This window comes from Mchenga conophoros, linkage group LG22, assembly GCF_057382185.1.
Source record: "Mchenga conophoros isolate Kocher_MC1m ecotype Shallow Benthic linkage group LG22, M_conophoros_male_GT1.1, whole genome shotgun sequence".
NCBI classification, from domain to species: Eukaryota; Metazoa; Chordata; class Actinopteri; order Cichliformes; family Cichlidae; genus Mchenga; species Mchenga conophoros.
In genome coordinates, this window is record NC_140546.1 from 31,641,520 (window position 1) to 31,785,698 (window position 144,179).

The 144,179-nt window shown below is 42.4% G+C and overlaps 6 protein-coding genes, 1 long non-coding RNA gene and 1 pseudogene across 12 annotated transcripts in view; 5 read left to right on the forward strand and 3 right to left on the reverse strand.

The window, feature by feature from the left end:
* LOC146549737 (uncharacterized) overlaps positions 1-194 on the forward strand; it is a 1,689-nt gene extending 1,495 nt beyond the window's left edge. The window contains exon 2 of the mRNA XM_085262381.1: positions 157-194. Within this exon, the coding sequence (XP_085118507.1) occupies positions 157-194 (38 nt within the window). The remainder of the gene's footprint in view (positions 1-156) is intronic.
* A 2,799-nt stretch (positions 195-2,993) lies between these two features.
* Positions 2,994-3,270, forward strand: LOC146549738 (uncharacterized). Its single transcript, XR_014890400.1, has 2 exons — positions 2,994-3,071; positions 3,164-3,270. It is a non-coding gene; the product is annotated as an uncharacterized LOC146549738 (long non-coding RNA).
* Positions 3,271-9,073: 5,803 nt separating this feature from the next.
* On the forward strand, positions 9,074-64,397 carry hpca (hippocalcin). Its single transcript, XM_085262019.1, has 5 exons — positions 9,074-9,448; positions 47,814-47,982; positions 53,378-53,659; positions 57,935-58,040; positions 63,792-64,397. Exons 2-5 carry the CDS (start codon positions 47,887-47,889, stop codon positions 63,887-63,889), a joined length of 582 nt encoding a protein of 193 aa, XP_085118145.1. The 5' UTR covers positions 9,074-9,448; positions 47,814-47,886; the 3' UTR covers positions 63,890-64,397.
* Positions 64,398-67,092: 2,695 nt separating this feature from the next.
* LOC146549740 (keratinocyte-associated protein 3-like) lies at positions 67,093-80,777 on the reverse strand. 2 transcript variants are annotated; one of them, XM_085263130.1, is made up of 6 exons: positions 80,627-80,777; positions 77,862-78,058; positions 74,787-74,846; positions 71,552-71,743; positions 68,369-68,509; positions 67,093-68,285 (listed from the first exon to the last, which is right to left on the reverse strand). In XM_085263130.1, the coding sequence occupies exons 1-6, from the start codon at positions 80,637-80,639 to the stop codon at positions 67,890-67,892; spliced, it is 999 nt and encodes a 332-aa protein (XP_085119256.1). In that variant the 5' UTR covers positions 80,640-80,777; the 3' UTR covers positions 67,093-67,889. The 2 variants fall into 2 exon arrangements, with proteins under 2 accessions (XP_085119256.1, XP_085119258.1); XM_085263132.1 differs by lacking the exon at positions 71,552-71,743.
* Positions 80,778-81,711: 934 nt separating this feature from the next.
* LOC146549741 (gap junction beta-3 protein-like) lies at positions 81,712-83,286 on the reverse strand. Its single transcript, XM_085261769.1, has 2 exons — positions 83,199-83,286; positions 81,712-82,756 (listed from the first exon to the last, which is right to left on the reverse strand). The coding sequence occupies exon 2, from the start codon at positions 82,724-82,726 to the stop codon at positions 81,995-81,997; it is 732 nt and encodes a 243-aa protein (XP_085117895.1). The 5' UTR covers positions 82,727-82,756; positions 83,199-83,286; the 3' UTR covers positions 81,712-81,994.
* Positions 83,287-84,652: 1,366 nt separating this feature from the next.
* On the forward strand, positions 84,653-85,619 carry LOC146549742 (uncharacterized; annotated as a pseudogene).
* Positions 85,620-85,903: 284 nt separating this feature from the next.
* On the reverse strand, positions 85,904-87,010 carry LOC146549743 (gap junction beta-4 protein-like). The gene is made up of 2 exons (XM_085261753.1): positions 86,384-87,010; positions 85,904-86,294 (listed from the first exon to the last, which is right to left on the reverse strand). The coding sequence occupies exons 1-2, from the start codon at positions 86,917-86,919 to the stop codon at positions 86,018-86,020; spliced, it is 813 nt and encodes a 270-aa protein (XP_085117879.1). The 5' UTR covers positions 86,920-87,010; the 3' UTR covers positions 85,904-86,017.
* A 2,890-nt stretch (positions 87,011-89,900) lies between these two features.
* LOC146549744 (homeobox-containing protein 1) lies at positions 89,901-110,412 on the forward strand. 5 transcript variants are annotated; one of them, XM_085262052.1, is made up of 11 exons: positions 89,901-90,174; positions 91,094-91,205; positions 92,852-93,281; positions 93,554-93,639; positions 95,278-95,388; positions 96,609-96,827; positions 102,891-103,047; positions 106,078-106,160; positions 107,097-107,192; positions 107,328-107,446; positions 108,533-110,412. In XM_085262052.1, the coding sequence occupies exons 2-11, from the start codon at positions 91,124-91,126 to the stop codon at positions 108,677-108,679; spliced, it is 1,530 nt and encodes a 509-aa protein (XP_085118178.1). In that variant the 5' UTR covers positions 89,901-90,174; positions 91,094-91,123; the 3' UTR covers positions 108,680-110,412. The 5 variants fall into 5 exon arrangements, with proteins under 5 accessions (XP_085118178.1, XP_085118179.1, XP_085118181.1 ...); XM_085262053.1 differs by lacking the exon at positions 89,901-90,174 and having other exon boundaries at positions 90,186-91,205; positions 107,331-107,446; XM_085262051.1 differs by lacking the exon at positions 89,901-90,174 and having other exon boundaries at positions 90,190-91,205.
* The last annotated feature ends 33,767 nt before the right edge of the window (positions 110,413-144,179 follow it).

Consider the following 144,179-nt stretch of genomic DNA (forward strand, 5'->3'; position numbering starts at 1 on the left):
GGAAGTCAAATCACAGAGTCCGCTTTTGTCTATCTGGATGATGTGATAGTATATTCACCGGATTTTGACAGCCACCTAGAACATCTGCAGGCAGTGTTTGCAAGATTGAAGAGCTATGGGCTGAAGTTGCGACCTGATAAATGTGTTCTTTTCCAGCAACAGGTGAAGTTCCTGGGTCACCTGGTGAACAGTGAGGGTGTGGCTCCAGACCCTGATAAGATTGCCGCTGTACAGAAGTGGCCGGCCCCGCAGACTATTCATCAGGTGCGTTCCTTCTTGGGCTTTGCCGGTTATTATCGGCGGTTCATTGCAGGGTTTGCGGGTGTTGCTAGGCCTCTTAACTCGCTGCTAGTGGGAGTACCGAAGAATAAAAAACAGAATATCCCCATAAATTGGGATGAGGATTGTCAGCAGTCCTTTGATCTTCTGAAGCAGAAATTGCTCGAGGCTCCTATTTTAGCTTTTGCTGATTTCAGATTACCCTTCCGGCTTTATACGGATGCCAGTAAAGTGGGCCTTGGTGCAGTACTGTCTCAAGTACAAGATGGGAAGGAATGTGTGATAGCCTATGCTAGCAGAAGCTTAGCACCCGCCGAAAGGGATGATGCAAACTATAGCTCCTTTAAACTGGAGCTGCTCGCTTTGAAGTGGGCGGTGACTGAGAAATTTAAAGATTATCTATGGGGGTCTCTGTTCACAGTTTATACTGATAATAATCCATTGGTCCATTTATCGACTGCAAAAGTGGGCGCAGTGGAACAACGGTGGGTAGCCCAGCTCGCAAATTATCAATTTGATATTAAGTATCGGCCTGGCCAGGAAAATGTGAATGCTGATGTTCTGTCTAGAATGCCATTGCAGGTGCAACCCCAGGATCTGGTGCCTCCACAGAGGGTGGACGAAAAAGCATGGGTTCAGGCTGTGAACATCGATTGGGATCCAGGATGCTGGCAAGGCTTACAAGAGCAGGACCCCACGCTGCATAGAGTGAGATACTACATGGCCCGAGGAAAGATGCCATCTGGGGAGGAAAGACGCCAGGAGCCTACTGCAGTCTTAAACTACATGAAACAATGGTCACGGCTGGAGTTGTTGGAGGGTGTTCTGGTCCGCAGGGGGGTGGATTCCAACACCTGTGAGGCGTACTACCAAATCCTTGTTCCTTTGGAGGAACAGCAACCAACATGGAAGGCTTTCCATGAAAGGAATGGTCATTTGGGGGTGGCAAAGACACTTTCGATGCTGCGCCGTAGTTTTTATTGGCTTCAAATGGAGAAGAGAGTGCGGGACTGGACAACATCCTGTGAACGGTGTGTACGTCATAAAGGTCGTGGTGACGGTCAGGCCCCACTTAGTCCTGTTCTTACACACGCACCTCTCCAAACCGTGGCAGTTGATTTCCTGACATTAGGTAGACCGGCAGACTCATACCAGTACATTTTGGTCGCCACTGATTTGTTTACAAAGTATGCTTGGGCAATACCTACCAGGGACCAGACCGCTGCAACTACAGCGAAGATGTTGTTGAAACATATTATTCAGCCAATTGGATGCCCAGAACAACTGCACTCGGATCAAGGTGCTAATTTCGAGTCCGCCCTCATAAAGGAGCTCTGTCAGTATTATAATTGTCGGAAAAGTCGAACTACTGCCTATCATCCTCAGGGAAATGGGGCCTGTGAACGTTTCAATCAGACATTAATAAATATGCTGTCCACCCTAGAGGAAGAGAGGCGGACTCGGTGGGTACAATGTTTGCCCGAACTGCTCCAGGCTTATAATAACTCTGTCCATGCGTCTACAGGTTACACCCCCCATTACCTGATGTTTGGATGGAATGCTCGTCTGCCAGGCGAGCTGTTGATGGGGACGAAGAGACCCATGGAGTCAACCACGACGCAGGAGTGGGTGAGGAGACATCATGAGCGCTTGAGGCTGGCATACCAGATGGTGGAAAAGAGCAGCCAGAAGGCTGCAGGCCGGATGAAGGACAGGTATGATGTTGGGGCTAGGGCAGCACCATTGCTCCCGGGGGAAAGGGTTCTAGTCCATACGACAAGAAGGGACGGACAGGGTAAACTGGCAGCACACTGGGAGGAAGAGATCCAAATTGTAGTTGGCCAGCCAAACCCTATGAACCCAGTCTACAGAGTTCGGCCAGAAGGTAAAGATGGGCCTGTTAGAGTGGTCCATCGTAATCGTAATATGTACTTTCTTGCCTTCCGTCAATGATAAAACAGGAGGTGGCGCCTTAGAACCAGGAACGGCAGCTGCGCATGATATAGCGACAGCCTCAGACCAGTGGTTACTTCTATGGAGTATGGCACAGCAGATGCCAGGGCCAGGTCACTATCCGTCCTCCAACAAGTCCGCCCCTGCAACTCAGGAGGGTTTAAGGAGATCTGCCCGTGAAAATCTCGGGAAGCCCCCACCTCAATATACTTAGTAGAGTGCCCGAGGACGGGCTAGGAAAAAGTTGGGGTGGGTGTTACGGAGTATAGCATGGTGGGAAAGGACGGAGAGAAACCCCCCCCCTAAGTTTTGTTGGTTTTGTTTTTGAGTTTGTTTTGGATTAATTGCATGTTTTTGTGTTTATTTACGGTTGTTGCACCTGTGTGGGAGGGGAGATTTTACTCTAGCCCAGCTGCCAGTGAGGCGGAGTTGAATACAGGGAGCGGCTGATTGGAGTTCCTCTTTATAAAGGGGAGAGGAAGCAGGAAGTGTTGTTGTTGTTTTTAGTAGGACCTCGGTGAAGCAGGAGAGCCCCGGAGATCCAGGACAAAGTGTGCGCATTTTTAATAGAAAGGATTTTTTTTAGCCTGGCCTGGTTTTTGCTTTTAACGAAACGGAGGACGTGGAAAGGAGGACGTATTCCTATGGAGCTGTGAGAGGACGTGCTGGAAAAGAGAGGACGTGCTGGAAAAAAAGGGACGTGTTGGAAAAGAGGAAAACGAGCACTAGACTGGAGACCTCCTGCGCCCCGATAAGAAGAGCTGGACCAGCTCGGGGAAGTTTAACTGCCGGGAGGTAATGTGGAGACCCAGCCTCGAACAAAGTTAAAGCCTGAAAAGGTGGGTGGCAAACCTGTTTTAGGGAGCTGCAGGATTGATACGTGTTGGTTGCGTGTTCGTGCAGTGACCCTCTCTCCCCTGTTTGTAACTAGGCGAAGAACTCGGACCGCGGTGGTCTTTGGGCTTTGGATCCCTGGCCGGGGTTGTCTTCAGCCGGTAGTTTGCCTAGAGGAAGAACAAATAAATTTTGTGTAACCCATTGCAGTGTGTGCGTGGTGGTTTGTTGCTGGTCCCTACTAGAATTCCTATTCTTTTTGCACGGAGGCTCTCTTAACAGACCTCCCGTAACACCTTCACCCTCCACATCCTCTCGAGCTCTTCTCTGAGCCCGACGCATTTGTCGGCTGCATTCGGAGCAGTCTACGAATTTGGACAGCCTTCGGCGCGTCGCTATGACATAATCGGTCTACAAATGCGGCCTCAGGAGGATGCAGCCCATAAATTTGGACACGACCATTGACAACTGTTCTGGGCCGCACTATGGCTGTGTCCCAATTCAGGGTCTGCACGCTTGAAGTACGCGCACTACGCGTACTATGTACGGTGCGTACTATAAGTACGAGAAATGCGGAAGTGAGAGGCTTGTGAAATGGGATGGTATACGCTTCGTCGCGCTGTTCAGGTTGCCTAGCAACCATGATAATAATCGCGAGACATGTTACATACAGCTTTGTTTGACAGAAATGAAGGAGAAAAATGTTTTGTTGGTCACTCATTTTTGTCATGACATCACTGTGATTAGTTGAGTATCTGAGACTGAGACCACGGGACTGTAAAACATGATTGTTGGGCTTCATTTCTGTGCTGAACAGTCATTTAAGATTAGTTAATAAATAACAATTAGTTAATGTTGTTCATGAGACTAAAGTCATCTCACTGTGGTAATATAAATATAATATAGCCAATATTATAGTATTGTCAGATTATTATGATATATATATATATATATGTATATATATATATATATGTGTATATATATATATAGCTGGATAGCGTAGTGGTTAGACTACACGCCTTTGGAACAGAGGATCGCAAGTTCGATTCCTGCCTGGGGCGTCTGTATCCAGTAAGGGTCCTAAGGCTAGACCCCCTATGCTAAGCAAGCCTACCGCAGACATGAGCGAGACAGATAAATATGAAGGCATGCCGGCTCGGACGTCGCCCGGATCAACAAGGTCCGCGTCAGGTGTTGAGGAACCAGGGCACCCTGACGAAAAGTGGGCTACTGGAACAAGAAGGCATCGGTGGGCAAGGGACGAAAACAGGGCGTTGTTGGAATGCTACTACGCAAGTAACCCCGGCGGAAGGGGCTACATGAATAGGATGAGGGACCTATGGATTCTTCGATACCCAACATCCACAATGACGGCGAAACAACTAGTAGCTCAGTGTTCCAACATTCGAAAGAAGGGACTGCTCTCACAGCTAGAGATTGACGAGGTACAACACAAATGCTACGGCAAGGAGGAGTCAGGACGCCAGGTCAGGGGGGAGAAGGATGCAACCCATAACGGCAATGCTCAGTGGCTAGAGGATCTGAGGGCAGACCACAGCGACCTCCCTGAACAGGGTCCAGTAACCATCACAGTGGCAGATATCCAAGAAAGGGTCTCCAGTATGAAGAGTTGGACAGCACCAGGGCCCGACATGGTTCACGCCTACTGGCTGAAGAAGCTGACTGCACTCCACGAGCGTCTGGCAGCACAAATGAACCAGCTACTAGTTAACGAAAGACACCCGGAATGGCTAACCGAAGGCCGGACGGTCCTGATCCCCAAGGACCCCAAGAAGGGACCGGTCCCCTCCAACTACCGACCAATAACCTGCCTCAGTACTACATGGAAGCTCCTGTCAGGCATCATATCGGCTAAGATGAACAGGCACATGGGTCAATACATGAGCGGGACACAGAAAGGAATTGGCAAGAATACCAGAGGTGCAAAACACCAGCTACTGGTAGACAGAACAATCAGCCGAGACTGCAAGACCAGACTGACCAACCTGTGCACTGCCTGGATTGATTACAAGAAGGCCTATGACTCAATGCCCCACAGCTGGATACTGGAATGCCTAGAATTGTACAAGATCAATGGGACCCTAAGAGCCTTCATCAGGAACTCAATGGGGATGTGGCGTACAACACTAGAGGCCAACTCCAAGCCCATAGCACAAGTTACCATCAAGTGCGGGATCTACCAAGGAGATGCTCTGTCCCCACTGCTGTTCTGCATAGGCCTGAACCCCCTCAGTGAGATCATTAACAAGACTGGCTACGGATACCGACTACGGAACGGAGCAGTTGTCAGCCACCTCCTGTACATGGATGACATCAAGCTGTATGCCAAGAGTGAACGAGACATCGATTCACTGCTATACAGCAATGACATTGGAATGTCGTTCGGACTGGAGAAGTGTAGTCGGATGATAACAAAGAGAGGGAAGGTAGTCAGAACTGAGGGGATTGAACTACCAGAAGGCAACATTGCAGACATAGAGGACAGTTACAAGTACTTGGGGATCCCGCAGGCGAATGGGAACCATGAAGAGGCCGCTAGAAAGGCTGCAACCACCAAGTACCTGCAGAGGGTCAGGCAAGTCCTGAGGAGTCAGCTGAATGGTAAGAACAAGATCCGGGCCATCAACACGTACGCCCTGCCCGTGATCAGGTACCCTGCTGGGGTAATAAGCTGGCCAAAGGAGGAGATAGAAGCCACTGACATAAAGACAAGAAAGCTCCTGACCATGCATGGAGGGTTTCACCCCAAGTCCAGCACCCTGAGGCTGTACGCTAAGCGGAAGGAAGGGGGCCGGGGACTGGTGAGTGTCAGCACCACAGTCCAGGATGAGACAACGAACATCCAAGAATACATTGGGAAGATGGCCCCAACTGACCGAGTGCTCAGTGAATACCTCAGGCAGCAGAAACCCAAGAAAGAGGAGGGAGACGAGGAACCATCATGGAAGGACAGGCCCCTGCACGGTATGTACCACCGGCAGATAGAGGAGGTGGCTGATATCCAGAAATCCTACCAGTGGCTGGACAAAGCTGGACTGAAAGACAGCACAGAGGCACTAATCATGGCAGCACAAGAACAAGCTCTGAGCACAAGATCCATAGAGGCTGGGGTCTATCACACCAGGCAAGACCCCAGGTGCAGGCTGTGTAAAGATGCCCCAGAGACAATCCAGCACATAACAGCAGGGTGCAAGATGCTAGCAGGCAAGGCATACATGGAACGCCATAACCAAGTGGCCGGCATAGTGTACAGGAACATCTGTGCGGAGTATAACCTGGAAGTCCCGAGGTCAAAATGGGAGATGCCCCCAAGGGTGGTGGAGAATGACCGAGCTAAGATCCTGTGGGACTTCCAGATACAGACGGACAAAATGGTGGTGGCTAACCAACCGGACATAGTGGTGGTAGACAAACAGAAGAAGACGGCCGTAGTGATCGATGTAGCGGTTCCGAATGACAGCAATATCAGGAAGAAGGAACACGAGAAGCTGGAGAAATACCAAGGGCTCAGAGAAGAGCTCGAGAGGATGTGGAGGGTGAAGGTAACGGTGGTCCCCGTGGTAATCGGAGCACTAGGTGCGGTGACTCCCAAGATAGGCGAGTGGCTCCAGCAGATCCCGGGAACAACATCGGAGATCTCTGTCCAGAAGAGCGCAGTCCTGGGAACAGCTAAGATACTGCGCAGGACCCTCAAGCTCCCAGGCCTCTGGTAGAGGACCCGAGCTTGAAGGATAAACCGCCCGCAGGGGCGTGCTGGGTGTTTTTTGTTTTTTTTATATATGTATATGTATGTGTGTGTGTGTGTGTGTGTACACATATACACACATATACATATATCACTGACTTTCAGCTTGTTGTGTTTGTGGATATGTGGCTGACTTTAATTATTAAACATTCACACATAAATAAGTGACGTCATATTCAGTACTTTTGACAGTTCACTCTTCGGCCGCTCCATCTTATTAGGGAAATTGCTGTATACTGATGCTGTATACACACACTGTTGGGCCTCTCTTCCGTCCTCAAGAGTTTGTAGCAGCAGCCTTCTATTGGGAGCAGTTGCTACTTCTACACACACAGAAGTTCCAGTTGTGGTATACCTTTTAACTTCTATTTGTAGCTTTTAAATGAAGTGTGTCATGTTGTAAATATTGATCAGCAGGAACTAGCACTTGGGCAAAATCAGTTTACCGGTATTAAAACTATGGTAAGTATTTTTTTTTATATCCACTTGGACACTTGTTAATGATACTGTATTTTTGAAAACTAAAATAAAATCCACAATTTTTGTGTCATTCAATTCTGTTCAATCTCACACCGTCTTTTGCATCACAGACTGAAATTAAAGCCATTTTTTAAACTCAGAGTGCAAGTGGAGTATATGTCCCAGAGCTAATTCTATTATTTGAAATAATAAAAATGTTTATCATAGTAAAAACTAGGTTTTGTTAACTTTATCAATTTACGGTCAAATCTTGTGTTTTCATTACAGCTGCCATATTATTATGAGATAGTCACCTCTTCTTGTATGATCTGAAATTTACTGTATTAGTGTTGTTCCTACATCATCATAATAGTTAGCTAATGCCTTTAAAAACTAACACCAGCAAACCAACATGAATTACTTAAACCCACATAGCAAACAGGACTGACCCAGATCCGGCATCAGCTGCCACTTCTGACTGACTGGTGTCATGGCAGGGTGTCTGTCAACCAGATGTGGGCCAGGTCTGGCAATGATGACACTATTTATGTTCCTTTTCCTGTTTTATTTAGAAGACCCAAATGGCATGTTGCAATACTATACTGCTATGGTAGCCAATGTTTTAAATGCAGGTTTGAAAGGTTTGTGAGTGTACACTTTATCCAAAACCTAGTGAGGGTTTACTCATGTTTACCACTGGGTGGCTGTAACTCGGGAGGTAGAGCAGGTCACCTACTGATCGGAAGGTTAGTGGGTAGTAGTAAGCACTCAGTTTAGAGAAAGTGTGTGATTGGGTGAATGTGGTGTGTTGTATAGAGCACTTTGAGTAATCCGGGAGCGTAGAAAAGCGCTATATAAGAATCAGTCCACTCACTGTCTGAACAGAGTTTCCTCATGTCACTTTTGCGCTATTATGTTCCAGCACATGTTGTTATTACATGGCTTGATTAAGGTACACATTAGGCTAACATCTGGGGCCAGAGCTAAAACTTATCTGAGCCAGCACAGGACCAGCAGTTTGTCTGCAACTGGCCTTTTGCTGGCCCATGTGTTGGCCACCTCTGGTAAACCAGATCTGGGCCACCAAAGGGCCGTCATTCTTTGTGGTATGTGGGCCATGTGTATGCACGTTGTGTGGGCCAGATCCAGGCCATACCAATTTTGCTATGTGGGAATTGAATAACAGCAAAGCTAACTTGAGGCCATATTCATTATACTGTATAAATTAATAAAGGACAATTGAAACGCTTATCCCCCCACCCCACAGAACAGTGGTATTTATAAAGAAATACATTTTTGTATTTTTCACCCCACATTGCAAAGCCATAACACCACAACATCGTGATTGGTCAGTTGCAATGATGATTTTGGACCAACATTATTCTGAAAATGCAGAAACAACACTTACACAATCACTCCTCTCCATATGCATTTTTTTCCCCTGAGAGATGAGGCCACCCCAATGTACAAACAGCTGAACGCTCCTGACCCCTGTGCAGTCCTCATCGCAAGTCACTTGGAATAAAAATGTTGTGCATGAAATATTATTAAGCACACAGCGTGGTGCGGCATCAGCCGGTGATGAGATCCACACATCCAGCTATTTTACTGCCAAAGACAAAGAGAGCGAGAGACGGGAGAGAGAGGGGAGAGGGGGAGAGAGAGAGAGAGAGAGAGAGAGAGGGGAGGGTTGTGCGCAGCGTTGGTGCCAATGGGCGCAGGGCTATCTAATTAAACCCCTACCACGTAATCCCAGCTACACCATCCCCCCGTTTAAATCCACTCCGCCGGCGCATACCACTTAAACACATTGCCCTCCCCTGCCGTCCTGTCCAGCCCAGGCTCCTGGAGGAGAGAAAGCTGCCACCACAGCAGCAGCACCATCACTGATGCCTGTCGCCTGTACGGTATCATGGTTTGAAGGGTTCGGCTGCTGTAGCCAGGGGCCACTAAGTCAGTCACTCAGCCTGCGCGTGTGTGGATGTGTGTGAGCGTGCACTGACAAGCGGCAGTAAGAGCACGCGACCGGTCCAGCGACGCTGTTCAGCCAGGAGCTCCGGAGAAAGTCGCACAAGAGCGAGCCGAGACGAGCATCTCTCTCTGTCCTGCAGCAGGGATACCCTCCTCACCGGCACCGACACTGCCTCGCCTATTCGGGTAAGAGGAGCGGGTCGACGTTATTGCTTCAGTTTAGCTTGCTTTTATGCCTAATGTATTCTAGGGCTAATATTCAGTTTCTGGAAAGCGGCGCAGACGCTTTTGTTTACTCGCGGAAACTGTTCGTCTTCCGGCTGCGCGGTGCTGATAAACCGCGTGAACAGACCAGTCGAGCTGAAGATATTCCCGCCTGTAGTATGTGTGTGTTTTTGACTGTTTGTGTCGTTCTCCGGACATTTCTTTAAAATAAAAGGAGGAGAAAAAAACAAGGCTGTTTTTGTACAGCCAATAGGATGAAAGCAGTGTAGGTCTGCCATTTTTATGAATGATCTTCACGCGGGGCAAAAGGATGGAGGCGCGTGGCACTTCTCTGGAACTTCCCTCCCTGCTCTCAGGTCTCAGGTTTGGGCTGCACTGAAGCCTCCGGAAGAAGAGGCAACATCTTTGCCTGCTGGCTTATTTCTAGCCTGATAGTTAACCACTGAGTGCAAAGCATTTCCGTTCAGAGGAGCCTACGTTAATCACGCTCTTTAATTGCATGATGCATTTTTGCCTAATGTGGAGTTTATAGAAATTTTAAACTAACATCTTTGTTTCTTTTGTACCAGCTGTGTATGCCTGCTTATCAAATAAGATAGTACCAACAAAGACTAGCCCAACATTTCAGGTTGTGATGTCTTTTTTTCTCTGTGAGTGAGGTTAGTTCACTGTTCACGGTTGTTAACACTTTTCCTGGGCATCCACTGTGATTATTACATATCAATACTGGACTGAGAACTGGGTGGGGTGTGCACAAGAGGGAACCAAGAAACAATGAGTGGGAAACACAAACTTTATCAAATATAAATATAAACTACTAGAAAATTGACAAGTTGGCAAGTTGTCATTGTGAAGAGACCTGCCTGCATAAATATGTATTATGAAGCATGTACAGTGGGGCAAAAAAGTATTTAGTCAGCCACCGATTGTGCAAGTTCCCCCACCTAAAATGATGACAGAGGTCAGTAATTTGCACCAGAGGTACACTTCAACTGTGAGAGACAGAATGTGAAAAAAAAATCCATGAATCCACATGGTAGGATTTGTAAATAATTTATTCGTAAATCAGGGTGGAAAATAAGTATTTAGTCAATAACAAAAATACAACTCAATACTTTGTAACATAACCTTTGTTGGCAATAACAGAGGTCAAACGTTTACTATAGGTCTTTACCAGGTTTGCACACACAGTAGCTGGTATTTTGGCCCATTCCTCCATGCAGATCTTCTCGAGAGCAGTGATGTTTTGGGGCTGTCGCCGAGCAACACGGACTTTCAACTCCCGCCACAGATTTTCTATGGGGTTGAGGTCTGGAGACTGGCTAGGCCACTCCAGGACTTTCAAATGCTTCTTACGGAGCCACTCCTTTGTTGCCCGGGCGGTGTGTTTTGATCATTGTCATGTTGGAAGACCCAGCCTCGTTTCATCTTCAAAGTTCTCACTGATGGAAGGAGGTTTTGGCTCAAAATCTCACGATACATGGCCCCATTCATTCTGTCCTTAACACGGATCAGTCGTCCTGTCCCCTTGGCAGAAAAACAGCCCCATAGCATGATGTTTCCACCCCCATGCTTCACAGTAGGTATGGTGTTCTTGGGATGCAACTCAGTATTCTGCGTCCTCCAAACACGACGAGTTGAGTTTATACCAAAAAGTTCTACTTTGGTTTCATCTGACCACATGACATTCTCCCAATCCTCTGCTGTATCATCCATGTGCTCTCTGGCAAACTTCAGACGGGCCTGGACATGCACTGGCTTCAGCAGCGGAACACGTCTGGCACTGCGGGATTTGATTCCCTGCCATTGTAGTGTGTTACTGATGGTGACCTTTGTTACTTTGGTCCCAGCTCTCTGCAGGTCATTCACCAGGTCCCCCCGTGTGGTTCTGGGATCTTTGCTCACCGTTCTCATGATCATTTTGACCCCACGGGATGAGATCTTGCGTGGAGCCCCAGATCGAGGGAGATTATCAGTGGTCTTGTATGTCTTCCATTTTCTGATGATTGCTCCCACAGTTGATTTTTTCACACCAAGCTGCTTGCCTATTGTAGATTCACTCTTCCCAGTCTGGTGCAGGTCTACAATACTTTTCCTGGTGTCCTTCGAAAGCTCTTTGGTCTTGGCCATGGCGGAGTTTGGAGTCTGACTGTTTGAGGCTGTGGACAGGTGTCTTTTATACAGATGATGAGTTCAAACAGGTGCCATTCATACAGGTAACGAGTGGGGGACAGAAAAGCTTCTTACAGAAGACGTTACAGGTCTGTGAGAGCCAGAGATTTTCCATGTTTGAGGTGACCAAATACTTATTTTCCACCCTAATTTACGAATAAATTCTTTACAAATCCTACCATGTGAATTCATGGATTTTTTTTTTCACATTCTGTCTCTCACAGTTGAAGTGTATCTCTGGTGCAAATTACTGACCTCTGTCATCATTTTAAGTGGGGGAACTTGCGCAATCGGTGGCTGACTAAATACTTTTTTGCCCCACTGTATGCCCTGTAACGATATGCCAGGGACATTAAAGCACAACATCCAACTCAGGGGCTAACAAAAAGCAGTAAATATGTTGGTAGAATTAAAGAAGAAAGTCATTTTGATTTAAGCACACTTTTGCAATGTGAAGGAGTGAATCAAACCAGTGTGAGGCACATGTTGAGGGAATATTGTAATGGTTTGCATCTCGAATTAGCAATAAAGAACACATCATTGTTAGAGATGGGCATGTCAAGTAAAATATATATTCAATATTCACTGGGAACTGTTCTTCCACTCACGCTCTAAGCCAGTGGTCCCCAACGTTTTTTGTTCCATGCACTGGTTTATGTCCAACAATATTTTCACAGACCGGCCTTTAAGGTGTCTGTATAAATACAACAAAATAAAACCAGTACCAGAACCAAAAAAAGAAGATTTATTCATAACACACGGGAAGAGACCCAGGGAAACTGAGTTAATGATAAAAATGATTTTAAAAAAATAACGCTAAAAACTGATAAAAATCCTGAAAACCATGACTTTCACACGTGAGCCTCAACTCTCAACAACTTACGGACCAGTACTGGTCTGTGGCCCGGGGGTTGGGGACCGCTGCTCTAAACAACTCAGGAATGACTGTTCTGGCTGATGTGTAATGTGCTAGCTTAATGGTGCAACATAACGATAAACTGGACTTCCTCTAAGTTCTGAACGCGTTCCGAAAAATATGTTTTGCTGGCTGTCGTTGTCTCTGATTGTGTTTGTTATTACCTGTTTGTACAGCAGCACCAACTATGACTGTGACAGACACTTTGCCAGTGGAATAGCTGGTAGTTAGTGGGTCATTTTTATAATTTTTGTTGTTTTGTTTAGCTTTAATGGTAAATGGTCTGTATTTGTATAGCTTTACTAAGGACCCCAAAGCGCTTTACACATTCAGTCATCCACCCATTCACACACTGGTGATGGCAAGTTACATTGTAGCCACAGCTGCCCTGGGGCGCACTGACAGAGGCGAGGCTGCCGGACACTGACGCCACCGGGCCCTCTGACCACCACCAATAGGTAACGGGTGAAGTGTCTTGCCCAAGGACACAACGACCAAGACTGTCCAAGCCGGGGCTCAAACCGGCAACCTTCCGATTACAAGACGAACTCCCAACTCTTGAGCCACGATCGCCCTAAACTGCATATTACATTACCACACTTGTTTGGCATTAGTAGTACACTGCATTCAACCACCCAGCAGTAAAATCAAGGAAGATATGTTGACAAGACAAAGGACAGTCATCTTAATGACTGTTTGAGTATTAGAAAATCGTGACTAACCCCAAATGTTACATTAGTTAACATTAAATAATATTATTTACAGTGATGCATTAAAGGAAGACAGTGGAACCTTTTTTTTCCAACATAATTTGGACTTATGGTACTTTTAACATAACATATCATTTTTGAAAGGGCAACCCCCCCCCCCAAGGATGGGGCTGTGACACCCCAGACTCCCTGCTTTAGGTGCACCCCTGTTTAGGACCTCTGCTCTGCTTTTTCCTGGAGATAGCACACCAGCTTCGCTGATAGCACGACACATTGTCTCTGTCTTTTCTTTCCTAAATGCCACACAGCTATTGCTCGCCTTCTGTATAATCCTTTCAGATTTACCATCAGGCTTGGCACAGGGCGCAGACAAGCGAAATCTGTGCAGGCAGTCAGGAATACTCAAAGGAGCCGCATGATTGGCAGCTCATGGTGGGGGAGTGGGGGTGAAAGCCTTTGTGGTCATTCTCTAGCTGTCATTTAGGGCAGCTAATGACGAAGAGAATGATGAGAGAGACCATTTTAACATGGCCATTTTCAGCCCGACCCCAGGTTAATGGGAATGTGGAGGCACGGCCCCAACAAATTGATCCGTGTTTGGGGCTTGTGTTGTAAGGGAACCTGCTGAATTCTGTCTGAAGTGAGCAGAATTGTGCTGCTCATGTTTTTGGTGGGTAGAGGCAGCATTTAGCCTGCATCTGCTTGTCTAGTTGTTACATAAGAAGATAAATGTGCGCTGGAGCACTACTCTCTCAGTCACTTGGACTCATAAGCACCCCCGCCTGCACACACACTTCTAACTCGTGCTTGTATATACACATGAAAAGAGGTTTTAACCCTGAAGCACCTTGCAAAAGATCGATGTCGCAGTCAACGTGTATATCAATGAGGCAAGTGAGTTGCAGAGTTGAGGAAATGGCCTCATTAGTATCTCTTACTGTCTTTGGTGGTTTTTTCACGCATTGCTTCTGTGTGAATAATGCATCCCTTTCTATGTTCTACACTGCAGGCTCTCACATTATGGGAAACAATGTAGCCTTGCTCATTTATGTGACCCTGCTCTCACATAATGCCGCCAGAAATTCTTGACAAGATAGATGCAGCCTCAAAGTCACTTTCAATTAAGGTTACATGTGAAGGCAGGTCAGCAGGGACATTCAGACTCAGCATCTTGGAGATCTTTCTTGAAGAGACACAAGGAAATCCTGTGAATCTGTGGCGGCGACAGCTCAGGAGGTAGAGCAGGTCATCTGCATGGTTCGATACATCCAAAGTATACTCGGGTAGGATACTGAACTTTATGTTGCATTTCCGATGCAATCCTTGGAGTGTGAATGTGTGTAAAAACAAAGTGCTTGTATTAATAAGGGTGATTGAGGCGTGCTGTTTAAAATGCTTTGAGTGCTCAAGTAGGAAAGTGCTATGTAAGAACCAGTCCATTTATCATGTGACTGAGGCCGGGGAAACGTACATGTCCAAAACAGCTCCAGGCTTAAAGTTGGGTTAACTACCCCGCCCCTGCAAAAGTGTGCTGTTTGTACATCTTCCAGTAACCTGATAGATTCGAAAGGTCAGAGGATTTTTATTTATTTTTCTCTGAGGAGAACTCCAAGGCCTTTCCGGGAAAAAAAACCCAATACAAAACAAAACAGTCATTATGCGAAAAGAGAAGAGAGACTTCAAATGAGTGTAAAATGGATCTGTGGTCTGTAGCATAACACAGTAATGGGTGGAAATGGAAATCGTTCAGTTTATCTTTTACAAGAGTGATATTACATTTAATTAGCAAAATGTGAGCAGTCACTTTCCCATGAACCATAATAACTGGATTTTAATGATGCTGTTAGGTACTAATGTACACAAGACTTTCTTCATTTAAATGATTCATGGCCCTTTGAATTTCTCTTATAAGCAACTTAAATAACCTTTATAGTCAAACTGTGATTTTTCTAAATAAAATTTGAACAGGATTTTGTTGATTCGGTGACACATTGACTCAATTCATTCTGCGAAAGCAACATGATCACCTACTGTACCTAAACCACATAACTAACAAAAACAAGACATTATTAATGCCCCAATAAGTTGGATCATCTTCGTAACGTTGGTACGCGATTGCTGTCATTTTTGTTTCGTAACAATTTTGTATCAATAATACTATAAACCTTTATTGCTTCGATAGAGCCATGCCTCATGTAAGTTAATGACTCAACGTGTTGGCAGGGTTTCTCCATGATTTGCATGTTTCAAATTTTGGTAAATGGACTTGTAATAGAAAGTGATTTACTACTTACTCATTGTGAACACTTTAAGTATTTTCTATTACAAGCATCATTTACCCAGTTACAAACATTGATGACAGTTTCTTTTCTATGCCTAAATGCCTTGTCTAACATTCGGGCACACACTCTCATGGATGTACTGGGGGAAACTTGGGGTTCAGTATCTTGTCTGAGGATACGTCAACATGCAGAATGAAGCAGCACGGAGTCGAGCTACCGACCTCCCGATTTGCTCTACCTTCTGTACCACAGTAGAAAATGTGGTATTCGTGGGACCACACTGCTTAAAGTGTTAAAAAGACAAAAATCTTAATTTATTTAGATGGAACCTCAAAACTGTAGCAACTGACTGTGCTGATAGTAATAATGCTAACTAACAGAAATAGTTTGATAGTAATTTCTTCATGCATGCTCAATCATCCAGGTAAGTAAATCCTCAAAAGTTGATTCTGTTCATCAGATGAACAGAATCAACTTTTTTATAGCGTAAACTATAAATAGTAAATGTGTATACATTTCGCTTCAGAGATATCAACTGAAGTTGAAATGATTCCAAGCTGTACTCTCATGTAATACCACTTTGAATCACAAGGTGGCACAGCAAATCATTTTACACTCACCACCCAGTTGGTGAGTGGTTGGTGGAGGGTGGTCGCTGTTGCCAACTGATTGCAAAGAAGAGGCTGCACCAAAATCCTCTGTGTGGTTGCTTTGGTCGCTAGCAGATTGCTGTTGCCACCAATGGTTGGTGCCCAGACTAATAACAAGGAGATTTTTGGTGCTGCACCGTATTCCTTTTTGCGACCAGTTTCACACTAGTGTTTGCCAGCAGCCCCTCTTTATGCCTGTGTACAATGGGCTTTAACAATTGATTTTACAGCAGCTTCCACAAACTTTCCAACTGGTTTTGGAATATGCATTTTTCCCTTGCAACTTGTGGTTGCCATATCATCACTGACTGGTCTGTGAGCCTGTCTGACCGGGGTTTTAACATGGCCTGATTTCCAACATGAGGCATAATATTGTTAAGCTTATGTTAGCTCAGATGGACATAGATCCTGTTTCTGTCACACTTACTTGTTTCTGAAGTTGAAAGAGCACAGATGACACAGCTTCCTAAAAACAAGCTTAGAAATATTAGATTAGTTAGAAGTCATCCATCAAGATAGAAATAGATGTAAATGTTTGAAGCCGACTTAAAAGAAAAAACCAACAGTTATTTAAGTTCAGCATAATCTGGAAGAATCGAAGCTAGTTCATAAAAAGAACCGTTAAAATCATGCCGCAAAGGCAGAGTTTGGTGTGACAGGTACGACGAGCTGCAAAAAAGATTAGATCCTACATTTCCCACAGGGCAAGAGACTAATGTCCACTTTCACCAAGCCCAACTCTCCTTCAAATAACACAAGAAAAATTCAATGAATCCTGTTCTAAAGGTGCTCTGGTGACATCAGTGTGACATTCCAGGGTTACAAACCTACAGAAGGTATTCAACTATAACTGCTTTTTTAGACTCAGTAGCATTTTTTGATTACACTTCACACATGTGTAAAACGAGTGGAGTGCTCCTTAAAAAGACACAAAACTACGTCAAACTTCACACATAGCTTGAGGGTCGTGAATGCTTACATGATCATTATGGGATGAGTGGGAATCAGCAACTCAGACAGAGATGTTTTCATGGTCATCTCTGTGTGTGGATGTGTTTTCACGTGATCTGTTCGGGAGTGGGATGTAACCCACAAGGGTTAACGCAATGTCCATGCATCCCATGTGCGCCGCCGGCCACATAATCTGCTCTGATCCTAGTTGGGAGGGGCGTCTTCTGACTGTCAGACATCCAGTCTGATAATGACTGCGATAAGGCCGAGAGAGCAGCTGCTCTGCTGGAGGTGGATGGTTTAAAGCAAAATGCTAAAATCCAAAGATTTTACCTATCAGTCCGAGGTGAACCTCCATTTACTCTGTGGGCTTATTAGAGCATCGGTCCTGGGTAAATTAGCACAGTAGTGCTTTGCATTTTATGAGCATCTTTTGAATCAAGCGAATGAGACATGAAGCTTAATCAAGACTATTGTTCAGGCTCCTTATTGTAAGATCTAGCTACTCTGTCTCAAATCTCTGTCTGAAATCAAAAGGAAACAATCTGAGTTCTGGATTTGACAGAAGTGTTTTGTGACGCTTCTTTTTGTCCTCTAATAAAAGGACCGAAAATAAGTGAAGAAGGAAAGAGCAGGGAGTTAAAACAATAAAGTAGCTAGTGAAAAACAATAAAACAGATCACAGGAAAGCAAGAAGACTCTGAGTGGAGGTTTTATTTATGAAATGACTGTAATTCTGCTTGTTTGCCTCTTGATCTCTCCTTGCCTCTCCTCTTGCCATTAGGAGGCTGAAAGGGCAGCCAATTACTCCCTGAGCTCGGTGTGCAGTTTGGCTAATGAAGCCAGGGGAGGAAAAAAATGTGTGAGAGCAGGTTCTTTAGCATAAAAGGGCCACAAGCTCTCAACTGATAAGGCGTGGTGGGGAACACACAAACATGCACACGCGCTTCAGATCATATCTCAGTGCAGCTTTATCTTCCATGTCTCTCCCAGACCACAAAAATATTTCACTTTAGTGTCTTTAGAGCGATTTCTCTCTTCATCTCTTCCGTTCAATCAAATCTCTTCCTGTCCATCCACAAAAGTACCTCTCTGTCTGTCTCTTTGTCGATTCCAAAAGGCTCCCTAAGAAGCGAAAAGTAGTTTAATTAGTCCCTTCACTCCAAGAAGCTGTACAGTAGGAGAGAAAACAAAAATATCTTCTGTTCTCAGGGCGCTCCCCTGACTCTTCGCTCCTCCGGGCCTTCTCTCTCAATTTAGATGCCTCCCTTCCACCTGAACATAATGCAAGGAATTTTATGGAAGAATAACCACCAGCTGTGTCTCCACCTCAGTCTCATAAACATAAACAAAGTGGTGGTTGTTGTCGCGTCTGTGTTTTCTTATTTATTTATTATTATATATGTCACTCTAATTGTATTGAACATGGAGATAAAATGTTCCCGGTGACAAATTCAGCCCGTGCCTTGGAACAGTCAGTTAAGCGTCGCTCTCCACCAGTAGCCTTCTTGCAGGGCTCCCGCGACAGTAACAGAGAGCCAATCAGAAATAAGAAAATCGATCTGGGATCGGCCGGTTTGTATGCATTTACAAGCAGCCGTAACAACTGCAGACTCATTTCTCCGGCTGCTGGTGCAATCACACAGCAACCTCCTTCTGTCGAACTGTGAGCAAAAGAGCAGCATTATTCTGTGGAGTCTGCTCGGTTACTGTAAATGCGCTTCCTGTCTTTCAGGCCGTGGCATGGTGCTCTTATAATGTGAACAGCTTTTTTCCCCCCTGTTCCCTCATTTGACACAGTCACTTGTATGTTTCTGGAGACTCTTTTTCTTTTGTCTCCTTTGCAGCTGGGAATATGACTTTTTGCATACTGACTGATCACACTAATGAGCACGTATTGATGCTGCTGCTGCTTCAGAGCTGTTGGTTTGAATTACCACTAATCAATGGCATCGTATGAGGAAGGGATCATACAGGTCTGTGGACTCCCTGCGAGTAACTACCTACTGCAACGCTCCCCTGAGTACTACATACCTTAAGGGGCTTTCCTTTTCTGTTTGCCTTCCTACCACCAATAGGAGGGCTAGTGTGACATATTAGTTGGCATAGCAACAGCTAGAATGGTGTCGATGGTAGTAGCCTGCAAAAGGAACTGTCAGAAGGTGGTGGTAGTGCTCCTGAAAAGTGTTTACCAGCCCCCATTAAACAAACAAGAAGGAAAACATGTTACTAAGTTCCAGGTGTGGCAGGTGTGGCAGGTGTGGCGTGGTGACGTTAGAAGCTACTGAACGAGCAGGAGAAGCTTGGAAAACCAAAGACTAATTAGAAAGAACTTAAAATGAAACGTGAGAGAGTGTAACTGCGTAAAGTTAGCCTGTTAGCAGTTAGCAGGGTGGTGGGAGATCTAGTCGAGTAATTGCCAGGATATAATTTTGTATTTTTTCCCAACTTTCCCATCTGTACTGATTAATCTTTTGGCTCACTGTGGTGAGGGATAGCATCTAGTAAAACACAGGAATTCAGATCCACCTCAGCTGTTTTTACTTACTTTATTATCTAATTTCAGATTCAGCACATTGTTTCACTTTATGTGAATACCCAGTCAGAGGAAATGCTAATGAAGCTTTAACAAATTGAAAAAAAATATTTCTCAGGTAGCTAAGGTCCAAATCCCACTATAATGCCACTGTTATATATTTTTTTTCTTATCTGGCAGTTCTCTGTGTCACAGTATTAAAGGCATTCTTACATCCAGACAAATCAGTCTACAGTTACATCACTCAAACGGTCCTCCACAGAGCTGGAGAGTATCTGTCTTGAAATAAAAGGCAAGAAAAAAATCCACAGATGGGGTTCCAAGATCTTTGATAGTTTATTATTCCTTCAGTGTCAATACACAAAAAGGAATACTTTCATTAAAGGTCATAAGATCTCTGAAAAGATTCCTCTGATCCTAAAATACCTATTGATTTGGGCCAGGGCTGAACTGGTGCCATGCAAAATGGTTTACATTACAAACATTATTCTTTTCAGTCATTGATTTCCTTTTCTAATTTGTAGCTATTCTCATGGAGTCAAACATCATTCTGTGACTTCATGATGATAATTGCTGAATCTTTGCAGCACAGTGGCAAAATGCTTTTTCTGACTAAAAGATTATAGCATTATCTTATAGCATAACACTTATACTGTGAAATTTACCCCATAATCATTCTGTAAATAATAAACCACTCCCTAAACTCGCTAGTTTCTGAATGAATGCCGCATAAAAATAATGCTAACTGTAATATCTTCCTTTGTTTCTTCCACCATGAGAAACATGATCGGCTAATTCTCCTTCAAATTACCCTTGACTCTGGGGTTGGCTTAGAGCTGGAGTTGGTCCCTGAGTGCTGCACACAGCTGCCCACTGCTCTTAATACTTGGTTTGGTTAAATGCACATATAGAAAGATTTCCCCATAATAGGATAACCTTACTTAATTTAATATGAATGCTACCTAAACATACTCAATCCTAAACTTAGTTGTGGATTTAATGCCGTTGCTTTCAGCTGTGGTGCTTCTGCTGCATCACTTAACTGATGTCACATGTTACATCAGTGTTTTATGTCCCTGCCTCTGAATTCATATTCAAAGCTGCTAACTTCACATCTCTGTAAAATTGATCCATGTATTTTAATTTTAACTACTTGACTTATTCGAAATTACATTTGATTTATTTTACTGACGTTAAGGCTCTGGGACTACCTTTAGTCTTAATAATGCTACAGATCCAACCGCTGGTGTAAAACTGCCAAATCAAAGATGGAGAGCTAGCTGCTGTGGTGTCACCACAGCAAAAGACCACCCAAAAGCATTTTTATGCTACCATGTTACCTATGAATACGAGATAAGTTAATCTGTTCACCCTAAGTGCCTCAATAGCTCAACTTTGGAACATGAAACAGTTTCACGATGCAATGGTTTATACATTAAACTAAACTACTCATGATGCAGTTAAGAAGAAAACTATGCGCCCTTGCAAACTGCTCCTCAGATGGTTTGGTGATGTATTTATTTTTTTGCCTTGACATACTAAAGAATAAACCAAAATAACCTACTTAATTAAAGGGCAAGGGGGTAGTCCCACTTAAATAGACTAGCTGTAGCTTTAGGATCTGAAAAGCAAAGGTAGTGTTGAAGAGCATTAAACCTGTAGACTTTCTAATAGCCAATAGAAGGTTTTTTTCTGGTTTGAAAAGGAAGTCTGATTCTATAGACACCTATGGGAAAATGGCATGTCTGCTGTCTTGCCCTGAGACCTCAGTAAAATGTTTCCCAACACATTTACTGTCTCTGTCTTTAGTTACATTTTATTGAATACAACACAATGTTTGTTTTATGAATTTTGGTCCCCATTAGAGGATAAGTAGGGTGGGCCCATAGTTATTCTCATATGAGCATGCAGTGTCACGTCCACTCTTCAGTTTCCACTATCGTCAAGATGTTGATAGTGGAAATTTTCTGCCCAGGGCTTCACAACAGAGCTTCACTGACCACCAGTTGCCATCTTTTATATACAGTCTGTGCCTAAAACACTTACACTCCAAGTTGAGGTTTTCTGTTATGGACTGAATTTGTTTTTCAGAAGCAAGTTAGATCTTTGCTGTAGCTCAGAACAAAACTGTACCTTGTTCTTGTAAGTCAGATATTGGGTTGAAATAAGCTGTTTTCTTGTGAAGCCTTTTGAATTTTTTTTCAAATGCATTTTTCCCAAAGGATCCCGCCTTGAATTTAAATGCTGAGTACATTAAACATGCACTGTTTACAGTAAACAAGAAAAACAAGAAGCAGAGCTCATTTCATTTTTTTTTTTGCCTCAATTTATACCCTGGTGCAGTAAGGAATCTCTCTTCCAGTGGTTGCATTATAAAAACGAGTAACCCGAGCAGCGGCTAAGCAGCACGAATTCTTTGCTCGGTGTCGATGGACTGATGTGTGAGCTTCACAGCCTGCAGGAGACAAAGGAGTAGGTAGAGTGTCAGAACAAGAGAGTCTACAAGCAAGAGACATGAAGTTGCCTGAATGCGTGAGCGTGCCCTGCACTTCAATACACTGCAAGTCACAGCACTGCATTGTGGGATATCTTCATCATGCAGCTATCGGCGAGACGCGATCGTTTCTGAAGGGGAAATTCTTGCTGAGCTGGCTCTCTCCCTTCACGGCAAAGGCTGAGGGTGGGCTGGACTTTTATTTAATGCTTCCTCTGTTTTCATGGCTGGTTCAGTGAATCTGAAAGTGAGACATCTATAATGTGGGAAGGTGTGGAGTGTGTTTTTTAGCTGTCCCTGTGTCTCCTGTCCCAGGCTTAATCCATCTCTCTGCATATGCAGCACTGCATTTAAGAAAGGATCTACATACATTCCTCACTCTTGAATTGTTTAATGTGGCTTTACTTGTCTTTTTATCTTAAGCAGACCAGGGCAAGCAAACCGGCTGCACATTCAGGGACGCGTCATCAGCTACATTCAATCAAACATCGCTGTGACAAGAGAGAAGTCACAGTGAAATAGGCAAGGCTGAGCAGGAGGTAGATTATGGTTGTGAGAACACAAAGTGGGGGTTAAATCCTCTTTATGTAAGTATGTTTGAGGGCAATGTTCTTTGCTTCATTTTAATATGGTGACTTAAGGGCAGGATCTCTCCCTCTTCTGCAACAGGGATACTCATCGGAGCTGGAATCAGTGTAATCACCAAGTGTAACACAGGGAATTTGAATTTGAGGATCTTCTTAGGACAACTCTGCGTTATGTACAGATAATAGGATTATTCTGAATAGCAGCCAAAGACATGCAATGACGAGTAAATATTACATGTTCTTTCTTTAATGACAAGAAAGTTTTAAGAAGTAATATTGTCAAAGCATTGGAACAACATTAGTCTAAATTATTTGGACAGTGCAAAATGGAAGTGATATGAATAAAAATGAATGTCTTTACTCGACATACTGTCACATAATGTGTGAAATGAAGCAATATGGCACCTACAGTTCTCCTACACATGCTCTGCAAACAGAAACACTGCCAGGTTATATATATTTTAAGTTCCATTCAGTACATTCTGCTTTGTGAGTCACGCATTTCCAAAGGATGTGTGATCTCCATATGATGGCTGATGCGAGGTGGAATTCATCCAAGAAGTATTGGGGGGGGGGGGGGGGGGGGGGTTGCTGGTGATTTTCTTGGACAATTAGCAAATGTCACAGAGAACATGCAACGTCGCCACGAGAGATGTGGTAGAGGAAGAATGAAGGGAACCAGATATGGGGGAAATGAAGTGGAAAGCTAAACAGAGAGCGAGAGAGAGGGGACAAAAAAGCGAAAGGGTCGCAACCTTGTCGTCAGTGTTTGTGCCAGCTAGCAGCTGGAAAAGACTGATGCTCCTGCCTCTCCCATCTGCCTTTCACACCCCGCCCCGCCAACCATCAGCTCCACATGACCAAAGCTTCTCGTTTCTCTTCTCATGTAACTGTGACTTTTTCTGTTTTCTATCACCCGCCTTAAGATCAATCTTAATTTCACTGATGAATAACTTTTGTCTAAGTTTCCCACACGACTTTTTTTCTAACGATAACGAGGCGATAACTAGGGATGGGTATCGAAAACCGGTTCTTGTTGAGAACTGGTTCCCACTGTTTCAATTCCTTGGAATCGTTTGCCACTTTTAAAAACGTCTTTTACCCAGTAGGAAACACGGCGCCTGAGCGGCACAAACGCTCAAAAGTTTGGTTACACTTTATGAGAAAGGATGACAACAGGGCAACGTGCAATACTTGCAAAGTAGAGATTTCATCAAAGGGAGGAAACACTACGAATATGCAAAAGCATTTGCTCAAAAAACACGCGATTGCTTTCAACAAATGTTGTGTTTTTGATCTGCTCCGGACTAGCGAAGCTCAACCCAGCAGCAGCGGTAGCGTTTCCACGTCCTCTCCCGTTAATACTGCAGGTAACTAATCAATTAGCATTGCATATTATGTTAGCGCGATTTACCTTATTACAAAACCTGCTATTACTGTGCGTTGCATTTAGATAACCATGATGAGAGAGACAGAGTCTGGCTGGCTCAGATGCTGGCAGTTCTCGCTGCAGTCTACCGGTAGCGTCTCCTTTCAGGCCAGGATAGACGAATGTCACCCAGCAGTGTCTAAGTTTGTGGTCAAAGGCTTGCACCCATTTGCCACAGCAGATGCCCCCGATTTCACTTTGGTAAGTGAATGTGTTTAATTGTAGGCAGGGACATTACTGGATATTCTTGTGTAATTGCTACAGAATAATTTATGTTAAACTTTGTTATTGCTACAGGAGAATATTTATTTTATTATTTTACATATACATTTTTTTTCCTGGGGACCCTGTGACACCCCATTGAAGAGCCGTAGGCTGTGAATCTCTTAAGATCTCACTGTTGGGTTTGTAAGGCCATGTTACTCCTAAATTTCTATCTTGTTCAAAGAGAAGATATAAAACACAGTTCTAAGCTAATCGACTTTAGTGTTCTCCTTTTTAAAAAAAAAAAGAATCGATAAGAGAATCGATAAGAGAATCGATAAGAGAATCGATAAGGAATCGAATCGTTAAACAGAATCGAAAATGGAATCGGAATCGTTAAAATCTTATCAATACCCATCCCTAGCGATAACTAAATAAATACTAATGCAGTGAAAAATCCATGATGACATGCATTGACACTTTCTTCATAAATGAGACGAAAAATTACGCAGATTGAAAAGCTGTTTGCATAAAAACATACTTGGTTTTTCCAAAAAAGGCTCAGGCTGGGGTCAAGTACATTAGAGGGTTACCTAGGCAACTTGAATGTCCACTTGCCACTGAATTGAGAAGAGTCACTCTTTCTTTCGGACACAGCTTTATACCTAACAGGGTTAACAACTTTAAGGTGTCGCTGTCCATGTAGCGTTAATAGTGTGGTTTTATTTTGTTTTCAATTCAATTCAATTCAATTTTATTTATATAGCGCCAAATCACAACAAAAGTCGCCTCAAGGCGCTTCATAGATACAGAGAAAAACCCAACAATCATATGACCCCCTATGAGCAAGCACTTTGGCGACAGTGGGAAGGAAAAACTCCCTTTTAACAGGAAGAAACCTCCGGCAGAACCAGGCTCAGGGAGGGGCGGCCATCTGCTGCGACCGGTTGGGGTGAGAGAAGGAAGACAGGATAAAGACATGCTGTGGAAGAGAGACAGAGGTTAATAACAGATATGATTCAATGCAGAGAGGTCTATTAATACATAGTGAGTGAGAAAGGTGACTGGAAAGGAAAAACTCAATGCATCATGGGAATCCCCCGGCAGCCTACATCTATTGCAGCATAACAAAGGGAGGATTCAGGGTCACCTGGTCCAGCCCTAACTATATGCTTTAGAAAAAAGGAAAGTTTTAAGCCTAATCTTAAAAGTAGAGATAGTGTCTGTCTCCCGAATCCAAACTGGAAGCTGGTTCCACAGAAGAGGGGCCTGAAAACTGAAGGCTCTCCCTCCCGTTCTACTTTTAAATACTCTAGGAACAACAAGTAGGCCTGCAGAGCGAGAGCGGAGCGCTCTAATAGGGTGATATGGTACTACAAGGTCATTAAGATAAGATGGGGCCTGATTATTTAAGACCTTGTATGTGAGGAGCAGGATTTTGAATTCAATTCTGGATTTAACAGGAAGCCAATGAAGGGAAGCCAAAACAGGAGAAATATGCTCTCTCTTTCTAGTCCCTGTCAGGACTCTTGCTGCAGCATTTTGGATTAGCTGAAGGCTTTTCAGTGAGTTTTTTGGACATCCTGATAATAATGAATTACAGTAGTCCAGCCTGGAAGTAATAAATGCATGAACTAGTTTTTCAGCGTCACTCTGAAACAGGATATTTCTAATTTTAGAGATGTTGCGCAAATGGAAGAAAGCAGTCTTACATATTTGTTTAATATGTGCGTTGAAGGACATGTCCTGGTCAAAAATGACTCCAAGGTTCCTCACCGCGTTACTGGAGGCCAAGGTAATGCCATCCAGAGTAAGAATCTGATTAGATACCATATTTCTAAGATTTTCAGGGCCGAGTACAATAACCTCAGTTTTATCTGAATTAAGAAGCAGAAAGTTAGCGGCCATCCAGGTCTTTATGTCTTTAAGACATTCCTGCAGTTTAACTAATTGGTGTGTGTTATCTGGCTTCATGGACAGATAGAGCTGGGTGTCATCTGCATAGCAGTGAAAATGTATGCTATGTCTTCTAATGATACTGCCTAAGGGAAGCATGTATAATGTAAACAGAATTGGTCCTAGCACTGAACCCTGTGGAACTCCATAATTAACCTCAGTGTGTGAAGAGGACTCTCCATTTACATGCACGAATTGGAGTCTATTAGATAGATATGATACAAACCACTGCAGCGCAGTACTTGTAATACCTACAGCATGTTCTAATCGCTCTAATAGGATATTATGATCAACAGTATCGAACGCTGCACTGAGGTCTAGCAGGACAAGCACAGAGATGAGTCCACTGTCAGAGGCCATAAGAAGATCATTTGTAACCTTCACTAAAGCTGTTTCTGTGCTGTGCTGAGCTCTGAAACCTGACTGAAACTCTTCAAATAAACCATTCCTCTGCAGATGATCTGTTAGCTGTTTGACAACTACTCTTTCAAGGATTTTTGATATGAAAGGAAGGTTGGAGATTGGCCTATAATTAGCTAAGACTGCTGGGTCTAGAGATGGCTTTTTGAGTAAAGGTTTAACTACAGCCAGCTTGAAGGCCTGTGGTACATAGCCGATTATTAGAGATAGGTTGATCATATTTAAGATCGAAGAATTAATTAATGGCAGGACTTCTTTGAGCAGTTTTGTAGGAATGGGGTCTAAAAGACACGTTGATGGTTTGGAGGAAGTAATTATTGAAGTTAACTCAGAAAGATCAATTGGAGAAAAAGAGTCTAACTTAATATCAATGGTACTAAGAGTAGCTGTAGATAATATTACATCTGTGGGATGATTATTGGTAATTTTTTCTCTAATGATAAAAATTTTATTTGTGAAGAAGTTCATGAAGTCATTACTAGTTAACGTTAAAGGGATGGTTGGCTCAAAAGAGCTCTGACTTTTTGTCAGCCTGGCTACAGTGCTGAAGAGAAACCTGGGGTTGTTCTTATTTTCTTCAATCAGTGATGAATAGTAAGATGTTTTCTTTGTTGTTCTTTGTTTCCTCACTGTAACCATAGGCAAGCAGAATATTTATTTTTTATTCTTATTAGGTTGTTCTCCCAAGTCAGGAAACAAAGAAGATAATAATTATAAAACTATACACACATATAAAAAAAAAAAAATTCCCCACTCGCCCCTGTGGGCGGTCAATCCTTCAAGCTCGGGTCCTCTACCAGAGGCCTGGGAGCTTGAGGGTCCTGTGCAGTATCTTAGCTGTTCCCAGGACTGCGCTCTTCTGGACAGAGATCTCCGATGTTGTTCCCGGGATCTGCTGGAGCCACTCGCCTAGCTTGGGAGTCACTGCGCCTAGTGCTCCGATTACCACTGGGACCACCGTCACCTTCACCCTCCACATCTTCTCGAGCTCTTCTCTGAGCCCTTGGTATTTCTCCAGCTTCTCGTGTTCCTTCTTCCTGATATTGCTGTCATTCGGAACCGCTACATCGATCACTATGGCCGTCTTCTTCTGTTTGTCTACCACCACTATGGTTGGTTAGCCACCACCATTTTGTCCGTCTGTATCTGGAAGTCCCACAGGATCTTAGCTCGGTCATTCTCCATCACCCTTGGGGGCGTCTCCCATTTTGACCTTGGGACTTCCATGTTATACTCAGCACAGATGTTCCTGTACACTATGCCGGCCACTTGGTTATGGCGTTCCATGTATGCCTTGCCTGCAAGCATCTTGCACCCTGCTGTTATGTGCTGGATTGTCTCTGGAGCATCTTTACACAGCCTGCACCTGGGGTCTTGCCTGGTGTGATAGACAATCCTCAATGGATCTTGTGCTTAGAGCTTGTTCCTGTGCTGCCATGATTAGTGCTTCCGTGCTGTCTTTCAGTCCAGCTTTGTTCAGCCACTGGTAGGATTTCTGGATATCAGCCACCTTCTCTATCTGCCTGTGGTACATACCGTGCAGGAGCCTGTCCTTCCATGATGGTTCCTCGCCTTCCTCCACTTTCTTGGGTTTCCACTGTCAGTTGGGGCCATCTTCGTGATGTATTCATGGATGTTCGTTGTCTCATCCTGGACTGTGGTGCTGACACTCACCAGTCCCCGGCCCCCTTCCTTCCGCTTAGCGTACAGCCTCAGGGTGCTGGACTTGGGGTGAAACCCTCCATGCATGGTAAGGAGCTTTCTTGTCTTTATGTCAGTGGCTTGTATCTCCTCCTCTGGCCAGCCTATTACCCCAGCAGGGTACCTGATCACGGGCAGGGCGTAGGTGTTGATAGCCCAGATCTTGTTCTTACCGTTCAGCTGACTCCTCAGGACTTGCCTGACCCTCTGCAGGTACTTGGTGGTTGCAGCTTTTCTAGCGGCCTCTTCATGGTTCCCATTCGCCTGCGGGATCCCCAGGTACTTGTAACTGTCCTCTATGTCTGCAATGTTGCCTTCTGGTAGTTCAATCCCCTCAGTTCTGACTACCTTCCCTCTCTTTGTTACCATCCGACTACACTTCTCCAGCCCGAATGACATCCCGATGTCATTGCTGTATATCCTGGTAGTGTGGCTCAGTGAATCGATGTCTCGTCTGGGTGGGTGTTAACAGGTTGACAAAGATGTGAATTTTTCCGACTAACTGCGCAGTAATGATGGAAGCCTGCCAACACTGAGACCTGAACGTTCTCGCACAGTCACAGCTCAAACCATAAATATCCCATGATATCAATAAAATAGAAGAAGTCATTTTTCTTGTGGCAGTTATCTTGAAGAACCAGACTTTTGTTTTCATAAGATAAAGAAATAAACTGATTCATATTCTTGAGAAAAAAACAGCTTTGTTACCTTGAAATTAGGAATCAGAATACAATTTCCCGTTGACTGACATAAAAAAAAATGGATAATATAACTGCGATATCAACAAAAAATGTAAAAAAGCAAATGGTATCATTATCTTCCAAATTAATCTATAACTTTATTGTTGTGTGTCTCTTTGGTAAGTGAAACAAACAAGGATGCAGACACAGTATCGACATTTGGTTTGTCACTGTCAGTTCATGATCCAAGGACATGAACGATCGTGTTATCATGTAAAAGATAAAAAGGTGCTTTCAGTTCACCTAAGACTGATGTGTATTATGACCAAGTAAAATATTAAAAAGGAAAACTGAATTCTCTCAGGCTAAAATGTGGGAACTGCCACAGTGAAGTCCACGGGCCTGTCTTTCCCCCCCCCCTCTACTCGTTTCTCATCACAGAGCAATCCTTGACCTGAATAAGCGAATAATTGCCTTCAGCAACAAAAGAAGGAAGCTGATGCTTAGAGAATAATTACCAGCTTCATCTTGGGAAGTGTGTGTGACACTGCAGTGTGTCTTTGTCTCGTAGGACTCCTGCACGCTGCTCCGAGTGCGTCCTTGGGGCTAGTGCAGGTTGCTGCTGTGGGACATGAACTAAAATACACGTTAGTGCCTCGACAGCTCTTCACCCTGGAGGTGTCGCTCCATAAGGGATGTCCCCTTTTTTCGAGCCCCTGGAGAGCTCCAAAAACAGCGCAGTCCACCCTTTCATTCTCTCATCAGTGTCTACAAGACATTTCACTTCCCAGGCAATGTGTTACCGCTTGCAGGTTGAAAGGAGAGAGGTTTCAGTATCTTGTTTAACTTACCATTGCATTATCATCTACATTGTAGCTAAAGCTAACCAGAAGCCTTTCAGAAGATCAGAGAGCTGCTAAAGTCTTAAATTTTTGTCACGTAGAATTATGTTATTCTTGTTTTCCCTGATTGCCAAGACTCGGGCAAGCTAAGGGTTAGCTTTAGGGTTATGGCTGGGGTTGTTGCAATGACTTAGATGGTAGAGGGTTGACTTTACTACTTTGGTAGCTTTTTAATAGTCAGGTAGCTAAAACCAGGACACTGCACGGCACATCTGAACCCACTTTTAGTTAGTTTAATAATGAGGAGAAAGGCCACAGGGCTGGGTTCTAGGTTCTGTTGCCAATTTGCATTGGCAGGAACGGGACAGAAAGATCTAGAGCAGTGATACCATGGGAGCACAAACAGCAGCAAGCTAGCCCAAGGCATTTACTAAAGATCAAGGGCTGTTAGAAAATGACAAACTGACACTAGAAATGGTTTAGAGTGGACAGAAGATGCTGGAAGGAGGACAGAGGATAAGAAAAAGGAGAGGGTAAAAGAGAGGATAGGGAAGACGGGTGTGGTATGTCAGCAGATCAATTCCAGCTAAGGATAGAACTATATCAGGATCCTCCTTCACCTCAGCGACAGGAATAGCTGCACTTGTAACTCCTGGGGGAAATTTGTGGATACTATAGATTTGTTTAGGGGACAGTCTCACAGACACAATTTCAGTTATATCCTTGATGGTGATCTTGGAATGCTATAAATGAGCTGGACAGTTTGCTCCGTTGTCCAGTCGTCCTGTGTTTGCTGCATTGCCAATGACTGATAGTGTTGCTGACCGGGCAGCAGGATGTTAATGTGAGAGCATAGTAATATCCATCCTCTATGGTGCACAGTGTGGGCCCCAAAACAAAACAAAACAAGGAAGGAAGATTAACATAAGAGGATGGATATGAGCCAGGCACTAAAATAGTATTAACTGATAACATTTAGTAGCTCTTTACTTTTTGACCTTAAACCTGTAGGTCTACTATAGGTTGATGATGATAGACTGATCGATGAAGCCACTCACACACACATATTTATTTCAAAGTATGCAGAAGTGTAGGCACGACCTTGTGTGCAGGTGCCTGTGCATGCCCAGACATGCCTGTGCTGCAAATAATGGGTATATGTGGAGATGCGACATGAAATTATAGTGAACTTCATATTAATCTCCCAACATCATCGTCCATCGGCACATCCTGGGGTTCAGTTTATTAAAAATGATCAGTAACAAACATCTGCATCAGATTCAGATAAGGATTGGTGACATTGGGTTTTTTTTTTTCTAAATAAGCCGGTTTGTACCAGTGAGAGAAAAAAACAAGAACTTTCTCACTTGAAATTAAAGCTGTTAGAACTTGAACTGAACAGAACAAACACTAAAGATATAATCAGGAACACAACTTGTAGACTGTTGCAAACAAGGATTCAGATATTAATGGTTATTAATCTTAGATGACAGATCGAAGTGATCCATAATTTCCACCTCTACTTCATGTACACTAATATTTTACTACATGTGGTATCATTGGTGAGAACTGCTCCAATAATCTGCCTATAATCCTTAGTCCATCCACAGGAGGATTACCATGCCCTGATAGCTGTGTGGCTGCTATACCAGCACGTTACCATGGGACTAAATGGCTCAGATTATGATGAGTTAAAGGACATCAGGTTAAATGAGTGGTGCAGCTCAGTCTGATGGGTAATTATTTTGAGTTATTACTCATGCATAGATTAGATTCTATCTCTGCTAGGGCTTTGGTATATATGCATCTGCACATGAAAGGAGACAGACAAGATGTGCATCTGCAAATACCTTAATAACCAAGTACTTTGAGACAAAGTAACAGATGAATATTATTGACAATCCCTCGGCAAGTTTCTCATCCTGTCGATTGGCTCCACAGGCATGGACTGTAGCCAGTAATAGTAGTATTTATGCTTTTTGCTGTTTAAACTCAGCACAGTAGGACATGAACCAGTTCTCCTTCTTGATTTAAAACATTGTGTTTAATTCATGCTGTAGATGGTGTAGCCCAGCACCCTAGAATGTAGCCTCACGTATATCTGACAACAACACGACATAGCATCGCAGACCCTAATGATTGTGATAGGTCTGTTTGGTAGTAAACATGGTATTGATTAGTTCAAGCTTACTTGTTTCTAGCGTGCTCTTGCTAATGCTAATGCAGTTGTAGCCAATTTTCTTATTCTTTCTTATTCTTATTTCTAACAATAATCTAAAAATCACCCCAACTGGTCGTGGCAGATAGCTGCCTGTCCCTGGGCCTGGTTCTGCTGGAGGTTTCTTCCTGTTAAAAGGCGCTTACTCATAGGGGGTCATACGATTGTTGGGTTTTTCTCTGTATGTGTTAATGTAGGGTCTACCTTACAATATAGTGCCACTGTTGCTATGATTTGGCAGTGTATAAATAAAATGTAATTGAATTGAATTAAATATTCTGTGTGAGGGCTTGAGAGTTTCTGAAGTTGTCTTTCTTTTCTTCATTTCAGTGAAAATTTGTTTGAGATTTATTAGCCCCAAGTCCAATATGGATAGCTCTGTTTTACTTTTCATGGTATTACAATGGAGACACACCGGGGGACAAGTTAAAACCTGTCTGATCACAGGACAAGAGAATCACTGGAGGGACAGCTGAATGATATTTGAAACTGATCTACCTGCCCTGCCAGCAGGAAAACACAAGAAAGGAAGGGCGAGTGCTAGCTGGTTAGCAGCAACTGAACTTCCAAAAAGCCAGGGACTGTCCTCTAGAAAATCAATTGTGGTTGGTTAATATACCAGGGCAAATAAAGTCTGTGTGTTGGAAATGTTGATCAGACATGATATTTACCTCAGAACGTTAGTTTAAAAAAAGCTGTGAAAGGTTTCCTAACTGTCAGAAAGCCCGTGATAGTGGCTGGTAGTTTTCTGTCTGGGTTTTCATATTGGTTTTTTCTTGGTGGAAGCTGTAGAGCATGTCTGGCAATGGAAAACCTTCCTGACAATGAGTTAGAAGTATTTAGTTAGAATATTGCCTAATATTGTGTTACAGACTTGCCATGCTCAGCTGCTGAGGTCAAGTTGTCTCCAGGAGGAAGATGAGCAAACTTGCGGCTGTATCACCAACCCTCACCCCTTCTCCCCCATGGGAGCTCGATTCCTGGTGATATAATAGGCTGTCTTAGTAGAGGGCCATGGTTCAGCCTGTCAGCAGCCTGTCTCCTGTCTTGGGTTTGCACAATGAGCAGCAGACCCTATGGATTTTCATATATTATTATGCTCAGGCCCTGTGCTAGAATTACACACTCGCTAAAGGTCAGAGCGGTGCATAGAGCAGATACGAAAACAGACGGCGAGAGGAGGGAGGGAGGGAGGAAGGAAGAGGAAAAAGTCACATTAATTATCCATCAGTGTTCCACTTGTTTTGTGTAGTCTTTTTTTATTGCTCCTCTTTTGCTCTTTCTTTTCCTCCTCTTAATCTGCTACCTTTACAGAGTGAAACCTAACCTTGCAAACATTCTTCAGTCATGATGTCTCTCGGTCTCACATATGGTCTAATCATCGAAAGGAAAAAGCTCGGCTCCCTTTGATGCACCAACTGTGCCGACACCCTGCTCGCAGTCTCCTCAAACCTGGCCCTTCCCACACAAGCACATGGTGCGCTTCAGTTGGGAAGCTAGCTAGAACACCCTCCCGTGCTGTGAATGTGCAGACAGATGCAGAGCTGACCTGAGCCGTATGCTGGCTAGCACACAAGTCTTCCTCAAAGCAACAGCTCAGAGTGTTCGTGCACTCAGCCAAATGCTTCGTTTTCTGTCTGAACATGTTTACGGTGCACTGATGGGTTTTCGCCATTAGCTGCAATGAAATCAAAAAATAAGGCTGTAATAGCTGCCCGCACCTTCCCGTTTGTGAACACTCTCCCTACTCTGTTTCCATGCATGAAACGGTTAGTGTAAACAGCACGAAGTGCATTACCAAAGGTACTGTTCAGATTCTGTTTCAACCTAAAAATTCATAACAAAAAGTGTGTAGCTACAGCACACAATTGCTTTTGCCTCGGACGCAGCGGTTGTGTGCGTTTGCAGTCGCTCAAGGCAGAATCTCTCTGCAATTCTGCCCCATGCATGTGTGAGGGGAGCAGAATGAAGTAGTTAACAAATGCATGCTGGCTACATGGTGAATTTTGCCTTAGTGACTGTGAAGATGAGCTTCCCAGTGTCAATATTTTATAAGGAACTGCCGTGAGTAGGCTTTCCACCAGTCCGGCTTCTTGAAAAATATTACATAAATATTATATAAATGAATATCTTCTTTCTTTCTTGTCACGTGGGACTGGCTGGCTCATATATCTTTCCTATGAGCAAAAAGTAAAGAATATCCGTACATTCCTGAGTGCTGATATATTTGGGCATGTGCATCTTTTTTTTCTTTTTTTTTGTATCATACACGAACCCTCTGAGGTCTAAATTATCATTTATGGTGACCCTGCACTAACCCTGTGCTACCAGAATATGTAATTTTGTTGTTTTTAAAAACTGTTTCTCTTGGGTCTTGGCAGTCAGGAGAAAGTAGTGAAAATTCTTACTGGCACTCATAAAAATCTGATTTTGATGTTTTTCAAATCAAAGTACTTTTACTTACCCCTAAAACAAAGGATTAGGTTTGGGATTGGAGTTTGGGGATAGGGTTGATGGTGTTGCTGATGATGACTTCAAGCACAAAGAGGTAAAGGTATTTAAGTCATGAAGGTAAACCTTTTTCCCACAAGTCAGTCAAAAACTGGAGCAGTTGGTGGTATGGACAGTAATTTCATTTTGAACCATTCCTGTTCCCATTAAACAAAGTGTTCACGGCTGGATACAGATCGTTTATGGAGTTTCCTGTAACTCCTTACAAACCACTATCACTGCTTTCCAGAGTTTGATTTGTCTCAGTTGGAATGATTATTTTGTGTCTGCTAGCATAGAGTTAAGTTTTAGGGTCATCATCAGATTCCCTAACAGAGAGCCAATCTGTATTCTGCCGATCTGTTGGCGACCCAAGGAAATAGATAAGTTGTGGGGGAGGGGGACTGCTGAATGCTTTCAGTCATGAAATTGAGATTTGTACTCCTGGATGCAGAACATTATTTCCTGTCTTTGTGACCTAGATGGAAATAGCATTGCCCTCTGATGGATGTGTTATAAATGAGGTCAGCCTCCTCTCAGATGGAGGTCTGAGTTTTTGAAAAGAGGTCTACAATTGGGCCGATGACGAAGGAATGCTGGAGGTATCGCAGCATTAATACCACTTGCCTTAATGGTGTGTAGACTGGTCTTTAGACGTCGAAACCACTTTTAGCTGTTTTAGCACTGGGATGTTGGCAATAGATTCTTACATTTCGGTGCACTGGGGTTGGATGATTAATTAGACTTCAATTTATTAAGATGTTGACCTTTAAGAGAAGAGAATCCAGTTAAAATGATTATTTTTCCATATATTCACACTACAAGGTTTTCCCCAATAGGAACCATTTGAATTAAAGCAGTGCTCATTCATCCTTCTCAAAACCCCAAACTTACTTGCCGTTTAGTTCAGATGGAGCCGAGACAATGGAAAAAGGACCTTTGGTCATCAAGACTATATCTGAAAAATGTCAAAGTCATAACAAGATTTCCAGAAGGGAACCTTTGACAAGACCATTAACTGTTCCCGGCAGCTGCCTGTGTCTACAGATCCAGCAGCTTGTGGTGGAGGCTGTGCCATAATTTCTTTATTTATAATAATAATAATAATGGATTGCATTTATATAGCGCTTTTCGAGAACCTCAAAGCGCTTTACAATTCCACTATTCATTCACTCTCACATTTACACACTGGTGGAGGCAAGCTACAGTTGTAGCCACAGCTGCCCTGGGGCAGACTGACAGAAGCGAGGCTGCCATATCGCGCCATCGGCCCCTCTGGCCAACACCAGTTTTTTCATCTAAATTAGATTTTTAACTGGCAAAAATTCCCTGTAAAAAGATGCAATTTTCAAAAAGTCAGTAATGCACAATTCTTGAACGAGTTATTGTGTTACATTAAGAGTTTTGGCATAACAGAGTAGACCCTGTTTCCATGCACTGGACCAATCCCAGTTCACTCTGAAGATCTTGAAGATCCATTTGGGATGCAAGGAGTTTGGAGTCTTGGTCTCTTCACAGTGCTCCTTACTCGTGAATAGTTTTTGTTTTGTGGGTGAATCCGATGGAGAGTGGGACTGTACCAAACAGAAGACTGCTTATAACTGGGGATCTTCTTACTCAACTAAACAAGTAAAAAATATTAGACTGACCGCTGGTCTAAAACTAAGAAACACTAAATATCAAGTTAAATTTGAGAATTGCTTAATGGACCATATCAAAAACCAGTAACAAAAACATTTGAAACCATTAATCACATTCATTCTTTTTCTGTCTTCTTGGTCATAAAAGCAAAGCAACTATAAAAAAATCATAATTCACGATCAGTCACTGAGTAGAGGTTTTCAGTTTGACCTTTCGAATTCACAGTGGGGATTTACTGCTTTTGTGAGTTTCCATGACAGTAAATGGAATATCATTCGACTGTAATTTATAGCATCCTTGAAATCTTTAGCTTCACTATTAATTGCAGCATTAACCTCTTGACATATAAGTGTCTGTGGTTAGGGCTAGGATGATTGTGAGTCTCATGCTAAGCCAGCACATTTTTAGAAAAACGTTATTTTTTAAGTAAAGGATCATTTTTGTATGTCTTCCTTGCAGCTCTTTCATAAGCTTTCACAAGCCCATCTCAAATGGGCAAATTTTCCATAAAAAGAGAGCCCTTCCACCAACCGGAGTGAGACACTGCGATCTTGGTGCAAACAGAATAAATAGATATCCATTGATTATGTTCATAAACAGAATACATATTGAACAAATAGGAAAGATTAAACAAACAGTTTGCAGTTCTCTGAATCGATTGCAATAATATGTGAAGAATGATTAGCAGCTATTTCAATCATGTGAAAAGCTCCATCAAAAAAGGCGTCCCTGATTTACCCCTAAACTCTCCTCTTCATCTGTCTGTTTTTCTCTCCGTCTCTCAGAGAGGTGAATGCCACATAAGCCTTTTAAGCCTTAGCCCGCTGCACTTATGTGACCTTAGCTGTTACTTCATCATGCCCCAATCTCTTCTTATCGTTTTATACATTAGTCATTTTGAATGAAGGAGGAACGGTTTTAGATCATACTGTATTGCATTGTGTGTGTGTGTTCAGATAGCCGTGACTACTCAGTAATGTGTGTGTTCCCTGTTTGATGGCAGGTTATTATCAGCATTTAGTCCTGCTCTGAAAACTCTCTCTGCAGCAGCAAAGAGCTCCACACTGAGGACCAGTCCTCATTCTTATTTTTAACCACTCCATTAATGTTTTTTCTTTCAATAACTTTCAGTTTCTTCAACAATCCTTCTTCCTGTCCTCTGCCTCTGCTTCTTTATGTCTATTTTTCCCCACTGCTTCTTAAGATGGAAGCACAAGAATTTGGAGACTTGACGAACTGATTTGTATTGATCAGCTGCCTCTGCCAGGCAGCCAGTGACAAGGCACAATATGGAGCAGGTTAAGGAAAGGAAGGATGGGCTTGATGGGAGAATTATTCTTAAAGGGCAATGATCATATTTATTATTTACACAAGAAAAGCTCTTTCTTGGTTCATTTTTGTGAAATACTAATGAATTGTTACTAAATCAACATTCCCCCTATGTTTTAATGAATATTTTAGCATTTTCCAGCTTCTGTCTGATTTAGTCCCATAACATCACGTGTTTGGGGGGGTTTGTCTTATGAGTCTTTATAAGTTTATAAGTTTTATAAGTTTTATGAACCCCAATTCAAAAAGCAGACAAAGTAAATAACTAGAAAACTTTTAGCACAGACTTTTGTTGCTAAAGATCTGAACAATCCCTCATTAGTTTTAGCAAACAAGCTAGCTAATGCTAGCAATGAAGTGCTAATGTTACCTTTTGCTTCAAAGGCATTTGCAACCATTTATAAAAGGTGTTTAATGTCATCACCGTTTGTAAAATGTAATTAAAATGTTCACAATCAGAGGACAGTGCTTTACCGCTTTTGCTACATAGCAACCATTAGCATTAAGACCTTTGATCTTAGCCTTTCAAAAGAAATGGTCCCAGTTCAATCATACTCGGGATTCCTTTAATCTTACATTACTTCATCTATCATACCACCACTTTGCATTCTGTTGATAGCATTAGGTACTTTTGAAAAAGTTTAAACTTTTTTTTTAAATTAATAGTTAGTAGCTTTAAAGTTGCCAAAAATCTCATCCCAGTGTATCGGTATTTCATTATGCCCAAAACTCTGCTGAATGCTTTAGTTCACCATAAGTGTGCTGTTGAATATATTCAAAGTTTTTTAAACGAGGTCTAAAATTGATTTTCCTCATTGGTGCCTTCAGGGATGCTGCAAAAAAAGATTTGTATTCATGAATTATTTTGCCCTTTAAAGGATAAACCATGAAGAATTCTGGTGGTGACTGGATGTCATAACGGAGATAGGATTTCAGAAGCAATAAAGGAAGAGTGAAATTCAGAAATAAGTTTCGGGAATAAGATTTGCAAGTTGCAGTCAATGACACAATGACCCAGCAGTTCTGATAACTCGTCGATCAGAAATCTTTTTGTTCCTACGTGTTCACAAATAATTTTATTTCCAAATAATCTATTCTTCCAACACTTACAGTTCACTCTTCACCAGCTTCACTCTTTGCAGGCTTGAGAATCTTAACCTCTTAGGATCCTGCTTCCACATATGTGGACATCACATTTTGGGTTATTTAGACCAAAATACTCAATTTTACTTCACAAGGGCCTGATATCCACTTACGAGAACATTATACTGCCACTGTTCTATCGAAATTTTAAATGAATATCCTCATATGTGGCTCTCATTTTTCTTAGAAACAAAAATTAGGTAAAAAGAAAATCTGGTAATTCTTTGTTTTTACATTCATCAGGTCCCAATCAGCCCAAATATCAAAGAGAAATTAAAAATGCATGCTGTGGAAGAGTTTGGGTCTCAGGAGGTTAAGGTGTGTTTTCATTGTTTTTGGTTAGGGTTTTTTGCTGAGGCAGTCCGTGAGGGTGGAAGTTGTTATATAAAAGATATAAAGGAGTGCCTTCAATCTGCATTCTTTCTAATGTACAGTAGGGGACGACTCCTCTGGTTCCAAAAAGAGGTGCATTTGTATAGAATTATATGAGAAAACAGCCCTGCGCTGGATCTGTGAGCTCAGTAAATGCTGTAATATCAATATAATACATTTATAGGGTTGGCTGCTAGTTTTAAATCTCGTTGAATACAACATGATGTTCATTTTGCAAAATAAAGTATGAGCCCATTACATACAATTGATTTATACTTCTGTGTAAAATATTTCTGAAACCTTATGCTGGAGCCTACGCTGTAAGCTAACATGAACCTCCCTGGAAATGCATCCATATGATGAATTGACATAAATGCTGGCAAAGGTGCTGACCACTTGCAAAGGCTTTATTGTAGACTCTACACAGATTCATGGCAGTAAAAATAAAAATATAAAAGTATCATTTAAGCTTTAGAAACTGCAAGGGTACGTAACTGGTGAACAGGAGTGGACCAAACGATGACAATAAAAAGAGAGCAGTTAAGATGCAAATATCTTTCAATCTTTTACTATGTTACCATTTTCTAATTTGTCACCTACACAGTGCACAAATAAAGTTATCATCAAAAGTGAGAAAAGGTGTCAAAAAATAAGACTCAAATTCTTTTGTGAGAACAATCGCTGTGAGACCACGCCAGGCTATCGCTTATCCCTGCAGTGACAGGGAGAAGCACCAGGAGGGCTGCTCCAATAGAAGAAAAGGAAATTGTTGGGCAGAAATTACAGAAAATTGTGAGGGAGATAAAAGCATGAAGAGCAGGACGGGAAGGAAAAGAAAGCGGCCCAGCATCTCAGGTGGCCTCTCAGATTGCTGCTCTTTGGCTCTTTGAGAAGAAGCAACGGGAGACGGCAGACTGAAAACACTCGAGTGGAGAATAATAAAATAAAATCAATGGTGCCTGTCAGTTTTTTTGATCTGTCGCTCTTTTCACATGGCACCAGCTTAGTGTGCTTTATTCAAGTACCGTACCACCCCTGTTGTCTGTCTTCTCTCCAGTCCTCTTGCTTTTTTTCCCTCCCTCTCTCTATCCCTTTTCCTCCCTAATGACTGAGCTACTGGCAGGCGATATGAAGGCGGCATTTTCTCATCGTAAAAGCATATTAACTCATTCACTGCCAGCCATTGGCAGTGAATGAGTTAAACCCATTGACTCATTCACTGCAATTGACGGCTATAGACGTCAATGGCAGTGAATGAGTTAAACAGTCAAGAAAGAGACCAACTCTCTGAAATGTTAAATTGAACTTTGGACTTATCTCTAGCTTGCCTTTTTTTTTTTTTTTTTAAACATTCATCCTTTCTCTTTTCCCATTTCCACCTCTCCATCTCAAACTTTTCTGCCTCACTACTCTCTCTTTCAATTTATTGCTGCTAAAATTGGGCAGATGTTCTGTAAAAGCCTTTTATTAAAAACCTGATATTGGCCAGCCAATGCCATCCTCCTCTTTTATAATGGCAGTGCCTCCCTGACCACAGTTAGTCAATATAGTTTTAATACTTTTTATTTCACATGGGCGCCCAGAGAAATAATTTCAGCCTGGTGTGGGAGGATTTTACTGAATGGTCTGTAAAACCTGCAATGAAACCTGCTTCAATCCTCCTTAAGGAGCAGCTTACACAACTAGAAGAACTAAATTACTTGTAGAATCAACTGATGTGCTCTAAGGTACTTCTGATGGGTTTTCTGGGTAATATAATTGTATCTATCTATCTATATAAAATGTATCTAGCACATACAGTGGGGCAAAAAAGTATTTAGTCAGCCACCGATTGTGCAAGTTCCCCCACTTAAAATGATGACAGAGGTCAGTAATTTGCACCAGAGGTACACTTCAACTGTGAGAGACAGAATGTGAAAAAAAAATCCATGAATCCACATGGTAGGATTTGTAAAGAATTTATTCGTAAATCAGGGTGGAAAATAAGTATTTGGTCACCTCAAACAAGGAAAATCTCTGGCTCTCACAGACCTGTAACGTCTTCTGTAAGAAGCTTTTCTGTCCCCCACTCGTTACCTGTATGAATGGCACCTGTTTGAACTCATCATCTGTATAAAAGACACCTGTCCACAGCCTCAAACAGTCAGACTCCAAACTCCGCCATGGCCAAGACCAAAGAGCTTTCGAAGGACACCAGGAAAAGTATTGTAGACCTGCACCAGACTGGGAAGAGTGAATCTACAATAGGCAAGCAGCTTGGTGTGAAAAAATCAACTGTGGGAGCAATCATCAGAAAATGGAAGACATACAAGACCACTGATAATCTCCCTCGATCTGGGGCTCCATGCAAGATCTCATCCCGTGGGGTCAAAATGATCATGAGAACGGTGAGCAAAGATCCCAGAACCACACGGGGGGACCTGGTGAATGACCTGCAGAGAGCTGGGACCAAAGTAACAAAGGTCACCATCAGTAACACACTACAACGGCAGGGAATCAAATCCCGCAGTGCCAGACGTGTTCTGCTGCTGAAGCCAGTGCATGTCCAGGCCCGTCTGAAGTTTGCCAGAGAGCACATGGATGATACAGCAGAGGATTGGGAGAATGTCATGTGGTCAGATGAAACCAAAGTAGAACTTTTTGGTATAAACTCAACTCGTCGTGTTTGGAGGAAGAAGAATACTGAGTTACATCCTAAGAACACCATACCTACTGTGAAGCATGGGGGTGGAAACATCATGCTATGGGGCTGTTTTTCTGCCAAGGGGACAGGACGACTGATCCGTGTTAAGGACAGAATGAATGGGGCCATGTATCGTGAGATTTTGAGCCAAAACCTCCTTCCATCAGTGAGAACTTTGAAGATGAAACGAGGCTGGGTCGTCCAACATGACAATGATCCAAAACACACCGCCCGGGCAACAAAGGAGTGGCTCCGTAAGAAGCATTTGAAAGTCCTGGAGTGGCCTAGCCAGTCTCCAGACCTCAACCCCATAGAAAATCTGTGGCGGGAGTTGAAAGTCCATGTTGCTCGGCGACAGCCCCAAAACATCACTGCTCTCGAGAAGATCTGCATGGAGGAATGGGCCAAAATACCAGCTACTGTGTGTGCAAACCTGGTAAAGACCTATAGTAAACGTTTGACCTCTGTTATTGCCAACAAAGGTTATGTTACAAAGTATTGAGTTGTATTTTTGTTATTGACCAAATACTTATTTTCCACCCTGATTTACGAATAAATTCTTTACAAATCCTACCATGTGGATTCATGGATTTATTTTTCACATTCTGTCTCTCACAGTTGAAGTGTACCTCTGGTGCAAATTACTGACCTCTGTCATCATTTTAAGTGAGGGAACTTGCACAATCGGTGGCTGACTAAATACTTTTTTGCCCCTCTGTAATAGCAGGGTGCAAGATGCTAACAGGCAGGGCATTCATGGAACGCTATAACCAAGTGGCCGGCATATTATGACAGCAACATCAGGAAGAAGGAACAAGAGAAGCTGGAGAAGTACCAAGGACTCAGAGAAGAGCTCGAGAAGATGTGGAGGGTGAAGGTAACAAGCTAGCCGAGTGGCTCCAGCAAATCCCAGGAAGAACATCTGGTATCTCTGTCCAGAAGAGCACAGTCCTGGGAACAGCTAAGATACTGCGCAGGACCCTCAAGCTCCCAGGGCTCTGGTGGCAGACCTGAGCTTGAAGGATAGACCGCCTGCAGGGCCCAGAGGAGACATTTTTTCTACACGTGTTACATAAATGCCTGAAATCGTGAATGCTACGAAAAATAACTTATCATATTAGTTTTCCAATTACATAAAAGCAAACAACAATAAAATGGTAAATAGAGCTTTAGCATCAACAGCTAACTTAATATTAATTTAACATAAGCATAAATAACACTGAGAAACCCAGTTATGTGATTCATTAATACTGCAATGTATGTCGCTAACATTAGCAAGGCAGCTAACTTGTTGACACAACTTTGTTCGATGGGATTTGCATGGTTTGGTTAGTCTGTATCCCCCACCTCCAGCTCTTGAGCCAAGCGAGCTAGCTAGCTTTGAACTGTACGTTTTGCTGAATGCGGCGAGATCACTTCAACACCTCGATCAGACTCCCTCTAAAACAGCAAAGCAACAGCAAACTAAGTACCAAGCTTTTAAAGAAATGGGCCATTAGGTGATGTGAAGTTATCAAGACATTAGACTGTTACCTAAACAGGAGGGGCTACTATGAACCATACATCAGCTACAAAGGGACGTATAATGAGTGAATCGCTTTGTGTTTACTCAAAAATACCACATTTCTTTTTAATTAGTGAGAGTGTCAGACTGCAGTGCTCTGAAATTGCTCTGAAATGGTGTTTTTGGATTTTCAGGAAGGTACTTGGAAAAAACACAGTTGCAGATACTGTAATAAGTTTTGGTAGCACCTCTAAATCCACAGATCTGACTTTCTGTCACCTCTTTTCCCTTTCTCTCTGTGATCCTGTCTTTGTTCTTAAGCCATTTGTCTGTGTAGCTTTGTCTCTCTTCTTCGCCTGCCTTTCTCTCTTTTCTCCATGCGACGATCATCAGGGTAGAAGTCAGTGACCCGCTTAGCAGCTCTGAAACAGATGTTCACAGGGTTTGTGTATGTGTGCGTATGGACTTATGACGGGGCCTGACAACAGCAACTAACAAGCAGTGGGCACTTAAACTGGGGAGATGGATTAATGTTTTTTTCATGTTTCAGGATGGAAGGATAAGCAATAAAGGGACAGTAGGGATTGGGTTTGGGAGTTAGATTGGGATTAAAATAACTGTGGCTGTGGCTTCTTTGACCGACTGACATGCACACAGAGTTGTTGTGGATCACAGCTTGGTTAAAGAACAATTCTAAGGGGAAAGAAGAGAGTTGTGAGTTCACAGAAAAGGTCAGTGTGCTAGAATAGGTTTTGTTGTGCAGTTGTAGCATAGAGCACTGTCAGTCAGGCTGTCACTTTGTATTATTGAGTCTTTAGGACAGGATCTGACTGACTCGTGGCAGTAGCAATTTTTGTCAGAGCTTTAGGGATGGTCTTGATGAAATAATATAAAATATGATTGTAAAGATCACCATTGTGTTTAATACACAATGCTAACAATCTTATTTGTTGTGAAGACTCAGATCTAAAAGCTGAGCAGATTGCAAAAAAGCGCCATGACATTCCAGATTTTTTCATATGCGAACTTGTAACATATAATATGTTGTATAAGATATACACACATGGAAAGGATTGCATTTCTGCATTGTGAAAAAAAAGGAAGTAAACATCAAGTGATTATGAGCTGGTCCTGATATTTCAAAACAAGAAAAGGAAGAAATGGAGGTTCAGTTCTCAGCAGAAGGCAGCAACGGGGAGGTCTGAAGAGTTGAGGCTGTATGACGGCTGCTTTTGTACACATTTCAGGATGTGAGTGGGGCACTTTCAGCTCTTCACTTTCAGTAGAGGTGGGACCACATCAAAATTATGCAGGTGGTGTGAGCGGCTGAATTGAGAATAGTCGAGGCCCCAACATTTCTTTAACACACAAAATATTTTCTGTGTCCGGTGTGTAAAGGCCTTGAGCGTGACTACGAAGAACACATGCCTAAAGTAAAGTCCTTATAAGGTAACTGTTTGTTTGTTTTTTGTTTTTTTAAGTCAGTTACTTCAAAAGCTGGATGAGCTTGCTCATAGGATGCAGCTGTGGTTCCCATTCTGAGCCTTTCCACCAACAATAATTGCAGTGGACCTCCATGAGAAGAGGAAAATCCCATGATCTGAGGATCTGTGGCTACATGTGGCGAAAGGTTCTCAAAAATCCTGATGTGAACATTTTAGCAGGTCTTCACAAACTCACTCACTTTCTGTTTGTTTTGTTTAGATATCAGCCCAAATCATCTGCAGCGTTTCACAGAGACATCATGTGGAAGCAACCCTCGTGGCTAATTGAAGCAGAGGTTGACTGTTTCTGTTTGTCATCGGGAAACCTTTGTTGCTGTTATTTAATCACCTTTGTCTCAACAATTAAATTTCACATTTGGGCAGCGTGGGAAGGAATTATTAATCGTTACAGGAACTAGAAAGTGTGTGCATCAGTGAGTGCGCGATGGGTGTGTGTTCTCCAAATGCTCATCCAAGGCACAACGGTGCACTCGGTCTGTTCAGCTAAAACGTAAATTACTGGTTTACAGCAACTACCTACTCATTTCACATATAGCCTTCAGCAGTGCAGGCACCACCACCCAGTTACTCCTTGAGGAGAAATAGATTTATGTCTGTCTTTGTGGTTGGATTGCACATGATGTTTAAGACAAACTGAACTCTGCTCAGAGTAAAAAAATCAAAGGTTTGTGTGTTGAAAATTTGATCACTCAAACTATTTAAAAACATCCTGGACTTAAAATTTGAAACAAGCTTTTCTGGGAAAAAACAAAAAGAAAGCACTGGTCCTCAGGTGTTTCTAAAATAACCTTCAAAACCTGACGCCCTTCAGAATCAAAGCAGCTCCAAGGTGTGAACTTGACAGGAAACACTGGCGTTGCACCAAGTAAACTGCATTTTTCTGACAGCTGGCAAAGGGTCGAAAATTGCAGTGCATTCTGGGTAGTTGCCACCATGTTGGTGTTCGCTCAAAACCTAAACAAAGATGGACATCAACAGGTAGTTACTCAATATTCAATGCTGTACTGTAATGTGTTTTGTCTTTTTTCCAATTCGATAAAACACAACATTTCCTTATTATTACATACTAATATTTTGTAACCATGTAACAATTACTGTAGATGTGTAACTGAAGTGCAACGACAGCACGAAGTCGGGACTGCAGAAGTTTTAAAACACGAAAGTATAAAGCTTTTGTTTGATTCAAGCCATACCACCATGTAGCTACAGCCTACATATAACTGCCACATTTGTAATGTAGCAAAATCCCTACGATGTCTTCAAGCCGTACATCGTCGGCTTCATGACCAGAGCAAAAGTCTTCCTCCACTCTGTAAAACACGGCTGTGCCACAGCAGTTCACCATTCTGATGACCCAAAAGCATCTTCAGTCTCTGTATTTGCTTTTTTTCAACTTGGATTTGCACGAACAATGGTCCCATAATGCACTTTGTTGGTGACGACACGATCCCAACCTCCGTCACATCCCAGTCCTCCCTCTGCAACTTTCACCAGACCCCAAACAGGAAGGACTCATAACTGATGGTTGCAGTTCCAGCGTCAGCAGGCTGGGGACTGACTATAAGAATTACTGTCAGTGCTCAAGCGTTTACAGTAAAGCCTAATTTTATTAGCCGAGTAAAGAGATGGTTGAGTGCGTGGGTTTCGCTTCTGCGATGGTGCAGCTCTCGCCAGTCAGTGATAAACACTACGCCGTCCACCTCAAATGCCCCACCAGCTTACTTTGACTTTGTAGAGGTCACGTAAACACAAACAGGCCCGCGCTTGTTCCCGCTTCTTTGGGCACGTACACGAAAAGCTGACGGCGTAATTACCGAGCTCAACCGAGGAGAAAGTGTAGGTCAGGAAGCGTCTCGTCAGAGGTGTTCAAGCCCCACTGATACTGTAATTTTAATTTGCATTGCCACACACACAGAAGTCACAGAACACTTTGATGGCTGAGCACAAGCTAATTAGTGGTCCAAAGTAAGGAAACAAAGTTAACAAGCACAAGTTTGTTGGACCTTTTTTTTTTTACTGAAAGATGTTACAGTGCAGAACTATATAAATGTTTGTATAGAAAGCTCTACCACAAGAAATACCACAAAGACATCATTTTAAATGAGGCAACCACTGCATTTCAACCCTAATTGGTGGCAATTTAAGGTATATTTAGTTTTTTTTCCTACTGTTAAAATCTCTTACTCTATGTATTTAATCTTTAACCACTATTGCAATGTCCAAATTGCCTCCAAAGTACCTTCATTACATTATTAATAGGTAAATGAATCGGATTTTATACAAGTGATGTACTCCTTTTCTTAGTAATGGTTTTATTGTTTAGTTGAATCATTGAAATCGCATTTTGTGCAGCAGGTTGATCTGACATGAAGATTAGGAGATCTGAAGGCACACACCACACGGCTGATTTGACACACAGACACGCAGCTGGCTAAATAATCCCACAAAAATGTGATCAGTGGGCTAGCGCTTGACGTCACCGGGGCACGCTCAGGATTATTTAACGTTTTGCGACTGTGATGCGGCAGTTTAAAGACTTGCGTAACATCTCGTGTCAAACGGACTGGGAAACAATACCGTCACAAGGCTTGCTTTGATTCCATTAAAAGACTTTGTGTGAGTTGCAAAGCTGTGCTGTCTGTTTGGAAGTGTCTATGTTACTGTTCCATGGTTTGCCCGATCATTTTATTTGTTCAAGCAGAAAGCAGCTGCTGGTTTTAATTGTAGCCAACAGTCGACTGTGCGAACCCTCTCTTCTAATCCCTCATATGTTTTGTTTTTGTTTTTTTCGTCTGTTGCCGAGCAGCTTTGGTGACGTTGCGCTGTTTGCACTTCTCAATTGTCACTCGAGTTCACCCTCCTCTCTTCTTAATTGTTGCTGACCTCCCGTTTCCTTATCTCTGATTGACAGGTGTGAAAAGCAGCCTGGCTAGTGCTGTAGTCGCTGTTGTTGTCAAGGAAACCCAAAGTCCCATCTCGTTGCCATGGGGAAACAGAACAGCAAACTGCGGCCAGAGGTGTTGCAGGATCTCCGTGAGAATACCGAGTTCTCCGACCACGAGTTGCAGGAGTGGTACAAGGTGCACAATTCACACCCTGAACACTGTGCAAAAGTCTCGAGCCCGCCTTCAACTCTTTATACTCTCCTTCCAAGGAGCAAGACTTTATTGTAAATTTTTAAAGTGGTCTTGAGCAATAGTTCTCCAGGCTTTCTGAAGGTGTTCAAAGTTTTTCTTTAGACATTGACTCATTTTCACAGGAATGCTTTCTCTTGTTTGTTGAGCCACATAACCCTGACGTATGATTCATTCTAGGATAAAATGGCACCTAATGCCACCTAAAGGCACCAAACCTGTGTTGTGTCTACACATAACAGACCGCAGATCAGTAGATGAACAGTATCTGAAAGTCACATCCCTAAGAAACAGAACAAAATCCAGCAAAGACCTGACACAGGACCTGAGATGCCTGAGAGATTACAGCTGGCTCTTCAGCTGTATTTTGTGTATCAATGTGTACAGAGGAGGTCAGGATAGAGGTACAGATAGTCTGTGGCTGCATCCATCTGTAAAACATGATGGAGGCTTTGTCGTGGTTTGGGGCTGCATTTCAGACAGTTGTGTCAGGGATCTTTTGGATGATGATGGAAAAGATGGAAAAGTACTATCTGATTTTGATCCACCATTCAGTACCATCTAGAAGGTGTCTGATTGGCCACAGCTTCATTTTAGAGCATACAATGATCATAAACAAACTGCCAATACAGTAAAAATCCTTCCTGGTAGAAGAACTAACACAATGGAACACTTTCAGTCATGGATTGGCCTCCCCAGAGCCAAAAATCCAATGTTTTGAAGCAATGTGGGATCATCCTAACAGACAATAGAACAAAAGCCAACATCTAAAGAAGAGCTTTGACTGTCTTTCAAAGGGTTTGACGAACTATTCCCAAAGATACTTGATAAAATGATAAGGAAGCTGACCTAAGAGAGTTCAAGCTGCGTGGGAGAGTAAGGCTAGTCATACCAAATATTGACTTTCAAGCTCATTAAAACTATACAAACTTTAAATTTAAAGCTTTAAATACTGTATTTCTAATTGTGTTCCCACATGCTGCAATAAATTGCTGCATGAGAAGGAATGCAGAAAATAAAAAGAAATGGTGAATGGCTCAAAACCTTTGCACAGTACTGTACTATATTATAGCTGTAGTCTTACACTACTGTACTTCTAAGAGAAATACTGTATTTTTTTGTTTTGCAGATTTATATTGAATTGTATATAATGACAGATCTGGTATTTATATGGCATCTACATAAAATGGACCAGTAATACTAATATAACTATAAGAGGTATCGTTTGGCATAGATGTTTATAAAGCCGTACGATGAAGCCAACAGCAAAGAACCAAAAACTGCAGTTTCTCAAACGGCCATCTGAGGCTTGAGGCTCAACTTTAGTACAGAAATAAACTGCCCAGGTTCTCTGCATATGGCAACTGTGCAGGCGGGGTTTTTTTTTTTTCAGTTCTTCCATTTAACATTATACAGGAATAAATGTTAGCTATTAATGAGGGTGGGGCAACTTTGAGTTACAGAATAGTGCTCACCTCAGGCAATTTATCTCTCTTAAATTCTCTTATTTGTGGTGTCGGTGCCTTTTGGAGCATATTCACTGAAGTTATCCAGCAAATAATATGGATTTCAGTTTGGTTATTATACAGACAGATTGTCCAACAAATCCATGATCCTGTGTTGTTTGTTGACTTACAATCTTTTATTCGATCGTGGGATATCTTGATGCATGCTCGATCATCCATGTAAGCAAATCCCAAAAGGCTGATTCTGTTCATCTGGACGTAGCGTTTTCACTCATCTGCAGGTTTCCTCAGCCTTCAGTGGGCTGGTTTCAGTTATTGTGCAAATGTACTTGGGGAAACCTGCAGTCAGCTAAGACTGAAGAAGTCACTTGGATGAGCGACGAAACGTTTCTCCGATTGAAAATGCTACGTGCAGATGAACAGAATCAACCTTCGTGGGATATGTTACTTGGCTTAAATACAGATACCAGGTATCTGTACGATCTACTCATACAATGCCAACTAAGCTTGCTAGTGTTAGCTGATAACACAACCATTTTTGTCAGATTCTTTGGCTATTTGGGAGCAACACAACTAGCTAGCAACTAGCTCAGGGGTGGGCAATCTCAGTCCACGAGGGCCGGTGTCCCTGCAGGTTTTAGATGTGTCCTCAAACCAATACAGCTGATTTAAATCTAAATTTGCTCCTCAACATGTCCTGAAGTTCTCCAGAGGCCTGGTAACGAACTAATCATGTGATTCAGGTGTGTTGACCCAAGGTGAGATCTAAAACCTGCAGGGACACCGGCCCTCGTGGATGGAGATTGCCCACCCCTTATAGCTGAACGCATTAGCAAACTAATAAAAGCAATAACCCGGAGCATAAAGATGAATAATCTGGTCGATTTAAGTAGATTCGTCACCTTGCATGTGACACAGCACAATCGGATCAATTGGTGTTAGAAAAATATTCAATGTTGCACCTTTAACTACCGTCTGAACAGCATGGCTTGAGTTATCATCTTCTGATATCAAAGTTGCATGTTTTAAAATAAGTCTCTTTACCTATTGTTTCTCCAAAATCAGAATCTTCCTGATCTTCAAACATTTCAAAAGTGCTTTGGATCCTTTCATTGTTGGTAAAAATAAGTCCTAAACTAGGCAAATATGTCACACAGCAGAGTTATGATTTATATCACGATTGTTAGGACATCCTTGCGTCTTCTGTACAGACATGTTTCTATCTGTGATCTGTAACACTGACAGCAGTCTTATCTCCGTCCACCACAGAGCACTGTCTAAACCCAGTCCTTTATTCAGTGGGGAGCTTAGCATTATGAAATGCCACAGTGACCTGACCTCACAAGTTATCTCATCTTATGCACATGGATATATGTGTAGTGGCTGCAGAGCTTTACACGTGGGTTAAACCTATGGAACAGCTGTGCGTGCTGTCCTGAATAAGAGTTGTACAAGTTAAAGCCCACCCCTCACTGACCTGTCACAGTGGTCACAGCTCTCAGCAGATCAACTGCTTCTGAGTGTGGGAGATGCTGGATGCTTCACTAAACACAGTGAAATTTTGAACACTGTCAATTAAAAAATATTTATTAGGAGCACAACCCTGCTGATTTTTCCCCTCCAGTTGTGAGTAGAAATCCCAGCCATCAGAAATGGTTTTGTTACCTCATTGCCTCTATTTTAAAGGTCTTTGTAAAAGAGCTTTATTTCTTTTGAACAAAGACCAGGGATAGAAGTGACTTTTACCTCCCTTTTTTTCCTCAGGCACAATTCCGCTTTATCAAATGTGAGGGCTTGAATAGAAGATAGCGTTGGCTTTTCTGATCCAAGACTAAGCTCCTTTTCAAAATCATTCTTATCAGAATAAGAAGTTAAATGATTGAAAATGTTACTACTCAAAGTTTTGATTGAGAAATTTGATCTCTGACTGTTCTGATGTTTTGAAAAAATTATGTTAGTTTCCTGGCTTCTTGCATATACAGTTGTGGTCAAAAGTTTACATACACTTGTAAAGAATATAATATAATGGCTCTACCGAGTGTCCCGTTATTTCTAAAACTCTGATTTTTCTCTGATAGAGTGATTGGAACAGATACTTCTTTGTCACAAAAAACATTCATGAAGTTTGGTTCTTTTATGACTTTATTATGGGTTAACAGAAAAAAGTGATCACATCTGCTGGGTCAAAAATATACATACAGCAGTGCTAATATTTGGTTACATGTCCCTTAGCCATTTTCACTTCAATTAGGCGCTTTTGGTAGCCATCCACAAGCTTCTGGTTGAATCTTTGACCACTCCTCTTCACAGAATTGGTGCAGTTCAGTTAAATTTGATAGCTTTCTGACATGGACTTGAAAACATGTGGACAATGCTGTTCAGCATTGTCCACATGTTTTCAATGGGGTTTAAGTCAGGACTTTGGGAAGGCCATTCTAAAACCCTTATTCTAGCCTGACTTAGCCATTCCTTTACCACTTTTGATGTGTGTTTGGGATCATTGTCCTGTTGGAACACCCAACTGTGCCCAAGACCCAACCTTCGTGCTGATGATTTTAGGTTATGTTGAAGAATGTGAAGGTAATCCTCCTTCTTCATTATCCCATTTACTCTCTGTAAATCACCAGTTCCATTGGCAGCAAAACAGCCCCACAGCATAATACTCCCACCACCATGCTTGGCTGTAGGCATGGTGTTCTTGGGGTCAAAGGCCTCACCTTTTCTCCTCCAAACATATCGCTGGGCATTGTGGCCAAAAAGCTCAATTTTTGTTTTGTCTGACCACAGAACTTTCCACCAGAAGGTCTTATCTTTGTCCATGTGATCAGCAGCAAACTTCAGTCGAACCTTAAGGTGCTGCTTTTGGAGCTAGGGCTTCCTTCTTGCACGGCAGCCTCTCAGTCCATGGAGATGCAAAACACGTATGACTGTGGACAATAACACCTGTGTTCCAGCAGCTTCTAATTCTTGGCAGATCTGCTTTTTGGTGATTCTTGGTTGACTCTTCATCCTCCTGACCAATTTTCTCTCAGCAGCAGGTGATAGCTTGCGTTTTCTTCCTGATCTTGGCAGTGACGAAACAGTGCCATGCACTTTATACTTACAAACAATTGTTTGCACTGTTGCTCTTGGGACATGCAGCTGCTTTGAAATGGCCCCAAGTGACTTTCCTGACTTGTTCAAGTTAATAATTCGCTTTTTCAGATCCATGCTAAGCTCCTTTGACTTTCCCATTGTAGCGTTTGTGGGCGTTTGTATCCAATGAGCCCTATTTAACTGGCCTAAGAGAAGTCAGCAGCTGTAGTCACTCATAATCACTCACAAGTTAAGAGGCCATGCTATGAAGCTCAGTTCACTGACAACTTTGTAAGTCACCAAAATTGCTAATTCATGTTGCTGTATGTATATTTTTGACCCAGTAAATGTGATCACTTTTTTCTGTTAACCCATAATAAAGTCATTAAAGAACCAAACTTCATGAATGTTTTTTGTGACAAAGAAGTATCTGTTCCAATCACTCTATCAGAGAAAAATCAGAGTTTTAGAAATAACGGGACACTCGGTAGAGCCATTATATTATATTCTTTACAAGTGTATGTAAACTTTTGACCACAACTGTATGAGCAACACAATGCTGAACTGCATACTGCATTTATTACAACAGCAAGGCTTTATAATAGAAGAGTCCAGGTACTAGACTGGCCTATCTGCAGTCCAAAATAGACACTGATCACCTAGAATTCAATGCATTTTATGCAGCATCCCAACTTTATTGGAATTGGAGTTGTTTTATATTATTCTATAGACATAAAGAAAAAGTTAAAGGTCTTATTTTGAACCCTGTCTCACCTAATATCTGCTTTTTTTAACCTCAGGGTTTCTTGAAGGACTGCCCCAGTGGAACCTTGAATGTGGAGGAATTCAAGAAGATCTACGCCAATTTCTTCCCGTACGGCGATGCCTCCAAGTTTGCCGAGCATGTCTTCCGAACTTTTGACACCAACGCCGACGGGACAATAGACTTCCGGGAGTTCATCATTGCCTTGAGTGTGACGTCACGAGGAAAGCTGGAGCAGAAGCTTAAATGGGCCTTCAGTATGTACGACCTGGATGGAAATGGGTATATCAGCCGCGAGGAAATGCTGGAGATTGTAGAGGTAAGCAAGGGAAGCTGGTTAGTTTTGGTGGAAGTAAACACTTCTTCTGGCCTCAGGTGCTGGTGGAGGGGTTGTCACATGTAGACCATGCGATTTCTCTCAAAACCTTCCGTTATAGCTCATTATGACACTTTTATTAGGGCCACAAGGTTACTGCCATTTAAAAGCAAACTGTTGTTGCAGTGCTATCTACTGCATTTAGCTAGGTCACACATCACATTTACCTCTTGACTGTATACGCTTACCTAATTGCATAGTGAGTTGATGTTGGTGGCATCTCCCCCACCACATAACCAACAACAAGCTAATTAACTCCCTTTAAATGGAAACTCAGGCTAGATAAAAAGTTAGCCATGGCAGTTTTGAAGTTGTAACACTGGAATCATTAGTAGCATCCTAGTTTGCGAACATGAATTAGAGTGCCTTAGCAGCTCACAGACACTTAGTATCATCACTAAATAATATAAATACTTGTGCAAAAATACTTTGTCATCTCCCTAGCAGGCCTTTATATTAGTGCTGTCAGCATTAATCTCGTTAAAATGACGTTAACGCCATAACCGCGGCAAATCTCCGTTAGCAAGTTACCGCGGATCACCCCGTGCGTGGGGCTGCAAGGTGTCAACGTGTTAACGAGCTAACCGAGTACATTATTTCATGAATGAAATCACTAATGTAGACTCTACAGTATGCTTGCCATATGTGTAGAAGATCCCTTCTTATCTGTAGCAGTTGTAGCTCAGGATATAGAGCGGGTCGTCCACCAGTTAGGTGATACTCAACCCCCAAATTGCCTGTGATGGACCTGTGGGCATGCTATGCGAATGTAGCTTGTAGTAAAAAGCACTCAGTAAGAGTAGTAAAGCACTTTGATTTATGGTCCATTTCAAATTCTAAATCCCCAAACCTGATTTCATTTTCATAAACACACATCATGCGACTGAAACAGGAATGTTCTTGAATAACTAATTTGATCTCACCAGGAGTCTCAGTATGTTTTCTTGCTTTTTCCTGCTTGTTCTTTCCATTGGTCCTTCAAATTTTCATCTAGCACATGGTGCAAACTACATTACAGTTTGTATTGATCAGCCAATCACAGAGATTTATACAATACTAAGAAAAGACAGAGCACCTTTAATAAATACTCCCATTAGTTATGTTAAGTAAGTTAATGCATTCATTTAAGTATGTGGATGAATGCATTAACTTACTCTAATAGGCACCCTGAGTGCAGCATTGGCACAGGCAACAGTTTGCAGGAAGGCTGTTAAGTAGTGCTGCATCTAATCCTTTCACTGTTGAAGAGAACAAGCAGAAGGACTCATATGTCAAGATATTGGACTGAGGATCTCGCTGTGTATTCTGTGTGTGTGTATGCACTTCTGGATTCTCATGGATTAGCAAGTTAAATTTAACTTGAGTTTATCCCTGAGTGTGCAGAATGCTAGGATTATCTACAGGCTCACTGAGGTTACACACCGTTAGGGAAAGGAGGGGACCATTATGTGCTGAGAGTGAGCAGGAGAGTGGAAGGGTCATGACTGAGGTCAGATTTGTTTTACACCACATTATCAGATTAATAAAAGCTCTACACTTTTGCTGATCAATGGACGTGTCCATCATTATAACCACAATTTCAATTTCTTGCATATTGTGAGTTGTATGTGGGTGTGGACACACAGGAAGGAGAAAAGGACTCGTGCAGATTGGTTAGACGGAGAGATCGAGGTGGAAACGACGTGCAGCAGGTCAGGGTGATTAAAGATAGATATTTGCTAACAAGCAAAAGTTTGCTGAGAAAATGGAAGGAGCAGTTTGAGGAGCTGATGAATGAGAGAATGGGGAAAGATGGTGAACTGGGAAGTGCAGAGGATTAGTAAGGAGGAAATGAGGGACAGAGGGCGGTGGACTTACTAACCAAATTGTTCAACACAATCCACAAGAGTGAGAGGATAACTGAGGAATGGAGAAGCCTGCTGCTACGGATTTTCAAGAGGTGTCATGTGCAGAGCTGTAGTAGTGATGAGCCAGCCCAAGAAAATATGGGAAAGAGCTGCTGATGCTAGGTTGAGAAGAGAGGTGACGATCGGTGAGCAGCAGTGTGGCTTCATACTGACAAAGAGCTCTACAGATCTGATGTTTGCTTTGAGAGTGTTGATGGAGAAGTGTAGAGAAGGATCTCCACTGTGTCTTTGTGCATCTAGAGAAAGCAGATTATAGGGTGCTAAGGAGTGTCAGGAGGGAGAGATGTATGTGAGGGTGGTGCAGTGCATGTATGAGAACAGCAAAGACATTGGTGAGGTGTGCGGTAGGAGTGGCAGGGAGTTAACCCTAACACTAACCAACATGGAGGTGGGATTACATCAGGAATGAGCCTCTTCCTCTCCAGAGGGTTGGTGTGACAGAGGAAGATGTTAGTGATAGGCTGAGATATTCAGATGATCTGCTGTGGGGAATCTTAAAAGCAACAAGCTGTGCCCTTCAGTGAATCCTTTACAGACTATGGCCTTGCTATGGTGGAGTCGCTTTTTCTACTCTGGCACAATTAAAATTGGGTGACTTATTAACAAGTATCATAACTGCTCTTCCAACATATCTTTTCTGTGAAATTCATATTTTAGAGTCCACGTCTTTACTCATAACCTGAATTTGAGTAAACACCTGCAGTTCAATCCAAATGTGATTTTTATCAATTCTATTTTTTTGTGTAAACCTTAATATTCACATCCATGAAATGTGCTAAAGATATATAATCCAAAGTTGTAATACCATTTTGTACCACAAGATGGTGCAAAGACTCACTATAATATTTAATGTAACCAGCCAAATCGATTGAAAACTGAGCGCGGGAGGAAGTAAGAGGAATATCAAAACATCTCAACCATCTACAGTCATTCATCTCAACACAGTCAGTTGTAAAATGCTGCCCCCTGGTGTTTAAAGTTTTTTGTTTTCCTCAACAAATGCAGGGATAACGTCCACATCCCAAACCGTGAACTTGTGTATCACAAAACCCTGTTTTCTCACTAATTTTCTTATGTTCATTTTATTTTATTTTTTAACTTTCTAGCTACCTTAGTAAGTCAGCTTAGGACAATATTAATCAAATATTGAGCTAACGCTGGTTTGAATGCTGTTTGTCTGTCTTAATGATGGATGGATGCTACAATATGCCCTTAAAATGGTATAAAGTAAGAGTACAGCTGGGCTCCATTTCAACTTGAGCTGATATCTCTGCAGCAAAATCCACAGACATCTTGGACATAACGTCATCGCTGTTGTGTCTTCAGATTCTGTTGTGGACCCGAGTCATTAGTGAGCCTTCCTGGGAAGCACATCTGAGGATACCTCTCATTACAGGGAGCCACCTGGCACACCTGTTGGCATTAGCTTGACATTCATTGTTGGTGAAAAGATAAAAGGAGCCAACCATGAAACTGAAGGGTTGTTGCACACTAATGATGGCATAGCTGAATCATCTGTGCTCAGACTTAGGGCAGTTAAAATACCTGATTATTTCTGTGTGCCTGACGCCTTTGTCACTATTTTTCTCCTTGGAGTTTTTTTCCCACAGTTTTTTGAAGGACGGTGTGGGCATGAGACTTTACAGTCAGAGGAGATAACATTTTAGAGCCAGTGTATCTTTCTAAAAAGCACAGAGGGCTCATTTCCTGCGAGCTCCCTGCCTCTGTGACGATGCTCCTGCGACACCGATCTACAGTTGCTTTTACACCCTATACTCCCAGCGGAGGAGATTTAATAGGCACGTAAGCTGATTTTAGATCTGCGCCTGAGGCCAGCTGATACTCGGAGCTTCTCTTGCAGAGGTTAATTTAATGCTATCAGGGGACGCGGCGTGCTCATATCGGTCAACAGATAAAGATGTATGAAATCAATAGTGTAAGCCCTGCTTGTAAGCCCTCCGTCCCTTTACCCCGCTGCCACATGTGACCCATGTCACCGTGGCGCGATGGAGCGATTCTATAGGCACACAAACGCTGCGTGGGTATTTCTGGAAAAGCTGCCCAGGGAGCAGCTCTTAGCATCAGGAGCAACAAATGTCAGTGAATCATGTGGACTTTCAGAAAGGCTGTTTATCAGCATCTTGAAAGCTGCAGTGACTTTATTTTTTTTAGTTCAGTTATGTTTTACTTCTTTCCTGCTGAGTCTCCTTAATGGGTCCCTGCTGGCTTGAATTCACTTATCTTTCTTGTTCTCCTGTCACCGCCCACCCAACCAATCTCTCTCTCCTTCTTTTTCTCTCTCATCTCTCAGGCCATCTACAAGATGGTGTCATCTGTGATGAAGATGCCAGAGGATGAATCCACGCCGGAGAAGAGGACGGATAAGATCTTCAGACAAATGGACCTCAATAATGATGGTGAGAGGAGGAAATGGCAAAAAGGAGGGTGCTGGGGAGAGACAGAAAAAGAAATGAGGGTAGCGCTGGGTGAATGTGACAAGATCATCTTTGAAATGTGCTAATTTTGTTGGGGACAAAAGACTTTGTACAGAATTCAAACAGCATATATGTGTCCAACATTTACAAAAAAAAAAAGTGGCTTTCATTCACACGTGAAAAACAAACCATTTTGTGTGTGCGCGCATGTGTTTAATGAAAGCAATTAGTCTTTATGTGTCATCTTCTTGTTAGAATAGCAATAAACAGTGCAGATGAGGCCAGAACTATTAGCCATCGTCTGAAATTGTATTTGACTAAAGTATTTCCCAAGTGCTGTCAAACAGAGCAAGGGTTTTTAAACACAGCTCTTTGAAGGTTTGATTTTGGATTCTTACATTATTTTTATTTTTTTACACAAAAGCAAAATTATTTACCCCCCACCCCTCCCCCCTGCCGTTAATTATCAGCCCCCTGATGGTAATAGATACTTGTTGGTATCTTTTTTTGCTGGATAACAGTCTGCAGTCATTTGCTGTAGTCTCAAAAACACTTCTGAGCTCTCCACACTCCACATATTTTCAATGCAGTGCAGGTTGATGCAGCTTGGGGCTTTGTGACTTTAGGAGGTAGTGCTTCACCAGGAGCGACATATATTTTGGGTACTTGTCATGATGAAGGACAAAGTGCTGATCCAGACCTGGTTTTACTGCTGACTGCTTGAAGCTTTCTTTCAAAATCTTTACGTCCTCCTTTCTTCATGATTCCTTCCACCTTCATGCATTTCTCAGTTCAAGATGTGCTGAAGCATCCTCACAGCGTAAGACCCCCACCACCGTGTTTCACTGTGCTGAGGGTTTTCTTTGGGCTGTGCATCCCTCCCTTCTTTCTCCAAACATAAGAAACACCCTGTGGCCAAAAAGCTCTAGTTTCATCTAATCTGACCAAAGGATGTGCTTCCAGTACGCATAGTCTTTCTCCAGGTTGTCCTCATATGGAAAGAAATATGTCTCAAAAGAGTTGCAAATATGGACGATATGATATAAAGCATAAACTAAGATTCACGAATGTGTCCAATGATTTATCTTTTGCTCAGCTCACAAATCCAATAATTTTCTCTTTCAAAAACCTTTCTGTGCACAAAAATGTGTAAAACTACACGTACCATCTCTCGCTCACTCACAAAACGTGTGGCGAATTACCAGATGCGCACAGATCACGCCGCATGAGACTGATTTAACGCACAAATCCACAAATGTATGCTGCTTTCAAGTCCCAGTGTAAAACTGGGACATCTTGCCTTCCACTGTATAGTTGAGGGTTTGTTTTCTTTTTGTTTTGCTACCATTACCACCATGATTATTCATTACACTAACATTACTGTTAGCCTGCCTTTATTAGTGAATGGTGACATTAACATTAAAGTGTTATTCCACATTATTTGCCTTAAATATATATTCAAACTATACAGAGATTAGTTAGCATACACTCAGTCCAGAGGATGATCCACAATGATGTACAATCGTGGTGTTCCATATCTGCAGCTGAGCACTGGCTGACTTTTCCCAGAGGAAGAACGTCCAGCATGTAACACCAGATTATTTAAACCACATATTAACCTTTATAGGCTGCTGTATCGTATCTGTAATTGTAAGTCATGTTTTCTAGTTTGTTTTTGTTAGAAAAAGAAACATCAGGTATACAGTGGAAGCCCAGATGTTCCAGTTTTACACTGGGACTTGAAAGCAGACATATTTCTATCTATATCCTTAGCATACTTTAATGTGGTTTGAAGGTGTGTCTTCTGCAGAAGAGCAGTTTTTCTTGGTCTGTAACCTCTGCAGGGTTCTAGTGGTTGTCTTCTTTGAGACTACAATTCCCAAAGTGGTTATGAGAGTCATCGTGTCTTGGCAGATGTTCTGGGCTCTTCAGAAACATCTCTCACAAGTTTTCTTTCCAGAGTCTGAAATCTTTCCTCGCTGAAGTTTTTATACTTTGTGTAAATTGGAAGATAACCATGGTAACTGTAATTTTGTCTGATATTGTGTGCAAAAAGAAATAACTTCACAGACTATCACTGCCTATTGTTGTGCATCCTTTATGGCCTTGGCTTCTTCCAGCATGCACCAAATCCCAAAGCAAAAGTTATGTGAAAATGGTTTCATTGGCATGGGGATGTGGCTTTACTGTTGGCTGATTGACAAATATATTGGTTATCATTGGTTGACAGATCTTTGTTGAGATATTTTACTAAAAGCTAAACTTTTGGGTAGGTTTATCCTACCCAAAAAGCATTTCTAAGGCATTAACTGCAACTCTATGTATAACGTAAGCACAATGAACTGTGGGTAAATCTGCGAAGTCAACAACAAATTCAGACATACCAAAAGTGTTTGCCAAAGAGCCCACGTGTACGTAAAAACTTGGGGTTGGAACAGACATAAGCCCAGACTGATTTAGCAGGAATGCAACTCAAACTCTGTAAGTCTGAGAGTGTGGACATTGGGATTGGGCTTCAAACTCCATGACGCAGAGAAGTAAGGGTTTAAAGGCTGTAATGATGTAGCTGCACAGGAAGAGGCCAGCAGTAATAAAAATTAGAAAAATGTTGCAGTAACTGTCGAAATAAACACTGGATTGATTCAAATATGATTTAACCATAATTCTGACATAAAACACGAAAGATCGTTACATGATTCTGAATAAAAATCTTCCACTTGGTTCTAGTGTTGGTTCTATTTATCTAAAAACAGAAGAAAAATGAAGGCAAGAAATAAAATACAAAGAAAAGGAAGATGAATGGGATGTAAGGATCTGTACTTATGCCTTACCTACCTCCATTAAAAGCTAACTACATAATTGATGAAATACATATACAAATACAAGACAGACTACTCTCACATGCTTGGGGGCAATTAGCTTAGCCTCGCATAAGAGCAAAAGAAGGAGCAAGTGTTTATCAGGTGGTTTCTGCTGGTGTAAAGATACACACCAAACACACATGTATCATTATACATATATATTCTATTATACATTATAGCATTAGTAAATGTTCAGACAAACTGTTTTCTGGTTGAAATTTTATGCTAACATAAGCTGCTACAGAAATGGAATTGTCAAAGTTCCTGAACAGAAACACCACAGCATGTATGTAGTGTTCAAGCTAGCATAAAACAATTACATGATCATAGCTAATGCCACTAATGGAGAGCTAACTACATATTTGAAGCTACACTAGTGTTTTGGTGCCACCATGTTTTTTTTGTTGTTGTGGTTTTGTTTCCTGCCAGAAGCAAAGAGCGCTAATTTATCAGCTATTGCTAGCAAGCTTGGCTAACTGCCACTACCCGATCCGTACCAGAAACAAGATCGGTACCACGCATGTGCAAAAGGTGTCTACTTCTGGCCGAAGCTTTTTACGATAGTTACGGGTCAGAGTATCTGTTAAGATGTTAAGAATAATAAGTATAGCTTAAAATGTTTGCAATAATGAAATATTTCAATATAATGTAGACAAAAACTAAAAATAAAACGACAGTTACGGATCAGGACTCCCCGATCCTTACTGAGCATGTGCAAAGTTGGACTGTACAAATTGGTCTACCCGATCCATACCGCCCATGTGCAATGTTTTCTTCTTCTTCTGTTTTGTTTAATGGCAGTTTACTCCCCAGTGTATGAGGATACTGCCACCTGCTGACCGAGTGAATGAGCCCTATTGTAAAATGAACTAGCATCATTACAAACGCGTGTTAAATTTGATTTAGTGATAGTCGTGTGTTTATGCTTGTCTGTGTAGAGAGGATTGTTGGAATAGTAATGATGATGTCAGCTATCACTGTCAATTGTCATTAAACACTTAATCTGACTGATGAATCTTCACGTGACATATTACTAAGTCAGTATTATTAGGTCTGTAATTAGGCGCCATTCTTCATACTTTACGGCGCTGTTGTTCAATTGTGGGACGATCTCTGTTGAGGAGAAAAGCATTAATTTGTTTGTATACGAATTATCCATTGTTTAAATGTCCCGGGCAGTCGAAAAGGAGGCAGAGCTGTTGAGAAATGCTATGAGCTAACTGGGCGCTAACCGTGTCACTCAAATACATTAACTGTTGCAATCTTGGCAAAGAGAGGAAGTGACGTAAGATTTGCGCATGCGTGGTACCGATCAGGTTTCAGGTACGGATCGGGTAGTGACACTAACAAGTAGCACTGATAAACTGTAAGGATACAATGTGCAGACACATTGGCTAATTGTAGTCTGATAATCCAATAAAATGCTTCAAAAGGTGCATTTTAAACAGCCCAAACACACACACTGTATATTCTGTAAACATACATTTTAATTCTGTAAAGTTGGCCATTTCACACGGAAATACCATTTTTCCCACTTGTATATTTGAGGAGGGCGTTGAATACATTAGTAGGTTAGTTTGGAATGTGCACTATCAACTAGTCACAAGCTGTAGTATTGTGTAGAACAAGCAAATATTTGTGGACATGACTTTGTTGAGGCTGACACACCTCTTTATCAGAACATTAGTTATAGTAACAGTGTAGGTACAGAAGCTGATACTTCTTAATCATACTTCCCTTGCTCACTCTTTTTCAGCATATTACCAGTGTTGGTCAAGTTACTTGAAAAAAGTAATCAGTTACTAATTACTGATTACTTCCCCAAAAAAGTAATCCCGTTACTTTACTGATTACTTATTTTCAAAAGTAATTAATTACTTAGTTACTTAGTTACTTTTTAAAAACACGATTTACAACCTGAATAGGTGATAAAGCGATAGATCTTTCAGCCCAATTCTACTTTTTCTACATAATCCATCATACAAAATGTAATCAAATGGAAAAGTCTCTTTTTAAAACTTGTTTTATCAGTTTTAATCTTTTAACTTTATGCATCAAGCAAATATTAAATTATATGCAACATTCTCTGACTGGAAGAAATTTGTTTAATATTTAAACCTATTTTCTGCACATTCCAGCATATAAAATAAAATATTTTTTTGTGTTTACACTCAGTCTTTCAAATAGATGCAAGTAAAACACAGCAGGAAATAAATAAAGTCAAAGACTAGCGGTCCTGTTGCTCTATTTTCACCTGTAAAGCAGGAGTAGGGTAGGCGGAGGTTTACCCTGGTGCAGGTGTGCCGCAGCGGTCAGTGGAAGAATCTGCGAGTTTCTCTGCGAATTTCCCATTACGTCGTAGCGCACTCGGTGGTTGCTTGGAGGTTTAGGGGGTTTTTTTCGCTGTAAAAAGAAGTTTTCTTCCCACGCACAACGGATTCTAATATTTTTGTCACTTTTTATGGAATCAAACTTAAAGTAAGGTCAGTACTTCCACGCTTAAAAAGCTGCACGCTCATACTCTCTCCCGCACTCGATATATGATCCATTGTTGATCTGCACACAGCTGTTGTCACGAACGTCGCACTTGCTTACGTCACTGTCATGAGACATTCTCGCAAAAAAACCACGGTTTTAGTAACGCAGCGTTCCTACGGGAAAGTAAAGGTAATCTAATTATCGTTTTTGCAATAGTAATCCCTTACTTTACTCGTTACTTGAAAAAAGTAATTGGATTACAGTAACGCGTTACAAGTAACGCATTACTGCCCATCTCTGCATATTACACACATTCATCTTCAAAATATCTCCACAAATTAATAACAGCATTTCTTTTGTTTTTGTTCTTCTTCTCTCCCTGTCTCTCCTGCAGGCAAGCTATCCCTGGAGGAGTTTATCAAAGGTGCCAAAAGTGACCCCTCCATCGTTAGGCTACTCCAGTGTGACCCCAGCTCGGCCTCCCAGTTCTAAAACTGTCCCTACTGCAACCTTCTTTTTTTTTATCCACAACTTTGCTCTGTTGCTCTATTGAAACAGTCAATCAAATCAATGCATGATGGTTCTCGTCTCTGATATCTTTCTGTTGTTGTTGTTACTGTGTGCAAGGATGATAGAGGAGGATAAGGAAAGTCGTCACTGTCATTTTACATTTATGTTTGGGAGAATGAAGGGACTAGGTATGACTGACAGAGACGCCTGCTAATGTTCCATAATATCTGTCTCTCTCTCTCTGGAGCGTTGGATTTCCAAGGAGCTTGTGACGGCGTGTGGATGTTTGTTTGTTTTTTTCTTTTTTCCGCAGGGAGAGGAATCAGTTCCTACTCCTACACATATGCACATGTAGATGTACATCATGTATATACTGTACGCCTGTATATCATAAGATAAAGTGCATCTGTCTTCATATAGGGGCGCACACTCTTTGCCATTGAAAGGCAGTATTATGTAGCGTAGCTTCCTGGTGGTCCATCTGAATGGGCAGTTTAAGGGGGTGGGATGGGGGCGGGGCTTGTACATCAGATTTCTTTTATTTTATTTTTTTTTTAATTTAAAATGCTTTTTATTTTCCTTTTGTACATACTGTTTTCTTCCTTCATGGTTTATTTATTCAGTTTTTATTCTCATTATTGCGCTTTTACTTTGATAATATCGAGATGATCAAATTCCAGTTTACAGTGACGGAGAGAGAGAGAGAGAGACAAAACTAGTCAAGATTGACCTCTTTGTGGACTCGAGCGGAGGAATTCCTGTAAAATAACGGGATCCCATTTGTTGCATTTGATCAATGACACCAGTAGCACATATCAGTCGAGCCGCCATTTGTTTATATAAAGTATGGCTGTGCATTTGGGTCTGAATGCGTGTGCGTGCATGTGGACACACACACTGTATGCTTGAGGCTAACTTTTACAGTATTATCTTGTTGTGTTGTTTCTTAATTTGTAAGTATTTTAAAGTTCTTTAACGATGAGCAGTAAACTTAAGATAGCTGTAACCGTTCGCTATACTACTGCATGATCCTTCGAACCCGGCGACGACAGAATCCACAGACACAGTTTACGCACAGCGGTAACTTTTTGTAGCTCTTCAGCCTCCTCAGCATGGACCCCAGGCAGAAATGATTCGATATTTGTCTTGCTCTGGGACAGCACGGGCCTCCTACCCCCGCGCTCTCTTTTCCTCTGACAGACCGAGAACTCACTAAGGGCTTGTTCATCACTCTCTAGCTTAATGATTTTTTTATTATTATTATTTTTTAACCTCCTGGATTAGTCTGCTTGCAGAGCAGTTAGATGAAGGGACGTGTTTCACAAGATTGCAGTGAGTCCGGAAATGTGTTCTAATTTGGATCTGTTTGATCTTATTTATAGAGCAGAAAGAATGTTGAATATATTTTAAAAAATTTAAAATTATAAACTTGTCTCCTGTATCAGTGACAAATAAGTATTGTGCGTTGTTGAGGTTTTAAAAAGACCAGATGCAGTTGTGAAGAAGACCTGAACCTGAAATAAACATAGTCACTGGTTGCAGCACGGCCAGCACCATTCTCCTTTATCACGCCTTAAATGCCCCGATAGTCAGATCACTATTGCCCTCTTGTGTTTTCAAGGTAAAACACACACACTCAAATTGAAGCAATGGGACAAAGCTAACAGAAAATGTGTGGATATGGCGCATAAGGAAGTTGGACTCAAGGATATCAGTTTGTCATGATGGATTTTGTCATCATGGGTGTCGTGATGAGCAAAACACAAAATCACGTTAACGGTATTTCAATAGTTATAGAAAATAATGCTCTCGGTCAAATTTTTTGTCTTCTTTAATGAACACAGCAGGGAGGAGGTAGGAATGTAGTCATGAATTCATAAATACTCAAACAACATTGATATTTTATTTTTAAATATCAGGATTATTGTTAATTCAAAGTTAGCATGGCACCTCTGGCCTGTAATATTAGTTTCAATGGTGTGTTCTGCAGACAGAACGCCAACACGTTGTCTCCTTTCAATTTTATCTTGACATCATTAGCCAGAATTTAGCTAACTTACTGAATACTACTGTAGCAGTGGGGGCTGAGAGTCGTCCTGGTGCTGCTGCATCTATGTGACATTTAACTAGTACCAAACACTCGCACAGGAGCTTCCTAACCAGCCGCACCTCTGCTTTGGGGATCCTTTAGTATCACTGCCTTCTGCTGGTAGGATAAAGAACAACAGTTGCTACTCTCTGATCTATTACAGTGTAATCCTTTTCTATTCTCACTGCCTCTGATAAACTGGTACTTTGTGTTGGATAAATACGAACCTCCTTTCTTCCTTCCTACTTTTCTGTTGCATGAAAACCTCATCTGAGGATGTCATGTTTATTCTGTTGAACCTGAAATCGAAATATATGTGTTTCTAAGCTGCACGTGTGCACTGCGTCCTCATTTGTGGTCATTTTGGATACGTGTGGAAAACGTTAAAACAGGGGTCGACATACAGTCTGCTTTTGTCTTAACTGGATCAAACCAATGAAACTCTGTGAAACTGCTTAGAGTTGTAAACCACTGACATTGTTATCATATTAAAACATTTAATTATCTTAATATAGGAATAAGACGCTCAATTTTAACATTATGTCTCATTTTGTCTACATGATATAGAAATGTAGAATGCAGTTTTAAAGAAAAACATCTGCTAGCATTAATCTTTGGGCTTAAATTACAAGGGGAAAAAAATCAGCAGAAAAAAGTAGGTCATTGCCCAGACGGTCCTCGAATTATGGAGCAGAAAGATTTTTGTTAATTCACATAAAATAGCCTTTTTTTGCAGACCCATTGTACAAAAAAAAAAAGAAAATCCAACATTTATTCCTTTCTCTCCTTTTTTTCTAAGCAGCCCAGTCGACCGAATTGGGAGTCTGTGGTGGCCCAATTCTGGTCCCCAAGCCTTATGTTTGAGCAGATCATGTCTGATCTGACAGCTGAACTGTAATATAATTAAAACATGACATATATATTCCATATATTCCAGGCACTTCTTGACGTGCACCTGCAGATGGTTTGTACCAACCTGGCTAAAAGTCATGCATAACCAGTCCTACCTGTCAGGTCACTCACGAGCTGCTGGGGTTACCATGTGCTAAAAATGTTTTGGTGCCAAAGTTCAGAAACAAAACACATAACAATGGTGTGGTTTCTTGAATAAAAACTTTATTTACTTAAGAAATAAAAAAACAACAACATGTGCAGTGCTAATTTGACTTGAGCTAAAAGAAGAAAACAAAATGCATCTCATACCCTGTTAGGCAAACCTGAGACTCTATCCTCAACAAAAAAAGAGGAAAAGCATTGTAACACCAGGAGAGCAGCTCATTTACATCCCAACCAAGTCAGAATAAAGAATATTTTCATCTTGTTCTTCCAATTCTGTTGGCATTGTGCAAAAGAACCCACCAAAAAACCCCACAATGAAAACATTTTGTGGTCACATTTTGGCGTGTGTGAAATACTGAGCTTTGAATTGTGGTAGAGATTTCAGTGTTGGAGAGCGCTAACTTCCAGATTAGCCCTGCCTCATGGCTTTATAATGGGAAAGTGTGAATCGAGTTTTAAACAGGTCCGAACAGCTGACATCACAGCGACATCGGATCATTCATCCAACCCTTGACAACAAACTGACCAGCTATTTCTCATAATCCCATTCAGACCCGGCACTGTGTCCTCTCTTTGCAGCATCTCTCCTCCTGATGTGCATATTTTGTTCAACACGATGACAAGAATGAGAACTGACAAATTCCCATAACTGGGAAATAATCTGGGCCTCAGAATATTCATAGATCACTTCCTCTTAAAGAAACATCTTCATCTGAGGCCAGAGCTTTAAAGTACTGACAGGTTATGAGCATGAAGTTTGACTCCAAGTACTGTAGCTGGAACCTCATAAGACTTTTTCTGGCTCTTCGAGTAGATCTGCTGCGTTAAATAACGCTATATCCAGAAGCTGGACCTTTCGAGCGCACCCCTTTGCAAGAGCCGGTGTTGCTCCGTCGCCATTTGCTGGCTTCCAGCTCTTGTTACTTGCCTTTCTCTGTCTGATCTCACTCTGTGTGGCTGGCGAAGAGGTTGCCTCTCCGAGGGAGGAAGACTGTGGTCCTGACGAGGAAGATACTGTGGAGGGGTGGGAGTTCGGTGCTGGCGTTGTGGAGTTGCTGTGCTCCTTCTTGGTGGTTGGCTGTAGGTTCTTGGTGGTTGGCTGTAGGTTCTTGGTGGTTGGCTGTAGGTTCTTGGAGGCTCTGTATGCCCAGGGGCAGGTTCATTGTAGCTACTTGGACGTCTAGAATAGTGAGGAGAAGCACCTTTCTCGATTGGCACCACAGCGTTAATCTACAGAGACACCAAAAAATGGCTTTAGTTATAGTGCACAGACTGCCAGTAGAGTTCAATAGATGCCCGAGTCAAAATCTCACCGATCTGCCTCTGGGTCTCTTCCTGGTAGGACAGCAAGGCAGACCCAGAAAGGAAATGCAGACAGCAAGGCAGCGGGCACAAAACACCAGCTGGATGAGACAAGTCACGATTAAAGGCACCCAAAGGATCAGAGTCGTACTCTGGGGAGGGAGAAGGTGAAGATGAGCTGGGGGGAAACACCAGCTGGACCATTCAGAGAACAATATCTGTAAAGGTGCTCTGCAGTCTCACATAAAATGGGGAAACTGTATAGATAATAATGTGATACAGAAGTGAACGTGTTCTCAGATTGCACAGCAGGGCTGCAAACCAAAAAACTTCTGGTTTGCAGCCCTGCTGTGGGAATTTCAGTTTGCACAGGAGAGGCTGGATAAAATATGCAGAGCAGAGTATCAGCATGAAATGCTACAGAGGGAATTCAAAGAAATAGAGATGCCTTTTGTTGTTGGGCACACTGACTCGCAGACTACAAAGAGAATAAAAAAGTGCACCGCTCGAAATTTGGAGCTCTCTTTGTAAATCATGATGAAATATGCAGGAAGCACAGAACATAAGGCTTGCATAACTATCATTACTGCTTCTAAGCATGCATGTGTGCCAGAAAAGTCCAAAATACACTCTCAGGTGATGTAATGTACCCTCCGGCAGCCATATTGGAGGCCGCTAGCTAATACACAGCACTGAGTGAACAGCATGGTCTGCAGTCTCAATAGACTAAGACAAAACTTGATGCTCTGGGGTCCAGCTTAAATTTGGTCCATCACAAACTTTATGTGGCTGTAAAATGAGGAAGAAACACACCAAAGATGATAATCCAACCCTCATTCCAGAAAGAAAGCAGAAGAACTTGGGTTTAAATCTTACAACTTGTCTAAATTTCAGATAAGTATTGCTCAAGTTTTGTTTCACAGCTCTCTGTTGACTTATTGAACCCATTTTCTCTATTTTTAATAAGCTTTGATGGTAGCTACTTACTATATTAACAAAAGTATTGAGCCACACCTCTTAAGATTTGAATTCAGGTGTTTTTAGTCGCATTGCCACCGGGGAATAAAACCAAGCACCCAGTCATGCAGTCTGTCTTTCCAAGTCTTTGAGGGTCGTTCTAAAGAGGTCAGAGAATGGTACTGTAATAGGATGGCACTGCTGCAGCTGGAGAGTTTGTCTTCCCTCCTAGATATTTCAGGATCACCTGTAAGTGGTATGATTGCACAGCAACGCAGCCGCAAAGTGTCAGCAGACAAAGATGGAGAGCGAGGGTCGCTAAATACTAAATACAGACTCCGTAACCACAATCTTCCTCTGGCATTAACATCAGCACAAAAACTGTGTGCCAGGAGCTTCAATAGGAATCCTATTATTACACTTTACATTATGTACTCAGGTTTGCAATAATTCCCCCACTTTTCCTTTTAGCTTCATTTCCTTCTACCACTCCCGTTCACGTCCTGTCAGACTGTGGCAGGTTCACACTGATTTCTTTATTCAGAGGAATTCTAAATAAAACACGAAGAAATCCACATAATTAACAAGACAAGTTTCTTCTCTTTGCTTAAATTCTAATAAATGTACTTGTTATTAATTATTTTTAGGTCTATGAGCAATTGTAATCTCAATATTGAACAAAATAATTCTGTATATACAGTGGTCCCTCGTTTATCGCAGGAGTTACTTTCTAAAAATAACCGGTGATAGGTGAAATCGGCAAAGTAGCCAACCTTATATTATTTTTTACATTTATTATAGATGTTTTAAGGCTGTAAAATCCCTCACTGCACACTTTATACACTTTTCTCAGACAGGCATGAACATTTTCACACTTTTCTCTCAAAGTTCAAACCTTCGTAGAAAAATAAGTTCAGTATTATAGAATGAAACCAAAGGCACCCATGGTTTCCTTTGACGGTGCAAAACATTTCATCGACATTGTTGTGTTTGTCGGGGAGAAAACTTACATACTGTACAGCACTTCAGACTCACGCTGCTAGCGATGGAAGATTTATGTAAAGTTGACAAGCTGAATGAAAAGTGAACCGTTATAGCGAGGGACCACTGTAATGGAATAACAAGCAGCACTAGTGCATTTTTGGCTTCTTCAGCTATACTATAATGTGAAAACACCTGTGTTATTTAAAGCAGCTTGAATGTCAGGGTTTTAAGGTAGTACGTCTGAGGTAGTCGTTGCTTTAACTGTCTTTTGTGATCTTCAGGATGATTTGCCCTGTTCTCATCCCAATCATCCGGTGTAGGGCACTAAATAAAGTAAATAAAAGCACGATCCACAGGCGGTTACAATCATGGTTAAATGACTTACACAGATGTATTGATTCAAACGGAAACATATCTGTTCACCCAGAGAAACAATGTAGAAACGAGGCATAACATGCTACCCTGTGATTACCGCTCTCTATCATGATGAGTGACGATCTGCACTGCAGACACGACTGCACGATGGCAGTCTCCTTTTCAATATTTAGACAAGTGAAGCCCTCCCACTCACTGAGCCACACAATTGACTGAAAGAATACAAACACGGTGGCGGTGGGGACTGTCTGCCCAGGGCCGTGTCTGTGCTACTTACAAATGATAACCTACACCGCGTGCAGCAGCTGTGCCATTAACCCCCCGTGCCAAGAATAAATCCACTCTAAGATGAAGGTGACTGATGCAACAAATTGTCAACTACATTGGGTGTTAAAACGCCAAAGTGTTGCTGATGTGTGGATGTTTCCGTGAGGCTTAGTGCGTCTGACAGCGTAACGGTGTCTGGACGCAGCCCGGAGCTAGCTGACGGGGTCAGGTCAGCGTTTGTGCCACCAGTCCGTCAGCCGCACAAGCGCGACAGCCTGAGTGACAGAGAAGACAGACACCCAGCCTCCCACTCCTTCTCCCACACCCTTATGTACACACACACACACACACACACACACACACACACACACACACACACACACACACACACACACACACACACACACACACACACACACACACACACACACACACACACACACACACACACACACACACACAGTACAAAAGGGAATGCTGCCACCATGATGCACAGCCTCTGTTGTGATTATGTCACAACAGTCAGCTGTTCAAAGAGCCATCTGCTGCAGAAAAGGTCACAGGTCACGCCTTGATCTCAGCATCTGTGGCGCGCACACTAATGCACTCACGTAGATGCGTGTGGGGTCAAAGGGACACTCGTTGGTGACGCTGGAGTAGCCGGTGGCGTCAGGGAAGCGGCAGAAAGTCATGAAGCTCCGCCCACCGTGAACAATGGCCCTCACCACGGATACAAAAAGGCCAATGGCTGAAGCCGCTGCCGTGAAAGACGCAACCAGACTCACTGTGAAGAGAGACCACGTCTAGGGGAAAGGAAGAGAGAAGCACAACTTAGATGATCAGGAAAGAAAAATTCTCCCAGCTGGGAAACTGGGGCATCTCTGGCTGGAAATAGACTTTAAAAAAAAAGAAAAGAAAAAGACAGCAAAAGAGAAACAAACATTAGTAGAGCTGAGATTATTCACAGCAGCCGCTCTGACATGTCAGAGCAACAAAAGCACAGGTGTATTAATGATTCTGGTTCCACTCCTGCTACTGTGCGTGCTGATTCACTGCCATAGACTCCTCATCCTACCCACCCACAACAAGAAGTTTGCAATACAAACAGGGTTAGTTAGGATAGTAAAGCAAGCAAAAGCAGGAGCAGGATTTTGACTGATGCTCATAAGGAAATATGCAAAGAACAGCAAGACTAACTCGACAAAAACAAACAAAACAGTTTGATATTTAACAACCTCACTTCAACAAGGGGGTGCAGTGTGGAGTTTGCATGTTCTCCCTGTGTCTGTGGGCTCTCCAGTTATACTGGCTTCCTCCCACAGTCCAAACACACAAATGGGGTTAGGTAAATTGACCATAGGTATGAATGTGAGTATGAATGGTTGTCTGTCTCTCTTTGTTAGCTCTGTGGTGGACTGGCGTCCTCTGCCTCTATGATATGATCCAGCTGCCTCCGTGACCCTTAATTGGATAAGCAGAGGAAAATGGATGGATGGCTGGACTTTAACCATGCTTTTGATTAAGTAGACTTTAAATTGTTGTGTCCCTCCATTTATCGCAATTTGTCATTATGCAGCCTATCAGATTTCATATACCAAGATAAGTGTTCTTGTCAAAAGAACTCCTGTGTCTGAATATTGTGTTTCTGTCTTCAAAGAGTTGAGCTCCCTCAACACACAAAAAAACAACAACCCTAAATTACAAAAAAAAAAAAAACTAAACCAAAACCCCAAAAGAAATCGGTTTTTCTCTGCTTGGACATGTTCTCTCGCCTTGCTTGTCCTGACTGCACTGCCATAACCTAGCATAGCGTCGCATAGCGTAGCGTAGCATAACATAATAGGCTCTCAAAACACATTATGATTTGAATGTTGATGGCTGCACAGTAAAAGCTACAGATAGCAGCCTTAGGCTCACACAGGATTAGAGAGCGTTAAAAGACTGCCTGGCAACCATTGGTTGTTATTAAAAAAAAAATGTTACCCAATCTGTTGCAAGTACTTGCTAGAGGCTGCTGGCAGTTGCTGTGAAATCGACTGCTAAAGCCCCAATCATACAGGATTAAAAACCTGCAATGCCTTCTGCTAGCCCCTAGTTGCTAGGGAAAAATTTATATTCCCTAAATTGTTTGCAAGTGGTTGCTGGAGGTTGTTAGCTGCTGCTAGGTGAAACTAGTTGTAAGAACTTATACAGCTGTGCTGACAACCTCCTTGCAATTGCTTTTGTTGCTAAAAACATTGCTGTGGTTGCCTGTTTGTATGTTGCTCCTTTTGCCAAGTGTTGGTTTCAGAGGTTGGGGGTTGCTGCAGCACTCTTTCTGTGACCCATCACAACAAACAACCTCCAACAACCACTCACCAACCAGTCGGCAATTAAGATAGGCCTGTGTGATTAGGGGCTTAGCAATCCATCCATTTTCTACCAATTGTTCAGGGCCGGTTGGCGAGGACAGCTGGATGCCAACAGAATCACATCATCTACAAAAAGCAGAGATGAGATTCTGAGGCCACTAAAGTGAAAGCCTACTGCCACCTGGCTACACCTAAAACCTATGTCCATAATATCTGAAAAGAATGAAAAGAATCTGTGACAAAGGGCAGGCGTAGCAAAGTCCGACACCCACTGGGAACGAGTCTGGGTTATTGTCAGTAGTTTCGATCAAGCTCCTGCTGTAGATCTACAGCAAACACCCCATAGCCTGTAGCACCCCCAACAGGACACTCGGAGGGATGCGGCTGAATGCCTTCTCCAAGTCCACAAAACACAAGTAGACTGTGGGTTATAGATTTGAAATGAAAATTTTGATTTGATCACAATAAAAAGCTTGGGTTAAAAACAATTTTAAATGGGAACTAAAGTCCAATTTAACCATGAACACAAACATTGCAGTTTATTTCCTGATGTTTTACAAATGGTGTTTCCTAAGTACAGTCATCGCCTGTTCTAAGGAACTACTTATGATTTGTTTTAAAAAAGAAAAAATAATAGTAATCCATTCAGGATGTAGCACGCCTCTTGGACAATGCAACAGGAATAAGCTCCAGCCTCCATGCATGATAAGAAGATAAGAAAATAGACTGATTATGCAAGCCTTAGCCATACTTGTATTACAAATGAATGATGCACGATAATGAATGATACGCTGGGTGGAGAAACCTATCCCGAATTTACAGAAGGTGAGATGCAGCTAATCAGCGTGCCCAGATATTTAAAGTCAATTTGCGAAGATGACTGAGCTGTTAAATCAAAACCCGATAAGGCCAGTAAAAAGAAAAAAAAAAAACAAAAAAAAAAAACACCTACAGCAGCCACATGTAAGAAAGGCCCGTGTTCACTCATCACTTGAAGTGGATGACTGAGTTACATAACAAGATGTAATGGACTCAAACTGCCGCCTCACAGCCTGCTTCACAGAGGCACTCGCTAACAAAGGAAACCGGAGTGGTTTATCAAGCTACAGCTCACTCATGAGCAAGCTGCCTCGTCAGTCCCGTCTGAGCAGCCCGACAGCTAACTGAATAAACATAGAGGAGATGCAGGGAGTGAGAGGGGGGGGGGGGAAACAGAAACACACACACAAATCCAGCTCTGCAGGGCTGAATTCAGACACCTGAGGCAATGTGCAGGCTTTTTTTTAAGTCACGACAGAGAGAAAAAGGTGAGGAAGCTGTAAAATATCAAAGCAGAAGCAGGCGAGCAGAGTGCTGGAGCGCTGTGAAGGTACCGCTCTGGCACAGTAATGTTAGATCAATAAGAAAAGCAAAGGAGAAAAGGTGGATAACACAAGGAGAAAGGAACCTACTCTCCAGATATTGAGATTAAAAAGCATACTGCAGAGATACTAACCAGGGATTTACTCTTCTTGTTTTTAGAGAGGACGATAGCCAGAATACCAGCAACAACTCCCTGCGGAAAGAACACAGATGACATTAAAAAAAACAAAAAAAAAACAAACCCAAAAACAAAACAGGGAACGCACTGCAAGCAATTCAAACACATCTTTAAGTGCCTCTGTATTTTTGAAAGATATTTTTAGGAGACCTGAGGAGCAGCATTTTCACAGAGTGGCTCAAACTAAGTGAAAACCACTCAGATTCCTACACAAGCCACATTTTTCAGAGAGAGATTAAACATTATTCTAGAGTTCTTTATACATTAAAAATGGTTTTAATGAACTTTAACACTGACCTATTTTCACATACAAACAAATGTGCTGCATGTCATTCTCAGAATTGCTTCCTCATAGCAGCAAGGAGAATCATTTATGGCACAAACCCAAAGAACGGCCAGAAGTGAACCCTGTCTTAAAATGTGGTCACATCTTACAGCAGAGTCATTGTGACTTTGTTTCATTCTTATATGTAACGAGCACATCACATCAATCCCCTATGAACGACATCAGCAACTTTTAACTAGAGTTGGGGTAGTCCAATTAACCAAAGGCCGGAGCTGCAGATTAGAAACGAAAAGTCAACTTAAGCCTGTGATATTTGTCCAGAGATGGCAAAAGTGAGCACATTCATCACTAAAGCAGACATACAGATGCTTGTGATAACAAGTACTTTGGTAAATGTTAATGTACTGATTCAATTTATTAACTCAAGTAAGAGAGAAAAGGCAGAAAGTAAAAAGTAACTCTTTGGATATTTCTACCAGCTTTTTGAACCTCCCACAAACATGAATACAAACCTTATCATTTTAAAATTTGAATTCCGATAACCATCTGTTATTTGGAAGCAAAGTGACATTCAGCATGTGAGGGCAGCGTAAAAGCCCGTCTTATCTGTCTTACATCTTTCTCCATCTCTGATTGAGCGTATCTGGCCATATCCCTGTGTTGGTGTTAATCATGCATTATGATAATAATGTTGTTCCAGGATCGACATTGCAATTGATTGATCACGTTGTGTCATAACTTTGGAATTCGGAGAAAAAGAAAAAGAAAAAAGCCTTTGTTTATAAGAAACTCTCGTCTGGAAAAAATGTAAGCATGTCAAGTGTTTCCTTTATTAAGTTATATTACATAATGTGTATATTATCAATATTATCAGCTTTGCTGTTACTCCAAATTTACGCTACTCATGCTGGTTATCTAGCAATAGTTTTTAAAAGCATTAGCTAACTTCCTGGCTAATGCTAACTGACTCCTCAGACAACATCATTGGTCAGCTGGAATCTTGATCCTGGACCGATGACGATGCAGGATCAACGGGATTATCAGATGGTAGCTCTGAGTGAACTTATCGAGCACTCTTCTTTTCCTGGGAAATACAGCAGCTGGATCTTTAGCCAACAGACGTAACGCGTGACCAACTGCATACAAATAGATAGTGTATTTGTTGATATCTCTTGAGCTTTTAGAAACTTATTTGAAATTACCTGCTACCAAAACAAACCCCTGAACAAACAAAAAGTTACTTAATTTACGCTAGCGCCTCTTCTGTAGCGCTAGCTAGATGTTTAAGTACTTCAACCACAACTTTTGGACGATCTGCACCAAAAAAGCCATCCCAGATTGTTCCGGCCCACTTAACCCCTGAGTATAGTACAACAAATGATATAATGTGTATAGATTATATATTTGGGTTTTTTTTGCCTCTTAGATTTCTTTGTAATAAGCACCAGTGATGGAGACACCAGCAGGACTGATTGTCCTTTTTCTTGTTCTCCCCATTTAGCCTCCAATCACTTTAATGTTTGAACATTAGCAATGTCAGGAAATAATAGCCCCCTCAAAAGCGTTAAACCTGGAGTAAAGAACTTGTTTGGAAAATGTAATGAGTAGAAAGTGCAGATATCTTGGTTAAAATGTAGGGAGTACAAGTAAAAAGCTGAAAAGGTAAAGTAAAGACATCTGAAAAATCTTCTTAAGTACAGTAAAGTATATTTTTACTTCACAGCTGTGAATTTGTCTACAGATTTATAACTTATGAATCCTGAAAAACAGTTAATTCTATTGTTTTTTGTGCTGTCATCACCACGAGGGAAGGCAACATTGGTAATACTTTAATAAAACGTACGCACGTAAAAGAATTCTTACCCTGCACAAAGAAAACAAACAAGCACGCACACACACACACAAAATCACCATCGGCTTTACAAAACCCGCACACCGGCCTGTCGCGTCTCACCACCATCTTTATCTGCACACTGCTCCACGTGACCTTAACTCGTCCACACTGTTTTGGATGTGTGACACTCAGGGTGACAGAGTATGATCAAGCAAATAAAGCTTTAGTCACAAATGACTATTCCCCGACTGAATGGGAGTGGCAGCTGAAAAGTTTACACTGGCTGCAGCACTGAGAGTGAACTTTTAGTCTGAGGGCAAACTTCTTTCCAGTCTGTTGCACATTTTCAAGCTTTAGCATCACTAAGCTAACAGAAAGCATGAAAAACTAGAATATGTTTATGTTTGTATATTGCATGTTGTAGCATATGGTATTTTGGAAAACCCTAACTATAAATAATAACGAAAAGGCAATATTTTATCATTATTATTATTGTTGTTGTCGTTATTGTTAGTGATAATAGTAGAAGTAGTATTCATGCCAAAGATTTATTTTTAAATAGTTAAAACCTGTTCTAAAATCACAGGAGTGAAGCAAAGATGACATTTTTTTAACCAATCCTCCAGAGAGGAGGATTGTGGGTGTTTTGGCTCTTTTTGAATGTGGTCTTGCAGGTCAGTTCTCTTTGTTACCTTCAGGGCATCGTTATACCTTACCTGCTAGTAAAGGTTTTTGATGCTTTAGCTCACGTGTTTGTTTGGATGTTACTGTGTTTTATGCACAACAAGCTTCTCCGAGCTAAATTAGCCACAGTGGGATTTATACAGTTATTAATAAAGATTAGATTTCCTAAAATTCCCTCCACAGAGATGTCCTCTAGCTCTATCCTTGTTAGTGCCAAAATGCTCACCAGCATGCCAGATGTGATGGCCACCACGTTGGCGATGGCGTACTGCATGGTACGGTCCTGGTTTTTGATGCTGATGTACCTGAGCACCACGCCATGCACCAGAGCTCCCAACAGAAAGTTCACGTGACCGACTAGAATCACGCTCAGACCCATCTTCATCAGGGCCTTGGGATCCTGCAGGCTGTCGCAGCACAGTCCTGATGGGAGAGGGAGAAAAGAAGCAGGTCGATCCACAGCAGCAGAGCAGAGAGAGGTGACTTTACGTCATCCACGCCGTATTGATCAGAAACACAGGGGCCAGGTCAAAACCACGGCGGAGATGTCAGCCGTGTTAATAATTAGCTGCTGAGCGCAGGCTGTCCCAAACAAGTGTGTAAGAGGTGACCAAAGATTTCCAAGACAAAAAAATCTACACTTGGCCTGTTATGCTTCCCCCCCCCCCCCCATCTTTTCAACCAGTCAATGCTCACAATAAACCCACATTAGCTTCATGTAATGCACAATAATCCCTCTTATCCAAAAGCGGAAACTACAGATACAGTTCCTGACAAGCTTATCTACTCTTGGCTCTGTGTGATGTCATCAATGTCATCATCTAAGACACACGCCCTGTTTGTGTCACTTTTAGGCTTGCACATCAACTTTAATCTCATCTTGTGAAAAGCCTGTTGTTGAAACCTTCTGTTTACTAGAAACAGCCAATCAGAAGAAAGCAAGCTTTAAGGGAAGGGGAAAGGCGCTAACACAGACGCTGGATAAAATCAAGGGATGCTCCAAGGCCCAGTTTAATAGAAAGAAGGATTATTCTGAACTGCCAAAGCTGCTCAAGTAGAAAGTAAAATTATGAAGTAGAAAATTTGCATGAACAGGGCTCCCTTTCTTATGAAATCTGGATCACATCTCAATTTATATAATAAATATTGATGGGGTTTGTGTAGTCACGTGACACCGGTCCTCGCATACATTTCATACGGCGATCCATCCAAGTGAGATCCATATTTATTCCTTTATTCCAGCCACAACAGTTTCACAACTAAATATCTGGTCAATGTTTACTCGCCTCTTGCCACGTGAAACATCCACGCACATATGGGGCGCCGTTTGTAAAGTGAAACGTGCTGAAATTAACGGCAACATTTTTCCACATTTAGCTCAAAACCTTACAAAAACATATTTTTTCGAGTAATGTTTTACAACATTTAGTAAAATATTTGTAACTTTTCATCAAATGTTAAATATTAAATCTAAATGTTAAATATTAAATCTAAATGTTAAATGTTAAATCTAAATGTTAAATCTAAATGTTAAATGTTAAATCTAAATATTATATTTAAATCTAAATGTTAAATCTAAATCTAAATGTTAAATCTAAATGCTAAATGTTAAACCTAAATATTTAGGCTAATATGCAAATTTATTGTACGGATCAACGGAAATACCAAAATAAAAGCTTCCCGAAAACCTCCGGTGCAAAATTGTGTCTGTTCTCCTCCTCACTTCTCCCCGCCATGTGCTGCTTCACTTCTTGCCTACGAGCATGTCCAGCGATTTTGCTGGACATGTGCTGCAGCGATTGTGAAGTGAAGACTGCAGCTACTAAGAGTGCACTACTGCTGAACCTTTGGATGGCCGACAAAACGGATCTTCCGATGTTTTCAGCTAAATCGCCGGACGTGCTTTCTCATGGTCGGGTTATGGCTGAATTCCAGTGGAATGACGGTCCCGCCATAATAGACGTTTCAGCCATGTGTTCCAGCCCTAAACCTAACCTTATCCCTAACTATAACCTTATTCCTAACCTTTACTAGCAGTTAAATGACGTAAAATAGTGTTTTCCAAATCGATTTTTAGAAAATGAACGAACATGTGTAGATTGAGTCCAAACGGTTCTCATGTGCTCTCCTTTTTCCGATGCCGTAATTTAGGAACGTGTTGGGTACCCGAAAGCATGAAATGTTGACAATTTGTCACCTAGCGAAAATTATTACGCTTTGGGAGTGAGAACGAACGTGTCTGACCACTACCGGCACACTTTTGCACCGGAGGTTTTCGGAAAGCTTTTATTTTGGTATTTCCGCTGATCCGTGCAATAAATTTGCATGTTAGCCTAAACATTTAGATTTAACATTTAACATTTAGCATTTAGATTTAACATTTAGATTTAAATATAATATTTAGATTTAACATTTAACATTTAGATTTAAATATAATATTTAGATTTAACATTTAACATTTAGATTTAACATTTAGATTTAGATTTAACATTTAGATTTAGATTTAAATATAATATTTAGATTTAACATTTAACATTTAGATTTAAATATAATATTTAGATTTAACATTTAACATTTAGATTGAATATTTAACATTTTGATTTAACATTTAAAATTCTGTTTTAAATATGAAAAGTTACAAATATTTTACCAAATGTTGTAAAAAATGACTTGTTTTGAGCTAAATGTGGAAAAATGTTGCCGTTAATTTCAGCATGTTTCACTTTACAAACGGCGCCCCATACGCACAGGCATGACAGTTGTGACAATGTAACACGGTGCTGGGTTTGTTTGAATCTGCCAGTAAAGGGTGATAACGTTTAGAGAAAATGCCCAAAGTAAGCAGTCACTCTGTTATTGCGGTATTAAAAGTGACCTGATAAACTAGTTCCACACCACCACCACCACACCCAAACAAACACTGAAGTCTGGAACACTGACAGCACTTTACAGGCGATTAAATCCCCAAACCCCCACACTCCTGTTTGTTACCTGTGTCGCCCATCTCTGTCAGGTCACCATTCGGTAGGTTTTTTTGTTTGTTTGTTTTAAATTATTTTAATTCAAAAGACAGGCTGTCCTGGGGTGGGACGGTGTCAGCGTGCTCTCGCTTCTTCTTCAAAGTGATCTCCACAATCCCGTCGGACAGAAAGTCACAGTCTCTGACACTCCTGCACGACGCTTTTCAAAATAAAACAATGATCCCTGAAAGTGGAGCATACTTGATGAGTTTTCAAAACTGTCGATAAGCTTTTTTGTTATTATGAAAAGACACGATGAATTTAGTACTTTAAACTGATTCTTTCTTGTGTGGAAAAATAAATTGGGATTAAAAATTTTCTCCCCTGAATAAATTGTTTTAAATACATGCTTTTATTTCGAAAGTAAATTCAATAATTCTATATATAATATTCTCTAACCTTGATGCAGACAGGGCACTGCCTATAGATTTCTTTTTAAATGTAAAAATATTTGAATGATTGTGATGTAACTTTTGACAGTTTGACAGTTGCCATTAAAAAAAAAGTCCAAACTTCAATATATGTGGCTGGTTTGAATAAATAAGTAAGCTGCACAAGAGTAAAAGAATGTGTAGCAACTACAGCAAAATAATCTTTTAAAGAAGCCCAAATAGTAAACAGTCACAAAACAAAGGAACTCTGGGGATATCACTGATGGGTTCTGTCCCTTCATATGCCAATAAGGCTTGACTGCCACCAAGTGGATCAGTGACACTATTGAAGAAATATGAAGCTGAATGACCATTTTACAGATTTTTACAAATATATACAAGTTGTAATGTTTATTTTTGTCACTTTGAGCGACTAAGTCAAACAAATTAATAGTCACTTTTGCTCAGTGTTGTACTGTCTGTAGTCACAAATCTGTGAATGTTCAGCCCATAATGTGAAAATCAGTTCTTGATATTTCATCAAACATTTATTTGTAAGATCACAACAGGGAATTAAAACATTTACATTAAATTACATTTTGGAAACTTTATAAATGTAAATACAATAAACCTGAATGCGTTCACCTTTTTTCATGGGTGCTTTTCAACAACACGCAGAGGCCTAAATTATCATCGTGTCCATTAGGGCCGTGGAGAGATCCCTTCTGAAGGTTAACAAAACACACACACACTTAAGTTCAGTTGAAGCTGATATGAGGTGTCAGATGTCAAGTGGATAATCTTACATTTGAATGATATTAGGAAGGGATCTTCAAATGTGCAGAACACCATATCAAAGATTTGAAAGCCAAAGGTGAAACTACTTAACATTTAATGCATAAAAATAGGTGATTAATACGGGGCATGAGAAGATTTCTTGATTTTTAGTTCCCCAAAAGGGTCTTCAGCTATTCAGCGTGAGAGGACTTGCAGGCGTCGCAGTCCACTTCAGGGCGGACCTTTCTCGATGCAATTCTGATGCTGCCGTGTTGTTTTCGATTCACCACTCTGGTCGCAATCATGTAGAATATCTCACAAATGTTGAGCACCACACACAGGACGGATGCCCCCACCATGAAGTAGGAAAAAACGGTTTTCTCAGTGGGTCGAGACACGTAGCAGTCGACCAGATTTGGACAGGGGCTGACATCGCATTGAACCTTCCTGGGCAGCTTAAAGCTATCGTAGATGTAGTGGAGCAAGTAGAGAAAAGTGATCTCGAAACCAGTTTTGATGAAGAGGCTCATCAGGTACGTCCACCACAGGCCGCCATGCTTTTGTCCCGGGTTGTCGTAGAGCCGAGTGTTCTCGCCGTGCTTGGCTCGGTACTTGCGTTCCCGTTCTTCCCGGTAAGCCACGTGGAGCACCACCATGAATGAAGGGCAAGTGATGAAAACAAGTTGGAGGGCCCAAAGGCGAATGTGGGAGATGGGGAAGAAGTGATTATAACAGATGTTGGTGCAACCAGGCTGACGGGTGTTGCAGTCGAAGTGCCCCTGCTCGTCGCTCCAGACTCGCTCAGCAGCCACCACGAAGATCAGCACCCGGAAAACAAAGACCACTGATAACCAGATCCTTCCGAAGGCAGTGGAGTACTTGTTGACTCCGCTGAGAAAACCCTGAAGAACTTTCCAATCCATGAGTTCAGGCTTCAATACGTTTCTTTTAAGCTGTGAATATTTGGGGAGGCAGGAAAAAAAAGAAAACATAAAGGCAAAGTTATGCAATCATCCAGAGAATATCTGTTCCCAACAGTGGGTCTTTCAAATAGGTGTTCCCATTTCTGATCAAACTTTTGCTCGGAAGCTCTGAAACCTAAAGCTCTCCCACTTCTCACAGCATGTTTTCACTTATGTTCAAAATTTGACACTTTTAAAGAAATATGCCATTAATAATTAATGAAATGCTCACTGGTTTATAACATAAAATCCCTCGACAGCACAAAAGATACTTGATTCTCTACCTCGGCTACCTTTAGAAGAGTTTAAGCTGAAGCTTGCCTCAACTGTGTTCCACGTTTAGTTCTTCCATTAAACTTAAGGATTTCTTTTTCTAAATAAAGTTTTAAAATGAAAAATAACTTATGTGAGACTGTATCTAAAAGAAACTTACCTTATGACTTCTGTTCTTGCACGCAGTCTTTCATGCGTCCAGTCTGGGAAATAAACTTCCTAAAAAAATAAGTTAAACAGGTAGCATTGGTTCAACCTCTGGACGGATTGGTCATAATCTAGAGGTGTGTCCACTTCTGGCATCTACCCAGCTAATCGGAGTGCTGGACAATATACTACCTTAAAGTTATGAATGCAGCAAAAAAATTACAAAATACACATACGTAGTGATACGCTATCATTTAGCCTTAATAAGGCACATTTTAAATTGTATTTGTCCACTGTGATTTGAGTTTCTTATGTTTCTTATCAGTCTCATGAGGCAGTTGAGATGTGAAGATATGTCCTTGGGTAGGTGCTTAGTCAACCAGGCTACCACCTAACATTTGTTTGAGCAACAACTCTAAAATGCACCTGAGATATGGAGAGTTGATATCGCTAAACAGTATATGCATTTGTTTGTTGATTTTCTAAGGTTAGGAAGTGCAGCAGTCACCACCTTATAAGTACACTCAGTACAAATCTGTTCTTTGATATGACGCTCGTAGAAGGAATGCCAAATGTAGTTTTTACTGAGGTGGTGCGAAACTAGTGTAGGAGTAGTGTTTGTTTTTAATGCTACTCCCTTCACTTACCACATGAAGTTGTCATGTGGATACATCACATTGTGGTTTTGCTGACTACTTTAAAAGATCTTATGGAATGGTAGTAGCAGTCTGGCTCTATTAGTTCATTTTACAGCATTGCAATTTGTCTCAAGCACTTAACCAGAACACCAGTGATCTGTCTCAGCTTTGGGTTGGGTTTAGCCACTTGCTAAGTTTACAGAAACTAGAACAGCATTTCAAATAAACTTTTATATATTTTGGCGTGACGATTTTTCTGTTGAATGTTCCAAACAGGTAAAACATTCTGTAGAAAGTGATGGAATTTAAATGAAAGTCTAACCATGGTGGATAACTAAAAAATGATAAATTGTTGAGAAGTTATAATGTCCAGCCTAATTCTTTCTGAGTGTAGTTAAAGAAAAAATCAGTTTACTTTAATTCATTCAGCACAGGTTCAGAAATTTTGTGTTATGTAGATTGGAGAATCATAACGGTTGGTTACATTGTAACCCAGGTTCTCTGAGGGGAAAGACTAGATCTACACTGAACAAAAATTTAAACGCACACTTTTGTTTTTGCTCCCATTTTTCATGAGCTGAACTCAAAGATCTGAAACATTTTCTACATACACAAAGGACCCATTACTATCAAATATTGTTCACAAATCTGTCTAAATCTGTGTTAGTGAGCACGTCTCCTTTGCCGAGATTATCCATCCCACCTCGCCGGTGTGGTATGTCAAGGTGCCGATTAGACAGCATGAATATTGCACAGGTGTGCCTTAGCCTGCCCACAATAAAAAGGCCACTCTGAAATATGCAATTGATCACACAGCACGAGGCCACAGATGTGGCAAAACCAGTCTGTATCTGGTGTGGCCACCATTTGCCTCATGCAGTGCAACACATCTCCATCGCATAGAGTTGATCAGGTTGTTGATTGTGGGCTGTGGAAGGTTGGTCTATTCCTCTTCAATAGCAAAGTTGCTGAATATTGGCTGGAATTGGAACACGCTGTCATATCCGTCGATCCAGAGCATCCCAAACATGCTCAATGGGTGACATGTAGGGCGAGTATGCTGGCCATGCAAGAACTGGGATGTTTTCAGCTTCCACGAATTGTGTACAGATCCTTGCAATATGGGGCCGTGCATTATCATGCTTTAACATGAGGTGATGGTCATGGATGAATGGCACAACAATGGGCCTCAGGATCTCAACACGGTATCTCTGTGCATTCAAAATGCCAGCAATAAAATACACTTGTGTTCGTTTTCCATAACATACGCTTTCCCATACCACAACCCCACCCACCATTGGTCATTTGATCCTGAGACGGTTTCTGACAGTTTGTGCAGAAATTCTTTGGTTATGCAAACCGATTTTTGCTGCAGCTGTCTGGGTGGCTGGTCTCAGACGATCCTGGAGCTGAACATGCTCAATGTGGAGGTCCTGGGCTGGAATGGTTACACGTGGTCTGCGATTGTGAGGCCGGTTGGATGTACAGCCAAATTCTCTGAAACACCTTTGAAGAAGGCTTATGGCAGAGAAATGAACATTCATTTCACGGGCAACAGCTCTGGTAGACGTCCTGCAGTCAGCATGCTAATTGCACGCTCCCTCAAAAGTTGCGATATCTGTGGCATTGTGCTGTGTGATCAATTGCATATTTCAGAGTGCCCTTCTATTGTGGGCAGGCTAAGGCACACCTGTGCAATATTCATGCTGTCTAATCGGCACCTTGACATGCCACACCTGCAAGGTGGGATGGATAATCTTGGCAAAGGAGACGTGCTCACTAACACAGATTTGTGAACAACATTTGATAGTAATGGGTCCTTTGTGTATGTAGAAAATGTTTCAGATCTTTGAGTTCAGCTCATGAAAAATGGGAGCAAAAACAAAAGTGCTGCGTTTATATTTTTGCTCAGTGTACATTGCTGAACATGTGGAATATGTAGAGTGGAGAGATAGTCTTGACATATGGTCATATACATCCAAAAAAAAAATCATTTTGATAGTATCAGATTAAACGTTTATTGAAATAGCAGTACATACATGCTCAACACATCAATGTTGGGGAACAAAAACATAAAATAGTTAAAATGTAAAATTGGTTTCAAAATAACCAACATCATCTGTTTGTAAGCATTTGCTGATGATTCTGATTCTGATATTTAAAAATTCATTATGTCTCTCAGGACATAATGAGCTCAGGCTATGGTGTAGGGCGGGGCTGAACCCTTCTGGCCCGGTTCTCCATTGGTCACACTCTTCTCCAGAACCGGTTCTTTGTAGGCTGAGTTTTCATTACCACTCAGAGGAACTCTGGTCATCATGAAGGAGTTGTCTCTCATGGAGCGAGGTCCTTTTTTGCAGCATTCCCGGAACCTCTTCCCACACAGATATAACACCTCACAAAGAGTGAGGAAAATGCACACAAAGCTGGTCACCACCATAAAGACAGTAAATATCTTCTTTTCCGTTGGCCTGGAAAACAGAGTGTAAGAGATAAAACATAATGTAGGATTAAGCGTTTGAAATTTTTGGCCATTTAGAACCTTAAAGGTATCCCTTACCTCGCAATGTAGCAGTCCACCACATTGGGACATGGCTCTTCTCTGCATTTCACCAGTGGAGGAAAGAAGGCAGCTTCGTAGAGGTAAAACAGCAGGAAGACAAACACGCCATCCACAGTTATCTTGAACAGCAGGCTGAAAAAGTAGGTCCACCAGAGACCCCCTCGTTTCTTTCCTGTGTTATCATACAGAGGTGTGCAGTCTTCTCCGTACTTTAGCCGGTGCTTACGCTCCCGGTCTTTTCTGTAGGAAACGTGGAGAGTCACGAGAAGGGATGGACAAGTCACAAAGATCAGCTGGAGAGCCCAGAGTCGGGTGTAAGAGATGGGGAAGTAGTGGTCATAGCAGACATTTTGACAACCAGGCTGGCGGGTGTTGCAATCAAAGTCCTTTTGTTCGTCGCCCCAGACCTTTTCACAAGCCACCAAGAAGACCAAGAGCCTGAAGATGAAGACAATGGCAAGCCAGATTCGACCAAACCTTGTGGCGTACTTGTTAGTCCCACTGAGGAGACCCTCCAAGAAGATCCAGTTCATGGTGTTGTTTCAGATGTCAGTTGAACCCAATTGTAGAAACAGAGCACTAAAAAAGAAAATCCCAAGATGTGGGACCCACTGCTGAGGTATCGCTCGCTTGGACGCACTCTGAACTGGGCATGTCAAGCACGAAGGTGCTTTAATATGTTTCTTAATACCTGCCTGTGCCTTCTTGGCACAGTCAGAAAGGGAGGGAGGTACACAGAACAAAGCAAACATAGACCCATTCTTCAGCTAGAGTCACTTCTGTAACTGGTGATAAAACACACACACACCTTGACTAGTTCAGTAGTTCACACAGGCTCTGCACCATCCTGGACGCTACAAGTCTTACATTCAAAGAAAGCCAGTTAGCCTGACTTAGAATAAATAAGGAAAGGTATGTGATACAACGAGCCAGGTTGTGTCAAAAGATACAAAAAGTCTGCCTATCAGGAAGTTTCTTAGAAAGAGACAGATGAGTATTCACTTCTGAGGAAAGTTTTTATACACACCAACCTGTCTTCTCCTGACTTTAGCGTTACTGTATATTTAAAATGTGGCCAAAAGTGTATGATCCTATCCTTGGATAAGTTGGAAACAAAGACAAAACATCACAGGTGATTTATACAATCCCATCCTTCCTGTATGAGGAACTCAATTTTATTTGTATAGCATTAAATCACAACAACAGTTCCTCAAGGTGGTTTGTATTGTGAGGTAAAGACCCTGCAAAAATACAAAGAAAACAGAGGTTATAATAAAATATAATATTGATTCACTCTTTAGCTAAATTATAATTTGGGAAAGACACTTCACCCGTTGCCTTCTGGTGGTGGTCAGAGGGCCCGGTGGTGCCAGTGTCCGGCAGCCTCGCCTCTGTCGGTGCGCCCCAGGGTGGCTGTGGCTACAATGTAGCTTGCCATCACCAGTGTGTGAATGTGTGTGTGAATGAGTGGATGATTGTGTATAGTGTAAAGCGCTTTGGGGTCCTTAGGACCAAGTAAAAGCGCTATACAAATACAGACCATTTACCATAATAGAAAGGGGAAAAACAAGAAAACAGAAAAAGACACAGCACCTCTGTGAAATCATTTTATTTTATTTTTTGCAAAATCTGTTACAATCACAAGACAAAACTTGTCAGATTGGACAAAATGCAACACAGTTGCAACACAAATAATAAAGAACCTTGAACCTTGAGTTACAATAACCTTATTCTCAATTTTATAACCTATGAAGCTGGTCCTAGATGAACAACCTTTTTGTATATCAACCCTTGCTATTAAGGCAGTCTGCTGGCTGGCTCCACAGCTCTACAGTGCACAATAACTTTAGAGTGGATATAGAGAACCACATCAGCCAGAGTCAAGTAATCCTTTGGGTTTAGACCACAGACTGTATAATATGGTTATGACATTGTACGTGTCTGCGTGAAGCTGGACAATGAAATCCAGCTATATTAGATTAGATCAGCAGTTGATATTCACTCTTGGAGAGTACTGATGTACAAAGACGCAACAACGCTATAGGAAGGTGTTTATGTCTACAGCCTACACAGACGGAGAGGCCCAGGAATACCTGACTCATTATTATTATTTGTGGATTAATAGTTATACTAACATCCATCCATCCATTCACTTCCGCTTATCCTTTTCAGGGTCGCGGGGGGCGCTGGAGCCTATCCCAGCTGTCATAGGGCGAGAGGCGGGGTACACCCTGGACAGGTTGCCAGTCTGTCGAAGGGCCAACACACAGGGACAGGCAACCATTCACTCGCACATTCACACCTAGTGGATTATCCAATTAACCTATCCCCACGCAGGGAACCCACGCAAACACGGGGAGAACATGGAAACTCCACACAGAAAGACCCCACTGATGGTGGAATTGAACTCAGGACCCCCTTGCTGTGCGGCAGCAGTGCTAACCACCATGCCACCGTGCCGCTATACTAACATAATGTATATTATGACATTATAGGTTTTTAGTAATTCTAATTTATAATTCTAATTAATTATTATGAATTATAATGACACGTTTCATGTAGATGCCCTGAGTGATAATGGATCTCTTTTAACACTAATGCTTTTTTTTTTTACTACAAGTAATCAATCAATAACTACATACATATACATCTATCTATCTATCTATCTATCTATCTATCTATCTATCTATCTATCTATCTATCTATCTATCTATCTTTTGGTATAGCTGCAATAAAAAAAAAAGATTTCCATATTTAAAAAAAGATTCTGAAGGAGTTTGACTGCCGGACTTGGAAACACGTACCTTCATATTGTAGTATTATGATTCTTACTTGAAACAAGAGTCAAATACTTTTTCCAACATTATGCAAAAATAGTTAATTCAGAATCTTTTTCAAACATTTGTGCACAGTCACCTTTTAAAGTCATACCATCTGTATTAAAGTACAGGGTGATGCCCAAGAACCAAAAAGTTGTCCCTAATTTTTTCTGTCCATATTTGCATTTAATTTTTATAGATTTTTCTGATTTTCTATACAGGCTCCCACTGACTGCTTTGCGAAGCACAACCTCACAAAGCTGTAAATGCTCCTTGCAAATACATATTATGGTTAAGTACATTTCATGGTATTCCAAGCCAAGAACAGCCACACTCTCGTTTTATCCACTCATTATAATTGTTGTTTACCTCCTGTTCATATGGCTTCTTCTGCAAACGCTTGCGAGGAAGCTTATTACAGTCTGCATACAGACCCACTTATGTATTGGGCGGTGATGCGTCAAGGAAAACCGATTTAGTGACATATTTCCTAAGTACTTGTCCAAAATAAAAGAAGAAATGTTTTCATCATGGGCATTAAATGCCGCTAAAGCCGCCTGAGCGAGATGTACGCACGAGCATCGTTACATTTTCAGTCACTTTAGTTAAAATGTTACTTTTGGCTTCATGTCGCCCTGCAGCCGTGCTTGAATTTAGGGTAGACGTTTTCTAGCATGCACTGTACAACCGGAAATCATAATGATAATTCTTGCTGCCTTCACGGTACTGTCGGGTGAGGGGTCACAAATTGAGACAGACTCGTTTGCATATACTATTTCCCCACTGCATAGCGAAAGACAACATGACCCCGCATCCTTCACCCTCTATTCGTTAACTTAACCGTCCGCCTTCAACCCAGGACTTATTTACTATAGCGGAGTTGAGTGGACCGCTACTTTTTTTTGCCACTTTTAATTATCTGCCCTGTCCGACCAGCCGGCTGCAGCTGTCTCTCTTCAGCAACGGGAGGTAAGAGAGGTGCTCCGCGGCGGGACAATCCGCTGCTAGCCACCAGCTAACTTAGCTAGCAGGCGAGCTAACCCGTTAGCAGCTGGCGGTGGTCCCAGCCCTTCGACTTAACACATAAAATGTTTGGCGGTAGCACTCTAGAACGGTGATTTTTTCGTAAACGGTTGCTTGTTTGAAACATTGCTCAGATTGCCCTTAAAGTGCAAGTTTTGGGTAAGTTGTTAGCCGAGACAAGACAGACCGTTTTATCAAGGTAACCAGAGTAAGTAGCATCGTTTCCCGAGTTTTTCAAAATAAAAGTGTAATTTGCGCTCATCATTGGAGCAAAATAATAGTTGTCATTTCAGTAAATGGGTCAAAAGGTGAATACATTTAACTTTCTAAGCGTTTCACATTCATCTTTGTATTTCTATGTGTATAAGTGGATAATGAAATTTGAGAAAAGACATGGCATGTGAAAAGTATTTTACTTTATTTATGTTTGTCGTTTTACAGCTGAGTTAAGTGTAAAAACCTAACATTACATTGAGACATAATTGGAAATAGCCCCAGATAGAAAGAGAGGTGGAAAATAGACTCATTTTGGAAAATAGCTATAAAATAGCTATATGCTTCCGAATTCAGTTTAATTCTGTCTGTGTATAATGTGAAAATGGTTATTGTTATCGAGCTACCAGTTTGTCTTACTTTGAAGGTTGCAAGCATCGCTTCCGCTTTCTAGTCTCGTTCTGGCTAACAGGACAGCTAAGCAGCAGTTGATGGGAGGTTGGTGCTCAGGGGAACCAACTGGAGTTGACGGCGCTAGCTTAGCCAGCACAGGCTGCTAGGGGAGTGATCTGTTGTTGCAGGTTTGGCAAGATGCTAATAGAGGCGATTTAACCGCAACACACTGCAGCAAGTCTCCTGTGTGACTCCTCAGAGGTCCAGCCGAGCTGAACTTCGCTGAGCCATGCGACAGTGGTGTGTCCCCGTTGCGACCCCACGCACTGAACCACTCCCGGGGCGCCTGTCCGTGTCACCACCTCCATCAGGTAAGATCTACAACGAGACAGCGAAACTGTCAAAAGTCAGCCAGCTGCTGAGATCTGGATGTTACAGTTGTGCTTAGAGAGATCCGTGTGTGGTAAAGGTGGGGGGTTAAATCACTGCGCGCTGCTTTGGGAGCGCTTGACTTTTTAAGCAGAGAGTTTTGTAAAAAAAAAAAAATCCAACAACTTAACTTTTTCCAGGCGGCAGTGTTCTGGAAGTTTCCTCGTCTTGCAACACATTTAACAAGTTGAACTTTTTCTGTTTGTTGTAGCAGCATCATTATCCATTATTTACAGTTATGCAAAAGTGGAAGAAATTATTCGAGTAGATTTTTGTCATCCAAGAACAGGGCAGGGTGTTTAAAATGTATCATCCTGCTTAGGTGAAAGTGCAAAAGTTTTATCATCATAATGTACTTAATGCACTTCAAGTGAAAGTACTCATGCAGACTTTCATGCAAGATTAAAATCATCTGCAGCTGGAGGCTAATGTTAGTTACTGCTGGTAGATTCAAAAATACATATTAAGGAGACAGATATTTTAGAATACATGCAAAACCTACTTTAGAAGTACTTAAGTGCATTAAACATACATAATGCTGCTACCTTATTTCCAGAGGTGTCGCCACAGTGCAGTGATCCATATATTTTATTTGGCACAGTTTTTTCGCCATATGCCCTTCCTTCCACTGCTGTACTTCCCTAAAGTACTTGAGTAAATGCACTGAGTTATTTCTACCACTGGTCCTATCTGTACTAACATCTAGTGGCACTGATCATCATAGAAAATCAAATTTGAGGGGGGCTAATGCTACCTGATGCCCCATCTCTTAATACCCATGCTTTTCATGTTAGCAAGGTCATGTCAAATTCCTGCAATTCTTTAAAAAAAAAGTTTAATGTGATCTTTACTTTTTAGTGCATCTTAGTCATAGGCGAATACTAGGATAAGGCTCCCTGCAGACTTGCGGGACTTAAAAAAAAAAAAAAACCCTAAAAGGATGGATATGACTCAGCCGAGGTGGGACCTGATGTTAGGTTACGTATGCCAGGGTGATCTTACTTTAATTCCACCCAGGACAAATGGAGCAAGGTTAGCCTAAGTGCAGTGTTGCCAAGCATTTGAAAGGTGGCCAAAACTTTTTTTTTTGAATGACCCAAAGGGTTCCTCGCAGGAGAACAGTGCGGAGTGCTCTGTTCTCTAAGTGCAGTTTTTTTTATTACCGCGTCATGTTTTCACTCAAAGTTATTTGGGTTTTTTCGAGTATTAACGTTACTAAAATACTTGGATCAGATTTGCATTTAAAGTGTCATTATAAATAAACTCCTTCAAAGTGCTTGAATCCTGCTGCGTGTGCCTTTCTCATCTATTAATATTCCTTTGATCATTTCTCTGCAGGTTCTGAAAAAGTCTGCAACATATTATCTCTATTTAAGGTCTGTGAATGGTGTTGAGTGGGGATAAATATAGCCGTTTATGTCTTGGTAACACTGTGAAGTCTCGTGGTGCTGTTTATCTGGTGAGAAATCAGCCCGTCCGTGCTGCTCTCGGGTGTATTAATAGGTTGATGAGTGGTTCAGACTCATTCACAGATTTGGTCTTGTGTCTCATTGGTTTCACCTCGATAAACCCGGCTCATTTACTCTAGATGCCAGAATGGAGTGCTGTGAGGTGGAGCCCCGCTACACCATCGAGCAGATTGACCTCCTGCAGCGCCTGCGCCTTTCCGGCATGACCAAACCTCAGATCATCCACGCTTTGGAGTCCCTGGAGAGGCTGGACCCCGATCACCGCCCGTCCCACTGTGACTCTCACCCGGCCCCTTCCAACAACGCCCCCGCCACTGCTGCCCCAGCCCCGTCCTCGTCGTCATCATCCTCCGCCTCCTCGCTCTCCCTGGCCTCAGCAACCACGCAGACCTCCGGCCTGGACGGCGCCGCGCTGTCCCCAAGCAACAGCTTCGAGGCCTCTCCCCCACCCCTCTATCCTCCCACTGTGGCAGTTCAGCGGTCTTTCAGCTACGACATGATGGGGGAGGAGGATTGGGACCTGGAGGAAAAGGTGGAGGAGTACATGAGGTAAGGAGAGGGAGAACGGGAGGATTGTGGTGCAAGAGAGACCAAAGGAATAGTAGAGAGACTATTATAACATCAGATAATGACAGCTACTATTCCCAGAGGCGAAGGCTTATTCTTCAGAATTTACATGCAGTTAATTCAGGTCAGGTGCTCAGGGATGGCTGAAAAAGGAGAAGCAGCAGTGAATAAGGTTAGTCGGAGCAAAGGCTGGTGTTTTAACCACCGTGTAATGGTTCTTCTGGCAGTGATGGGGCCTTTTGTTGCTTTCGCAGGAGAGACAGCAACCTGGTGAAAGAAGAGATTAAAACTTTCCTGAACAACCGCAGAATCTCTCAGGCGATCGTGGGCCAAGTTACAGGTACTCTGCTTTGCTGTGACATCCCCGATCATTAAACTGTTGATCGTGCAGTGAGAAACACAGGGGGGCTCAGCATTTAATTAGAGTTGAACTTTTGCTGTCTTGATTTAATTCAAACAAAATGCTAAACCAAACGATTCTGTATTGAACAAATGAAAAGCTGATTTCAGGCTTTTTGCTCTTATTCTCTCTGCCAACTCATTCACTCGTGTTTCTTTTTTTTAAACTGCAAAATGAAGTGTAACTGGCTCACAGATGCTCCCATCCCACTTTCGCCAGTTTCTATTCAATACTTGAACCTTGGCTTCAGGCATCTGCTGATGCGGAGTATTGATACTACTGAAACTACTGCAAACTTAAAGCTGTTAAAGTTGTGAAATCTCTCCAAGCTGCTCTTGTTTTGTTGTTAACTCCCTGTTGGATTAAATTTGTTGATAGTTTGAGACCGTTAGGAGACCACGCACACAAAGCAACATTATTGTGTACAATGAAATTGTGGCCGCGTTGCTTTTGGTGGTTTTAAAGATGGCGAGCATGTCTGCAACATGCAATCATGATCAGTTGTAATGAACTAGTGGAAACTCCAGTTTTCACTAGTTGAACATCATAGACTCAGAAATTCAGAAACCTATATAAATAGTGACATAGTTGCTGCAATACGAGGATTTAACTGAAAAATTATTTGGGTGCATAGCAACCTTGCTGGTATAGTAATATAACCAGTTGGCAACCAGTTGAGTCGAGTCCCCTACTGCAAAGAGACAGGTTAATGTCAATGTATTGACAATCTCTCTGCTTTTATAAATGAGACGGCAACTATTTGCAAACTTTCAGCAGTCTGAGTCAAGACTGTTTGGAAAAGACTTGCCTCCTATCAGCCAACCTGTGCAATCACCTTGCGATTGGAAGTGGTTTCCACATCTATTTGCGATCGGTCACCAAATGGGGGAAATTCCACGCCATCACAGATGCTTAGACATGAGTTTCACACATTCTGTTAAAACCTAACCATAAACTACCCCTCAGATACATCAGGTTTCCATTAGTGGGCTAAGTTAATGTTGTAGCTTATATCTAAAATAAAGATCCTAAAACACAGAATTTCCTGGTCTTGGTGGTCATTTTAGGGCCATCGAGTTGGTAAAAAACTTGAGAAAATATTGCGATTAAAGTGTTTAAATTAACTGCTTTGTCTAACAAAGTTCAGAGAGATTCACTGTACTGTCGTGTAGGCGCCTAACTGGTAACTGGACTTGCTTTCAAAGCCTGAATACAGTTGAGTACCTGAGCACAGTCTGACTTTTAATACCAAGAAAAGGAAAAATAAGCACACAGAGTCAGAAAGATTTTAAAGAGCCTTTTAATGGGCTTCAGCTAATGCCAGCTGTATTATGTGTGTTTGCAGTAGCAGCAGGTTCATGTCAGTAAACTTCTACTCCTTCCTTGAAAATGGATTGCACTACATCACGTCCTTAATTAAAGTATCGATGTCGGGGGATGGCTTCATTAGCTGAACAGGAGTATTCCAGAGCTGGAACGCAGCCGATCTCTCCAGCAGCGCCGCCGCCGATGGTGCGCCGCGACATAAATCATTGTCCTCAACCTGTTAAAATAACGTGTGTCACCTCCCGCACGCAGGCATCAGCCAGAGCTACATTTCTCAGTGGCTGCTGCAGCAGGGCCTGGAGATGAGCGACTCCAAGCGCAGAGCTTTCTACCGCTGGTACCTGCTGGAGAGGAACAACCCAGGTGAGACGCAGGCCAAGAGGTACAAGCGTAACATGTAACTTTTACAGAGGAGAGGAGCGGGACACAGATCCTCCCAGGAATAATGGATTTTGGATTAATTATGAGAAGGTACAGATCAGTGCCTCAAGGTTGAATGTCAGGTTAATGATGAAAGATTACACTGCAGATTAGATAACAGAAGGCTCGTGTTAGAAAGGGATAATATGTCTTGTGTGTCTTGAATGCGAACCACCGCTTGCTAACCCTTCCCCATCCACCTCTCCTCCTCCTCCTCCGCTTTACCCGCCCACCATCCTCCCGCATGGTAAACCCGCACACCTTTAATTCCTCCCGCTTAACCCCAACCTGGTCCACAATGGCTGCGAGGTCGAGAAAGGACACGAGACAAATCTATATTTTCAGCTAAAGGTAGTCCCGTCACAGGAGATTCTAATCGATAACGTTAAGGCTTCTGGTTGGGAGATGAAACTTTAGCGGGCGAATCCGGCTTCTCTGCGCAGGCTAGAGTAACAGCTCGGGTCAGCGCTGACCTCGCCTCGTCCTGAGATGCAAATTCGGCAAGCATTAAAACGGCGACGGCACGACAAACGGGCGTCAACTCAAGATGCTCCCTGCTTTTATTGATTATTGTCAAACAGCATGCTCCCGCACCAAATCATGTCAAAAAGTCCCATCTTTACATTGTTAGTGTGTGAAATAAACAAAGCCGCTGATGGACCATCTGCCGTCCCTGCTGTCTCCTTTCATCTTAATGCTTTATTATTTCCCCCCCTCCCACATCGTCCCACTCAGGCTTCGCTTTAGCTCCTCTGTAGTTCCCAGCCCTGACGCTGGAGGTACTCTGGTGCTGGTTTTCATTCCCACATGGCTAACAAACAAGCTATTAACAGTGATACTAACAATAACTACTTTGTCTGCAATGTTTCTGAGCCAAAGTGGCCACAGCGCTTTGCTTCTTACATGAGCTCTTATTGACCTGTCCTCCATGAATCTGTAAAGAAGCAGTGTTGTCTGTGAAATTGATTCCTGATCGGCCAATCCACTGAAATTACAGCGCGTGTATTTGTTGATAAAGTTACCATTTCAAGGCACGTCTGCAGGAGTGTGTCACTTAATCCAGAGACATAGATGCAAACTATCAGCCTCCAGTTGTTGCCACAGCTGGTGTCTGTGTCCCGTGGCGGTGGCCTGCCTGACTATTGGTTTTGTCCCGACTGAAGGGCTGAGGTGGAGTGAAAGCCAGCACAGCGTGAGTCCCAGGGCCAGGGGAGGGGACAGAGACGGGACGGTAGCAGGGGCAAGCGGCAGCCTCCCCAACATCCTCCCCAATCCCAACACCAACCTCAACCCCAACCCATCGTGGAGCAGGCAGAGAGAGCTGCTGATGCACTTGCTGCCGTGGTACACTGCTGCAGCCGCAGCTGCCCAAGCCCAGCCAGGTAACTGCGCCCTTACTCGCGCACCCCCACCCCGCCCTCCTTGGCATCAGCAGCTTGCCACAGGAGACACATGCACCACAGTGGGTCTGCATGCTGATCAGCCTGGACCTGCTTTGTCAGCACGGGGTTTTACAGCAGTCTCAGATGGCTCCTAAACTTAGATTTCTAATGCTAAAAAGAAATGGCTCCAGACGTTTCATATCCAGCTCACCATTATAGCGAGTGGGTGTGGTTTAATGTAGTTGTCTCTGTGTGTTCTGAGTCATCCAGGTCATGATAATCTAAGGAACTTGGAAAGAAAAGTGAATGGACTTCTTTAAGTTTCTTAAAGATGTTTCACCTCTCATGCGAGAGGTTGTTCACACGTTTATTTAGAAGTGAGTTTCTTACTCTCTGTTTAAGACTCCCTTTCTGTTCCATTCGTGTCAACCTTTCTGTGACAGTGTTTTCATAAAGCTCGCTTAGTCAAAGTACAGATGGTAAAAAGTTCTGATAGGGTTTGACATAAAATCCCACATGCACTGTGATTGGTACCCCAAATTCTTTACATTCACAATCAGATACTAAACATAGTTCAGTATAACGAAACCATTTTTTCCCCTCTTCCCTGCTACATTTAAACTTTGAGCTTTTAAAAGCTTTTGAAAAGATTCAAAGTCTGTGTCATGCAAATTGTGTTGATATCATGTCCTTTAAAAACCTGAGACATGAATGTGATCTGAAAAGAATAAGACTTGACTTTACTTGACCACTACAAACGCCTTCTGTTTAGGACTGTTTAGGACAGGGCATCATATCAGAGTTTTTTTTGTTTGTTTTTTTAAACAAAAAAATCCATTCAAATGCATTTCAGAAAAGTATTTGATCCCTTTGCAAAACATACTTTAGCACCTGGTGGCAAAACCTTTGTTGGCAATCACAGAGGTCAGACGTGTCTTGTAGTTGGCCAAACGTTTTTCACGCAGAGGGGATTTTGTCCCACTCCTCTTTGCAGATCCTCTCCCAGTTATTAATGTTTCGTGGCTGTTTTTTGGCAACTTTAACCTTCAGCTCCCTCCACAGATTTTCTATAGGATTAAGGTCTGGAGACTGACTAGGCCACTCCAAGACCTCAATATACGTCTTCTTCAGCAAATTCTTTGTTGCCTTGGCTGTGTGTTTTGGATCATTGGCATGCTGGAATACCCACCCATTACCTGTTTTTAATGCCCTGACTGAGGGAAGGAGGTTCTCACCCAAGATTTGACGGTACATGGCCTCATCCATCCTCCCTTTGATGCAGTTTGGTTGTACTGTCCCCTTGGCAGAAAAACACCCCCAAAGCATAATGTTTCCACCTCCATGTTTGACCCTGGGGATGGTGTTCTTGGAGTCACAGGCAGCATTCCTCCTCCTCCAAACATGGTGAGTTGAGTTGATGCCAAAGAGATTTTGGTCTCATCTGACCACAACACTTTCTCCCAGTCCTTCTCTGAGTCATTGAGATGTTCAGTGGCATACTTCAAACGGGCCTGTACATCTGCCTCCTTGAGCCGGTGGGGCCTTGTGGACACTCACCGAGCTGCTTGGCGATGGTCTTGTAGCCCATTCCAGCCTTGTGTAGGTCCAAATTCTTGTCACTGACATCCTAGGAAAGCTCTTCTCTTCTCTTCTTTTATACAAGAAACAAGTAGGGTTGGGTATCGTTTAGGTTTTATCCAATACCGGTGCCAAACCGGTACTTTTGAAACGGTGCCGGTGCTTAAACGGTGCTAGAACCGGTGCTTAAAGAATGGAAAACACAAACTTTGTCCAAAAACTTCTTATGTTTTTATTTTTTAGCAGTTTCTTTTTATAAGATAAGATAAGATAAGATAACCTTTATTAGTCCCACACGTGGGAAATTTGTTTTGTCACAGCAGGAAGTGGACAGTGCAAAAGTTATGAGGCAAAAATTAGAATACAATAAGAATAAATACAGTACACAACTGTACAGAATAGAATAAAATACTATATACAGTAGAATACAATAAAATAAATATACAATAAGATAAAAATAGAATACAAATACAAATACTATATACAACTGAGTAAAAATACAACGATGACAGAAAGGATTATTGCACTTAGTATTATTGCATATGTATGGATGTGTGTGCTTGATCAGTTAAAGTCTTTATTATGGAGTCTGACAGCAGTGGGGAGGAAAGACCTGCGAAATCTCTCCGTCCCACACCGTGGGTGCCGCAGTCTCCCACTGAAGGAGCTGCTCAGTGCTGTCACAGTCTGCTGCATGGGGTGGGAGATGTTCTCCAACAGGGATGACAGCTTAGCCGCCGTTCTCCTGTCACTCACCACCTCCACTGGGTCCAGAGGGCATCCTAGAACAGAGCTGGCCCTTCGGATCACCCTGTTCAGTCTCTTCCTGTCCCCAGCAGAGATGCTGCCGCCCCAGCAGACCACACCATAAAAGATAGCAGAAGCCACAACAGAGTCATAGAAGGTCTTCAGGAGTGGGCCCTCCACTCCAAACGACCTGAGTCTCCGCAGCAGGTACAGCCTGCTCTGCCCTTTCCTGTAGAGGGCGTCTGAGTTATGAGTCCAGTCCAGTCTATTGTTCAGATGAACACCAAGGTACCTGTAGCTGTCCACAGCCTCAATGTCCATACCTTGGATGTTCAGTGGTTGCAGTGGAGAATGCTTGTGCCTGCGGAAGTCTACCACCAGTTCCTTGGTTTTACTGGCGTTGATCTGGAGGTAGTTCAGCTGGCACCAGTCCACAAAGTCTTGGGTCAGACCTCTGTACTCCTTGTCGTCCCCATCAGTGATGAGGCCGACTATTGCAGAGTCATCAGAGAACTTCTGCAGGAAGCACTGGGTGGAATTGTGGGAGAAGTCTGCAGTGTAGATGGTGAAGAGGAACGGAGCCAGAACCGTTCCCTGTGGGGCCCCCGTACTGCAGACGACCCTGTCCGACACACAGCCCTGAGTCCTCACATACTGTGGTCGGTCGGTGAGGTAGTCCAGGATCCAAATAGTGAGGTGATGGTCCACTCCAGAGTTCACCAGCTTGTCCTTTAGAACCGAGGGAAGAATGGTGTTGAAGGCACTGGAGAAATCAAAGAACATGATTCTCACAGTGCTTCCAGCGGTCTCCAGGTGAGCGAGGAAAATGATAACCAAGTTAGCCTTTTCTGTTCATACAACATACCACCTTTGGTTGGAACTGGTGCTTAAACAATGGAAAACACAAACTTTGTCCTAAAACCTCTCATGTTTAGCTGGGGTTTTTTTTGTTTTGTTTTTTGGAAAAAGATTTCAATGTTAGCCTTTTCTGCAGCTATAGGACATATATGGTATCACTCTATCAAACAAGAAGACAGCCGCATGTAACTACGATGGTGTTTGCTAGTTCACCTTACATGCATTAATGTAATAACGTGGTTAGCCTACTCAACGTAAATTACACACGAACAACATTAAGTTACTCACGCAGAGAAGAACGGCTGCTGCTGCATCATCACCCGTCATCATTTCTGCTACACTGGCAGGGCTAGGGGCCAGGACTCTACTCTTCAGGTTCTTGGGATGTTGCTAACTCCGGGTCCGATAACAGGCACCACACCCGCAGTAGATGTGCTGCTCTGTGTGAGGTCTGGCAGCAAGCTATCAAATACGGTGCATTTCTCGGCTTTAAAAAAAACCGCTATGCTGCCAGGTGTTTCATCAGATTCGAGGTGTTACCTCCTTTGCACAGTATCACCTTAAAGCACTTGTTGCAGGCTGCTGAGTTTGCATCTTTTGCTGTGAAGTACAGCCAGACTTTGACCACTTCACCTTGGGCATTTTTAATCTGCAGCTCTGCTTTAAAGGAACGTACGTACCTGGACCCGCCGACTATCCTTGGAAAGGTAAAATGATTGGCTAGAATCCAAAGTGTATGACGTCTCAGGAAAAAAAAGCACCGAAATAAAGAACCGAAATGTGCGCTGCTTTTCGGTCTGGTTACTGTTTATGTCAGAACGGTGCCATAATGGCACCGGATACCGGTACCCATCCCTAGTAGCAAGTTGAAAAGGCTGTCATTGTCAGCTTTACCTGTATAAAATACACCTGGGAGCCAGAAATCTTACTGATTTATAGGGGATAAAATACCTATCCTTCATGAAAATGTAAATTAATTGATAACTTTTTTGAAATGCATTTATTTTGTTATCGTTCTGTCTCTCACTGTTCAAGTAAACCTACCATTGAAATTATAGGCTGATCAGTTCTTTGTTAGTGGGCAAACTTACAAGATCAGCAGGGGTTCAAATAATTTTTTCCCTGACTGTATGTGCTAAAATATGCACCGAGGCTACATGAGCACTGTTACCTTGTGCATCATTTTAATTTAGTTTTATTTATACAGCGCCAAATCACAACAACCGTTGCCTCAAGGCACTTTATACTGTAGGTTAAAGACCCTACAATAATACATACAGAGAAAAACCCAACAATCATATGACCCCCTATGAGCAAGCACTTTGGCGACAGTGGGAAGGAAAAACTCCCTTTTAACAGGAAGAAACCTCCAGAACCAGCTCAGGGAGGGGCGGGGCCATCTGCCGCAACTGGAAGGAAAACAGGATAAAGACATGGTGTGAGAGAGAGAAACAGAACCTAATAACAAGTATGATTCAGTGCAGAGAGGTCTGTTAACACATAGTGAGTGAAAAAGCTGACTGAAGAAGAAAAACTCAATGCATCATGGGAATCCCCCGGCAGCCTACATCTATTGCAGCATAACTAAGGGAGGATTCAGGGTCACCTGGTCCAGCCCTAACTATATGCTTTAGCAAAAAGGAAAGTTTTAAGCCTAATCTTAAAAGTAGAGATAGTGTCTGTCTCCCGAATCCAAACTGGAAGCCTGAAAACTGAAGGCTCTCCCTCCCATTCTACTTTTAAATACTCTAGGAACAACAAGTAGGCCTGCAGAGCGAGAGCGAAGTGCTCTAATAGGGTGATATGGTACTACAAGGTCATTAAGATAAGATGTTGCGCAAATGGAAGAACGCAGTCTTACATATTTGTTTAATATGTGCGTTGAAGGAAATATCCTGGTCAAAGATGACTCTAAGGTTCCTCACAGCATTACTGGAGGCCAAGGTAATGCCATCCAGAGTAAGAATCTGCTTAGATACCATATTTCTAAGATTTTCAGGGCCGAGTAAAATAACCTCAGTTTTATCTGAATTAAGAAGCAGAAGGTTAGTGGCCATCCAGGTCTTTATGTCTTTAAGACATTCCTGCAGTTTAACTAATTGGTGTGTGTTATCTGGCTTCATGGACAGATAGAGCTGGGGGTCATCTGCATAGCAGTGAAAATGTATGCTATGTCTTCTAATGATACTGCCTAAGGGAAGCATGTATAATGTAAACAGAATTGGTCCTAGCACTGAACCCTGTGGAACTCCATAATTAACCTCAGTGTGTGAAGAGGACTCTCCATTTACATGTACAAATTGGAGTCTGTTAGATAGATATGATACAAACCACTGCAGTGCAGTACCTGTAATACCTACAGCATGTTCTAATCGCTCTAATAGGATATTATGGTCAACAGTACCGAACGCTGCACTAAGGTCTAGCAGGACAAGCACAGAGATGAGTCCACTGTCAGAGGCCATAAGAAGATCATTTGTAACCTTCACTAAAGCTGTTTCTGTGCTGTGATGAGCTCTGAAACCTGAAACTCTGAAACAACTAGTCTTTCAAGGATTTTTGATATGAAAGGAGGGTTGGAGATTGGCCTATAATTAGCTAAGACAGCTGGGTCAAGAGATGACTTCATCAGAGTGAAAAAAGTTATTTCAGAAGACTGAAATAATAATAATTTTAATGGGTTGTGTCTGGAGGGACAAAAACATGATAAAATGAACAAAAATGAGTAAACCTCAGTTTTTAAATGCCAAAAGGTGTTACACATCGGATAAGATGATGTCAAACCTTCCGCTATAAAGAAAAATATATTGAAGGACACAGCAACGCCCTTTGTAAAGGTCTGGTCTTGGAAAGTGAAGTTGCATGCTCTCCCTTCGACAGGTGCTACCTTATCAATGCGTTCTTTGGTGAAGGAAGAGCCTGACTGGAGGACGGGGATCATGACAGGCGACAGAGCAGGGATAGTGGGCGGTCCACTGAGGCTGCGCAGAGGAAGCCGTTTCACCTGGAGAAAGGAATGCCAATCAATTATGGAGAGGTGAGGAAGGTTTAGCACTAATTTAGACTTGGCTTATGGTTTTCCATTCAGCTTTATTTTCTGTCGTGTATCAGGTTTGGATTGTTGGAGTAGCACTTTAAGCAGAGATTTTCAGACTAGGGATGTTCCTGGTGACAAAAAAATTAGACTAGCAAACTAATGTGAAACTAATAAACACTTAGATGTCAAAAACTGTCAAAGACATTTGAAATCATTAATCACATTCTTCAATCATACTTTAAATGCTGCTTAACTATGTGGCACCTCACATCATGGATTATGAATATGGCATTTTATACATTAAAATGAAAATTAAGAAGAAGGAAAAAAAGAACAGCTCATGTTGAATATGATATGAAAATATGTTACTGAAAAGATGTTCAAGTCTCATTATTATCCATCAGTACATTTTCTTCGACTTGTCTGGGGCTGGGTCACGCCTGAGCAGAGCGGCCTCCTCCAGCTTATCCTGCGAAACACTGGGCGTACCAGGCCAGCCGAGAGAGTAATCTCTCCAGCGTGTCCTGGGTCTACCCCTGGGTCTCCTCCAGGTAGGACACCTCATCCAGGAGGTGACCACCTCAACAGGCTCCTTTGGTGCCAAGGAGTAACAGCTCCAGTCTGAGCCTCTCCCAAATGGCCGAACTCCTCATCCTCTGTTATGGAGAGGCCAGCCACCCTTAAGATAAAGCAGATTTCCACTGCTTATATCTGCAGTGTCATTATGTCGCGTTTAGAACACTAATAATAATATGCTCAACAAAAAGATCAGGTTTAGATGAAGAGCCTTGTGGCGTTTTTCTACAACAGTGTCGGGACTGCAGCGCCATCTGATGGCAGATGGCTGCATAATATTTAGGACACAAAAATTTACAGACGATGAATATCAAAATGTTAACAGAATAAATGATACTGAACGAGCAATGATTAATCATCTGGTCAACTAGTCACACCCAGACCTAGACCTCCCTCCCCCCAGCCACTTCTTCAAGGATGGGAGGGACACAGAGATGTTTCCAAGCCAACAAAGAGACATAATTTATCCAGCATCATGGGTCATGGGTCTTGAACCACCTCACCTGGCTCTTCGATGTGGAGGAGTGGTGGTTCTACTCTGAGCCCTTCAGAGTGACCAAGCTTCTCTATCACTAAAGGACAGGGTGAGGTCCACAGGAGTGTGTGACCCAATACCCTTCAGAGGAAGTTCATTTCACTTGCATCCAGAATCTCAGTCTTTTAGTCCCTGCCCACAACTCCTTGCTATAGCTGAAAGTATGAATGTAGCCACCAGTAAATTGACAACTTCACCTTCAGCCCTCTGTTCACCATGACAGAGCAATATAATCTCAGCATTACTGCAGACCATCTGTCAGGCTTATAGTTTGTTTTACCACCGTCTGTAGGTCCTCACCTCTGACAGATACCCTTTGTAATCTGGTCTTGACTGGTCCTGGCTGTAGCTCAACGAAAGAGCATGTGAGTTTGGCTTTTGAGGGAGGGGCACCGATGGGGAAGGGGTGTGCTTTATTTAGGACACAAGATATAATTTGAGCTTTGGTTAAAGAAAATGAAAAGTCACTGTTTTATCCTGGTTGTCTTGTTTTCAAAGTTAACTTAGCTGAAATTCAAATTCAGTTAGTCACGCACTGCTTCATAGGACCGAGGTTATTACAGTAAACTAAAACTAAATTCAAATCTAAAACCAGGTGGGACAAAACATTTTATATGAACTAAAAATGGCCTTTGGAAAAAAAACAAAACAAAATAAAACCGCTCAAATGATTTTGTAAATTTCCAAAATTAAAATTTGCCACAACCCGCCTAACTAGGGTTAGTACTGTGTCTGTTCTGTTGTTCCGAAATATTTCCACTGACAGCTGTCCCGTCTTCATAAGTGCAGTGACCAAAACAAATAGTGAAACTTACAAACCTAAGGTCAAACTACATAATTAGAATAACTCTGGATGGATCCTAAATTGTCACCATAAACATCTGCAGCCCCTTAAACAATGACTGGAAAATTCCCGTGGTCGCCTGTTGTGCTTAGATAAAGTTTATGTGCCACTCTGAAGTAAAAAAAAAGCTCATAGAAAGCAGCCGAGATCGGCAGAACACTTTAGATGACTCGGAGCACATCTGTGCTCGAGTTCTTGGAGCAGAAGCGCAGCGTCGCTTAAGCTAATGGTCAGCATTATAAACCTTTCCAGTATTTGTGTCCTTTATGGCTTCTTTGCCGCGGCTTCCTGCTCTCAGTGGCGAGCAGAACCGGCTCAGTTTATGATGTCATTTTTCATTAAGGCTGCTGTGACCCTGCTTCCCTGGTACGTATTTGTCCCAGACAGTCTTCTCAGTAACCTAGACGGATGCTGAGAAAGAGGAGCACGGTGCCCGCTGTGTGCAATTGATTTCTCTATTAAATGGTTGCTGTAAGTATAGGGTGCAGTCTGGGCACTCAAAGTAATAAGAGCACACAGACAACACTCACCAGCAGTACCCCGGGATTACGCAATTCTACTGCAGTGCTGATCCTTATGAGCTAGTTCAGATCCAAGGACGATACAGTAGAGGTGAAGATGATGTGTGTGAGGGAGGGAGGTGAAAGGATAGGAGAGCTGGGAGAAATTGATCCCTGTGGTTTTTTTTAATGTGAAATAATGATTCTTTTTCACTGTTAGACAGACAGGAAAAGGAAAGAGATGAGTAACACAAATTTGCAAAGAAAAAGATAGAAATAAATAGTTGTATTTACGGGGTTAGAGTTTTGAATGTTGAAAGCTTAAAATGAATCTGCTTAATGGGTTCGTTAATCTGTCCCTTCACGGCGTGAACCCTCCCCGCTGCTCTCTCGCTGTGTAAACATTGTCTTTAACTCTCCTGCCGCTTACTGCAAAAGCCTGAAAAGTTGATGAGGTGTAAAATTAGAGCGTAACTAGCTCGGCTCAGACCGGCGCTGCGCGTCGACTAATAAATGCCCGTGACGCCTGCGTGATTGAGCTCTTTGCCAACAGAGCGGCTCTTCATGTCTTCCAGCTTCTTCATGGAGAACCAGTATCCAGATGAGGCGAAGCGGGAGGAGATCGCCAACGCCTGCAACTCCGTCATCCAGAAACCAGGTAGCAAGAGGGGTTCGTCAGTAAAGCGCACTTTTCTGAGTTCTGAAAATACATCTTGCTGAATTGATGTCAGCTGACAGGTGATTAGTCGCTGACGTTCATCATTATTAGTCTTTTTTTTTTTTTAGTTAAAATGCTACCTGCAGCTTATCGAACGGGAACACCTGCTGCTTTTCTGTCATGCACATCATTCATAAACGCTGTTGGAGAAAGCAAGTGAGCAAGAGCTTTAGCTTTTTCCTGGAGTTTCTGATTGGACCGTTCGAACCTTCTGAAGATGTTTTTCCTCATCACAGAACTGCTTCACCACTCCTGAATTCTGAAGCTGCTTCGAAGCTGATGGTCATATGTCAACAGTTTAATTCGCTCTCATCAGTCGTCGCTAAAGGTCGCTCATCTGGAAGCTGTTGCTCTGTAACTGCGTTCGACTTTCCAGTGCCGGTCGCTTGTTTTGCTTCAATCACTCTGCAGCATCTTTAAAATCCACAAACTCCGTAGACTCATTCTTTGAAACTTTCAGCTCCAGTTTAGCTCCAGTTAGCCAAATTCTGTCTTATTTTTGAGGTTCTCTACCTGCAGATTCACAGGCTGCTGTTGTGGCGGTCCTCCACGTTACTCAGCTGCCTTTCCAAGTGAGTCTCTCCTACTTCAGACAGACTCTAACTCCACATTGTTATTCTGCTCTAAAGATCCACTGATGGATCCACTGGAGAGCCACTTGAACCAGTACCAACAGTAGGGTGGTAACTGTTGGATGCTTCAGTCCAGAGTGGGAGTAGGGGCAGCTGAAGGACATTTTGGACTATCATGTTAACAACATAGCCAGCCTGCAGGCAGAGAAACAGGATGTGTAAGCAGCGCCTGGAATTGCAAAACAAAATCCTTAGGATTTGCACATTTAACTGTTTTGTATGTTTGGTTTGTTTCAACCTTCAGGCTGTAAGCTGTCAGAGTTTGAGCGTGTGACGGCGCTGAAGGTTTACAACTGGTTCGCCAATCGTCGGAAGGAGATGAAGAGGAGAGCGAATATAGGTGAGGAAGATGGAAACATAGGAACGACAGATTAAGGCTTTTGGAAATGTTAGCTTCTGCTGTTAATTAATTTATATGCACATTTTCTACACATTATATTTATCTCACTTCTGCTTCCTCATCTGACCCAACCAGAAGCTGCCATTTTGGAAAGCCATGGGATCGAGGTACCAAGTCCAAGCTGCCACTCGAATGGGGAGGAAGGAGAGATGCAGGAGTTCACGGATCAGGTGACTCATCGATTCTCAGAGCAAGTAAGTAAACACGGACTTAATTACATGACCATATTCTACCCAAGGAGAGGCCAGAACAAATAACTAGCAGGAACACGTATAGGCCGGGTAAAACTGCTCGCGTTGATGCTCCATGTCGCACTGCTCAGAAAATTAAAGGAACACTTTGAAAATGCATCAGATCTGTAATCATGCTGGACATGTATGCAATCAGAGGGCTGAGTTCAAACAAGCCCCCCAAATGTAGAAAATGATGTAGCAGGTTAGTCCATTTTACCCAAATTTCATTGCAGCAACTCAAAATGGTGCTCAGTAGTTTGTGTGGCCCCCCTGTGGTTGTATGCATGCCTAAAGCATCGGGGCATGGTCCCAGTGAAATGACAGGTGGTGTTCTGGGGGTCTCCTTCCAGATCTGGACCAGAGCATCACTGAACTCCTGGACAGTCTGTCCCAGAGGTGTTCTACAGGGTTAAGGGTTAGCTAATACATTACTCAGCCCATAGTAGTACAGATATTCAGCATAATGTTTTTCCCATTGAGATAAATTTTCATTTATTAATTAATTAATTAATTTTTTTGAACAGTGAATTTACATCTTTTCCACTAAAAGCACAGAGCGGCGACGGTCATCATGAACAATATTCACGAGGCTGAATTGTAAAAGCAATACTGAGACCACAAGAATCCTAGTGATGCCGTACCTGCTTACACTTTAAGAAAACGGTGCATTTTTCACACATTTTCGAACGCCTTCAGTGTGAACAAACACGGAGCTGCTGCTGCTCTGCTGACACGCTACGCCTTCTGTGCAGACACAGTGTAGCAGCCAGAGTTTACTAAACTGTACAAATTGCAGGAAGTCACTGGGGCCAGAGCAGAAGCTGGGGCCAGCTGTTAGCTGGTCACAGCAGGCAAGGCATAAACACAGTATGCAGCACTTCCACGGCCGCTTCACTGCCCTTAACAAGCTGCCCAAGCCCAAACTGCTGCCTTAAGACTGACAAGAGGGCCTGAGCTGCTATACGAGAGAAAAGGGACCCACTTTTTGAAGTGATATCGAATAAAAGCGACACTAAAGTCCCAACTGTTTTGCTTATGCATCCACAGGAAGACACGTCTTCCCAGAGGATTGTCGACCAACAGGATCCCGCCTCGCTCGCTTCTACGGAGGTGGCAGCCTTGCCGAGCCCCCGCCCTCAGGTTCTGGAACAGAAAGAAGAGGATTCAAAAAGGGAGAGCGTGGATGAAGAGTGACTGAAGTCGGGCACGTCTGTGTTCGAATTTTATTCAGATGAAATAAGGAAACATTAAGTGTCTCCTGCTCCACCAATGCAGGGCCTTTTCGGGCCTGAGTCACCCAAATATGAAAGGGAGGAGGGTGCGGAAGCTCGCTGAGGTGCCTCAGATGGTAAGGAGGCCACTGTATTTATCAACAGTAATCCTGCTTATATTAACGGCAATATACAGTATATAAACATCTAAATATATATATCAATATATATAGTGCATTCCAAGATGGTATTAAAAAGCCTAAATTCCTTAGAGGGAGAATCATGTAAGTGATACCTCGCCTATTTTAAGCTAAGCGTTTTCTGTTTTTGTGCTCCATGCCTTCTTTGAGCTTTGTTTTTTAAAGGGTGGCTGTTTGATGGACTGTGGTGACGGGAATGTGCTGAGCCTGCAGGTCGGGTGTGTCGGGGTGGTGGGGATAAAGCGCGACATCAAGGATCTAGCGTGCGGCGAAACAAACGCCCTCTGTTTTCTTGAACGTCTTGACCTCTTCCCCCCCTCCCTCCATCTGATCCGTAAGACTGCAACCTCAATCGGTCAATCGATTGATTCAATCAGTCGATCAATCAAGGAGTGCTGTTGCCATCAAAAGCCCTGAGGGACAACCGGAATCTCAGGTAATCCCAAAAATCGTGGATAAAGGCGGTGAAGAGTTGCACCAGGTTTCTTTCGTGTCTTAACGTGTGCTTCGTTTTCTTCGTCTTAACTGTTTAACCGAAACAGGAAGTGTTATTTATACCTTTTGATATTAGCCAGACATGCCTAGGACTAAGTATCACACTATCTGTCTTCTTTCTTATATTTAATGCTGCCGTTTCCAACCTCAGCCAGTGAAGCTAGACTAGAAACATAAAGTCTACTCAGTTTTTTTTTTCTTGTTTCTTTTTTATCGTTTGAAAGAACGCTAAAACAAATGTGATCAAAAATCATTGTGCAACAACATAAATGCTACAAGTTACCCTCACTTTCTATTGGGATAAGCTAAAGCTCGAGCTTGTAAATTTCTCAGGCTGCAAAGCTGCACTTCGGAGTGAATCTTACTGGAATTGTGTTCGAGGAGCTCTCCGACATGTACATAACCCAGAAAAAAAATCCCGCACCTATGGGTGCTTTCCTTTCAGTCCATTAGCAGTATATAGAAACTTATTTGTCAGACTTGAAATATGAATAGCTGAACTTTGCATTACATAATCCCTCATATATTCACTGGCCTAAGGCCTTGGAAGTTACCTCCTTGATGTTCATATAATGAACAAAAACTCATGTTCTCAAATTGCGGGTGGGGGCGGCTACCATTTTACCTCCTAATGCCAAAGCTATGCCACGGTAGAGAAACCAGGAAGTGATGGTCACAACACTATAGCTATACAATAGATAGGTTTATTTGCTCAGTACAACACTAGCCAACTCAAGCTTACCTCAGAGTTCCTGTGTGACAGGCGTGCACGACGGGTTTAGTGTCACGAAGCTTCGACAGCAGCCCTCATTGTGACTGTTTATGATATGGACAGTGTCATGTAGCTTTTATGGCGCTGGGGTTTGCCCTGTGTTGATAATGTATTCTCACCTCAGACAGTTCCCTCGTCCAGCTTTGGACAGGAAAGCTGCACACCATTATGATTATAATGCTCCTCTCTATCTCTCTGCTTTTATCTGACAAGGGAAACCAGTAACGATAATAAAATTGTACACAACCAGTGGAATATGTCTTCATTTATTTCAAAGGATGTAATGTTAGGTTAGGCTTTTCCTTATTTCTTTTTTTATATTTATACTGTTATATTACAGCTAATGTTTCAAATGATGAGGTTGGTGTAGGCGTGAGTAACCCCCGTCAGGCAAAAGCTCTGGCTTCAGATTCCTCTAAACGTGTGGTTTAAGAAAGTTACTTCTACTGTGGGCTTGGTATGATGAGGACCTTAATATGGTCATTTTAGGTGCACAGCTCTGCTCATGAGCACACAAGCACCTCCGACCTGCTGTAAAACCTTTTCCTGAGAGGGAGCCAGTCGGAAGGAAGCTGAGCTAAAAGGGAAAGCAGCTAAAATGTCTGCTTTCAGACAGGCGGCGCTAAGGCCGATATAAGATCAGTAGAGATTATTTATGAACTAAGAATCATACAAAGCTGTTTTAGTAGATTTTTAGTTATGTGTAGTTATCTGGTAGGGCTTACCAAAGTTATGTCATCATAATGAGATACAAAAAAACAGTTCATGATGTTCATGAACTCATGATTTTGAGTTCATGATCATTTTTTTGTGTTACATCAAGAGCGAATATCCCCAATATAATCTTGTTCCTGCATGTGAAGAAGGGAGCACAGAAGCCCCGCCCACCTGCTGTTCAGGCTTTGTGTTCAAGAGGGGCAGCCAATCATAAGAAAGCCGGCTTACTGGGAAAGAGTACGGGGCTAAAACAGCTTGTTTCAATCAGAGAATAAACTGAGGAGCTCATTAACAGCCGAGAGCAGTAGGTTGGGTTTGATTCTGGAAGGAGACACAAATCAAAAATGCTGAGCTACCTGCTGTGGTGGCCCCTTATGAACAAGGGAGCAGCTAAAAGCAGCTTTATTCAAAACCTAACCCAAAATAAACGGGGATCATTGTGAGTCATACAAAACTACTCTAGCAGAGTCCCAAGAATAAAAATCTAAACTAAATGTGAAAGGCCCTCTTTAAGGTTTTGTTTTTGGAATGGGAACATTCACTGAGGGATAAGAAGGTGAAAACATTTCAAACAGTTTTTCGTCACACACCAATTAGAACAGAATTATTATTATTATAAATAATTTAAGAAAGAAATTATATAGTTAGTAGTTCTAACTTAATGTTAGTCATAATTCAATGTTAGTTTAAGCGAATGGTTTCTAATGAGTGCACCACAGATGTCAGGAGAAGTGGCAGCGCTGTGATTTTTATCTGCCAGAGCAGAAAGTCAGGGTCACAGATGATGTTGGCAGATAACAGATGTAGTGGAACAACACGGTGAGCAAATCTTCCAAGCATTAGCTGCTAATAACTCACCAAACCTTCGTATCCAACATGACTGAAAATGTTCAACTCGAAGCACCAGCGGCCTGCAGGACTGTTGAAGCATGTCCTGTACAAGAAAATAAAATGCATTTGACCTCAAGATCAAATTTGAGTTCATTCACACGTTGAGCTGGTGTCCAAATTTCACCTGTTTAAAGTGGTGCTTCATTTCTCACCACAGGATGGCAATGTTATCACTTAACTGTGCATAAAAGATGCTTGAGTGAAGAAAGGGGATCAAGCCTGAAAAATGTGTAAAGGCATTGTAAAGCCTATCAGCTGACATGGTATATGTTATTATGAACTGGGCCTGTAATGCTGTGATAAGCAGTTTGTTGGTGTGAGCTGAATGTTGAAGGGGACCTTAAAAGTGCTGGATACTCCTATTAAACATGGCTGAGATTTCATACAACACCAAATATAAGAAGAAAATGCTCCTCTCAGGCAAAGAAGCCCCCACCCTACTGGGTTTCACAGCTTTTGTTCCTCAGTGGCAGCCAATCAGAAGAAAGCTGATCTAGATGAAGGTTGTTTGAGACTGTGACAGAGTGAGTGCACCAGGGCCAAGTATAAGGTAAGTTAAATATGAACTGCGATTTCCAGTAGAGTCTAAGAATAAATACGAATGGGAATGAGTGTAATAGCAAGATAAAGAGCTGAGGGAAGAGTAATTAAGTACAAACAGGAGCCAGTTGGTAATTATTTGGAAGCTGATTCAGCAAATACAGAAGCTGATATATTTGGAATTACCTATGTGATCTCTGCACCAGCTGAGATCCTTATGGATGGGTATGAAACGTGCCCCACGTTTTGATTGGCTCCAGTTTATTAGAAATGCACTGATTCCTGCTGAGACCCAACGACGATTACAAGGCAGAGCAGCAGCTGAAAAACACAGTTTTAACAGCTATTCCAAAAGAAATAATGAATGCATATACAACTCAGTCATTTCTGTTTATATAAGAAATTGGGGAAACTTTTGTATAGTGTCTGTCTGCCTCCCTGAGCCTGGTTCTGCTGGAGGTTTCTTCTTGTTAAAAGAAGGGGGGTCATCTGTTGGGGTTTTCTCTATCATTGTAGGGTGTTTACATTACAATATAAAATGCATTGAGGTGACTGATTTGATTCTATATAAATAAAGTCGAACTGATTCTGAGATTTTAATAAACTTTTAGTAATGCACTGCAATTCTGTACTTTGAGTTGCACAATTTCTAACTCACTGAGTTTTAGCAGTGTGCGTGACACAACTGCACAAGGTTAAAGAGAAAAATACTATTTAGAAAGACCACTCCATTGACCATGAACACACTGACAAGCAACATGATAAAAGTGATGATTCTAATCCTTCAGAAATCTAATTGTTTCAGAAAGTGCTGGAAGTCTGAGTCTCTACTATTGTTGTGGGTCCTTGTATGCTTGCAGTCAACAGCTAAGAAGAGTTCCTTTACATGTTGTTCCATCCTTAAACCACATGAGGGAGACATTGTCTGCTGCTGATTGCTAGGCCCTGTCGTCAGCAGACTGTTCCTACTGTACCTTAAGGCAGTAGTGTTAATGTTGAACTGTTGGATCTTCTTTTGAAAAGGAAAAGAAAAAAATCTTACCCTGCATGTTAAAAATGACTTGAAAGAGAAAGTGCTTTTTACTAAGACTTCTTCACATTTCTTTTTGCCTCCTCATGCTGGTATAAGACAATATGATGAGTGTCAGCAAGTGTCAGAAATCACACTGACGTAATTTGCAAGTCAAATCAGCTCGGCTCCCTTTGTTTTTTTCTGTTGTCGGGCATTTTTTGAATAATCGTGTTGCAGTAAAATCCTCAACCATCTGGTACGTTTAGCAGCCCGCCTGAAGCAAACTCCCTATCCTACAGGCCGAATGCATCTCACTGTGCATGTGTTCAGTTAATTCATGCTGTGAAAATGTGTCAGTCTAAAGTAATTTTGTGATGCATGGCTTCAGCTGCTTTTATTTTATTTATTTATTGTGATCTTATGATCATCCAGTCTAGATATGATCATCAATATGAAAAACTCTGATTCAAGAAGATAATGAGTCAAGATAACACATGTTGAGATGATGCAAACTGTAGTAATTTGCTTTACTGAAAATCTTTTGCTTTTGAATCAAATCTAAACAGGTAAGTGAAAAGATCCACGCCACTCATTTCTGTGCACGCCAAGCTTAATTAAAAGCCTGATAACAGGTTGACAGGCCTGCACAGTCTGAAAGACTAAACACGTGCCATTTAATAACTTTATATTGACTACATTACATGAGCTGAATGTCATCTTCGCCTATCTCGTTTCTTTTTTAAGTGGTCACGCATTGCTTTCCTTGCTTGTCTTGATTGCCCTTAAATTTAGGGAGGGTTCAACGAGACCGCTCTCATTCCCAACGCGTAACATACCGACGATTTGTCACATCCCGAGGCGTCCCATAGGATACGCACCAGATTGTGGATGGAATCCAATAGAATGACGCTCACGGCGGTAACACATCCGGGTTAGCCGTGTATTCCAGCCCTAAGCATAACCGAAATCATTAGATAGTGTCTACACACGCACTAGTGTTTTAGTGCGTGTGTAGATTCATTCCAAACAGTTCTTATGTTTCTGAACACATAACACACAGACGGGTTGGGTGGCCGAAAGCTTAACATACCAGTGATTTGGCACATAGTGTCATTATGTTGCGCTTTGGGATGAGAACGTGTTGGTTTAACTGAATACTGCTTTAAGCTGAACTGTGTTATTAGGGATTAATGCTGAATTTACCCATGGTATTGATCTGATATCAGTGTCTGAATGTCTTACCTGGATGATGAGCTGCAAAGATAAAGTGGACATGTTTCCCCATAGATAGATCGATATGATGGTGAACGCTAGTAATAAACCTGGACCAAACTTTTAAAAATGAGTGTGACTAATTCCTGTAAATGCCCAGTTTTCAGCTGTTCTCCCTGACTCTTGTGTGTATGATTTCAGTAATGATTTCATGTTTATTCCCAGCAGGAGCATTTGTCCTTTGCATTCAGTTTTGTCCTTAACCTGTGTATATCTCAGAGATACAAACAGTCTTGGTAAAACTGCATTTGATGCCCTGAGAAGGAGAGCAGGTTGGTAAATGTTGGGTAGCCAAGCTAGCTGGTCCTAGCTTCTGACTAGCAGTCCTAAAGAGTTTTAATAATGACCCATTTTCTAATGTATTCTTACTTTCTCTGTAGCCACTGATTCAGTTTTTACTCCACTGACAGCTGCCATTTATTGTGATGCATAAACATGGGCGTCATAATAAAATCTCACTGAATTTGAGTTTGGGTTGTCACTGTTACCAACTATTAATTTGTACTTAGTTAAATAAAAACATCCCCTTTCAAAGTTCTTATTCTGCTTTGATTAGTAAAATGTAAAACTGTTTTGATTGTTTTGAAAGCTCAGTTTAAGGCCGTTAGTATCAGCAAGTTTTTCAGTCATGTGACCACAGACCACTTACAATAATTTGTCTGCCATTTTGGTCATGCAAGCTCGAATGAAAAAGGCCTCATTCGCACAGGCGTAGAAACCAGTTGGCAAGCATCTGGCAAACACTGGCCATGGGGAGAAAAAATGTTCCCAGACTGGTTTGCAAGTGGTTGCTGGAGGTTTCTGGCTGTCAGTGTAAAATTAATTGTTAAAGCCTGATTGACACAAGCCTAGAGAGGAGGTCAGAGGAGGAGCCAGACATTTGAAACACCCGGGGCTTAGCCCTAAAGGGTAGTATGCATGTGGGATTTTTTTTTTTTTTTGAGGGGGGGGGGTGTAGAAATGACTGAAAGATTAATAGGCTCTGTTTTGAGTTTTGTTCAAAAAAGAATGACTTCATATAGGGAAATATATATATCACACATGCAGGACACCTTAAACGAGTTTTTTAATTGAGCAGCAAGACAGAACGAAGTCGGGGCTGTATCAAGACACAGGGACTAAACCCCAATTCAACCAGACGCAGAACTGATCCAGAATTAAAACAGGACTACAACAGTTCAAAAGCAGGATTACTGAGGACTTAACAAAGACATAACCACAATCAGAACTAGATGATAGTAGCACTAAAAATCATCATAGACCTGCACTACACTTATTTATTTAATTCTACCAAAGTACACTATTTAGATTGAGAAAAGTTTATATAATTATTTAGCCTTGTTGTGCAAACAAGCCTGCACAACTTAATAAATATAGAATTTGAAAAATAGCAAACCTAAAAAGAAACACTAGGTACGAGATACATGAGTACCTATGATACAGTGATACTTTTAGTAAGCAACCATTTGACTAACATGTGTGTCTCACCTGCTCTTGTTCATCTCTGCTCTGTCCTCATTCTCCATCTCAATCTCTGCTCCTCTCTCTCCCTCTTTGTGCTGACAATCATCAAATATACAGTTGAAACCAGATATTTACAAACTCTTCAGATCAAAACACAAACACTTTTTTAATTGTAACATCAAATCAGACTAAATGTTTATTTTTTTAGATTGATAAATATAAAAACATATTTGTTAACTTTAAGAGTAAAGAGAGAAACTGTCTGTGTTTTTTAATTGCAAATGGCACCAAATTGTATTCAAATTGAGCCACACTTATGGAGCTCCACGATTCTTTTCCTGGTGTTTTGGTTGACATCTCTTGATTTTCCCATGTCAAAGAAACAGGCTCTGTGTTTTGCCTTATATGCATCCACAGCTGTGCCACCAATTTACTCACATGGACTCTACTAACCTATCAGAAGCTTCTTCAGCTCAGAATGGAATCGTCTGGAGTTTTCTTATTAATTAACAATAAACGTAGTGTACATGTACTCCTAAATTTAATGAAAGTGATAAAAAATAGACAGCTCTGTCTCTCTTTATTCTGACATTTAACTAATTCAAAATATATTTCAATATTTATCTAAAACAAAAGTTTACTCTAAATTGATGTTGTGCAGTAAAAATGTTTTATGTTTTCTCCCTAAAGTGTATGTAAATATCTGGTTACAAATGTGAATATCCTGCTGTGTACTGAAATCCCTCTTGTTTTGCATAGAAATATACTGAACAACATACAAAGCATAATATATAAAATAACATTTACCTGAGTTTTTTCTTTGAAAGAACCCTCTAATGTCCATTCTTATATTTCAGTACATAACTGAAACCGAATTAGTCGGGGAGGGTAAGAACTGAAAATATGAAATAAACACACGTAAGCTAAGACTCTCTAAAAAATAGCATTTGTTCGGCTTTTCATTTCGCCATTTGTTGATTCACTTGAAGAGCAAGTAAAATAATATTGGTCAAGTGATCAGTTTCATATCAATCTTTCGTGATGCACCGTCATATTTACATTATTTGTACGGTACGAATGATTTGCTTTGGTACCTGCTCAAACTTAAGCTCTCCTTAGTATGGCTGGCTCCGTCTCTCCAACAGCGCACTCACGGGCAGCAGCTCCCCCCGCCCCCTCGCTCAGTCGCTTAGTGCCTGAGCTTGGATCATACCAATATCAGGGGGGGATTCACGCACAGTCGTAAATTCCCACAGTGTGCACTATGTGCTTCGAATATTGTGTGTACTTTTTGTTTTATACAGTTGTCAGCCAGGCATCTAACTATGAAAAAATTACACTCCAAAATACCCCGGGCTTCTGACAAAACAACCCGGGCTTAAGCCCCGTAAGCCACCCCCACGCTCCGCCCCTGGAGGAGGTCACTGACTGCTGAGACCATCGCCCTTCAAGATTAACTTTGCACACTTTGAAATGAGACACAATTTTAACTCTGAACTATAAACATTCTCTGTTTTGTGTTTGAAATGCACTTTTCAAGTTTTGCTATTAGTAGTAGTATGTTTTTCATACAAAACAGTATCTTCCATGCAAACTACGGGGTCACTTCGATAATCTTACCTTCAATGAAATGTGCATTGCATAATCTACTGTAAACTTTAGGCTCCCACTGTTTGCGATTCACCGCGGCAATCCAATTTGGGAGGAAAGTGATAAAAACAAAAGTTCTCTTTCTGTGCTTTATGATTGCTAAAGCCAACAGGGCAGCAGAAAATAGTTTTAATTCACAAATAAACAACGTGAGTTGTGTCAAAGGTCATGTCAGTAGGTTGTATCACATCCAATATGACGGACAACTCTCAAGCAATGTGTTTGCGACATGACACAAGGAACATGAATTGACAAATTCACAGTCGCTTTCATCTTCGTGTCTTTCATCTTTATTTCATACGTAAAATATTTATTATAATTTTAATACTGCATTTGGTAGATCTGTCATGGGATATCCAAAAGGAACACAAGACTGGGACTTTGAGCAAAACAAAAGGCTTCTTCAGAATGGCAGCACCAGAAACCCATCTTGTAAGTGGGATAAAATGGTAACAAGCTTTTTTCCAAGGACTATAAAATGATGTATATTTAACTCATGTGTATTTATTCTTTATTTCATCTTTGTTAATATACCCACCAGTACTCAAAAGAAGAACGGCAGCCTTGTGGAGATGTTAAATAAAGCGAATGCTCAGAAACAGCAGTCTCTCTCATCCTTCTCTCCGACATGATCGTAATGTAGAACGACTGCACAGATATACGAGATCAATCATCTCATATTGATGCTGCTCTATATGTTGGAGCCTTCTTCTTTTTTAATGACTCAAGGTCTTCCTCTTTCCAGTTCCCAGGGAAATCAGCCAATCATAGACAAAGACCAGGAGAAAGACTTAATTACTGTGAGTCAGTATTAGGTGGCACCTCTGTGTTAATACGCGCACAAACAACAAAATGTCTTTTGAAAGCTGTACACTGAAGTACACCCAAGTCCAAATCCAAACCCTTTCAGGTATAAATACCCGCCCACAGACACTTTGTTAAGCAGCGTGCGTCCAATTCAGTCACACAAACGCACACACAGTGGGGTGGTTTTGGCAGCGTCAGGTTTTGAGGCCGGCGTGCCCGTTCTATCATTCATTCCCTCAGAAGTGTTTTTCATCCTCTTTTACCCCTGTGGAAAAACAGAATTCATGACCTGCCACCTTTTTTTGCTGACTGCACAGGCCATCCGCTGCCTCGGTAAACGATTTTCCCGGCTTTTTTCAGGCGCCTCACAAAACACTTGATGACACAAGTGGCATGAAAAGTATGCAATTCAATTTGTCAGTGGTTATTACTTCGCAGCGTGGACAGTTATAGTTATGTGTTGATTACAGGCAGATTTTTATTTTTCCTCCTGTCGAGCTGACTGTCACTTCAGGCAGTTGGGAAAAGCAAAAGTGTTTATTTCTTCCCTTTAGCAATCTATTAAATGCCTGATTAAATATCATCTAATGGTGAGGCTCACCTTTTTGTGAGGTGTCTCTTTGTGTGGCTGGAGAAACAAGAAAGTGAGAAATGAGGTGGGGGAGTGGGGTGTTACATCAATGGAGGATAAAGAAGCAGAAGGGGAGGTTTTCTTCAGACTGGCAGCAGACTGGAGAATTTGTGTGATCGTAAGAGGAAATACCGTCTGCTTTGATTTGATTTCCACTGGAGTGTTTGGCTTGGGTGTTTAAATAAAGCACTGGCTATAGTCAAACTCTGGTATTTGCCCTTGAAAGAATAACACTGGAAGATATGAGTACAAACCTTTTTTTTTAACCATGTCCTATTTTGCAGGACAAAAAAATGGAAACTACACACACACACACTTAGAAAAATCGCAGTGACACACTGTGCCCTGAATCTGTCAGGACCTTAGTCCCCCCCTCCCTCCTCCAGTTAGATAAGAATTTCCACAAAGGACCTGTCGCAGTCTCACCATGCTTTTTTTTTTTTCCTCCCCTACTTCCCATAATTCACAGCATCTCTCAGCAGCACGGAGCAACTTCTCAAATGAACACGAGCAGGTTCAAATAAAATGAGCAAAACCCGCCTCTCCTCGGAGGCTTCTCCTCTGAGCTCGATATGAGTTTTCCTTTTTTATTCTCTCCCTCCCTCCACCCCGTCTTCCTCTCCGGCCCCTGTAACTTGTTCTCTTTACTTTGCTCCTTCCATCATCATCCCTCTCAGTGGGGTTGCAGGCTGCAAAGAAAAAAAGAAAAGAAAGAAAGAAAAAACGGGCCTTCATGTTGAAAGAAATCCAACCTTTAGTTACTGAAACACCAAACCTACTGCTGTCAAATGTTCAAGTAAGACACAAACGACAGCTACACATATATTTTTAACCTTCATTTTATCTGGGGAAAGCATGTGTGCGCTTTGTCTCACACACTGTTGCACACATTCGCAGTGGGATCTGCCCCCTGCAGCCCCAGGTGTCTGCTGCTGGTCAATGAATAGATCGCCTGCAGCGTGCGCCTTCCTCCAAAGCATTAAAACATGTTCTACCTTTAAATTCTTTCAGTCCAGACAGTTGGTCCACAAGACAGACTATCCTTGGCAGATAAAAATGTTTTTAGGTGTCAACCCAGGCCATGAGTAATGGGTCTGATTTCTTGGGTTGTTGCTAGGTTACTGATCGTTTCAGCAAAGTGGAAATCTCCACAGCAGGAAAATACATAGGTGGAACAAATTCCCACCAGTGGCCACTTGAGGCTGGCTCAAAAAGCAAGTCAATCCCAATAGAGTCTCATGTTAAAATGGCCAACTTAACAGTATTAAAAAGCGTGTGTACAACCTGGTAAGAACTGGGTTTTTGGTCTCTATGGTGAATTTTTATATCACCCATTTGGTTTTTCTGAGACTTAATGTTAGGGGGTGTGGCCACATTTATTTAAAGAAGTAACTAACCATAACATCTTCACTGTGTTTATGATGTTGGTTCCTTTTTGACCATTTTTAATGGAATTATCTGAGAAATAACACGGGCTGCTGTGTGCTGCAAACTCTTCAAGAGTTTTTTGCATCTCTGTGTTGCACTAATACAGCTTAGCTTCCTTGAGGTTTATTACCAATTGTAAATACCTGACCCATCACTGTGATTTGTACTTAAGAGTAAAATGGCCTTCTTTGGCCATTAGAAGACAGGGGCATTGGTACACTTTTATTTACAAAGCTATGCTTGGATTGCTGCCTCCTTATATTTGTACTTTGGTCACAAGGACAAATAGTGGTTCTTACTCCTTGCGCTCAAATGATCAGCTGCTGTTGTCTGTTCCCCTTGTCCGCACAGAGCTCGGTAAGAAAGCCTTTGTCCACTCTGCGCCTTTTTCATGGAACATGTTACAGAAAGACTGGAAACTAACTGAATTGTTGTCTTTAAATGTTTTTAAAACTAAACTCAAAGGCCTACAGGCTGCCTCAATAATGTGTAATTGTTTTGTGTAATTTTAACTTTGTTTGTTCGTATGTATTTGTCTTGAAATGTGCTGCCTCTTGGCCAGGACTCCCTTGAAAAAGAGGTCTTTGATCTCAACGGGACATTCCTGGTTAAATAAAGGTTAAATAAAATAAAAAAATAAAAAATACAGCTTGCTAACCAAGCTTCAAAATGAGTCTAGAAACCAACAGTTGACACCACTGTGGTTATATCCTTTTCTACACCAATTGGGCATTACATTATTACCACTTGACTAATATTATGTCGGTCCCCCTGACCCACTGAGGCATGGACTCCACTAGACTCCTGAAGGTGTGCTGTGGTTTCTGCACCAAGATGTTAGCAACAGATTCTTTAAGTCCTGTGAGTGTGAGGTGGGGCCTCCTTTGATCAGCCTTGTTTGCCCAGCACATCCCATAGATGCTCGATTGGATTGACATCTGGGGAGTTTGGAGGCCAAGTCAATGCCTCAAATTTGTTGTTGTGCTAAAACCATTCCTCAACTATCTTTGTCTTTGTCGCAGGAAACATTATCCTGCTGAAAGAGGCTACAGCCAGAAAGGGATGCTGTTATCGTTCCCCAGGTAAACGATACGCACATTGGCCATGTACGTTAGCGGTCCCCAACACCTGGGCCATGGACCGCTACCGGCCCGTGAATCGTTTGTTACCGGGCCATGAAAGTTGAGGTTCGGGTGTGAAATTTATGGTTTTCAGCGTTTTTATTGTTATTTTTTTATCGTTAACTCTGTTTCCCTGGGACTTTTCCTGTGTGTTATGAATAACTCTTCTTTTGCTTAGTTCCGGTACTGGTTTTATTTTGTTGTATTTATCCGCGACACCTTAAAGACTGGTCCGGGAAAATATTGTCGGACATAAACGGGTCCATGGCGCAAAAAAGGTTCGGGGCCGCTGCTCTATGTGATGTAAAAGAAAATGCGATTCATCGGTGTAGGTCACCTTCTTCCATTGTTCTGAGGTCCAGTTCATTGTCGGTGCTTTCGATGGTGGGCAGGGGTCAATATGGGCACTCTAACAGGTCAGCGGTTATGCAGCCCCAAACACAGCAAACTGTAATTTACTGTGTATTCTGACACATTTCTGTCAGAACCAGTATTACATTTTTGGCTACAGCATCTCCTCTGTTGGGTGGAACCACACAGCCTTTCCTAAACTCACTCAAATCTTTATGGTTTTCCATTTTTCTGCTTCTAACACATCAAACTGTTCAGGTCCCCTGATGAAGCAATAATCAGTTCACCTCACCTGTAAGTGGTGCTGATGTTATGCCTGATAAAGTGTGTGTTTAATGCAGACTGCAGACCTAAAATCACGTGACATGCGACATCTCGTGAAGTCGTCTTTGAGAAGCAAAGGCTGATGTAATGTGACTTGGCAAAACCTTCCTAATGTATCTCCGGATTGCAAACAAAGTCAAAGTGACGCCTTCAGCAGCTGCACTCAAAGTCAGTATACGCTGCATGGCTTGAAACCACTTCTACTTTCCGAGCACAAGTCCACCTGAAACACAAAGGTCTGTTTGATTAAACAGGAAGCTGGAGTGAATCACAGTTTAGGTTTCTATGGGTTATGATCACATCGTACCCTCCAAAGTAGCTGCAGTCATGAAGCAATAGGCAGGGTTTGTTTTTTTTTTTTTGTTGTACTAACATTTCTCCAATATAAATGATGATTGCACACTGTAGTAGTTATGGAATAATGACACCATTGCAAAGTGACTTTTATTTCCAGCCATTTCCATGTTCAGCAGTCCACGCGATCATTTAGAACTGTGAGTGTAACTAAACCCCAACCATCAAGGGCCATTTGCATAGCAGATCATATGAATCATGTTGGTGGTTTTGACAACAACAGCACACAAACTGTGTGATTGGAGGACTTGACAAAGCCAGTCTACATAATCTCTACATATATATTAATATTTTTTACACTCTGTATTAGGCCGGCTTACCGGGCGACACACCCTCACATGAGCTCGTGTTCCAGCCACCCCGCTGTTTCATGAGGCTGTGGGCTTACCGGCAGAGGGACGTATGAGATGAAGCACCTGAGTGTGCTGAGCTCCGTAGAGTGCTACTCTGCCCCGCGACAGATAAGCCTCCCGTCTCCGCCAGCCTCCTTCGCCACGCGCTCATCCCTCAGCGAAGAAGATTGAAAAGGAAGATTTCCCAGAAAATTTCAAAGCAGCAAACAGGATCAACAGCTTAGACGGCTTTTCACTTCTCAGCAACTTCCTCGCTCCTGATGTTTATGCTTTTTTTTCTCTTCTTTTTTTTTGAAGGAGGATGCAGCTGTGTGTGTGTGTGGCTGTGTGTGCAAGTGTGTGGAAGAAAGGGTGGTCTAGTGAGGGAATTTATTCCTCTGTGTATTGGTGTGTAAAAGATGCCAGAATGCTGTCTTTCACTTCACTGATGATGTGCGGCAGCCACATGAAGCGGGAAAATAACCCCCCGCCCGCCCAGTCTCCTTAACCATCATACACGTTGTGACATCCATATAAATATACCCACTCAGTACATTATTACTTTAAAAAAGGCCATTACATTAGGCTTCCCTCTTATGTCACTTTTATGGCCGCCGCTGTCATCATGTGAATGCAAATGAGACCGTGACTATTCGGCAGATGCTCAAACACCAGCAACCTGGAGAAGAAAGCTCACAGCTACCGCTGCCAAAGCCTAGCGGCCATGCGCTGATTCCTCTTCCTGCCTCGATATTGTTTGCTGGAGTAAAACAGGCATGCGGCAGTCCTCGCTGTGAAGCATTGAAGTGGCTTCCCAGATGTTCTCTGTTTGCAGAGGATGAATTTCTAATGGCGGTAAATTCCACGTCGCTGCCAGCAGCTGTAAACAGATCGATGGAAAAGAGAGGAGGGCTCAAGGGAACAGGATCAACTTGGTTGTTGACGGAGGACCACAGCAAGAGGGTCAAACAGCTAAAACAAGAAAAGGTCTGAGCAACAAACAGTCCAGCGTGATCTGAATCCCAGACCAAACACACTGTGCGCTCAGAAAACAAAGTACCTTGTTTTACCTTCAGGGGCGTCTGAATCGCCTCACTTAGGAGGCATTCTCATTAGATGCCTCGACCTCCTCAGCTGGCTTTGACGTGGAAGAGTAGTAGTTCAACTCTCAGTCACTGTTTAATGACCGAGATTGTCACCTTATGTCTAAGTGAGAACCTGGACCGCCCTGGAAGGAAACTTATTTCAGCCACTTGTATCCACAGTGTCATTCTTTTTCACCTCATGGGCATAGGTGAGGGTAACAGTGTAAATCAGCAGTCTTGCTTTCACATTCAGCTCTGTCTTCACCACAGCAGACCTGCACAGCATCCTCATTAACATCTCTTCCTTCTTTCCAAGGAGGAAAACAGTTCAGCCACGATAATAAAGGAGCAGCTGTCACTGCCCAGCAGTCTGGGAAGCGCTCAGAAGGCTGTTTCTAGACAACTTGAAGTCCATCATTGTGCAGTGAGAAAGCATTTATTCACAAGTGAAACACACTCTGACAGTTGTCAGTCTTCCCCAGGAGTGGACGTCCCAGGAAATTCGCCCGCGATCAGACTGTTACATCTTGGGTAAGCGCAAATAATTTTTTAGCCATAGGACCCGAAATTCCTTAGAGTCAAACATGAGGTTGTCGGTCTGGCAGCTAAAGCTTGGCCTTGGGTCATAGATGGATGGATAGACAGATAATCTGTTGGGCAAAATGTAAAAGTTCTTTGCTGACAGGGTCGAATAGCCCAGCAATCAATGAGAGGATCCATCGTTTGAGGTTTTTTTCTAAGGACTATTGGACACATTTGCTCGTTGATGACCAGCTGGGTCTCATCTTCATTTTCAGAAGTCTAAAGGACTTCTTTCCCACTCCAAAAAAGCTTTACTGCCAAGAGATAGATGAGAAGATTCAACCCTTTGAAAGCACATCAGGCCATTCTGTGATGTGACAATAAAGGCTGTTTTAAATTTTTTGTTACATGTGAAGCATTCTCAAGACCACCAAACAGGCTGGTATTTAAAATTAGTGGAGCTCCCCTTTAATGAGTTACCGTATATGACCCTATGAAAGAAACAGTGCAGTACCCAATCAGGGAGACAGAGAGAGAGTGTGTGTGTCTGTGTCTGTGTGTTTGCAGTCTTGCTCATCTAAACTGACAATCATGATTACAGGTAACCAAAAGGTTTGGCACATTTTTGGGGGGATGGAATAGGAAAGCTTGGGAAAGCATTATTGTCAATTCCTGCCCTCACAGAGATGGCTGAACATTAGCCGTGGGTGTAGTCCCTCCACCTACACAGCGTGGAGCAGCTACTGTTCATTCTGGGGCAGACGCTGGTAATGGAGGAAAATTTGTATCCAAAATTACGAAATCCAAACGAGCTCAAACGCTGGTTCTCGGCAGTATGTTAAAAAAGAGCAGAAGAAGAGTCTGAGAGAAAATTCTGGAATTACTAGTAAGATGCTGGATGTTGTTGGGCAGTCTGAAACACAATTTTTTATTAAGAAAACCCCTCAAAGTTCTGACTGCTATACAAGTCAAACGCTTGCTATCATGACAGAGCTGCCGATTTCTATGAGGATTCTGAGGAGAAAGAAATGAAATCCTGCTGCTTGTTCTGCTTGTTATTTGGGCTGTGGGCAGCTCCAGCTGACCTGTGCTGACCTCTGGCTGTATGTGCTGCACACACTGAGCCGATGCTCTTCTTTTCAGGCTCTGCTTTCGGCTTCCTCCTCCAGAGCTCGCTGAGAGAGTGCACCTACGCCCCGGCACGCCCAGAGCGACACATACATCCATGTTAAAATTCAGAGAAGTTAACAGTGCTTAGTCTGTGTGTGTGTGTGTGTGTGTGTGTGTGTGTGTGTGTGTGTGTGTGTGTGAGAGAGAGAGAGAGAGAGAGAGAGAGAGAGAGAGAGAGAGAGAGAGAAAGATGTGTGGTTTGATGTTTAGTCGAGCGAACCCCTTCATTGTGAGATGCGTGGACAGGTTGAAGCCTCGACATGCTGTGTGCCGTCTGTTGAGCGTGCGAATGTGGAGAACCGGCCCTCTGACAGTGAGATAATTAGAAACGTAAGCATCGGGCCGTGATTTCGTTCAGTCTCCGGGAGGATTTGCAGCCATTTCCTCGCTGCCTACCTTTGTCTGATCACCACTCCCTCTCCCCTTCGTGTCCTCTGGAGCCCTGCTTGACCTTGTATTATTCTAATTATTCTCATTACAGTGTGGCTTTCGAGACCTCCTGCAGCAGGTTCCGTGCTAACAGCGGAGTCTCGGCCGACCTTGGAAACAGCGGGAGGATAATGGCTCATTTAAACGCGGCCATCCTCGATTTGTGCACACGTGTGGGAGGACGAGGCAAAGGGGCGGGGAGGGTGGGTTGCGGGCTCACTCTGGGAGCTGGTTTGTCTTCTGCACAGGTAATTAATATGCTTATTAACTCCTCTGCTCAGATTATACTCAAAACCACAAGGAGAGAGTGGTGGGGGCGGAATATCTTAATGGAATTCGTGCTGCTTTAACTCACAGGGTTGAGCTTGAAGGAGGAAAGGGGGGAGAAAAAAGTAGTTAGGTTTAAAGGTGACTGAATCACTGAATCATTTCACTGAGTGTGCTGTGTTTATGGCAGAGGTACGCATACGGCACAGTTGGGCACGCTGAAGTGTGCTTAACCTGTAAAGGAGGACGAGATCTTGTATTTCACTGGAGAGTGACGAGGGAGCTGAAATGGGCCAAAAATGGCATAATCAGCTGGTTAGTTTGCCAGGCAGGAGAAGGTAAACAATATTCAGTGTTGTGAAAAAGTATTTGCCCCCCTTCTTGATTTCTTAGGTTTTTTGGGGTTTTTTTGCATATTTTTCTGTACTTAAATGTTTCAGCTCATCAAATAAAGTTTGCTACCACACAAAAATACATTTATTAAGGGAAACAAGATATCCAAATGTACCTGGCACTGTGTGAAAAAAGTAATTAGTCATCAATCAACCACAGTTTTTTGGAGAGCTGAGTTCAATTTCTCTAGCCACACCCAAGACTAATTACTGACCTGCTAAATCATGAAATCACTTACATAGAACCTGTGTGACAACTAAAGTAGGCTAAAAGATCTCAAAAGGCAAAAATCTAAATAATCTAAAGAAAGAGCTGAGAAAGTTATTAACATCTATCAGTCTGAAAAGAGTTACAAAGCCATTCCTGAGGCTTTGGGATGCCAGTGAACCACAGTGAGCCATTATACACAAATGATGAAAACCTGGAACCTTCCAAAAGTGTCCAGCCCACTAAAACTACTCCAAGAGCACATTGACGACTCATCCAGGAGGTCACAAAAGAACCCAGAACAACATCAGCACTGCAGGCCTCACTTGCCTCAGTTAAGGTCAGAGTTCATCATCAGAGTTCAACAATAAGAAAGCGACTGGGCAAAAATGGCATCCTTGGGACAGTTCAACAAGAAAACCACTGCTGACCAAAAAGAAGACAAAGGCTCGTCTCACATTTGCCAAAAAACATCTTGATGATCACCAAGGGAAAAAACTGTTCCGTTACACCCACTATAAAACCACCGCAGCATTTCGTAAAAGTAACCTCATTCCAAGAGTCAAACATAGTGAAGGTTGTGTAATATTCTTTTGCTCCCTCAGGACCTGGATGACTTGCTGTAATTGGTGGATCCATGAACAGGAAATCCTGAACAACAATGTCGAACCATCAGTTTGTGCCCTGAAGCTCAAGCTCACTCGAACTATGCAGAAGGAGAATGATCTAAAACACCATCAAGTCCACCTGTGAATGGTTCAGATAAATGAAGTGAAGGTTTTTGAGTTGTCTAGTCAAAGTCCAGACTTTCATTTTGAGATGCTTTGACATAACCTTAAACAGGCCATGCTAGTAAAAACGCTCCATGCGGCTGAATTAAAACAATCCTGCAAAGAAGAGTGGTCCAAAATTCCTCCACAGGGGTGTGAAAGACTCTGTCATTGCTAACGTATGATTACAGGTCTTTTGTCAAGAGTGGGAGAACCAGTTATTAGGTTTAGACACAGTTACTTCTTCACACAAAGCCAGGTAAGTTGGATAGCCTTTTCCCTTCAATAAATCAAATCATTATTTAATCACAGATTTTTTAAAAACAGGTTATTAGTGCCTAAAATTAAATATGTTTGTTGATCTGAAACATCTAAGTTTGATAAATATGCAAAAAAACAAACAAAGCCCAACAAACCAAGCTGTTTCATGCCGAGCTAACAGAGGCTGCAAGGTGCACCTTGCAACACGACTGTTACGAGGTGCGAGTCCAGATAGCGAAGAGTTTGTCCACAGAGTGAGGGGTTAACTCGATTCCATTTGTATGTGCAGATCACTTATTTGCATTATGAAATGTGAGCAGTGAAGGCTGAAGCAATCCTACTCAAAGGTAAAGAGGCATCCACGTTGGAATTGAATCGCTTGCATTGCTTTTGAAGATGACCGTTGCTTGGCAGGGTCCAGTTACCTAGGTAACGCTCAAATCTCTGGTCACCACAAAGCTGCAAATTGCTTCCTGTTTGGATGACCCTTATGAACTAAAAGCAGTTGAAGTGAAGTCACTTTGAGGTCCATTTGAAAGTTGTGTAGACATCTAAGTGGAAGAATCTAAAATAGCTAAATTTAAAGCAATGCAGTACAAGACCTGACAGCAGGTTTAGTGGGTATGAAGACTAAATGACAAAAGGCTCAAAGAATGGATAACAGATGCCATACTTGTTTCTCTCGTCCGTGTATATCAGCGAGGAATATCAGCATTAAAACCATTGATCTAATATTTTTTGAGGTCCCCTTGTGCTGCCAAAATGGCTTTGACCCATCAGGGCATGGACAGAGGACCTGTGTTAGCTGATGCTAGTAGCCCATCCTTTGTACCTCATGCTTGATTTGATTGGTATGTGGGGAGTTAGGAGGCAAGGCCATCTTGGGTGTGTTCCAATAGATTGCAGATTGCTGTAATTGAAGTCTTAATTTGTATAAAAGCACAGAAAAACTTGTTCATGTGAAACACTGTTAGTCTGTTAATGTTTTTGTCCAGATTTTTCACCAGGGGAATTTATGGACCTCTGTTTTGTTTTTTAAGCATAATTTTCATGTCTCCGAGCAGTCCATGCCCATGCTTTATTAGTCTGTTTCCTCAGTGAAATAACAGGGGCACACAGACTTTCACATTCTGTTCTCACCACATGACCCCTGTAGAAATCCATAGAAAATATAGTTTTTAGCTGTTATTTGCTGACTTTGCCAGTAACACAGACTTTACTGAACTGCCATTCCTGGATGAGGGAAAGAAGCTCAGGGGATTGGATGCATAGAGCTCCACAGAAGTCTGCAAAACATTGCAGCAACAAAATAAAGCTTTCTTTAAATTCATCTAAAGTACAGCCTTGGCCGCTGAGGCTGGATGGTCTGCCTGGCCTCACTACTGTAGGAAGCACTGCAGGTAGCTTTGAGAGTCCATTGAGAATGCAGAGTTTGAGCCGCCCAAGGCCACATCAGACCTCATCAGGCCAGCTGTCTGGATCCAGGTGTTGTTTGAGTCGAGAGGGTTCACCCTCTGCTTCGCCCACAGCTCGCGTTGGGTGTATTTTTACTCAAGGCATGTGTGCGCATTGTTTGTGTGTGCCTTTACTAAAGGCCAAACTAGACAAATTCGACTGGACACCCGAGGAGGACCACGTAACCTCGACGTGAGGAGGGGATCGAACCCGCCAAACAATCAGGTTAACCAAAATGACAGCACAGTGATGGAGGACTTGATATGGGAAAAGACAGAAAAACTCCCCGAGGGATTTGATTGATGGTCTTTTTGTTGTTCATGTGAACTGGCATTAAAAACAAAAAATCTTTGAGGTGAGAAACAAAGTGTTGCCGGTTTGTAGTCACGAGTGTATATCAGCTCAGCGATTCCCAGATTATACAGAGGGAGATGCTGCAACAGCTTGAAAATATGACTTTGTGAACTTTGTGACTTTGAAAACAAAACAAAACAAAAATCTCAGTTTCTTTGCTTCCAGCAGAAACGAATCCTTTACCAGCACTGTTGCCGCGGTTCTGTCCGAGTGTGTCATGAACCCTGCTTTCACATTCATAATCCCGTTTGCTGATCTTTATATTTTCTTGAGCGTTTGGGAAGGTTTAGTTCTTATCATAATTTTGTCTTAGTTTTAGAGCTTATTTGTTCCCTCAGTGTCAACAGCTTGAAAAAAGAAAGCGACTGGACTTCTTTAAAAGAAGAAAGAAGTCCAGTTGCCTTCTGTTTTTTTCGAGCTCTGAAGACTACCTTGCCCTGGATGACTGAGTAACTACATAGACTTATTCCGTCGGTATTCCCCATCCTATCCTCTTAGTCATTTTCCCCAAGTCAAGTTTTATGTGTCTATGTTTCCCCATTTACTTACAGCTTTAAAGTTCCTCTTTTATTTTGATATTTTTCTGTCTTTTGTGCCTTTGGTTTTGCTTCCATGTGTCTCCTTATCTGGACTGAGTTAGTGTTGAGGTAGTTACTCAAAAACAGTAATGTATTACACATTACTCCTTACTTTTTAAAAAACGAATTCAGTGAGTTACTTCATTATTCACTGGTGAAAGTAATTTGTCACACTACTAGTTACATTACTATCTCGTGACCAGAGACCATGCAGCGTTTAAAACGTGGATGTACTGACATTACTTTAAGTTTTAGTCTGTAAAAAGTGACAAAAACATTAGCGTCTGCTGTACACTCTGTGTGGGAAGAAAACTTTCTACAGCGAAAAATTAAACTTCAAATCTGAGCAAGCACCTAGCACGTCACCACGGGAATGTGAAATTCACAGAGAAACCCCCGCTGTGACACCGGGCAAACCTCCACCTGCCACACTCCTGCTAAACAGGTGACAATAGATTTAAGAGCGACAGGACTGATGCTGAATCTTTGATTTTATTTATTTTCTGCTGTGTTTTACTTGCATCTATTTGAAAGAGTGAGTGTAAACACAAAACATTATTTTATTTTGTATGCTGGAATATGCAGAAAATAGGTTTAAATGTTAAATAATTTCTTCAAGTCAAAGACAGTTGCATATAATTAGATTTGTGCATAAAGTTAAAAGATGAAAACTAATAAAAAATTTTTAAAAAGAGACTTTTATTTGATTACATTTTATATGATGGATTATGCAGAAAAAATAGACCTGGGCTGAAAGGTCTCTTGCTTTATTACGTATTCAGGTTGTGTATCATGTCTTTTAAAAGTAACTAAGTAACTAAGTAACTAATTACTTTCAAAAGTAAGTAATCAGTAAAGTAATGGTATTTACTTTTTGTAATCAGTAATTAGTTACTAATTACCTTTTTCAAGCAACCTGACCAACACTGCTCACTACTCTGTTAAATGCCCTGAAACACGCTGTCCCATAATTATCAGTTAACAACATAAAAACACACAAACACAAATCCCTATCCCAATGCTGACACACATACACTCTTTCTTGCTCCCACCGCTCCCGCCCTTCTAGACCACTTTCTTCTGATTGGCTGCCTCTCGCAAACAGGTTTGAACTGACCATCTTAAGCACATCCCCTCTCTGTGACATCACAAAGAGCTGAGAGTAGAAAAAAACCCTGAAACCGAGCTTTTAGAACAGTCTGAGGAAGCTCTCAGCTCGCAGGGATTATACGCACCCACACTGACCTCATTAGTTGAAACTTTGGTCACGTTTAATGTGAGCATCCATCACTGCAGCGGTATACATATGAAATAAAGTAAGGAAAGGAATAATGGGTCCCCTTTAATAACTAGGGAGTGAGCCGAATGTCACACAGATGTGCTTCTTTATCATGGACGGCTGCAGAAAGCTGAGTCAGAACATGAATATTGTTCTTGGGGAGCGAGCAGGGAAATGTCTCCTCCCTGCAATTACAAGTTTCCATGAATAATTTTTAGCAATATGTGGAGCGGAGAGGTGATAAATTGCATTCCTCTGCATTCAGTGCGTGCATGAAACACTCAAAGCAAAGGGGGGTAATGACGCAGGGAGGGTGGTGGTGGGGTTGGCGGTGGAGGTGGCGCTTTCCTTTTTCTGATTTGTCTTCAAAGGTCTGTCTGAATCATGTGTCATTAGCTGGGAAGAACCCGATCATGTCATTTACACACACATGCACACACACACTTCCTATATATGTATATATACACCACGTAAGGTAGTATTTGATCCCAGATCTTTAGCTCTGGGGAACACGGTGTTTTTCTTTACTGTTTACATGAACACATGTCCACACCCACACACATATATACAAGCGCACAGCCACACACGCTCACGCCTCGATCAAAGGGATCCCTGAGAAGAAGCTCAAAGGCAGGGCTTCTCTTTACCCCTCTATTTCACCTTAAAAGAATACCTGCTTTGAAGAAGCACCATGAAGAGGGATGTATCATTCACAAACATTAAAAAAAAAAACTGAATGTGGGATGAGTTACGGCTGCGTTTGTGTAAATGCCCCGAAGGTAGAAGGCAGGTGAAGGGTAAGAAAAAAAGAAAGAAATTCTCAGTAGTCATGACATTTCATTACAGAGCTTTGACAGTTAAGAAAGGGCCTCTGATCTCCATCTGCAGCCAGCCTTTGAAGGCCTCGATGCATTTCTAATTATTAGTGCACTAAACCAAGTGTGAAATCCTCTTTTGGTTTTGGAGATTTATAGTATTTGTGCATTTGAGATGCTGTTCAGTGAAGAGAGGCGGGAGGGACCACGGTCTGAGATATCAAATGGGCTGAGAGCCCTGTTTGATGTTGCTGTGTTACTGAGGCAGCAGAGTCTGACCGTGACCGTCCAGCTGTGGTGGGTCAGGAGAGCCTGAGTGGAAAGCCAGAAGATGAGTCTAAAGGAAAATGAGTGTAAAGCATGTCATATTTTAAAGGAAAAAAAAAGACCCACTATTGGTTCTGGTTATAAATATTTCTGGATTCAGACTTGACACATGCTAAATGGTGAACTGGAAGGAAGTCATGATGGTTTTTGGTAGATTGTTCTGAACCCGTAAAGCTCGGCACAAAACCACTAATTTTCTCTATATCCAGTTCCAACTCAGCGTAATTGGACACGTAACTCAAATTAAATGTCTTTCTGATGACACAGGAAAGGGCAAGAAAACCTTGGGGTTAAATGCCTCTACACTCTACCACAACTGCTAGTATGGGGCTGGATACCACAATCCCACTCAACTACTGTGGTTCTCTTTTGTCATTTCTATAACTACACAGCCACCACATCTACTTTGGCAGCCAGCATTCAGTTGGCAATTTGGATCAAACCATTTCTTCTAAGATGTAGTTGATAGAATCTATAAATCCTTCAGACAGGCACTTTGGACAAGGAACAAGGAAAAGAGAAAAACAAACTTCGGAGCAGAAAACATAAATGCATATAATAAATATCCTGAAGTCCCATTAAAATTATACAGATCACTCTCTAGAACCGGGGTGTCGAACATCGGCCCAGCAAAGATTTCAGTCCAGCCCACTGGACAGCTTTGGAAAATGTGAAGGACTGCACAGAGTTTCAACTTTCAACTGTATTTTCGTAAGTTTTACATCTGTCTTATTCATAAAAATCATAAAGGCTGTAAAACCCCTCACGACGCACTTTATGCACTTTTCTCAGACAGGCATTGTCACGATGAGTTGTGTGGCTGTCGGTGGCTGGACCCACGTGCAGGACTCTGAGACAAAACATTAACTTAAACGACGGCTTTATTTGCTGGAGAGTCACCTTTGGACGATACATAAACAACAACTTAAACTAACTAGACAGGAGATGCTGAAGGTAGACGACCATGGATACACACAACAAACATGGAGGACGCAACAACTGGCAGGGAAAAACACAGGGCTTAAATACATACTGAGGTGATTAGGGAATGTGAAACAGGAGGAGAGCACAGCTGGGACTCAGACATGACAAGACAAGGGGAGGCAAAACTCAACACATTGACATAGTACACAGACTTTCAAAGTAAAACAGGAAACTGAACAGACGAGGACTAAACTAGGGGCTACAGTGACAGAAATCAAACCCAAGAGAATCAAAACACATCATGAAAACAAAGATAACTAATACAAACAGAAAAACACTGAGTCCACAGACTCAGGACCGTGACAGTACCCCCCCTCAAAGGGCTGGCTCCCGACAGCCCCAAACAAAAAAGGCACAAAGCACCAGGCCAGGGTGGGCGGAGGGGGCCCAGGATGGAGGGACAGAGACCAAACAAAAAACAAGGAGCACAAGAGACCAGAACAAACCAAAAACAGGTCAAAACAAGACTATCCACGAGTCCATAGCAAAGTCCGGGAGTCGACAACACAAGAGCCGAAACAGTTCCGGAGGCCGACCGTGCACACGGCAACGGCGGCGACGGGCAAACAGTTCTGGAGGCCGACCACTCGGAAGGCACTGGTGGCCACTGAGCAGGTCCGGAGGGCGGCCGCGATGCCAGCGGTGGCGACGAACTCCTTCCGGAGGCTGTCCCCGAAGGCCATGATGCCAACTTAGCGGCCTGGAAAACGGCTGGCAGAGGCGAGGCGGAACAGTTCGAGCTGGCACCGACGGCGGCGTGGCAACCGCGGGACCAGACGAGGCAGGACCAGGCGAAGATGATGAGGATGCGGAGGCCGGACCAGGCGAAGATGATGAGGATGCGGAGGCCGGACCAGGCGAAGATGATGGCAGCGGGACGGCTGCGGAACCTGACGGCAGCGGGACGGCTGCAGGAGGTGATGTGGAGATGTGCTGGCTGGGTCCTCCAGGACCCTCAGCTAACGAGGCGTGGGGCTGGGTGGGCTCCTCGGGCCCTCCAGCAGACGTGGCAGGAGGCCGGACGGGCTCCTCGGGCCCTCCAGCAGCCGACACTTGAGGCTGGCTGGGTTCTCCCAAACCCCCAGCAGACGAGGCAGGAAGCTGGTTGGGTTCACCTGAACCCCCAGCTAACATGACGTGAGACTGGACGGTTGACTGAAACAGAAGTTGTAGTGGCGGTCGCAATGATGGCCGTGCTGGGTGTAGTGATGGTTGTTGAACATGCAACAGAGTGGGTAACCGACTCTCAGCAACTCCTCTCCGGGGAACAGGGACGGGTACTGGGCCTGGTCGAACCCCAGCCACCGCCACCTGAAGAACAGATACAGGGCCAGGGAAGAGCTGTGTTCTGGCTGCCGTACCCCTGGGGGCCGGTGTGGGTGCAGCAGCTAGCTGGACCGCCGCTGCTCCCACCCGAGGAGCTGAAACGGGTGCAGGAGTCAGCGGGGTCTCAGTTGCCCCCACCCAGGGAACCAGAACAGGCACAGGCAACGACCGGGCGCCCACCATCCCCGCCCGTGGAGCAGATACAGGTGCAGGGATGAACGGAGCCATAGTCTGCCTGGGAACTGGAACCGGATGCGGAGAGCAGAGCAGAGGAGCTGTAACAGTCACTGGGAAAACCAGGTTTATGGTACCAGACATGGTTCTAGAAAACCGAGACTTACGGCAGGCTGACCTTGGTAAAACCGCTATTCTTAAGTTGTCCAGGTTGACGTTAGCAGTCTTAGAAAAAACGAGTTCAGGGGCAGTCACAGGTGCTGGAGGAATTCTACAAGCGGTATCTGAAGAAACTGGGTGTGAAGCAACATAAAACAGTCTTACAAAACGCAGCCTGGGAAGTTGCACACAGTGTCCAGGGCTACTGGCTGAAAAGCACGGCGCACAGAGTCACACAAACATGATCGTGGAACCGAAACTTTAACTTGAGCAACCACTTCTGCAGTGTTCGAACCAAGTATTTTTGCCAGCTTGGTAACAGCAGATGACACCTGGTTGGTCTTAACCTGGACAGTCACAGGATGTATAGTCTGGAAGAGTTCATAATGAGCAACACAAACAGTCTTTGAATAAGCAGACTCCAGGCTTGTGAAATTTAACTCGGGGGAGGTTATGGAAACATGAGGTTTATCATAGGAAGCCTCAGAATGAACTGGCTGGTGAGCCGCGTAAACCATGGGTGAAGCAACACCAACAACAGCCTCATGAGGTATAGCCTGCACAGCATAGATGGAATGTGGCTGGGAAATTGAACTGTCCCTGTTTAGTTCAGCAGTAAGAGAAATAGTCTTTTGAGCTGCATCTTTAATGTCCCGAGTGAGATGATGATTGTCCAAGTCAGAAAATTTCATAACAGATTCACATATATAATCTACATCTGGAAACTCACTATTAACTGATCCAAAAACAGATGGCTCGGAATCAACATAACCTGCCTGAGAAGCGAAAACAGAAACCCCAGTCTTTTCAGAATGAAACCCAGAAACACCACTCTCAGTTACAGGACAAATAACCTCTTTTGACTCTGAAATAAGGTCATCTGATTCCTGAATATTCTCAAACTTTGAAGAAACAAAAGAGGGAAGATTAGAATGCTCAGAGTCCCGAAAGACAGCCTCAGAGTCAGCCATCTTGGGATCATCAGTTTCTGTCTTTGCAGGCCCTGAGTTAACAGTCAAAAAGTTAACCGACTCCGAATTCGCCGGCTCAGAGCTGGAAATTCCCAGCGTGGAAGAAGCCGGGTGACAACTGTTCTGTTCACTCACCACGTCCAGCAGTTCAGAACTGGACTCGGGTTGCGGTGAGGGACGGCGAGAACGCCGCTTTCTCTTAGAAACCGGAGCGACAGAAAAAACGGAGGGTGTCGGAGCAACAGTGACTGGTCCCTCATCCTCCGACCGCATTCCTGCCAGGCATGAGGCAGGTGAGGGGTGGTCGGAACCAGACGTGAGGGAGGAAGGAGTCCGATGCTGCGACTTCAGCTGCTGCAGAGGGGCTTTAGAATGCTCCGCCCGCTGCGGCGGCATGAGAAGGCTTGCTCGCTGTGACTGAGGCGGTGTGAATGAGGAGATGAGGGTGAATTGGGCCAGCTCCCGGGCTTTGACTGCCTCCTTAGCCTGGGTCAGCGAACGGCTGAATTCCGAGGCAATAGACAGCTTGCGCAGTTGAGGATTTCTGTCAAATATGGTTTGTATTGCATTCAGCCCGACTGAGAACGTCTGCAAATCTGAGGCGTGGCTAATGCGAGTCATCAGTCCGAGGATGCGAGCAAGGTCCACCTCTCTCTCTCGAGGTGAGCTGAGTCCGCTGGGTCCATGTTATGGTTGCGTCCTTCTGTCACGATGAGTTGTGTGGCTGTTGGTGGCTGGACCCACGTGCAGGACTCTGAGACAAAACATTAACTTAAACGACGGCTTTATTTGCTGGAGAGTCACCTTTGGACGATACATAAACAACAACTTAAACTAACTAGACAGGAGCTGCTGAAGGTAGACGACCATGGATACACACACAACAAACGTGGAGGACGCAACAACTGGCAGGGAAAAACACAGGGCTTAAATACATACTGAGGTGATTAGGGAATGTGAAACAGGAGGAGAGCACAGCTGGGACTCATCAGACATGACAAGACAAGGGGAGGCAAAACTCAACACATTGACATAGTACACAGACTTTCAAAGTAAAACAGGAAACTGAACAGACGAGGACTAAACTAGGGGCTACAGTGACAGAAATCAAACCCAAGAGAATCAAAACACATCATGAAAACAAAGATAACTAATACAAACAGAAAAACACTGAGTCCACAGACTCAGGACCGTGACAGGCATGAACATTTTCACTTACTGACCAAGCCAGCTAGTATTAGATTTAGCTGAAAGCGCCACAAGTCTTATCAAAAATAGACTCATGTCTGGTTTATACACACAGACAGATCCTTACACAGTGGCAAATATCAAATTGACAAACTAGAAGCTGAAAAACAGTGGGTGGTGACCTTGCATCCATCTTTTATATACAGTCTATAATTTTTCCTCCCCTGACAGCGTGAGCCATGAGGCAGACTATATACTCTGAGTATAGAAGATGATGTATTAGATGAGCCAGACACTTAGGCATTAAGTTCTCAGTGCTCATGTTTAAACAGATACAGCGAAAACCTTTACAGTGCAGGATTTGTGGCGTCATCATTACCCTGGTTAAAAATGAAGTCATTCACCTTTTTCTATAACATACCCTCCGTGAATCAATCAGCTGGAAATCGACTTCATTAGTTGCCACTCAAAAATAATAATCCTGCTCTTCTGCAAGGAAAAACCAGCTACCGGCGGATGTTGACATAATATAGTCATACTAATAAAAATCTGCACGTAGGACCCGTGAGTGCAGCAATGACCCACTTCATTATTAATAGAATGAAACTGTGTTCACACAAGGAGATGGAGACTAGTAAATTCCATCACGCTGACAGTTAAAGTGTGCCTACAACACAAGGAAATCTTCATTTCATCTGTTTTTGGCACCACCGCCCTGCCCGAGAGCCAAAATATCTCCCCCAGCCACTTTACTGTTTGCTTACTGATGACACAGAACCAGAGCTGAATGCAAACCGTTACTTAAAGTCCTCCCGAAGGTAATACAGGATATGAAAACTTAACGAGCCACGGGGCATTATGATAAGATATATATGTCTATAAACACCTTGTTGGCTTTTCATTTGGATCCAATGAAGGTGGCCGGGTACCATAAATCAATACTGTACGTATACCTTTAGCAAGAGAGTGCTAAAGAGAGGACTCGCATCAAAAAGTGAATAAAAGAGAGGGAAAGCCCCTGAGTGTAAAGCACGTTCTACATATATCACATACAAGTGCCCACCTTTGTGTGCACACACGCTGACAAATAGAGGCACTCACGGAGAAATCAGAACTTTGATGAAAACAACAAATGAAAGCCTTGAGTGTGAGTAAACAGACTCCTCTGCCTCCTGGGTTAAGAAATGGCCTACTTATTTTCACCACAAATCACAGCGGTGAGACAGACATATCAGATATCATTACTCTTTAAAGCTTTAATCCGAGTGTTTGGGATGTTGGCAAGGTAGTAGGTTTACATTATTTTGAGTGTCAGGCAAAAGTCTTGTCCCCTGGCGGTTCAATCTAAAATGATGTAATTCACACTTAAACTTGCTATTTTTAGTGCACTTGTGTGTTTATGTCAACTAGTACTGTGTGATATAATGCTCGAAAAGTTTATTAAAGGACCTTGTCTACTTCTCAGCCTCAGTAGCAGGAAGGGGAGGGACCCAGGATGTGTCATCAGCATCGACAATTACTCCAATGCTAACTATCATCACAGATAAAAACACATTGCCTTGTAGTGGTGTTTGGTGTTTATACATCATCAGTTTCCATCTTCTTAGTAGAAAGAAGCTTACATTATCATGTACGGTCAGAGGCACGTAGAGTTGCAAATGTTCCCAAAAATCAAGTTTGTAGCTCAACATCTGCGCTTCCCATAAGTGTGCAACTTGTTGTGTTTGATTTGTACTACATTGTCCATTTAATGTACTACACAAGTAAGAAGTGTACATAGTGTACTGCATGAAAGTATCCAAATTGAGACATGCTATGTATATGCTGCCAAGTGTTTAAATCTGCATTACTGTGGCATTTTGTGGCACTAAGTGTGGAAGAGAAGCAACTGAGTTGGGCTTCTGGCACCTGATAAAGCCAAGTGTCCGTTCACTGCTCTGTGAGTTCAGTTCAGGACAGGGCTGTTAGCTCAGAAGCTAAAGTAACGTTCCTTAACACCTGACTTGCTTCTTTTCTTGATTGTCCACCATTTGGGAATATGCAAGTTTTCTTATTTAAAAAGTGCTCACTGCTACTGAAATACACTCATTAAATCATTCTGTGTGCATTATGTGATCATTAGTTAATGCCATCTCAAACTGCTGGTTACTGTTGTTCAGAGTTGGCAAAAGGTACCACTGCTGACCAAGGGTGTAACTTTGTGTTCAACACTGGGGGGTTAAGATCCCCACTCAGAAGAATAAGGGGAGTGTCTGAGGACAGGCAACCACACCGTACTGCCAAAAGCATTAGGTCGTCTGCCTTCCCACGCATATGAACTTGAGGGGCATCCCATTGTTAATCCATAGGTTAGTCCAGTCTTTGCAGTTATAACAGCTTTGAGGTTTTCCACAAGGTTCAGGAGTGTGTCTATGGGAATGTTTGACCATTGTTGTGGCCATTTTTGTTGAATGTTTATAAAATGCAATTTGTATTCATTTTTGTTTTTTCTTTAAAGGTGTAAGAATATTCTGACCTGGTTTTGTTATGTAAATTTGTAATAAATTTTATTGGAGAAGCTTTTGGAAAGTGATTGGTTTATTAGCTTATGGACCCTCCCATTAATCAAGAGATTAAGAGCACCCTGGATGGGTGTGGTAAAGAGGTTTTTCGTTTTTTGTTTGCCAAATGTCAGATGGGAAGACGGGAGGGTTAGAAAATGATTTTTTTGACCACTTTTGAAGTTGTTAAAGCAAATTAAGTTAACTTTTGTTTAATTTTAAGTTTTAAGAAGTTATTTGGCTGATTTTTGTTTATAATTTTCCACGAAATAAACGGCATATGATTTTTAAACAATGGAGTCAGAAGTGCATTCTAAAACAAACCTCCCGTTGCCACCCACGGCCTTTTCTTGGACTTTTTTGGTGTTTGGAACGTAAAAGGCCGCGACAACCATTCTTCCAGAAGCGCGTTTGTGAGGTCAGACACTGATGCTGGACCAGACTTCCAGTCTGCGCTCTAATTCGTCCCAAACGTGTTTTATCAGGTTGAGGTCAGAACTCTTGCAGGCCAAATAATTTATTCCACGACACACTTGCTTATCCATATTTTATGGACCTTGCTTTGTGCACTGATTCACAGTCACGTTGGAACAGGAAGGGGCCATCCCCAAACTGTTCCCACGAAGTGAAATATTCCAAAATGTCTTGGTATGCACCTGTGGACATGGGAGAACACCTGAATTCAATGATTTGGATGGATGACTGAATACTTTTAGCAATATAAACAGAGTGAAGTGATTTGCAAATCTCACGGATCCATATTTTTTTCATAGTAGAGCAGAAGAAGCATATCATATATTTCAACTGAGACATTTTACTCTTTTATGAAAAATACTGGCTCATTTTGAATTTGCTGTGCAGCATCCCCTCTGTTTTCAACAACAGTTCATAAACATCTGGGAACTGAGGAGACCAGTTACTGGACTTGTGGAAGAGGAAAATGGTCCCATTTTTGTCTAGAATTCTAGATCAGGACCTATGACAGGATCCAAATTACTTGGACATAAAGTACTTCTTTATTTACACCAAAATGAGCTAATACACTTTTTAATAGAGGAGGGGACAGTGATATATCTGAAATAACACAGCAAGAGTGTCACATTACTTATTTACTGAAGCAAAAGATGTTGCAGAGAAAATTAAAGTTTTTGACTGCTGAGTCTTTGGCATTTCCCCCTGTTTTTGCAGTACCAGCAGAATATGTAAGTAGCCTCACTAATAGCTTTTCCTTGGACTCCTGTCTCCAAGTAGTAGAGCTCCAATTCTAATAATAGTCTAGAGGTATAGCATAATGATACACAAAGAGGCAGGCATTTCTCTTTAACAAAACAAAGGATTTGCATCAAAAATCAAAACAACCTGTCTATAAATTTTAACGATTTAGTGTTACTTCAGCATTTCTTTTGCTTCAATTCCTCTTCTGTAAACCATCAAGAAAAATAATCGCCCTGCCGAAAGGACGGGGGTGTAAAGTAAAATCTTGCACAGAGGTGAAAGAGAGAGTTGTTTTCTGTGGCGGCTGAGCAGTGAGGGAGGGATGGGGAGTGTAGAAGGGTTGGGAAGAGGTGGGGATAGAGGAAGAGGAAGGGGAGTGGGGTGGTGTTACAGACCTAAGCAGGTGTGACAGTTCTGAAAGCTTTCATGGGGAAAAAAAGGTTTCTCTGGCCTTGTAGCGATGCTAAACTGAGCGTGACCCTCAGACTGAACCCAGCCATCTTTCTCGCTCACTCTCACTTGCTTTCGTGCCTAAACCTCCCAAGAACAGGAAAACCCTCCGCTGACAGTGTGAAGACTAAAGGATTTAAGTGTACAAATTCCTATTCTCCTTCTATTTGTCCTGCCACCGATTTCATTCTATCTCTATTTTCCCTTTACCATCGTGGCTGGAGGAAACATACTGTAGAGATAAAAGCTTTCCATTTACAATGGGATATCATCCATTTAGTGTCTCTTCTGATATGATGGTTTCCAACATGATTACATTTAGTCAATATGCATTGAATTATATTGGTTTTATGCCAGATACCAGCCAGAAAACATTATTGGAGCATGATATGGGAGGTTTTTAGCAAGCAGCATTTTTCTAGGAATTTGTGTGTCAAAAAAAAACAACAGTCCACTGCTCCATACTGAAATACATTTTGACAAGAACATGACTTATTTATTCTAAATTCGTGGTCTGAGAGGATGGATCCTTTAGTATTCTTCTGAATTCTCATCAACTTCTAACAGCAAATCACACGTTTCACTAGAATCTCAATAACTATATGGAACTGCATGGTTCTCAGATGATGTATCGAAGTTCATTTGGTAACCCTGTAACTGTTTCTCCGGTGCCACTGGGAGGCTGTATGGAAGAGGATTAGGAACACTAGGGAAAAATGTGGGGATGTGTTTTTTTCAGTCATGCTAACATTTACCCTAAAGCACAGCTGTGCTGAAGTCCAGCTTCACTGAGGCAGTAGTCTCCAAGTCCTGTTATACTGCAGTTTGTAAAAACGGCAGTGAAACCTGCCATAAGGAGCTGCTGAGAATTTCATTAGTTTGACTTTTAGTAGAGTTTCAGACTCCCATGATGCTCCAAATGCTGTTTCACATGCTCTTCTGCCCTAACAAGGATGAAACTCCAGGGGAGCGCTGAATTCTTGCCACTTTTACGAATCTGTGGGGCATGAAAAATGGTCAGATGCAAAGATCTGGAATAGTGATGGCTTATATAAGCCTAACCCCAGTGTTTACCTCCTTCCATCTGCCCCTGTTTATCCCAGACTGTGGCCCTGTATGTTAGGGGACATGGGAAGTCCACACGAGCAGAAGGCAAGAGCACAAGCTATCCGATTGGAACTCCTCCACCTGCCAAGAGAAGTAACTCTTCCTTTTATGAGCCAATTGAAATTCAGCTCACAGGCGATCCATTCTGTCAATGACATGAGGAGTCAGGACAACCTTGCAACCCCCAACACTAATAACACTGTAATGGTCAGAGATAGATCAAGCTGAGCGCTGATAGTTAGAGCAGGTCTTCAGCCTCTCATAAGTGTTGACTGCAGTCAATTTTTGCCTTCATTTGTTTTGAGCAGATGCATGCCTGGGTACACCTGCGGTCGATTGTAATAGTTTTCAGTCCGGCGGCCGACTGACAAATGATCTGCAATTTCAGCTATTCGCTCAAAGAGGATCTGCCCAGGCATAATGCATGCCACTGTATGTACTCAAATAACCAATATACAGGAAACCGCCTTCTTTTACTTTGCATGGACCAGTCAGCTGTACCCTCTGACACCATGTGCTCCACAGAATGGCACTGCAAGGTTCATTACCGCTTCCAGAATCAATCCTTGAGCTGTTTCTCCCAGACATTAGGCTCACGGCTGCTTTTCACTCACACATAAGTGTTTTTGAATCAATAGACAGCTGAGAGGAAAACGTGTAATTCGACTGAGAAAGGGTTTCTGTTGACAGACCCACTTTAAGCTGCACAGAGACCCGCTCCTTGTCGTTGTCGTCACTGCCACTAAGGGGCAGTAGAGAGCCTCAAATGAACGCGGCACATCTTCAGGGCACACCATCTTCACTGAAATTCTGTTTACTAATTAAACACTGTGGGTGTCATCATCTATTATTATCCTGCTCACACCACTTAATATACAACCGATGTTAAAAGGTCCTGTACAACAGCACATAAGAGATAGAATATTTCTATTGCTACATATGTATGACTTTAACTGCACAGACTAATTGTATTCTTCATGTGAGAAAACGATAATATCCACAAGACAGATTGAAGTATTGTGGCTTACTTCTACAGACATCACAGCAAACATATGAGGACATATTTTAAAGCATGTGGCCTCTCTTGAGCACCTCT

Excerpts from the sequence above, each read along its gene's own strand:
- LOC146549743 (XM_085261753.1), bottom strand. The coding sequence starts at position 86,919 with ATGAACTGGATCTTCTTGGAGGGTCTCCTCAGTGGGACTAACAAGTAC. Across the intron at positions 86,295-86,383 it reads GTGGACTGCTACATTGCGAG|GCCAACGGAAAAGAAGATAT; the intron begins GTAAGGGATACC and ends TCTGTTTTCCAG.
- LOC146549744 (XM_085262052.1), top strand. The coding sequence starts at position 91,124 with ATGCGACAGTGGTGTGTCCCCGTTGCGACCCCACGCACTGAACCACTC. Across the intron at positions 91,206-92,851 it reads CGTGTCACCACCTCCATCAG|ATGCCAGAATGGAGTGCTGT; the intron begins GTAAGATCTACA and ends CATTTACTCTAG. Across the intron at positions 107,447-108,532 it reads CTCATCGATTCTCAGAGCAA|GAAGACACGTCTTCCCAGAG; the intron begins GTAAGTAAACAC and ends ATGCATCCACAG.
- LOC146549741 (XM_085261769.1), bottom strand. The coding sequence starts at position 82,726 with ATGGATTGGAAAGTTCTTCAGGGTTTTCTCAGCGGAGTCAACAAGTAC.
- LOC146549740 (XM_085263130.1), bottom strand. Across the intron at positions 74,847-77,861 it reads CCATCACATCTGGCATGCTG|GGAGTTGTTGCTGGTATTCT; the intron begins GTGAGCATTTTG and ends TTCTTTCCGCAG. Across the intron at positions 71,744-74,786 it reads ACAAGAAGAGTAAATCCCTG|ACGTGGTCTCTCTTCACAGT; the intron begins GTTAGTATCTCT and ends CCTTTCCCCTAG.
- hpca (XM_085262019.1), top strand. The coding sequence starts at position 47,887 with ATGGGGAAACAGAACAGCAAACTGCGGCCAGAGGTGTTGCAGGATCTC. Across the intron at positions 47,983-53,377 it reads AGTTGCAGGAGTGGTACAAG|GGTTTCTTGAAGGACTGCCC; the intron begins GTGCACAATTCA and ends TTTTAACCTCAG. Across the intron at positions 58,041-63,791 it reads AATGGACCTCAATAATGATG|GCAAGCTATCCCTGGAGGAG; the intron begins GTGAGAGGAGGA and ends TCTCTCCTGCAG.